This window comes from Sparus aurata, chromosome 2, assembly GCF_900880675.1.
Source record: "Sparus aurata chromosome 2, fSpaAur1.1, whole genome shotgun sequence".
In the NCBI taxonomy this organism is placed as follows: domain Eukaryota; kingdom Metazoa; phylum Chordata; class Actinopteri; order Spariformes; family Sparidae; genus Sparus; species Sparus aurata.
Window position 1 is genome coordinate 1,493,072 of NC_044188.1, and position 114,205 is coordinate 1,607,276.

At 41.4% G+C, this 114,205-nt stretch overlaps 8 protein-coding genes and 1 non-coding gene across 15 annotated transcripts in view; 1 reads left to right on the forward strand and 8 right to left on the reverse strand.

The window, feature by feature from the left end:
* LOC115571049 (deleted in malignant brain tumors 1 protein-like) overlaps positions 1–620 on the reverse strand; it is a 28,848-nt gene extending 28,228 nt beyond the window's left edge. The window contains 1 exon segment of the mRNA XM_030400074.1: positions 572–620. Coding sequence (XP_030255934.1) covers positions 572–620 — 49 coding nt within the window.
* A 4,104-nt stretch (positions 621–4,724) lies between these two features.
* On the reverse strand, positions 4,725–11,824 carry LOC115571057 (scavenger receptor cysteine-rich type 1 protein M130-like). Its single transcript, XM_030400085.1, has 8 exons — positions 11,776–11,824; positions 9,270–9,575; positions 8,878–9,180; positions 7,258–7,563; positions 6,863–7,171; positions 6,463–6,786; positions 5,741–5,823; positions 4,725–5,457 (listed from the first exon to the last, which is right to left on the reverse strand). The coding sequence occupies exons 1-8, from the start codon at positions 11,822–11,824 to the stop codon at positions 5,347–5,349; spliced, it is 1,791 nt and encodes a 596-aa protein (XP_030255945.1). The 3' UTR covers positions 4,725–5,346.
* A 2,228-nt stretch (positions 11,825–14,052) lies between these two features.
* LOC115571061 (scavenger receptor cysteine-rich type 1 protein M160-like) lies at positions 14,053–44,505 on the reverse strand. The gene is made up of 22 exons (XM_030400099.1): positions 44,457–44,505; positions 27,509–27,814; positions 27,122–27,424; positions 26,474–26,779; positions 26,087–26,389; positions 23,356–23,661; positions 22,969–23,271; positions 22,317–22,622; positions 21,935–22,237; positions 21,329–21,634; positions 20,942–21,244; positions 20,290–20,595; positions 19,908–20,210; positions 19,305–19,610; positions 18,918–19,220; positions 18,279–18,584; positions 17,897–18,199; positions 17,291–17,596; positions 16,896–17,204; positions 16,496–16,819; positions 14,409–14,491; positions 14,053–14,163 (listed from the first exon to the last, which is right to left on the reverse strand). The coding sequence occupies exons 1-22, from the start codon at positions 44,503–44,505 to the stop codon at positions 14,053–14,055; spliced, it is 6,054 nt and encodes a 2,017-aa protein (XP_030255959.1).
* A 7,336-nt stretch (positions 44,506–51,841) lies between these two features.
* On the reverse strand, positions 51,842–59,530 carry LOC115569848 (scavenger receptor cysteine-rich type 1 protein M130-like). 2 transcript variants are annotated; one of them, XM_030398015.1, is made up of 9 exons: positions 59,142–59,530; positions 58,223–58,504; positions 57,201–57,467; positions 56,807–57,109; positions 55,650–55,955; positions 55,271–55,576; positions 52,921–53,250; positions 52,413–52,498; positions 51,842–52,305 (listed from the first exon to the last, which is right to left on the reverse strand). In XM_030398015.1, exons 1-9 carry the CDS (start codon positions 59,257–59,259, stop codon positions 52,279–52,281), a joined length of 2,025 nt encoding a protein of 674 aa, XP_030253875.1. In that variant the 5' UTR covers positions 59,260–59,530; the 3' UTR covers positions 51,842–52,278. The 2 variants fall into 2 exon arrangements, with proteins under 2 accessions (XP_030253875.1, XP_030253884.1); XM_030398024.1 differs by lacking the exons at positions 57,201–57,467; positions 58,223–58,504 and having other exon boundaries at positions 59,142–59,528.
* A 281-nt stretch (positions 59,531–59,811) lies between these two features.
* Positions 59,812–61,426, reverse strand: LOC115570068 (scavenger receptor cysteine-rich domain-containing group B protein-like). Its single transcript, XM_030398332.1, has 2 exons — positions 61,353–61,426; positions 59,812–60,375 (listed from the first exon to the last, which is right to left on the reverse strand). Exons 1-2 carry the CDS (start codon positions 61,396–61,398, stop codon positions 60,083–60,085), a joined length of 339 nt encoding a protein of 112 aa, XP_030254192.1. The 5' UTR covers positions 61,399–61,426; the 3' UTR covers positions 59,812–60,082.
* Positions 61,427–64,011: 2,585 nt separating this feature from the next.
* Positions 64,012–76,195, reverse strand: LOC115569953 (flocculation protein FLO11-like). Its single transcript, XM_030398208.1, has 7 exons — positions 76,065–76,195; positions 72,833–73,109; positions 71,512–71,606; positions 70,764–70,920; positions 70,133–70,309; positions 67,948–68,001; positions 64,012–67,178 (listed from the first exon to the last, which is right to left on the reverse strand). Exons 2-7 carry the CDS (start codon positions 72,972–72,974, stop codon positions 66,346–66,348), a joined length of 1,458 nt encoding a protein of 485 aa, XP_030254068.1. The 5' UTR covers positions 72,975–73,109; positions 76,065–76,195; the 3' UTR covers positions 64,012–66,345.
* Positions 76,196–76,804: 609 nt separating this feature from the next.
* LOC115570043 (synaptosomal-associated protein 25) lies at positions 76,805–89,497 on the reverse strand. 4 transcript variants are annotated; one of them, XR_003981684.1, is made up of 9 exons: positions 89,377–89,490; positions 86,719–86,906; positions 84,143–84,184; positions 83,581–83,629; positions 82,609–82,726; positions 79,749–79,895; positions 79,425–79,569; positions 77,620–77,795; positions 76,805–77,018 (listed from the first exon to the last, which is right to left on the reverse strand). XR_003981684.1 is itself a non-coding variant. In XM_030398306.1 (8 exons), exons 2-8 carry the CDS (start codon positions 86,788–86,790, stop codon positions 77,730–77,732), a joined length of 633 nt encoding a protein of 210 aa, XP_030254166.1. In that variant the 5' UTR covers positions 86,791–86,906; positions 89,377–89,497; the 3' UTR covers positions 76,805–77,729. The 4 variants fall into 4 exon arrangements, 3 of the variants coding, with proteins under 3 accessions (XP_030254166.1, XP_030254152.1, XP_030254163.1); XM_030398306.1 differs by lacking the exon at positions 82,609–82,726 and adding an exon at positions 81,135–81,246 and having other exon boundaries at positions 76,805–77,795; positions 89,377–89,497; XM_030398292.1 differs by having other exon boundaries at positions 76,805–77,795.
* Positions 88,192–88,283, forward strand: trnar-ucu (transfer RNA arginine (anticodon UCU)). The gene is given in 2 exon segments: positions 88,192–88,228; positions 88,248–88,283. It is a non-coding gene; the product is annotated as a tRNA-Arg (tRNA).
* A 926-nt stretch (positions 89,498–90,423) lies between the features above and the next one.
* On the reverse strand, positions 90,424–111,702 carry LOC115569860 (calpain small subunit 1-like). Of its 3 annotated transcripts, XM_030398037.1 has the most exons (18): positions 111,663–111,702; positions 105,918–105,975; positions 105,115–105,173; positions 104,977–105,013; positions 103,942–104,113; positions 103,610–103,771; positions 101,051–101,090; positions 98,763–98,820; positions 97,982–98,040; positions 97,844–97,880; positions 97,231–97,323; positions 93,901–93,958; positions 93,726–93,790; positions 93,501–93,569; positions 93,292–93,370; positions 93,081–93,197; positions 92,832–92,890; positions 90,424–90,782 (listed from the first exon to the last, which is right to left on the reverse strand). In XM_030398037.1, the coding sequence occupies exons 3-18, from the start codon at positions 105,159–105,161 to the stop codon at positions 90,756–90,758; spliced, it is 1,179 nt and encodes a 392-aa protein (XP_030253897.1). In that variant the 5' UTR covers positions 105,162–105,173; positions 105,918–105,975; positions 111,663–111,702; the 3' UTR covers positions 90,424–90,755. The 3 variants fall into 3 exon arrangements, with proteins under 3 accessions (XP_030253897.1, XP_030253916.1, XP_030253907.1); XM_030398056.1 differs by lacking the exons at positions 103,610–103,771; positions 103,942–104,113; positions 104,977–105,013; ... (1 more) ...; positions 105,918–105,975; positions 111,663–111,702 and adding an exon at positions 101,683–101,813; XM_030398047.1 differs by lacking the exons at positions 103,610–103,771; positions 103,942–104,113; positions 104,977–105,013; ... (1 more) ...; positions 105,918–105,975; positions 111,663–111,702 and adding an exon at positions 101,789–101,805.
* Positions 111,703–114,205: the final 2,503 nt, after the last annotated feature.

The window sequence follows — 114,205 nt, forward strand, 5'->3', positions numbered from 1 at the left end:
AAAAAAATCCCTATTTAAATTCCTACTTTTTGAGCAACCTTTTGTAGGTTTAGGGATCTAACCCTTTATAACAGAGAGCTGGTCCAGTACCTCCTGGACAGGGGCAAACTTGGGATCTAACACACTTTGACAAATAGCAGTAACAATCCTCAGATGAGGGCTTGACAATTGTTTCTATATTTCATTTTTCTCCAGTGACGGTGATATGTCGTGGTTTCTCTCTTGTGAAAATGTACTTACTGTAAGTCGCTTTGGACAAATTCCCTGAATGTAAATATCAAACTAGAACAGAGGGGGATGCACCTCCCCAAAAAACTAATAATAACTAAATAATCCTTAAAAATATTATATCATCCTAATAGGTAAATGATTTATAGCAGTCAATTGTCAGCAGCCCGACTAGTCCAGATTAGACTTTTTCATCATTTTATACCCACTTTCACAAATGTATCGTATTTTCCTAATATTCAAAATATTGTCTTGAATGAATTTCACTTATTCTCCCGTCAATCAGACAATCCAAACTCATGATGTGTAGGAAGCAGCAATGTGTAAGTGGCCGAGGTCGTACCTGAGCTCCAGAGCAACGCAAACAGCAGCAGTCGGTCTACGGGATCCATGTCCAGTTGGGGTGTTGTCCGAACAGCCTGTCACTCTTTCTCACTGACCGTTGATCTTATGTCTTGATCGGTTCTCATCAAATGTGCAGTTCCCTGTTTGACTTTCAATCTCCATGGTGCACAAACAGGAAACTCCCTGAGATGATGACTGACACCCTGTTCTCTTTTGACAATTTTATTAAAGACTATTGTCCGTTCAGTTTTAGCCTCTGCTGAGCCATTTACTAGAGTATGTTCCGGTAAACGTGTGAAGCTGTTTCACTTCTGTATAATTTCATATCTGTAACTTAAGTTACATTATGTATGTGGCATAACTTCCCTACAGTAGTTTATGTAGTCCAGTTTATGAAACAACCCTCCTTGCAGCAGAACAGGTCCAAATAATGACCACTCTGGACTTTCTGGCTACTGGGGGGAGTGTTTGGTCTGGAATATCACAGCCCTCACGAAAGCACCATTATGCCTGATGTTTTGGATTCCCTTTTTAAAATGACCTTGTATGATTTCTTTTGGTCCCTTTTAAAACCACAGTCCTACTCTGACCTTGCAGTCCACAACTTTGCCTTTTCCTCCTTTCCCTCATTGATAATCAAACTGAGACTCTTTAAAAATGTCAGTATAGGTGACACTGGGAGGAGGACACGCATGCACGATCACCCGGGGCGAGTACTTTTCCGATTCTGAGTGATTCTGAGTTTTATAAATGAGGTGAAACTCCACCCAAAGTCTTTATCTTTTGAATATCACACATTCACCTCCAGTAGTCTTGAAAGCTACTCTGTTTTCACTCATGCTGCATGGCCGCTGAAGCAAAGTTGAATGATGTTTGTGTGCAAAGTTTGCTTTCAGAGTCTATAACACAACTGTAAAAACATGTCTCTGCTGTTGGACTGCATGAGTTCAGTAAGAACCAAAGGACAGTTCTGTAAATACAGAGATGTCCTCCACTACAGACAGGCTGCAACAAGCATAACATCATTCTGATCAGTCAATCAATAACACAGAGTAATAACTTTTGTATAAAAGTTTATTACACTCAGAGCACTTTTTAAAAATAGGTCAATCAAAGTGTTTTGACAGATGGAGTAAGTATGAGACAATCGGAAAGATGATATAACTGAAGCAAATCCAGATTTGTGTATCAGTAAAAAAACAAGAAGACAGAAAATGCAAATTGCTAAATGTCATGACAAGAAAGAGCAATGAAAAAGACAACAAGAGCAAATGAATACAAATAAAACAAATAGAAACTGTTTTAAGTGTTCGTACATTATTAGATAACTTAATTTTCATCACGTTTTATTATTTTAATACTAAGTGTAACCTCATGTGTACTGTACCTTTGAGTGGCAGCAGAGGGCAGTGATTAGTGACAATAAACCTAGCAGGAGGACAGTAAGTCTGATGATCAGGGTATCCACTGTCTGGAACTGATGTCCATTTTTGTAAACTTCTCTTGCCATCCATCCCCAAATGTTCTCAATTGGATTTAGATCAGGGGAACACGCAGGATGGTCCAAAAGGGTGACGTTATTCCTCTGGAAAAGGTCTTTTGTCAGGTGGGCATTGTGAACTGCAGCGTTGTCCTGTTGAAAAACCCAGTCATTACCACACAGACGAGGGCCCTAAGTCATGAGGTATGCCCTCTGCAACATCTCCACATAGCCAGCCGCCATTTGACTCCCCTGCACAACCTGAAGCTCCATTGTTCCATTGAAGGAAAAAGCACCCCAGATCATGATGGCGCCCCCTTCACTGTGCCACGTAGAAAACATCTCAAGTGGGATCTCCTTGTCATGCCAGTAACGTTGGAAGCCATCAGGACCATCAAGGTTAAATTTTTTCTCATCAGAGAATAAAACTTTCTTCCACCTTTCAATGTCCCATGTTTGGTGCTCTCTTGTAAAGTCCAAACAGGCAATTTTGTTGGTTGAAGGAGACGAGGCCTTTGAAGATGTTTTTTGTTCTGAAAGCCCTTCTCTCGCAGATGCCATCTGGTGGTTGTTGGTCTGCAGTCGGCACCAGTAACGGCCTTAATTTGGAACGAGGATTGTCCCGTGTCTTGAAGGACAGCCAATCAGATCCTCAGGCTCAGCGCCAGGTAAACTTTTTTGGGTCTACCACTTGACTTTTTTGTTCCATAACCCTCAGGATCTTTTAACAAATTCAAAGTGACTGTCTTACTGCGTCCAACCTTAGCAGCGATGGCGTGTTGCAAGAGGCCTTGCTAATGCAGCTCAACAATCCGACCACGTTCAACGAGAGAAAGCTTTTTGGCTTTTGCCATCAGGAGGTCATGACAGTGTGAATGCCCGACAGAAAATAACATTGAATCCACATTTTTGCGCAGATTTAGGCTTTTAAAGGCTGTGGTCTTAAACTTTTGATCAGCTGGTGAACAGCCTATTTCAGTTTAATTGTTGTTTTCAATAAAGTGCTTACTAAAATGTTTTTTTGTGTCACTCCCATTTCTTCTTTTTGCATTTTGAAACACTACTTAGAACCTTTTTAAGATCCAAAAGTGCAAAATGTAAATTCTTGCAATTTTTCAACTGGTCTTAAAATTTTGATCAGGAGTGTAGTACATGTTAGTTAGATTGTGTGTTTTCATCTTTGTCTTGAATAAAACACGTTTGAACCTTCTTGCTGTCTATTTAATATTGTACAAGAGTGAATTTTGCTAACCTCTACACTGTCACAAACTCCAAAATCCTTCAATTATTACTAGCTGTTACGGTAAATTTGGTTGTAGGTATTAAGTTAATCATTAATCAGAGTTGTAAATAGTTTAGTACTTTTTTATGAGACTGATTCAGTAAATTTGTTTTCCCTTGGTCGTGCCCCGAAGTGATCTAATATAAATTGGATCATATTAATTATCATAATTAATGATTATCCCTGATAATCATTAAGTAATTATTGATAGCCACATTTAACCTAAAACTCCCTTTTAATGTTGCATAAACATTACTTAATTGTGCCTTATGTAATACAAAGCACACCATATGGTGCCCCGTGTGAGGCACTCTACTGTTGTCAATCATTCGTAAATGTGAAATATTAATTTCAACATAATTTGGACAGAGCTAAAGTTTGAGATTCACATCTTGCACCCTTCAGCCAAAAGTCTTTACATTTCACCCCACTAGTCTACTACAGGGGTAGACGTTGATTTGTACTTACAAACAATTGCAGTGTGATAAGAATTGATTCATCAAATTTGTAACCCATCTAATTTGTTTTACCTTCTTCAAGGGTGGTGCCCTGTGGTGATCTAATGTAAATTGTATCATATTATTTTTCATGATTAATAATTATCTCTGATAATCATTCATTATTATTGATAACTAAATTTAAACTAAAACTCCCTTAATGTTGCATAAACACTACTTATAATGCAACTCATAATACTTGTAATGCAAGGCCCAACAACACCGACCATCCAAAATATTAACAGGTGAAATCAATATCATTGATCATTTTGTTACAATGAAATGCTGAGTTGGGAAACTTTGGGTGCAGTCATGTGTATAACATTTGACATGCACCACCCACCCTGACACTGTTGCAGACCAAAGTCAACCCCTCATAACAATCACTCTGCTCTCCTTCCCCACAAAAAGTGCTCAGGAGTAGCCTGAGAAAAATATGACAAAGAGCAAAAACTCACTTTTTTCATTTTAGTCGTAGGTTGTCAGCTTGATTTTCGTATATATGCCCTCTGGGTTATAATGTTTGAATAGATGAACAGATGTAACTAATGAATGGGCTAATTAGTCTACTAACAGAATTAGTCAAGAATCAGGTTGTTAAAGGGACACATTTGGCCCCTGGACCTAGGTCTGGTTTAAGGCATCAACCCTGCGCTCTAAATTCCACAAACAAGACTCCAAATGAAAGATAATATTTTGTTTTTGCTGGATGTGAGGTTTTTCCTCAGAGTGGCCTAAATCAGTTATGGCTGCTTTTATAAAATCGCATAGCACCATTTCACCTCCGTCTGCTTGTTTGAGTCTGAAGCTTGGGTGATTGTCACCTAGACAGTTTGCTTTTATTCTTGTTTGCTGCTCTTCCAGTCGGTAACGTCCCGTCAACAATGTCTGTTTTTCTTGTCAAAAAAGTGCTGACTTCTTCCCGTTAACACCGAGGTGGTCCAAGAGAAGAGAATCAATCCAGAAACACTTCTAACTAGAGTTCCTGCTGCTAAAAAACTAATTATAATAACAACAAAACCATCCACACTTTGCAGTAAATGCAGGTTTAATTTATTGTAAAACAAATTTAAACTCATCAATTTCTACTTGTTTACAGATTAAGTATAGAGTATATTTTAAGCAGATGTCACCAGATGCAGATCACAGACAGTAGAGTCCTCTTTTCAAAACATTCACAACAATTATCTTTATCTTTGCAGGAGTACAACTGCATGTGGAAAAAAAAGCTGCATGTAAGCTCATAAATTGCCTTCATATGTCAAATAACACACTTTAATAATGTAAATGTAACTTTGGTGGAGACAAAATCACACAAGATGTTATGTTTCACTCACTGCATTATCTCTTTAATCAGTCAGTGCAAGAATTTGAAGTATAAGAATACAACTGGAAAAGCACATTGTCATTTACAAATGTTTAAACATCTGTCAAACTTTTGTTTTGTTAAATTCACATATACCTCTTCTGACCCCAGTACTGAGTCCTCTCCTGGAAAACCTGGATGTGTGACACTATGGCCCCTCGACTCCTGCCTCTTCGGCTCCACCCTGCCTGTCTTCAGCACCACCAAGGTAATCAAGCTCTATGTTGTCCTCTCGTCTCGGCATCTGCTTTCTGCTGACCTACAGAGATATGGCAAAAAATGTATTTAAGTCACAAAATAACGGCTCTTCCCCTCAGTATACTTTTATACAAACAAGTATTCCTAATTCTGCCAGAGGTCTCAGAAACATCTTGGGCAACATGCTTCTTCAGTACTGGAAGTGTTTGGTACATAATGAAGTTACTCAAAATGTTTTGCTTCTGTTTTCTCTGCTGTACCAAACACACACTGAACTGTGATCCCAATGTGAACAGTTGAGTTTTACATATTACACCACGACAGTCACTTCCACTGATGTGTACCTTGTAGTAGAAAAACATGGCAGCACTGAACGCCACCATCAGCACTACGAGTGCCAGCCTGATGATCAGATCTGTTGAAGAGGCTGAAACAGATTCACAGTCATTACATCAGTTCATAGAGGAACATGCTGATGTCTTTGCTTCATGTAGGTTTAGTGTTTTCAGATGTTGGCATCATACATTTCTGCAAAACACGGATATGTTGCACATTTCATCAGGTTGCAACTTTGCATTGCTTTAGGCTCAGTTTTATGTGACAGCCCTGTAATCATGGTCTGGTTAGGTTCAGGCCCAAAAACCACTTCTGGTTATGGTTGGAAAAAGATTTGTTTGTATACTTTGGGTATAAAAGCTGCCACCTGCAGTGGTGTTTTAAAAATTACCATCTTTACAGGAAACCAACAACATCTGGCTTTGTTGCCATTATCATTGCTAGAAACTGTTCCAGCTCTATACGAAATTATCCGGTTTCACAAACACGGCCATAAATTGCCTGGACATCTTGTCCAAAATATCCAGTGGTTTGCTCTGGTTTGGCAACAGTCGTGCCTAGCCTTCACCTCCTCCTTCTTGTGACAAAAAAAGTCAGCTTATATATACACAATGTCAATGTGATTGGACTCATGTTGTAGAAATGTAGATATAATATCTATGATATGTACAAATGAAAGTGTTTGTGGTTTGCAGAAACATAAAATGACTCTGATTCTCTGTAGAGTTACCTGCGACAGTGACATAGAGACGCCGGCTCTCAGAGGAGAATTTATGAGAGAAAGCATAGACGTGATAAACACAGCTGTAGTCCCCTTGGTGGGTGTGGTCTGCGGCAGAGAACAGGAAGTGGGCAGAGTGATTGACAGCTGGCAGTGTGTAGTTCTGTGATGTTGCAGAGTTGGTCAAAATTAGCTGGAAAGAGCCTCCTGGATGCTGGGGCAGGATGGAGCAGCTGATGGTGAAACTGGAGCCCAGCAGCACCTGAAGCTGCTTGTTCTCAGACAACCCGTCAGTGTGAGAGTAGAAGGAGAAGTTTGGCTGAGCCAGAATATCTGTGAACAACATTGGAAATTGCGTGAGTCTTTATTGAGAATATAAAATTCACTGAAAGTCCCTGTTCAAGGTTACCTGAGCAGATCACCTCCAGGCTGATGTGCGGGTGGAATTCACCAGCTGTTGCTAAACACTCCCGCAGCAGGGGTATAGAATCAGACTGAACACAGGTCTCGCTGATCCACCAGGAGGGTTTATCTGAATGGTTTTGTATTTTTGTTGAAACAACAGAACCACAGTTGAAATGTCTACACGCAACAGATGCTAACTTCTGGTCCCATCCAGAGACGATGCTATTCACTGGTCTCCACTCTCCCTGGTGTTTCATCTCTGATGTGCCATCGCAGTGACTGGTTCCCCCTGACAACCTGAAATTATCAGGCTCTGGACAGAGACAGGAGACTAATAAATGAAAAGAATTAAAGACATTTTGATTAGATCAAGTAAAATCAAACATGAAGCTGTCCTACCTGAGCAGGTGAGTCCAACAGCTTTGCCAGGTGAGCAGGTGTTTCTATCTGAGCCTGAGGTTCTACAGTCCAGGAGAGCAGACTCATGGCCTCCACACTGGAACTCTTTGGTCCACATTGGAGCCTCCACTTCTCCATAGAGCGCCCCCTGGAGGACTGAAGGAGCCCCACAGCCGAGCTCCCTACAGACCACCTCTGCATCCTGCTGGTCAAAGTCATATTCACACACTGAGGACCACCTCTGGTTAGACTTCACCTCCAGTCTGCCTGAACACAGACTGTTTCCATTCACCAGCCTGACAGAGTCTGAAGAAAGACAGCAACAGACAGAAGGATTTTAATCCTGCATCCAGGTTCATGAGCAATCATCAGGTGGGAAACAACTAGTTCCACAAGGCTTGAAAGCGTAATCCAAACTCTTTTGCAGTTTCTTCTTTGGTGGCTGAATAACGCATCTAACTCGATTCTACTTCTAAAAGGAGGTTAAGTTTTCACCTGTGCCCATTTGTTTGTCTGTTGATTTGTCAGCAGGATTACACAAAAACTAGGCAACAGATTTCTCAAAACTTGAATGGAGGATGGGTCTTGGCCCATAATAGACCCATCAACTATTGATGCAGATTAAAGGACGAGTTAAGGGTTTTTTAAGTCCATATGAGTGTTATTTACCTCCTCATATTTACTTGTTACCTGTACAAACTGTCAGGTAGGGAGGGACTAGTCAAGGACATTGATTTCCCTTTATTGTAGCTAATAGCTTTAGCACTGAATATGAATTACACCCCCTTCCATGCAGTGACATGACACCATAGCAAACTCTGCTGAACCAGGAGCTCCTAGTTAACGTGGCCGATGGAGTGAAGAGAGAGCTCGACAAACAAACCCGGAATGAGACCTCCGCTTTGTTTTTACTATTGTACTTTACATTTTTGGAACAATCCCTGGCACAAGAATGTCCTTCTGGGGTATAGAATTATTACTATAACACTGCATCTGAAGATGACTGCAGACAACTGGACCACAGGGAATACAGTACCAACGTCGCTTTCTTGCCGGGTTCAGCTCTTTGTAACCTGGGTCCTAAGCAAATAGGACCACTAACATTAGCTGCATGAGTAAACAAGCAATAAATAGCTAAACTCCTTAAACCACCTCTGTGTGTCTTCCAAACCATTCAGTCCAAAACACCGCTCACATTCAGTTGGAACTTGGTACAGTGGCATCTTACTGACATTAAATCTTAGCTCTGTGCCACTCACTCACTGCTTAAAGTTAAGGATTGACTGATGGGTGGATGACATAATATTATTGGTAAAAATCGGTTCATTCAAGCTTATGTCAACATTTTGTTTCGCAGGACAAATCATGACTGCATTTTGATTGGAGAATTGAATATTTTGGTGTATTGTTTTCACGGAGGTATCTGCTCTGAGTTAACATTCTAGTTTTCTATGTACTTATGTCTTCCTGCATATACCTGCAGCAGTATGTCAAGTGGAATATAAAACTGAGCCCTTATACTTGATGACTGCACCTTGATCTAGTGTGGCTCGGATCTGCTAAATAAAGAAATGTAAAGAGCAAGACAACCATCACAGCTGATGTGTCTGCTGGTGTTACCTGAACACTTGACCTCTAGGTTGTATTTGGTTGAATTAATTCTTGTAGATATACACTCTCTAACTGCAGACCCGGACTGAAGACAAGTTGATCTAATCCACCGTACAGGTTGGGGAAATTTATCCTTTATCTGTCCTGTTGAAACAGCAGAGCCACAGTCCAGTTGTCTGCACACTGAATCTGCTGTCTTTAGATTCCACTGACTCTTTTCTTCATCCACTTTTCTCCACAAGTCATGTTGTTTCACCTCCAGTTCACCAGCACAGCGACTGGATCCTCCCACCAACCGGACAATATCTGGCTCTGAGCAGACAAAAGGAAAAGATGGTGTGAAAAAGAAGTCACGTTTAATAGAAACTCAAATAAGATCAAAGCCTGAGCTCCTCTCCTACCTGAGCAAGTGAGTCCAACAGCTTTGCCAGGTGAGCAGGTGTTTCTATCTGAGCCTGAGGTTCTACAGTCCAGGAGAGCAGACTCATGGCCTCCACACTGGAACTCTTTGGTCCACATTGGATCCTCCACTTCTCCATAGAGCGCCCCCTGGAGGACTGAAGGAGCCCCACAGCCGAGCTCCCTACAGACCACCTCTGCATCCTGCTGGTCAAAGTCATCTTCACACACTGAGGACCACCTCTGGTTAGACTTCACCTCCAGTCTGCCTGAACACAGACTTTTTCCGTTTACCAGCCTGATGGAGTCTTTCAGGGAAAAGAGAGAGAACGAATAAGAGAACATAAATGTTTTTTTCTGTTTTAAAAGTCTTCAGTTACTTAAGTTGTTGAGGAGAAAGCTGCTACACTGTTTTGCTGTGAAGCTTCAGACATGTTTTGTGGACTATGAAACTTCACCTGACTTTGCATCAGCATGGGGTCGATTATATAAAGACTGGAAATTGAGTCCTCTTAGACTCTGAGCTTGTTTGTGATTAGTGTTTTTGTGTTGTGGCTTCTGATGGCATTACCTGAACAGGTGATCCCCAGACTGGTACCAGGAGTTATGGACCTTTTTATAAAACATTTCCTCAGTTCGGTTCCAGAATTTAGACAGAATGGCATCATTCTCCATGAAGATAAAAATGTGGGATTGTTTGGAAAAACCTCAGCCACAGAACCACAGTCCAGATGTCTACAAACTGCATCTGCTAACTTGAGGTTCCATTCACGGTCATCCACCTCTGTCCAAACACCCTGGCTCTTCACCTGTAGTTCACCAGAACAGCGGCTGGATCTTCCAGACAACTGGATGTCATCAATCTCTAAGCACGGGTAAGAGTTGTTAGTATGATATAATATTATATTTTTTTTATTATTCTTCGTTTAGGCCTATATTTAGTGTGTCAGTTTACCTTTGGCAGTAACGGTTCCTTCTGTCAGGAGACCTGAGGAGAATCCTGAATACAGAAACAAAATCATTTCAAATAAAGGCACTAATTAGATCGGGTGTGGTGGTTAAATGACAGGACTGTGGATTTTGTCTTCAATCTTTTCAAATGCAGGAACTCGAGGGAGAGATTACCTCCTAATATTACTCTGTTAAAGGATAGGGTCCGATTTTCTGAGCTCTTTCTTAGCACCAAGGGTTTACTGCACAATGATGAAACAGAGAAAAATTGGGAAACTAAAATCGGCCTCTAATGTCTTTGTTCGACGATGGTTGCATGTAAAATGTATAACATTGCTGCAACCCACAGATAACATCCAAAGTTGACATGTGTACCAAATGTGGCATATTGCATTCACAGTATAACCTTATTAGCCACCTTTCACATCCACAGCTGTAGGGTCATGGTGTTGGCATTATTACAAGCCAACAAGGCTTCCGAACAGTCTCACCACTGGATATTTTTAAGGAAACCTGGGGATAATGTCAGCAATTTTTTGGGAACAAAACCAGATCTTTTTTACAATGAATCTAACCATTTTAAATTTGTGATCGTTGCTACTAATACAGGTATTTCAAGCCAAACCATGATTGTTTTCCTGAACCTAACCGAGTGGTTTTTATGCTAAAACCCTAACAGCAAAAGCTCAAAAAAGAAATATCAGGTTGCAACGTCAAACATTTGGTTATTCTGGCAACTGGGTTGTATATGTCTTGCATAAGTGACAAAATGCCCCCAAATTGCTTCTTTTATCATCAAATCCAAAAACATAAACTGCTTCCTGGACAAAAGTGGAAAGGGCAACATGTTGATACCAGTGTGGAGGCTGAAAGGGTTAAATCCTCTTCCTAGCCTCAGGAAAAATAATCAGGAATAAGGCTTTTATGCATATTTTTGTCTCATTTGAAAGGTAAGAAGCTACAGAATATGAAGCCATTGAAAATGAACCTACTTCTGTTACTATTACAGTTTAGCAAAAACTTCGATTTTCATTCATGCCAAATATCTCTGCATTTCCATGGCAATATCCCCATTATAACCAAGATTTCATGTATAATGTTGCAGCTGAAAGTCATCTTCCAGTCTTTGATTACAACTGTAACTGTAACTCTGTCAATGTGATGAAAATATTAAAATACAACATTTCTTACACACTTTAGATATATATGCTATACAGGCTGTCAGGATCATTAATAAAAACATTACAAAGAACATTCAACAGCAATAAAACAAAGTGTAAGCGTAAAAGAGACCTCCCCAACAAACTACCAATAACATCCTTGAAAAAATTATATCTTTCTAATAAGATCCATTTGTGATTTATAGTCAGTTGTCAGCAGCCTAACTAGTCCAGATTTGACTTCTTCACCTTTTTATACCCACTTTCACAAATTTAATGTATTTTCCTGAAGTTTAAAATATTGGCTTGAATGAATATCGCTTATTTTCCTGTGGATCAGACAATCCGAACTCATGATGTACAGAAAGCAGTGAGGTTTAAGTGGCCCAGGTCGTACCTGAGCTCCAGAGCAACGCGAACAGCAGCAGTCGGTCTACGGGATCCATGTCCAGTTGGGGTGTTGTCTGAACAGCCTGTCACTCTTTCTCACTGACTGTCTGTTGATCTTATGTCTTGTTCATCTCTCGTCAAATGTGCAGTTTCCTGTTTGACTTTTAATCTCTATGACGGGCAAACAGGAAGCTGCCTGAGCTGATCATAAACTGACATCCTGTGCTCTTTTGACGTTTTTTTTAAAGATTGTTGTCAGTTCAATTTCAGCTACTGCTGAGCCATTTACTGGAACTAGAGTATGTTTCGTTAAACGTGTGAAGCTGTTTCACATCTGTATAACTTCACAGTGATAACTTAAGTTACATCATGTATGTGGCATAACTTCCCTACAGTAGTTGAAATAACTCAGGAACAGCAGTCTACCGAGTGAAAGTCCTGTGCAGTGAAAAGTTCCTTGGAAATCTGGGCTGGATTGGGTCCAGTTATTAAATGACCCTCCTTGTGGCAGAACAGGTCCAAATAATGACCACTCTGGACTTTCTGGCTACTGGGGGGAGTGTTTGGTCTGGAGTATCACAGCCCTCATGAAAGCACCGTTATGCCTGTTGTTTTGGATTCCCTTATTGAAATGACCTTGTAGGATTTCTTTAGGTCCTTTGTAAACCCACAGTCCTACTTTGACCTTTCCCTCATTGATATTTAAACTGAGGCTCTTTAAAATGTCAGCATAGGTGACACTGGGAGGAGGACACACATGCACAATTCACCCGGGGCGAGTACTTATAACGAGAGGACTGTGTACAGGTGTGTGTCACATGATTTTATAGACCTGAACATTTTCTTGCTTACTTAGATTCTGAGTTATTCTGAGTTTTATAAATGAGGTGAAACACCACCCAAAGTCTTTATCTTTTGAATATCAAACACGCACCTCGATTAGTCTTGAAAGCTACTCTGTTTCCACTCATGCTGCTTGGCAGCTGGAGCAAATTTGAATTAAAGTGGAACGAAATGATCGAATGAAATAGAAACTCAAACTGCTCCTCCAGCGTCCGTCCATCTGCAAGTTCAAACTCTTTATCTTCTCCAAAACAGTCCTCATCAACAAGTGAAGTTACAAAAACTGTTACAGCTCCATAACATCAACAAATCATAAACAGCTAATCAGTTATCATACAATCACTCTGTACTCTTTTAGATGTAGGTTGTCAGCTTGATTTTCATATATATTCCCTCTGGGTTGAAACTTTTTTTTTTTTTATAGCGTAAGGGGGATTTTTTTGCGTAGCAACAGATATAATTAATGGATGGGCTAATTAGTCTACTAACAGAATTATTAAAGGGCCAAAATCAGGTTGTTAAAGGGCCACATTCGCCCCCTTGACCTAGGTCTGCTTTAAGGCATCAACCCTGCACTCTGAATTTAAAAAACAAGCCTCCAAACCATAAAAAGTTTCTACGTTGATAATATGTCAGGTTTTCTCAAAGTGGCCAAGAAATCAGTTATGGCTGCTTTTATAAAAACACGTAGGACAATTTCACCTCCATTTTCTTGTTTGAGTCTGAAGCTTGTGTGATTGTCACGTAGACAGTTTGCTTTTATTCTTGTTTGCTGCTCTTCCAGTCGGTAACGTCCCGTCAACATCTGTTTTTCTTGTCAAAAAAGTGCTGACTTCTTCCCGTTAACGCTGAGGTGATCCAAGGGAGAGAATCAATCCAGAAACACTTCTAACTAGAGTTCCTGCTCGCTAAAAAAACAAATTATAATAACAACAAAACCATCCACACATTACAGTCAATCCAGGTTTAATTTATTGAGAAACAAATTTCATCACTTTCTACTTGTTTACAGATTAAGTATAGAGTATATTTTAAGCAAATGTCCCCAAATGCAGAAGACAGACAGTAAAATCCTCATTTCAAAACATTCACAACAATTATCTTTATCTTTGCAGGAGTACAACTGCATGTGGAAAAAAAAGCTGCGCGTAAGCTCATGAATTGCCTTCATATGTCAAATAAAACACTTTAATAATGTAAATGTAACTTTGGTGGAGACAATATCACACAACAAGATGTCACGTTTCACTCACTGCATTATCTCTTTAATCAGTCAGTGCAAGAATTTGAAATATAAGAATACAGCAGGAAAAGCACATTGTCATTTACAAATGTTTGAACGTCTGTCAAACTAGCTTTTTTGTTTTGTTTTGTTAAGTTCACATATACCTCTTCTGACCCCAGTACTGAGTCCTCTCCTGGAAAACCTGGATGTGTGATACTAAGATCCCTCGACTCCTGCCTCTTCTGCTCCACCCTGCCCGTCTTGAGCACCATCAAGGTAATCGAGCTCAGTATTGTCCTCTCGTCTCGGCATCTGCTTTCTGCTGGCCTACAGAGACATGGCAAAAACTGTATTTAAGCCACAAAATACTTTTACACAGAGAAGTATTCCTAATTCTGTCAGAGGTCCCAGAAACATCTTGGGCAACATGCTTCTTCAGTACAAGAAGTGTTTGGTACAAAATGTTTTGCTTCCGTTTTCTCTGCTGTTCCAAACACACTGAACTGTGATCCCTATGTGAACACTTGAGTTTTACATATTACACCACGACAGTCACTTCCACTGATGTGTACCTTGTAGTAGAAAAACATGGCCGCACTGAACGCCACCATCAGCACTACGAGTGCCAGCCTGATGATCAGATCTGTTGAAGAGGCTGAAACAGATTCACAGTCATTACATCAGTTCATAGAGGAACGTGCTGTTGTCTTTGCTTCATGTAGGCTTAGTGTTTTCAAATGTTGGCATCATACATTTCTGCAAAACACAGGTATGTTGCACATTTCATCAGGTTGCATCTTTGCATTGCTTTAGGCTCAGTTGGATGTGACAGCGTTATAATAACGGTCTGGTTAGGTTTGGGCCCAAAAAACACTTATGGTTATGGTTGGAAAAATATTTGTCTGTATACTTTGGGTATAAAAGCTGCCATCTCCCTTAGTGTTTTCAAAATGACCATTGTTACAGGAAACCATAAATGGCTCTGCAAGACTTAAGAAAATCATATTTTGGCTTCTCTAGCTCTGCGGCCACAAACACAGATGGAAACTCTCCCGAAGTTTTGTCAAAAATATTTGGCTTTGTTACAATTTTCATGGCTGGAAATGTCCCAACGTCTGATTAAAAATATCTAGTTTGTTGCCACAAACACGGCTGGAAAATGTCAAGACTTCTCATCAAAATAAATATCTGGGTTTGTTGCCACTATCTAATGCCCGGTCATCTTGTCCAAAATATCCAGTAGTTTCACTCTTGTTTGCCAGCTGTTGTGCCTAACGGTCACTCCACCATCACTCCACCATCACCCCCTCCTTCTTTCGACATAAAAGTCAGCACACATACACACAATATCAATGTGATAGGACTCACTCAGTGTATATATAATATCTATGACACACTATGTTGCCAAAAGTATTCGCTGACCTGCCTTGACTCGCATACAAATTTAAGTGACATCCTATTCTTAATCCATAGGATTTAATATGACGTCGATCTACCCTTTGCAGCTATAACAGCTTCAACTCTTCTGGGAAGGCTTTCCACAAGGTTTAGGAGTGTTTATGGGAATTTTTGACCATTCTTCCAGAAACGCATTTGTGAGGTCACACACTGATGTTGGATGGGAAGGCCTTGTTGTCAGTCTGCCCTCTAATTCATCCCAAAGGTGTTCTAACGGGTTGAGGTCAGGACTCTGTGAAGGCCAGTCAAGTTCATCCACACCAAACTCTCTCCTCCATGTCTTTATGGACCTCCGTTGTGCACTGGTGCACAGTCATGTTGGAACAGGAAGGGGCCATCCTCAAACTGTTCCCACAATGTTGGGAGCATGGAATTGTCCAACATCTCGTGGTATGCTGAAGTAGTCAGAGTTCCTTTCACTGTTACTAAGGGGCCAAGCCCAGCTCCTGTAAAATCCCCCCACACCATAATCCCCCCTCCACCAAACTTTACACTTGGGACAATGCAGTCAGACAAGTACTGCTCTTCTGGCAACCGCCAAACCTAGACTTGTTTATCCGATTACCAGATGTAGAAGTGTGATTCGTCACTTCAGAGAATGCGTCTCCACTGCTCTAGAGTCCAGTAGCGGCATGCTTTACACCACTGCATCCAACGTTTTGCATTGCATTTGCTGATTTATGCCTTGGATGCAGCTGCTCGGCAATGGAAACCCATTCCATAAAGGTAGGTCTGTAGAGATTGACTCTGCAGAAAGTTGGCGACCTCTGCGCACTATGCTCCTCAGCATTCGCTGACCCCGCTCCGTCATTTGACGTGGCCTACCACTTTGTGGCTGAGTTGCTGTCATTCCCAATCGCTTCCACTTTGTAATGATACCACTGACAGTTGACTGTAGAATATCTCGGAGCGAGGGAATATCACAACTGGACTTGTTGCACAGGTGGCATCCTATCACAGTACCATGCTGGAGTTCATCGAGCTCCTGAGGGTGACCCATTCTTTCACAAATGTTTGCAAAAACAGTCTGCATGCCTAGGTGCTTGCTTTTATACACCCGTGGCCATGGAAGTGATTGGAACGCCTGATATCAATTATTTGGATGGGTGAGTGAATACTTTTGGCAATATAGTGTATGTACAAATGAAAGTATTTGTGGTTTGCAGAAACATAAAATGACTCAGATTCTCTGTAAAGTTACCTGCGACAGTGACATAGAGATGGCGGCTCTCAGAGGAGAATTCATGGGAGAAAACGTAGATGTGATAAACACAGCTGTAGTCCCCTTGGTGGGTGTGGTCTGCAGCAGAGAACAGGAAGTGGGCAGAGTGATTGACAGCTGGCAGGGTGTAGTTCTGCGATGTTGCGGAGTTGGTCACAATCAGCTGGAAAGAGCCTCCTGGATGCTGGGGCAGGACGGAGCAGCTGATGGTGAAACTGGAGCCCAGCAGCACCTGAAGCTGCTTGTTCTCGGACAACCCGTCAATGTGGGGGGAGAAGGAGATGTTTGGCTGAGCCAGAATATCTGTCAACAAAGTTGGAAATTGAGTGAGTCTCTATTGAGAATATATAATTCACTGAAATTCAGTGTTCAAGGTTACCTGAGCAGATCACCTCCAGGCTGATGGGCAGTTGGAAGTTGTCAGGCAATAGTAAACACTCCCGCAGCAGGGGTATAGAATCAGACAGAACACAGGTCCTGCTGATAAACCAGCAGGGTTTATCTGAATGGTTTCGTATTTTTGTTGAAACAACAGAACCACAGTCGAATTGTCTACACGCAACAGATGCTAACTTCTGTTCCCATCCAGAGACGATGCTATTCACTGGTCTCCACTCTTCCTGGTGTTTCATCTCTGATGTGCCATCGCAGTGACTGGTTCCCCCTGACAACCTGACATTATCAGGCTCTGGACAGAGACAGGAGACTAATTAATAAAAAGAATTAAAGGCATTTTGATTAGATCAAGTCAAATAAAACATGAAGATGTCCTACCTGAGCAGGTGAGTCCAACAGCTTTGCCAGGTGAGCAGGTGTTTCTATCTGAGCCTGAGGTTCTACAGTCCAGGAGAGCAGACTCATGGCCTCCACACTGGAACTCTTTGGTCCACATTGGAGCCTCCACTTCTCCATAGAGCGCCCCCTGGAGGACTGAAGGAGCCCCACAGCCGAGCTCCCTACAGACCACCTCTGCATCCTGCTGGTCAAAGTCATCTTCACACACTGAGGACCACCTCTGGTTAGACTTCACCTCCAGTCTGCCTGAACACAGACTGTTTCCATTCACCAGCCTGACAGAGTCTATCGGGGAAGAGAGAAAATTAACAAGATGTTGTTGTTTGTCAAAGATGGCAGTGTGGACAATATAAGCGAGCAAGATGACAGTGATGTTGTCATTTTTGTGAATCCAGCTTCAGTTCTTAATGCATCAGTTAAAAAAAAGAGAACTCATTTAAAATACTGTTATTCATTCTAACAGTGTTTAATATAACTTAATGTATTGTGGTTAACATACATATAAGGTGCCAAAATATATTCCCCAGGTGGCTACTTCTTTTTTTAAGGATTAATGTTAAAGTTATTGCCTTTGTTGGTTTTTACCTGAGCAGGTAATTTTCAGGATATCTTGGGTAGGAAAAGTCGATATTGAGACACATTCCCTGATGGCAGACTCAGACTGGCCACAGGAAGTTGTAATGTCCCATGCATCTATTTTGTCCACATGTATTGTTTCTATTGAAAGTGCAGAACCACAGTCCATCTGTCTACATACAACTGCTGCAGACATCATGTCCCACATAGAAAAAAATGAGAGAGACACTGGTTTCCAGTTTCCTTTGTATTTCATCTCAAATCTGCCCACACAGGAGCTGGATCCTCCAACTAACCGGATGTCACTGGGCTCTGAAGAGTAACAAGAGAGTAATAGGTTAAATAAAATACATAACTTGCTTTAGAATCAAAGCTGCAGCTCCTCTCCTACCTGAGCAGGTGAGTCCAACCGCTTTTCCAGGTGAGCAGGTGTTTCTATCTGAGCCTAAGGTTCTACAGTCCAGGAGAGCAGACTCATGGCCTCCACACTGGAACTCTTTGGTCCACATTGGAGCCTCCACTTCTCCATAGAGCGCCCCCTGGAGGACTGAAGGAGCCCCACAGCCGAGCTCCCTACAGACCACCTCTGCATCCTGCTGGTCAAAGTCATCTTCACACACTGAGGACCACCTCTGGTTAGACTTCACCTCCAGTCTGCCTGAACACAGACTGTTTCCATTCACCAGCCTGACAGAGTCTGAAGAAAGACGGCAACAGACAGAAAGAGTGTTGCTTCTGTATTCAGGTTCAGGAACATTCTCTACAAACAACAGTTGATAGTTTGAAAACTTTCTGCTGTTTTCTCCATTGATAGCTGAATAACTTCTACAATTCAATACTGCCTCTTCCTTCCCTATGCATGTATGCCTTCCTGCATATATCAGCAACAATATGTCAATATGGTGAGCTGGAATATACAACTAAGCACTTATTCTTGATGACTGCTACTTGATGTAGTGAGGCTTCGATCTGTGGAATGAAAAAATGTAAACAAGACAACCACCACAGCTGATGTGTTTGCTGGTGTTACCTGAACACTTGACCTCCAGGTGAAAGTTGTTAGTATCAGTTGTGGTAGATACACAATCACTAACTGGAGACCCAGACTGAAGACAAGTTGATCTAATCTCCCAGACAGGTCCGTATGTTAAACTCTGTATCTTTTCTGTTGAAACAGCAGAGCCACAGTCCAGTTGTCTGCACACTGCATCTGCTGTCTTCAGATTCCACTGACTCTTTTCGTCAATCACTTTTCTCCACATGCCTTGTTGTTTCACCTCGAGTTCACCAGCACAGCGACTGGATCTTCCCACCAACCGGACAAAACTGGCCTCTGAGCAGACAAGAGGAAAAGATGAAAAAGAAGTCACATTTAATAGAAAGTCGAATAAGATCAAAGCTGCAGCTCCTTTCCTACCTGAGCAGGTGAGTCCAACAGCTTTGCCAGGTGAGCAGGTGTTTCTATCTGAGCCTGAGGTTCTACAGTCCAGGAGAGCAGACTCATGGCCTCCACACTGGAACTCTTTGGTCCACATTGGAGCCTCCACTTCTCCATAGAGCGCCCCCTGGAGGACTGAAGGAGCCCCACAGCCGAGCTCCCTACAGACCACCTCTGCATCCTGCTGGTCAAAGTCATCTTCACACACTGAGGACCACCTCTGGTTAGACTTCACCTCCAGTCTGCCTGAACACAGACTGTTTCCATTCACCAGCCTGACAGAGTCTATCAGGGAACAGAAAGAGAACAAATAAGATGTTGTTGTTTGTCAAATATGGCAGTGTGGACAATATAAGCGAGCAAGATGACGGTGATTTTGTCATTTTGGTGAGTCCAGTTTCTGTTCTTAATCCATCAGTTAAAAAAGTAACTAATTTAAAATACTGTTGTTTATTCTAACAGTGTTTAATCTAACTTTAATATATATTGATGAACATACATATAAGGTGCCAAAATATGTTCCCCAGGTGGCTACTGCGTTTAAGGATTACTGTTAAAGTTATTGCCTTTGTTGGTTTTTACCTGAGCAGGTAATTTTCAGAATATCTTGGGAAGAAGAAGGCCATGCCGATGCACATTCCCTGAAGGCAGACTCAGACTGACCACAGAATGGTATGATCATCCATGTATCTGTGTTGTCCACATGTATTGTTTCTGTTGTAAGAACAGGGCCACAGTCCAGCTGTCTACATACAACCGCTACAGACATCATGTCCCTCACAGAAAGCAATGGGTGGGACACTTGTTTCCATTTTCCTTTGTATTTCATCTCAAATCTGCCCACACAGGAGCTGGATCCTCCAACTAACCGGATATCATTGGGCTCTGAAGAGTTACAAGAGAATAATTGGTTAAATAAATGACGTAACTTGATGTAGAATCAAGGCTGCAGCTCCTCTCCTACCTGAGCAGGTGAGTCCAACAGCTTCACCAGGTGAGCAGGTGTTTCTATCTGAGCCTGAGGTTCTACAGTCCAGGAGAGCAGACTCATGGCCTCCACACTGGAACTCTTTGGTCCACATTGGAGCCTCCACTTCTCCATAGAGCGCCCCCTGGAGGACTGAAGGAGCCCCACAGCCGAGCTCCCTACAGACCACCTCTGCATCCTGCAGGTCAAAGTCATCTTCACACACTGAGGACCACCTCTGGTTAGACTTCACCTCCAGTCTCCCTGAACACAGACTGTTTCCATTCACCAGCCTGACAGAGTCTGAAGAAAGACAGCAACAGACAGAGGGATTTCTACTTCTACTACTCTGTATTTAGGTTCAGGAACATTCTCATTCTCTACAAACAGCAGGTGATTGTATGAAACTTTTCTGCTGTTTTCTCCCTTGATAGCTGAATAACTTCTACAATTCAATGCTGCCTCTTCCTTCCCTATGCATGTATGCCTTCCTGTATATACCAGCAACAATGTGACACTGTGGTGAGCTGGAATATAAAGCTAATCACTTATCCTTGATGACTGCTACTTGATGTAGTGTGGATTGGATCTGCTGAATGAAGAAATGTAAACAACAAGACATCACAGCTAATGTGTTTGCTGGTGTTACCTGAACACTTGACCTCCAGGTGGTAGTTGGCAAAATCAGTTGTTGAAGATACACAATCACTAACTGCAGACCCGGACTGAAGACAAGTTGAATTTATCTTCCAGACAGGTACAGATGTTAAACTCTGTATCTTCTCTGTTGAAACGACAGAGCCGCAGTCCAGTTGTCTGCACACTGCATCTGCTGTCTTCAGATTCCACCACCCCACTGCATTATCCACTTTTCTCCACACGCCATGTTGTTTCACCTCCAGTTCACCAGCACAGCGACTGGATCCTCCCACCAACTGGACAAAATCAGGCTCTGAGCAGACAAGAGGAAAAGATGAAAAAGAAGTCACATTTGATAGAAACTCAAATAAGATCAAAGCTGCAGCTCCTCTCCTACCTGAGCAGGTGAGTCCAACAGCTTTGCCAGGTGAGCAGGTGTTTCTATCTGAGCCTGAGGTTCTACAGTCCAGGAGAGCAGACTCATGGCCTCCACACTGGAACTCTTTGGTCCACATTGGAGCCTCCACTTCTCCATAGAGCGCCCCCTGGAGGACTGAAGGAGCCCCACAGCCGAGCTCCCTACAGACCACCTCTGCATCCTGCTGGTCAAAGTCATCTTCACACACTGAGGACCACCTCTGGTTAGACTTCACCTCCAGTCTGCCTGAACACAGACTGTTTCCATTCACCAGCCTGACAGAGTCTATCAGGGAACAGAGAGAGAACAAATAAGATGTTGTTGTTTGTCAAATATGGCAGGATGGACAATATAAGCGAGCAAGATGATGGTGATTTTGTCATTTTGGTGAGTCCAGTTTCTGTTCTTAATCCATCAGTTAAAAAAGGAACTAATTTAAAATACTGTTGTTTATTCTAACAGTGTTTAATCTTACTTTAATATATATTGATGAACATACATATAAGGTGCCAAAATATGTTCCCCAGGCGGCTACTGCGTTTTTTAAGGATTACTGTTAAAGTTATTGCCTTTGTTGGTTTTTACCTGAGCAGGTAATTTTCAGAATATCTTGGGAAGAAGAAGGCCATGCCGATGCACATTCCCTGATGGCAGACTCAGACTGACCACAGGATGGTATGATCATCCATGTATCTGTTTTGTCCACATGTATTGTTTCTGTTGTAAGAACAGGGCCACAGTCCAGCTGTCTACATACAACCACTGCAGACATCATGTCCCACAAATAGGGTAATGGGTGGGACAGTTGTTTCCATTTTCCTTTGTGTTTCATCTCAAGTCTGCCCACACAAGAGCTGGATCCTCCAACTAACCGGATATCATTGGGCTCTGAAGAGTTACAAGAGAATAATTGGTTAAATAAATGACGTAACTTGATGTAGAATCAAGGCTGCAGCTCCTCTCCTACCTGAGCAGGTGAGTCCAACAGCTTCACCAGGTGAGCAGGTGTTTCTATCTGAGCCTGAGGTTCTACAGTCCAGGAGAGCAGACTCATGGCCTCCACACTGGAACTCTTTGGTCCACATTGGAGCCTCCACTTCTCCATAGAGCGCCCCCTGGAGGACTGAAGGAGCCCCACAGCCGAGCTCCCTACAGACCACCTCTGCATCCTGCTGGTCAAAGTCATCCTCACACACTGAGGACCACCTCTGGTTAGACTTCACCTCCAGTCTGCCTGAACACAGACTGTTTCCATTCACCAGCCTGACAGAGTCTGAAGAAAGACAGCAACAGACAGAAGGATTTCTACTTCTACTACTCTGTATTTAGGTTCAGGAACATTCTCATTCTCTACAAACAGCAGGTGATTGTATGAAACTTTTCTGCTGTTTTCTCCCTTGATAGCTGAATAACTTCTACAATTCAATGCTGCCTCTTCCTTCCCTATGCATGTATGCCTTCCTGTATATACCAGCAACAATGTGACACTGTGGTGAGCTGGAATATAAAGCTAATCACTTATCCTTGATGACTGCTACTTCATCTAGTGTGGATTGGATCTGCTGAATGAAGAAATGTAAACAACAAGACATCACAGCTAATGTGTTTGCTTGTGTTACCTGAACACTTGACCTCCATGTGGTAGTTGGCAAAATCAGTTGTTGAAGATACACAATCACTAACTGCAGACCCGGACTGAAGACAAGTTGAATTTATCTTCCAGACAGGTACAGATGTTAAACTCTGTATCTTCTCTGTTGAAAGGACAGAGCCGCAGTCCAGTTGTCTGCACACTGCATCTGCTGTCTTTAGATTCCACTGACCTACTGCATTATCCACTTTTCTCCACACGCCATGTTGTTTCACCTCCAGTTCACCAGCACAGCGACTGGATCCTCCCACCAACCGGACAAAATCAGGCTCTGAGCAGACAAGAGGAAAAGATGAAAAAGAAGTCACATTTGATAGAAACTCAAATAAGATCAAAGCTGCAGCTCCTCTCCTACCTGAGCAGGTGAGTCCAACAGCTTTGCCAGGTGAGCAGGTGTTTCTATCTGAGCCTGAGGTTCTACAGTCCAGGAGAGCAGACTCATGGCCTCCACACTGGAACTCTTTGGTCCACATTGGAGCCTCCACTTCTCCATAGAGCGCCCCCTGGAGGACTGAAGGAGCCCCACAGCCGAGCTCCCTACAGACCACCTCTGCATCCTGCTGGTCAAAGTCATCTTCACACACTGAGGACCACCTCTGGTTAGACTTCACCTCCAGTCTGCCTGAACACAGACTGTTTCCATTCACCAGCCTGATGGAGTCTGAGGAAAGACGGCAACAGACAAATACATTCTTACTCCTGCATTCAGGTTCATGAGCCGTCTCTTTCTCTACAATCAGCAGGTGAAAAACAACTCGTCCACTGGCACAGCAAGGCTGGAAATCATAGTCCAAACTTTTCTTAGATTCTCACCTCTGCACATTTGTCCATATGAATGTTATTTACTTCCTCATATTTACTTGTTACATGTACAAACTGTCAGGTAGGGAGGGACTTGTCAAGGATATTGATTTCCCTTTATTATGGCTGATAGCATGAGCTGCATTTTTTTCTATGTCAGTCGCTCACTGCTCAAAGTTAAGGATTGACTGATGGGTGGATGGCATAATATTATTGGTTGAAATGAATGGCGAGGCTAGCTCTTTTTTGTATGGGCACAAACTTGCCAAACTTGCCTTAGCCCATCCTATCGTTTAGTCCTCAAGTCGTTTATCCTTTTTTTTCACAAACCTGTTTTGTTTGGAGATAGGGAACATGGTAACAGGCTCTACTGGGCCAGTAAAATCAAGCAGAACCTCCCTGCATGCATTTTTTGTCTCTGATTGGTGGGTGGGCGCCTACTGTTTTACAGAACAAAAAATGTAGCCCAACAGCACCAAACAACGTGGTTTCTAGAGGCAGGACAGATAACCTGCAGTGCAGCTGAATCATACGAAATTGGGAGCAGTGTGTTGTAACACTAATGACCAAGTAATGCTTCATTTTAGGACTTTAACATAATCTGTCATATGTCTGCTAAACAACAGTTGATCACAAGATGATTTTATCAATGCCTCTTCTTACGTTTCAGTTCGCAGAATAGGCTTGTAATCATGCATAGCATGATAGCCTAGGGCGCTAGAAGCTAGCAGTAGCTATTCAATTGCAACGAGTTAACTTGTTGTCCAGCGACAAGATATGAAAGATAGGAAATGTCACTGTGAAGCTATGTTTTATGACAAGTTAGAAAGTCTATCAGTAAGTTAATGTGGCACAAAATAAGCTATAGCCTAGTCTGTAGTCAGGTTGGTGAAGCATCGTGGCAATAGTATAGTGCTAGCAGCTAGTAGACTAAACATAGTGCTAGCGTTTGAATGACATGAATCTTCTTGTTTTTTACACTACATAAGCCTGCTTTTCAAACTGGCTGTTGATAGAAAAGGGTTTTATGGGCACTATAGGCTACTGTAGGATACCACATTAACACTAGAAGGGCCGGAATTCCCAAACTACGAGACAATCTCCTCTGTTTTCACTGGTACACAGTCGAATCACTTCAGCACCTTTGTGTCGAACAGCTCCACTTGCTGTTTTACGGAGGTGGGCATGTTTGCCCATGGTGCCAACCAGGCTATACAATACTACAAGATAATAATTAACTTATTAACAAAGTTAATTAACAAAGTTAGAGACAAGACAGACAATGAAAGCAGCAAACCGCGCAAAAAAAAGGTAACAAAAGCCCCTTTTAGGGGGCTCATTTGCTGCAAGGCAAAGGCGACAATGTGCCGCCTTGTCTTTCTTAAAGGGAGGAGTAATATTCCACCTTTTTCAAAAGCCACTATTTGGCCACCACTGGGGTAGGCAAAAGGAAGGCAAAAGCGTTCTCTCCCGAACTCTGAAATGTTAGTACAGGATCAGACAAGAGGTAACCTTAATTTGCAACAGTCATAAAAAAAAGGTCACTCTGAAATGTGCAGTTTTGCTTAATTGGGGGGCTCTTTAGCGGTCAGAAAACCAGTCATTATCTGGTGTGACCACCATTTGCCTCAGATATCTTTCACATAGAGTTGATCAGGTTGCTGATTGTGGCCTTTGAAATGTTGGTCCACCCCTCTTCAATAGCTGTGCAAAGTTGCTGGATATTGTCAGGAACTGGAACAAGCTGCCGTAAACGTTTCATATACATGTCGTATCCAGAGCATCCAAACCATGGTCAATGGGTGACAATAAAGCATAACTGTGCATTTCAGAGTGGCCTTTTATTGTGGCCAGCTGAAGGCACACCTGTGCAATATTCATGCTATCTAATCAGCATTTTAATATGCCACACCTGTGAGGTGGGACGGATTATCTCGGCAAATAAGAAGTGCTCACTAACAAAGATTTAGAGAGATTTGTGAACAATATTTGAGAGAAATTGATCTTTTGTGTATATAGAAAAAGTTTTAGATCTTGAGTTCAGCTCGTGAAAAATGGGAGCAAAAACAAAAGTGTTGCATTCATATTTTTGTTCAGTGTAATTTACTGTGTACTTATGTCTTCCTGCATATACCTGCAACAGTATGTCAGATGAAATGATGAAATATAAAACCAAGCACTTATCCTTGATGACTGCTACTTGATCTACTGTGGCTTCGATCTTTGTAATGAAAAACCATAAACAACAAGACAACCATCACAACTGATGTGCTTGCTGATATTACCTGAACACTTGACCTCCAGGTTGTAGTTGGTATAATCAGTTGTTGTAGATGCACAATCACTAACTGCAGACCCAGACTCAAAACAAGTTGAATTTATCCTCCAGACAGGTACGGGTGGTAAACTCTGTATCGGTCCTGTTGAAACAGCAGAGCCACAGTCCAGTTGTCTGCACACTGCATCTGCTGTCTTTAGATTCCACTGACTCTTTTCTTGATCTACTTTTCTCCATACGCCATGTTGTTTCACCTCCAGTTCACCAGCACAGCGACTCAAATCTCCCAAAAGCTGGACAATATCAGGCTCTGAGCAGACAAGAGTAAAAGATGAAAAAGAAGTCACATTTGACAGAAAGTCGAATAAGATCAAAGCTGCAGCTCCTCTCCTACCTGAGCAGGTGAGTCCAACAGCTTTGCCAGGTGAGCAGGTGTTTCTATCTGAGCCTGAGGTTCTACAGTCCAGGAGAGCAGACTCATGGCCTCCACACTGGAACTCTTTGGTCCACATTGGAGCCTCCACTTCTCCATAGAGCGCCCCCTGGAGGACTGAAGGAGCCCCACAGCCGAGCTCCCTACAGACCACCTCTGCATCCTGCTGGTCAAAGTCATCTTCACACACTGAGGACCACCTCTGGTTAGACTTCACCTCCAGTCTGCCTGAACACAGACTGTTTCCATTCACCAGCCTGACAGAGTCTGAAGAAAGACGGCAACAGACAGAAGGATTTCTACTTCTGTATTCAGGTTCAGGAAACTTCTCATTCTCTACAAACAGCAGGTGATTGCATGACACATTTCTGCAGTTTTCTCCCTTGATGGCTGAATAACATCTATAATTCAATACTGCCTCTTCCTTCCCTATGCATGTATGCCTTCCTGCATATACCAGCAACAATGTGACACTTTCATGAGCTGGAATATAAAACTAAGCACTTATCCTTGATGACTGCCTCTTAATCTAGTGTTGCTTGGATCTGCCGGATGAAGAAATGTAAACAACAAGACAACCATCACAGCTGATGTGTTTGCTGGTGTTACCTGAACACTTGACCTCCAGGTGATATTTGGCAGAATCCATTGTTGTAGATACACAATCACCCACTGCAGACCCGGACTGGAGACATGTTGAACTTATCATCCAGACATGTGCCGATGTAAAACTGTGTGTCCACCCTGTTGAAACAGCAGAGCCACAGTCCAGTTGTCTGCACACTGCATCTGCTGTCTTTAGATTCCACTGACGCATTGCATCATCCACTTTTCTCCATACGTCTTGTTGTTTCACCTCCAGTTCACCAGCACAGCGACTAGATCCTCGCACCAACCGGACTATATCGGGCTCTGAGCAGACAAGAGTAAAAGATTAAAAAAAAGTCACATTTGATAGAAAGTCGAATAAGATCAAAGTTGCAGCTCCTTTCCTACCTGAGCAGGTGAGTCCAACAGCTTTGCCAGGTGAGCAGGTGTTTCTATCTGAGCCTGAGGTTCTACAGTCCAGGAGAGCAGACTCATTGCCTCCACACTGGAACTCTTTGGTCCACATTGGAGCCTCCACTTCTCCATAGAGCGCCCCCTGGAGGACTGAAGGAGCCCCACAGCCGAGCTCCCTACAGACCACCTCTGCATCCTGCTGGTCAAAGTCATCTTCACACACTGAGGACCACCTCTGGTTAGACTTCACCTCCAGTCTGCCTGAACACAGACTGTTTCCATTCACCAGCCTGACAGAGTCTTTCAGGGAAAAGAGAGAGAACGAATAAGAAAACACTATACATGTTACATATGTTTTTTCTGTTGCAAAAGAAGGTCCACTTCAGTTGTAGAGGAGAAAGCTGCTACACTGTTTCGCTGTGAAGCTTCAGAAATGTTTTGTAGACTGATCAGCATGGGGTTGATTATATAAAGACTGAAAATAGAGTCCTCTTAGACTCTGAGCTCATTTGTGATTAGTGTTTTTGTGTTATGGCTTCTGATGGCATTACCTGAACAGGTGATCCTCAGACTGGTACCAATAGTTATGGACCCTTTTATGAAACATTTCTTCAGTTCGGTTCCAGAATTTAGACAGAAAGGCGCTATTCTCCATGGAGATAACAATGGGTAATTGCTCGAGAGACCGTCAACCACAGAACCACAGTCCAGATGTCTACAAACTGCATCTGCTAACTTGAGGTTCCAGTCATGGTCATCCACTTTTGTCCAAACACCCTGGCTCTTCACCTGTAGATCACCAGAACAGCGGCTGGATCCTCCATCCAACTGGATATCATGAATCTCTAAGCACGGGTAAGAGTTGTTAGTATAACATAATATAATAATCTCTTGTTTTATTCTTCATCCATCCATCCATTCATTTTCGTCTGCTTATCCGGGGCCGGGTAGCGGGGGCAGCTGCCTGAGCAGGGACACCCAGACTTCCCTCTCCCCGGACACTGCCTCCAGCTCTTCCGGGAGGATCCCAAGGCATTCCCAGGCAAGCTGAGTGACATAGTCACACCAGCGTGTCCTGGGTCTTCCTCGGGTCTCCTCCCGGCGGGACATGCCAGGAACACCTCCCGAGGGAGGCGTCCCGGGGGCATCCGAAACAGATGCCCGAGCCACCTCAGCTGGCTTCTCTCGATGTGGAGGAGCAGCGGCTCTACTCCGAGCTCCTCCCAGGTGGCAGAGCTCTTCACCCTATCTCTAAGGGAGCGCCCTGCCACCCTGCGGAGGAAACTCATTTCGGCCGCTTGTATCCGGGGACCCAAAGTTCATGGCCATAGGTGAGGGTAGGAACGTAGATTGACTGGTAAATCGAGAGCTTCGCCTTTCGGCTCAGCTCTCTTTTCACCACGACAGACCGATACAACGACCGCATTACTGCAGCCGCTGCACCAATCCGCCCGTCAATCTCAGACTCCATCCTTCCCTCACTCGTGAACAAGACCCCAAGATACTTAAACTCCTCCACTTGAGGCAGGAACTCTCCCCCAACCTGGAGGGAGCAAGCCACCTTTTTCCGGTCGAGAACCATGGCCTTGGATTTGGAGGTGCTGATTCTAATCCCAGCGGCTTCACACTCGGCTTCAAACCACCCCAGGACATGCTGGAGGTCCTGGCTCGAAGGAGCCAACAAGACCACATCATCCGCGAAAAGCAGAGATGAGATCCAGTGGCTCCCGAACCGGCCCGTGGCTGCACCTAGAAATTCTGTCCATAAAAATAATGAACAGAACCGGTGACAAAGGGCAGCCCTGCCGGAGTCCAACATGCACTGGGAACAGGTCTGACTTACTGCCGGCAGTGCGAACCAAGCTCCTGCTCCGTTCGTACAAGGACCGTACAGCCCTTAACATAGGGCCCACGAGGGACATGGTCGAATGCTTTCTCCAAGTCCACAAAACACATGTGGACTGGTTGGGCAAACTCCCATGAACCCTCGAGCACCCTGCGGAGGGTATAGAGCTGGTCCAGTGTTCCACGGCCAGGATGAAAACTGCATTGTTCCTCCTGGATCCGAGGTTTGACTATCAGCCGAATTCCCCTCTCCAGTACCCTGGAATAGACTTTCCCAGGGAGGCTGAGGAGTGTGATCCACCGATAGTTGGAACACACCCTCCGGTCCCCCTTTTTAAATAGGGGGACCACCACCCCGGTCTGCCAGTCCAGAGGCACTGTCCCCGACTGCCATGCGATGCTGCAGAGACGTGTCAGCCAAGACAGCCCCACAACATCCAGAGACTTGAGGTACTCAGGGCGGATCTCATCCACCCCCGGTGCTTTGCCACTGAGGAGCTTCCGGACTACCTCAGTGACTTTGGCTTGGGTGATGGATGGGTCAACCTCTGAGTCCCCAGCCTCTGCTTCCTCTATGGAAGGCGTGTCAGCGGGATTGAGGAGATCCTTGGAGTATTCCTTCCTCCGCCCGACAATGTCCCCAGTTGAGGTCAACAGCTCCCCACCTCCACTGTAAACAGTGTTGGTGGAGGTCTGCTTCCCCCTCCTGAGGCGCCGGATGGTTTGCCAGAATTTCTTCGAGGCCGACCGGTAGTCCTCCTCCATGGCCTCCCCGAACTCTTCCCAGAACCGGGTTTTTGCTTCCGTGACTGCCCGTGCTGCCGCACGCTTGGCCTGCCGGTACCCGTCAGCTGCCTCTTCAGCTTGACAGCAACCCTTACTTCCGGGGTCCACCACCGGGTTCAGGGATTGCCGCCGCGACAGGCACCGGAGACCTTACTGCCACAGCTCCGGACAGCCGCATCAACAATGGAAGTGGAGAACATTGTCCATTCGGACTCAATGTCCCCAGCCTCCCTCGGGATCTGGTCAAAGCTCTCCCGGAGGTGGGAGTTAAAGATCTCCCTGGCAGAGGGTTCCGCCAGACGTTCCCAGCAGACCCTCACAATATGTTTGGGTCTGCCAGGTCTGTCCAGCTTCCTGCCCCACCAGCGGATCCAACTCACCACCAGGTGGTGATCAGTTGACAGCTCAGCCCCTCTCTTCACCCGAGTGTCCAAGACATACGGCCGGAGGTCAGATGACACGACCACAAAGTCGATCATTGACCTCCGGCCTAGGGTGTCTTGGTGCCACGTGTACATATGGACACCCTTATGCTTGAACATGGTGTTCGTTATGGACAAACTGTGACTAGCACAGAAGTCCAGTAACAAAACACCACTCGGGTTCAGATCGGGGAGGCCGTTCCTCCCAATCACACCCCTCCAGGTAACACTGTTGCTGCCCACTTGGGCGTTGAAGTTCCCCAGTAGAACGACGGAGTCCAGAGAGGGTTCCAGAGCCCAGACTGTGCGTGGAGGTGAGCCGGACTATTTCTAGCCGGTACAGCTCAACCTCCCGCACCATTCTTCATTTAGGCCTATATTTAATGTATCAGTTTACCTTCGGCAGTACCGCTTTCTTCTGTCAGGAGACCTGGGGAGAATCCTGAAAACAGAAACAAAATAATTTCAAATAAAGGCACTAATTAGATCGGGTGTGATGGTTACATGACAGAACTGTGGATTTTGTCTTCAGTCTTATCAAATACAGGAACTCGAGGAAGAGATTACCTCCTAACATTACTCTGTCAAAGGATAGTGTCCAATTTTCAGATTTCTTTCTTTTTTTTTATCACAGTATAACCTTATTAGCCACCTTTCACATCCACAGCTGTAGTGTCATGGTGTTGGCATTATTACAAGCCAACAAGGCTTCCAAACAGTTTGAGTCACACTACTGGATATTTTTAAGGAGACCTGGGGATATTGTCAGCAATTTTTTGGGAACAAAACCAGATCTTTTCCAGGATGAGCCAAACAATCATTGTTTTCCTGAACCTAACCAAGTGTTTTTTGTGCAAAAACCCTAACAGCATAAGCACAAAAAATAAATATGAAGTTCCAACATCAAACTTTTAGTTTTAACTAATCTGTGTGTTTGCAGAAGCTCAGTTAACTAACATTTATTCTGGCAACTTGGTTGTATATGTCTTGCAATAAGTGACAAAATGCCCCCAAATTGCTTGTTTTATTATCATAATTGCAAAAACATAAACTGCTTCCAAGACAGATGTGGAAAGGGCAACATGTTGATACCAGTGTGGAGGCTCAGAAGGTTAAAACCTCTTCCTAGCCTCAGGATCAGCAATGAACGGGCCCTCGCAGTCCACACGCGTCGGGGTATGCCGTTGTCCAGTCTTGTTCATGCAACACCTTCCGTTGAGGAAGTTGTTCCTTTATAATTTGGTGGCCTGCTCCTGCTGGTATTACAGTTTTTCTCAATTGTTTACACACAAAAATTGGTACTTGAGACACAATGACCACAACATGTAACTCATGCACCAACCCCCTGAACCAGTTCTGCTAAACTACAGGCACAATTCCTGCTTTACACTCAAATTGCAGTTCTAAAACACACTTTTTTCAAAACACTACACACAATTCTCTGCATCTGGCACAATTTTCATAAAGAAAATCTCTTATTTTCACAAGGAACACTCAGTCATTCAAAATTCTAAAGTAATTGTCCTACTATGCACACTGACTCATCAAATGGGCAAACACCTGGACACCCTACACAACACACTCATTCCACCAGATCAGCTCAGGTACGTTTGTCATTTGTTTCCACGGGGCTGCTCTGGTTCGTAACTGGTTCACTGCCCACCCACGCTTTATAGTTGTTTATCTCCCTCCATATTCTCCATTCCTCAATCCTATTGAGAATTTTTTTTCTGCCTGGAGATGGAAAGTGTATGACCGAAATCCACAAATGCGTATACCCCTTCTCCAAGCTATGGAAGTCGCATGTGGATATATAGCAGGTTGGTGCTTTTCATGGCTGGATTCACCGTGCTAGGTGATGTTTCTCTTGCTGCTTGGCCGGGAAAAACATTGCTTGTGATGTGGATGAGGTGCTGTGGCAAGATCGAAACAGAGGAAAGCATGCTGCACAGTTTTTTGTTTGTTTGTTTGTTTGTTCTTTACTGTAACTGTGTACAGTAAATTCTTCTGTTGCTTTGTATGTGGACCGTATATTGTTGTATATGCAACTTTGTGTTGGTTGGGATGTACACTGTGTACATTGTTTTGGTGGGAAAAATAAAATATATCTGTAACCGTGTATTTGTGTGTATAAAAACAATATTTTTATACACACAAATACATTATCAAATATTTCACAACACACTTATGTATGTACTGACTGTAGTAAGTGTAACTGAACAGAAAAGGCCTAAGTCATTATGATGAATGAAGAAGAAGGGTTTTCCATTCATCATAGTGTTTTACACTGAGCACATCAGTGTTCAGCTGGTTCTTATAAATGTCTATTCATATGATGGTTTGTGTGTGTCATTTGAAAACAAAATACCATTTTGAGAAGAAATAACATTGTTTTGAATGTAAAGTTTCATTTTGCAGGAGAATTGAGGGGTTTTGCTGATTGTGTGTGTTATTTTGGATTTGTGTGTAGAGTTCTGAGAGCATGAGGCATGCTTTCAGAAAATGTGTGTAAACAATCGAGAAAGACTGTAAATAATGTATGCCGAAGTCAGAAGAACTCCCTGCAATCTACGTAAAGAACAAATAATGAGATAACTACCACTGTGTGACCCTACAGACTCTTGAACAGAGGTTTGTTTCCATTAGCAAGGCAGCACTGCCCTCTGGTGGAGAAAGCCTGAATGTCTAATCAAAACTGAATAAAATGAAGCTATTCTTATGTCCTTTAGCAATAAAAGCGCCACCTGTTGGCTGATTTGGACAAATTTTGCACAAACCCTCAGTGGGCCATGTAACACAATCGGCCAAAGTGTTCAAATTATTAAGTGATTATTGTTTGGACTATCACAATTCTTTTGAGAACTTACGACATGCAAAGTTTGGTGCAAATCGGTCAAAACACCTAGGAGTGTTTGCTTGTTTTATCATCATAATTTATCATCACCTAGTGGCATATTGGTAAGTCCTTCGTCAGATATCCTCAGGAGGGCATTGGCAATGATTGTACCAAGTTTAGTGTTAATCCGAGCAACTGATGTTGAGATATGAAATGCTTCAATTTAAAGACCGCCACCTAGTGGTCATCAGCTAAGAGCCTCAGGGACTCATGGAGAAGTAGTAGTCTGAGTTTCATGTCATTCGGACACACAAAAGTGAAAATATGCAGCACTTACAGTTTGGAATGCAGGAAGTGCAGGAAGTTGTTATTCAGTAACTTCAGTAATGTTTGAAATATCATAATTGTTTTGATCACTTTTTGTCAGGAGGGTCCACAGATGCTTTGTCCCAAGTTTGGTGAAAATCGGTAAAATTGCCTGCGAGGAGTTGGAAAAAGTAGGTTTGCGACATTTTGCAAATTTGCGGAAAAAAAAATGGAGGCGGGAATGGGCGTGGCTTAGATCACAAGATTCAGCACAATTCAGCAAAGGCGTGGATATAAGATCTTTGAATGTGCAATAAACTATATGGGAGTTATAAAGCAAAACGCACTTTTCTTGATTTTAGCTCCATCTGGTGGTGTAAATTGATGATGACAATAGATTATCAAGTTTTTCTGCAGGTGTGACCAGTGGAGGCCTTAGGCATCTGGGGGCCTGTTTCAATACTACATATGAGGCCCTATCCCATACAACATTTAATTACTGATATGTTTGCTCCCATGCGTCTCTGATGCATTAAAAGCTGAAAGGATGCAGTTGCCTAAACTCATCATGCCTCCCAGGGACACGCAAGGTCTTAAAACGATACATTGTGACCAAGTGTTAAAATCTCTATAGGGCAAGAAACCAGGAATGAGCAAGGGAAAAAAAACGAGGATTGAAGTTGGTTTTCAACAAAATGCAAATGCATTTTTCATATTTATGTGCATTTTAAGACATGAACAGGTATCGTATTACAATCCAAAACTATAACACCTATAACAATCATGAACTTGAAAATTGGAAACAAAAGTCATCAGGAGTACCAGGATTTTTTCCCAGTGGGCCGAATAAGTTTGTGACATTTTCATCCCAGATTTTTGAGAGATAGGAATCAATTGAAACGGTTGAAACGTAGGTAAGGCCGCCTGTGGGTGTCACGTATATTCCAAATTTAGTGAGTTTTGGGGCATGTTCAGGAAGTGAAAAATGCCATCATTTGGGAAAAAAAGTCGTCATTCAAGAACAATAGAGGGACCCTGCAGGTTTCCCTGCTCGGGCCTTAATGAATCAGGAATAAGGCTTTTATGCATATTTTGGTCTCATTTTAAAAGTAAAAAGCTACATGATATGAACCCATTGAAAATGAACCTACCTCTATTACTATTGCAATTCAGCAAAAACTACGATTTTCATTCATGCCAAGTGTCTTTACGTTTCCATGGCAATATCCCCATTATAACCAATATTTCATCAATAATGTTGCAGTCTTTGATTACAACTGTAACTCTGTCAATGTATTAATTCATTAAAATACAAAATTTCTTACACAGTTTAGATATATATGCTATGTAGGCTATCGGGGTCATAAATTAAAACATTACAAAGAACGCTAAACAGCAATAAACAGTGTAAGCGTAGAACAATTCAGCAAAGTCACAACTCTTCTCTGTTTTGGCACCTCAGTGGTGGAACGAACTCCCGACCAATGTCAGGACAGCAGAATCACATTCCATCCTCCGCAAAAGACTCAAGACTCATTTGCTCAGACTTCATCTCGACACTGCGTAACATGACTCCCTTCCCTCACCCCCCAAAAAATGTAAAAAATGTAAAAAAATAAAATGTTTACACTGTTCCTATCGGTCGTAGCACTTTAATCATAGCACGTATGCACTTGTCAGAAAAGTTGAGATCCATTAACTAAGATACCAGTATGAGCCCCCCACACACACATTAATATACACACACGCACACACAAACATCCAGATGCAAGATACACTCACACACACAGAGAGACAGTGTTAGAAAAGTTGAGATTCATACACTCCTGCCAGACAAAATACAAGAAATGGACACTATGCATACTCCTGAAATGATTCTGAAATATATTAAAGCTCTGCTGGCAGGAAGTTTCGACTTTGAGGAAGTTTACAAGACCTCAGACAGGGTCGTGATTTACCTCAATGTCTTGACCTTTGTAACGGAGAGCTGGTCCAGTGCCTCCTGGACAGGGACAAACTCAAGATCTAACGCACTTTAACAAATAGAAGTTACGATCCTCAAATGAGGGCTTGACAATTGTTTCTATATTTCGTTTTGCTTCATTGACGGTGATATGTCGTGGTTTCTCTCTTGTGAAAATTTACTTACTGTAAGTTGCTTTGGACAAAGGCGTCTGCTAAATTCCCTGAATGTAAATGTACAAGTAGAACAGAGGGGGATGCACCTCCCCAAAAAACTAATAATAACTAAATAATCCTTAAAAAATCTGATATCATCCTAATAGGTTCTATTTGTGATTTATAGCAGTCAATTGTCAGCAGCCCGACTAGTCTAGATTAGACATTTTCATAATTTTATACCCACTTTCACAAATTTATTGTATTTCCCTAATGTTTAAAATATTGTCTTGAATGAATTTCACTTATTCTCCCATCGATCAAACAATCCAAACTCATGATGTGTAGGAAGCAGCAATGTTTAAGTGGCCGAGGTCGTACCTGAGCTCCAGAGCAACGCGAACAGCAGCAGTCGGTCTACGGGATCCATGTCCAGTTGGGGTGTTGTCCGAACAGCCTGTCACTCTTTCTCACTGACTGTTGATCTTATGTCTTGATCAGTTTTCATCAAATGTGCAGTTTGTCCTAGTTGACTCTTAATCTCTATTGCGCAAACAGGAAGCTGCCTGAGATGATCATAAACTGACATCCTGTGCTCTTATGACGACTTTATTAAAGACTGTTGTCAGTTCAATTTCAGCGTCTGCTGAGCCATTTACTAGAGTATGTTCTGGTAAACGTGTGAAGTGGTTTCACATCTGTATAACTTCACATCTGTAACTTAAGCTACATTATGTATGTGGCATAACTTCCCTACAGTAGTTTATGTTGTCCAGTTTATGAAACGACCCTCCTTGCAGCAGAACAGGTCCAAATAATGACCACTCTGGACTTTCTGGCTACTGGGGGGAGTGTTTGGTCTGGAGTATCACAGCCCTCACGAAAGCACCATTATGCCTGCTGTTTTAGATTCCCTTATTGAAATGACCTTGTATGATTTCTTTTGGTCCCTTTTTAAATCTATAGTCCTACCTTGACCTTGTAGACCACAACTTTACATTTTCCTTCTTCCCCTCGTTGATAATCAAACTGAGACTCTTTAAATATGTCAGTATAGGTGACACTGGGAGGAGGACACACATGCATGATCACCCGGTGCTGCATGGCCGCTGGAGCAACGTTGAATGATGTTTGTGTGCAAAGTTTGCTTTCAGAGTCTATAACACAACTGTAAAAACATGTCTCTGCTGTTGGACTGCATGAGTTCAGTAAGAACCAAAGAACAATTCTGTAAACACAGAGATGTCCTCCACTGCAGACAGGCTGCAACAAGCATAACATCATACTGATCAGTCAATCAATAACACAGAGTAATAACTTTTGTATAAAAGTTTATTACACTCAGAGCACTTTTTAGAAATAGGTAAATCAAAGTGTTTTGACAGATGGAGTAAGTATGAGACAATCGGGAAGATGATATAACAGAAGCAAATCCAGATTTGTGTATCAGTAAAAAACAAGAAGACAGAAAATGCAAATTGCTAATTGTCATGACAAGAAAGAGCAATGAAAAAGACAGTAAGAGCAAATGAATACAAATAAAACAAATAGAAACTGTTTTAAGTGCTCGTACATTATTAGATAACTTATTTTTCATTACGTTTTATTATTTTAATACTCAGTGTAACCTCATGTGTACTGTACCTTTGAGTGGCAGCAGAGGGCAGTGATTAGTGACATTGGACCCAGCAGGAGGACAACGAGTCTGATGATCAGCTCTATTAGAGGTGCTGAAACAGATTTAAAACCATCACATCTTATAATATCACATTATTTTAATTAAATGCTAAGGTCCATAGTCCACAAAACATTTCTGGAGCTTCACAGGAAAATCTTTGGACCTAGACGGTATGCTTTTAGTTTAGCAGCTACAGTGAAGATTTCTGCTCAAAAAAGGTTGTAAAATCATCCTGATCTCTGGGTTTCTGGAGACTTGGATTATGCTGAATGCTGCCATTTCAGTTGTTTGGGGGTTTTTTTACATTTTAAATCAAGTCTCCAGCTTCTTCAGTTGTTAAGGAGAATGGTGCAAAGCTGTTTTGCTGTGAAGCTCCAGAAATGTTTTTTGGACTTTGTTACATTCAAACACTTAAAGTCTGCATATTAAAGTGAAACGCTCACCAAAATGCAACCTAGGCTTTTTTTGTGAATGTGTATGAGTTAAATCTTCGTGTAAAAGCATAATTACGATGAAAGAGGCACTTTTTAGATTTACCGTATTTTCATTTTCGGTTCAAAATCATTTTTTCATTTTCAAAATCTTCATTTTCAGTTGGAGTGCTATGGGCACTTTTATGCTAGAATCAAAATCGCTATTTTAAAAAACACTAAGAAGGCTCAACCCAACATGAAACTTTGCTGGTAGTATCACCAGGGTCTCTACACATGAACACGAGCATTGAGAACATTGTTTGTGTACACAGAGTTTACTCAAAAGAAGGTTTTTGAACAACTCACGTTAGCAGTAGCTTCTTCCTCTAGCCGTCATTATGACAGCCCAGACGCATTCAGGGATTAACATGTCTGGGTAGAGTGTATGTGGTTCAGTTGAGTTATACGTAGAGACCGTGGTGATACTACGAGCAAAGTTTCTAAAGAACATGTCAGAGTTAACCAGAGTTTTAATTCAGGAAATGTAAATGTCTTTATTTCAACAATGGCTCTAATGACTGTACACTGTTGGGACACACAGATAAAGTCATTCATTGTGGATTTCAAAATGGACTCTGAACTGAATTTAGTGTCCCAGAATTCCCTATTCTTCACACCTAGGTGCAAAATTCAGCTTTGAGCTACTATTGGTCAGGGGAACAGACCCCCCTCTGACCAGACGGTCAAAACTCCAGCGCCTTCCTTATTCTTCCTCTCTCTCATTCAACGCCCTCTACTCCTTCTACTTCTTATCCTTTTAAGGGCTCCTCTCCACCTCCCCCCACGGGGCTGCCTGCCCTCAAGATCTCCTCTTCTGGGCCCAACAAGCTGTGGAGAGCTGCAAGCTGCATTTGCAGCAGGCCCAAAGAACTTCTCCTCACTGCAGCGACACAAGGTCTTGCCAGTATTCCAGATCAGTTAACACCAGCAGCTGTGACGCAAAGCTTGCCAGCCAACTTAACAATCTGAGGAACACTAAGCAAGTTAGCACCGAGCTGCTATCCCTACAAAGGAATGGAGTGAACTGTTTCCTCCTCTGCCGACTTTCATCAGTCCTTCACAGCAAGAATCTGAATCCTAACTTCTCCTGCAACCACCAGCACCTTTTCTTCAAATACTGGTATCGTTGAACTGGGCTTAGATAGCATAGCATAGCACGGCTAAGCACAGGACTTTAAACTCTGGTTGATGTAACGCATATGTGTTCAATTTATGTGTTTGTTCACTGTCTTAGTGTCATTGTGATTTCAGGTCAGGTTATTGGTAGTTTGCTTTCCTAGTTGAATTATAATTATTCACACAGACTCAGCACCTCTGCATGCAACTAACCATCCTCTCCCTGGCATCACACACACACACACACACACACTTCTTGAGTCTTGAGCATATCACAGCCACATGTGATATTAGTGACCACCACTGTTTCTTTGTTCTGCCAGACAGACAGACACACACACACACACACACACACACACACACACCTGTATATACACTCCTGATCAAAATGTTAAGACCAGTTGAAAAATTGCAAGAATTTACATTTTGCACTGTTGGATCTTAAAAAGGTTCTAAGTAGAGTTTCAAAATGCAAAAAGAAGAAATTGCAGTGACACGAAAAAAAAATTGAGTAAGCAATTTATTGAAAACAACAATTAAACTGAAATAGGCTGTTCATCAGCTGATCAAAAGTTTAAGACCATAGCTCAAAAAAACCCAGAAACCCCCCTAAAAGAGAATCAAAAGTTTCAAAAAAGGACTCAGTAATGAGAAGCTCCACCGTTCTTGTTGATCACTTCAAAAAAAATTTTCGGCATGCTTGATGCGAGTGTTTCCAGGAGGCTAGTGGGAATGTTGCTCCAAGTGGTGAAGATGGCTTCACGGAGGGCATCCACTGTCTGGAACTGATGTCCATTTTGTAAACTTCCCTTGCCATCCATCCTGTTTTTTGTTCTTAAAGCCCTTCTCTCACAGATGCCGTCTGATGGTTATTGGTCTGCAGTCAGCACCAGTAACGGCCTTAATTTGGGACGAGGATCGTCCCGTGATTTGAAGGACAGCCAATCGGATCCTCAGGCTCAGCGCCGGGTAAATTTTTTTGGGTCTACCACTTGACTTTTTTGTTCCATAACCCTCAGGATCTTTTAAGAAATTGGAAATGACTGTCTTACTGCGTCCAACCTTAGCAGCGATGGCGTGTTGCGAGAGGCCTTGCTAATGCAGCTCAACAATCCGACCACGTTCAACGAGAGAGGCTTTTTGGCTTTTGCCATCAGGAGGTCATGACAGTGTGAATGCCTGACAGAAAATGACATTGAATCCACATTTTTGCACAGATTTAGGCTTTTAAAGGCTGTGGTCTTAAAGTTTTGATCAACTGATGAACAGCCTATTTTAGTTTAATTGTTTTTTTCAATAAATTGCTTACTGCATTTGTTTTTTTTGTCACTCCCATTTCTTTTTTTTGCATTTTGAAACTCTACTTAGAGCCTTTTTAAGATCCAACAGTGCAAAATGTAAATTCTTGCAATTTTTCAACTGGTCTTAAAACTTTGATCGGGAGTGTAGTACATGTGAGTTAGATTGTGTGTTTTCATCTTTGTCTTGAGTAAAACACGTTTGAACATTCTTGCTGTCTATTTAATATTGTACAAGAGTGAATGTTGCTAACCTCTACACTGTCACAAACTCCAAAATCCTTCAACTATTACTAGCTGTTATGGTAAATTTGGTTGTAGGTATTAAGTTAATCATTAATCAGAGTTGTAAATAGTTTTGTACTTTTTCATGAGACTGATTCAGTAAATTTGTTTTCCCTTGGTGGTGCCCCGAGATGATCTAATGTAAATTGGATCATCTTAATTATCTTAATTAATGATTATCCCTGATAATCATTAAGTAATTATTGATAGCCACATTTAACCTAAAACTCCCTTTTAATGTTGCATAAACATTACTTAATTGTGCCTTATGTAATACAAAGCACACAATATGGTGCCCCGTGTGAGGCACTCCACTGTTGGCAATCATTCATATGATGTGAAATATTAATTTCAACATAATTTGGACAGAGCTAAAGTTTGAGATTCACATCTTGCACCCTTCGGCCAAAAGTCTTTACATTTCACCCCACTAGTCTACTACAGGGGTAGACGTTGATTTGTACTTACAAACAATTGCAGTGTGATAAGAATTGATTTATCAGTCAAATTTGTAACCCATCTCATTTGTTTTCCCTTCTTCAAGGGTGGTGCCCTGTGGTGATCTAATGTAAATTGTATCATATTATTTTTTACAATTAACAATTATCTCTGATAATCATTCATTATCATCGATAACTAAATTTAACTAAAATTTCCTTAATGTTGCATAACCACTACCTATAATGCAACTTATAATACTTGTAATGCAAGGCCCAACAACACCGACCATCCAAAATATTAACAGGTGAAATCAATATCATTGATCATTTTGTTACAATGAAATGCTGAGTTGGGAAACTTTGGGTGCAGTCATGTGTATAACATTTGACATGCACCACCCACCCTGACACTGTTGCAGACCAAAGTCAACCCCTCATAACAATCACTCTGCTCTCCTTCCCCACAAAAAGTGCTCAGGAGTAGCCTGAGAAAAATATGACAAAGAGCAAAAACTCACTTTTTTCATTTTAGGGTACGTTGTCAGCTTGATTTTCGTATATATTCCCTCTGGGTTAAAATGTTTGAATAGATGAACAGATGTAACTAATGAATGGGCTAATTAGTCTACTAACCAAATTAGTCAAGAATCAGGTTGTTTAAGAGACACATTTGGCCCCTGGACCTAGGTCTGGTTTAAGGCATCAACCCTGCACTCTAAATTCCAAAAACAAGACCCCAAATGAAAGATAATATTTTGTTTTTGCTGGATGTATAAATAGGCCGTTGTTTGCAAAACACAATCACCATAAAAAGTTTCCACATTGATAAAATGTCAGGTTTTTCCTCAAAGTGGCCTAAATCAGTTATGGCTGCTTTTATAAAATCACATAGCACGATTTCACCTCCATCTCCTTGTTTGTGTCTGAAGCTTGTGTGATTGTCACGTAGACAGTTTGCTTTCATTCTTGTTTGGTGCTCTTCCAGTCGGTAACGTCCCGTCAACAATGAATGTTTTTCTTGTCAAAAAGTGCTGACTTCTTCCCGTTAACGCCGAGGTGATCCAAGAGAAGAGAATCAATTCAGTTTAGAAAAACTATCCAGAAACACGTCTAACAAGAGTTCCTGCCCACTAAGTAATTTGCTGAAGCTTAAATACAGATCATAATAACAAGAAAACTATCCACACATTCCAGTCAAAGCAGGCTTAATTTATTGTGAAACAAATTTCATTTCATCAATATCTACTTATTTACAGATAAAGTATAGATTATATTTTGAGCAAATGTCACCAGAGGCAGAACACAGACAGTAGAGTCCTCATTTCAAAACATTCACAACAATTATCTTATCATTAGCTTAGCATCGTTTGCAGGTCTTGGGGAGTACAACTGCATATGTGGAAAAATATAATTGAACCCTTTTGTGGCCCCTGGAAGAAGCTGCATGTAAGCTCATAAATTGCCTTCATATGTTAGATAACACACTTAATAATGTAAATGTAACTTTGGTGGAGACAATATCACACAACAAGATGTCACATTTCACTCACTGCATTATCTCTTTAATCAGTCAGTGCAATAATTTAAAATATAAGAATACAGCAGGGAAAGCACATTGTCATTTACAAATGTTTAAACGTTTTTTTGTTAAATTCATATGTATCTCTTCTGACCCCAGTACTGAGTCCTCTCCTGGAAACCCTGGATGTGTACTTCTATGGTCCCTCGCCTCCTGCCTCTTCGGCTCCACCGTTTCCATCTTGAGCACCACCAAGGTAATCAAGCTCAATGTTGTCTTCTCGTCTTGGCCTTCTGCTGGCCTATAGAGGCATGGCAAAACAATGTATTTAAGTCACAAAATACCTGCTCAAAATACCGCTAAAACAGTATACTTTTATATAAAGTAGTATTTCTATTTCTGCCAGAGGTCCCAGAAACATCTTGGGCAACATGCTTCTTCAGTACAGGAAATGTTTGGTACATAATGTAGTTGATCAAAATGTTTTGCTTCTGTTTTCTCTGCTTAACCAAACACACCGAATTGTGATCCCATGTGAACACTTGAGTTTTACATATTACACCACGACAGTCACTTCCACTGATGTGTACCTTGTAGTAGAAAAACATGGCCGCACTGAACGCCACCATCAGCACTATGAGTGCCAGCCTGATGATCAGATCTGTTAAAGAGGCTGAAAGAGATTCACAGTCATCACATCAGTTCATACAGGAACATGCAGTTTTCTTTGCTTCACTGGATATTTTAAATCAAATCAAATTAATTATTTTAAGCTTTTGCACCTTGCATTTTTACTACTGTAGGCTTAGTGTTTTTAAATGTTGGCATCTTACGTTTCTGCAAAACATGAATATGTTGCACATTTCCTCAGGTGGCAACTTTGCATTGCTTTAGGCTCAGTTTGATGTTGTGACAGCCCTGTAACCACGGTCTGGTTAGGTTTGGGCCCCATAACAACTTGTTGTTATGGTTGGAAAAATATTTGTCGTATACTTTGGGTATAAAACCTGCCATCTCCCATTGTGTGTTCAAAAACAATCTCTATGGGAAACCACAAATGGCTGTGCAAGACTTATGAAAATCATTTTTTGGCTTGTCTAGCTCTGTGGCCACAAACATGGCTGGAAACTGTCAAGACATCTCATCAAAAAAATATCCAGGTTTGTTGCCACTATCATGGCTGGAAACTGTTCCAACTCTATTCGAAATGAACAGGTTTCCCAAACACCCTGGTTTGGCAGCTGTCGTGCCTAGCCATCACGCCCTCCTTCTTATGACATAAAAGTAAGCTCAATAGTCACGATGTGAATGTGATAGGACTCTTGTTGTAGAAATGTATGTATAATATCTATGATATGTACACATGAAACTATTTGTGGTTTGCAGAAACGTAAAATGACGCAGATTCTCGGTAAAGTTACCTGCGACAGCAACATAGAGACGGCGGCTCTCCGAGGTGAATTTATGGGAGAAAACGTAGACGTGATAAACACAGCTGTAGTCCCCTCGGTGGGTGTGGTCTGCGGCAGAGAACAGGAAGTGGGCAGAGTGATTGACAGCTGGCAGGGTGTAGTTCTGTGATGTTGCAGAGTTGGTCAAAATAAGCTGGAAAGAGCCTCCTGGATGCTGGGGCAGGATGGAGCAGCTGATGGTGAAACTGGAGCCCAGCAGCACCTGAAGCTGCTTGTTCTCGGACAACCCGTCAATGTGAGGGGAGAAGGAGATGTTTGGCTGAGCCAGAAAATCTGTGAACAAAATTGGAAATTGCGTGAGACTCCTATGAGAATAGAAAATTCACTGAAGGTCACTGTTCAGGTTACCTGAGCAGATCACCTCCAGACTGATGAGCAGCTGGAATCCACCAGGCATCATCAAACACTCCCGCAGCAGGTGTATAGAATCAGACTGAACACAGGTCTCGCTGATCTGCCAGGCAGGATTATATGTAGTTTCTCTGTTTTTTTTTGAAACAACAGAACCACAGTTGAGTTGTTTACATGCGAACAGATGCTAACTTCTGGTCCCATCCAGAGACGATGCTAGTCACTGGTCTCCACTATCCACATTGTTTCATCTCTAACGTGCCATCGCAGTGACTGCTTCCCCCTGACAACCTGACATTATCAGGCTCTGGAAAGAGACAGGAGACTAATTAATAAAAGAATTAAATACCTTTTGATTAGATCAAGTAAAATCAAACATGAAGATGTCCTACCTGAGCAGGTGAGTCCAACAGCTTTGCCAGGTGAGCAGGTGTTTCTATCTGAGCCTGAGGTTCTACAGTCCAGGAGAGCAGACTCATGGCCTCCACACTGGAACTCTTTGGTCCACATTGGAGCCTCCACTTCTCCATAGAGCGCCCCCTGGAGGACTGAGGGAGCCCCACAGCCGAGCTCCCTACAGACCACCTCTGCATCCTGCTGGTCAAAGTCATCTTCACACACTGAGGACCACCTCTGGTTAGACTTCACCTCCAGTCTGCCTGAACACAGACTGTTTCCATTCACCAGCCTGACAGAGTCTATTGGGGATGAGAGAAAATTAACAAGATGTTGTTGTTGGTCAAAGATGGCAGGGTGGACAATATAAGCGAGCAAGACGGCAGTGATTCTGTCATTTTGGTGAGTCCAATTTCAGTTCTTAATGCATCAGATTAAAAAACAGAACTAAATTTAAAACATTGACGATCATTCTAACAGTGTGTACTTTAACTTTAATATAATATGACGAACAATATATAAGGTGCCAAAATATGGTCCCAAGGTGGCTACTTCTTTTTTTTTCAAGGATTACTGTTAAAGTAATTGCCTTTGTTGGTTTTTACCTGAGCAGGTCATTTTCAGAGTATGTCGGGTAGGTAAAGGCCATATTAATGCACATTCCCTGATGGCAGACTCAGACTGGCCACAGGAAGTTATGATTGTCCATGTATCTGTTTTGTCCTCATGTATTGTTTCTATTGAAAGAACAGAACCACAGTCCAGCTGTCTACATACAACCGCTGCAGACATCAGGTCCCACATTGAAACGAACGGGAGAGACACTGGTTTCCATTTTCCTTTATGTTTCATCTCAAGTCTGCCCACACAGGAGCTGGATCCTCCAACTAACCGGATGTCATTGGGCTCTGAAGAGTTACAAGAGAGTAATAGGTTAAATAAATGACATAACTTGCTGTAGAATCAAAGCCTGCAGCTCCTCTCCTACCTGAGCAGGTGAGTCCAACAGCTTTGCCAGGTGAGCAGGTGTTTCTATCTGAGCCTGAGGTTCTACAGTCCAGGAGAGCAGACTCATGGCCTCCACACTGGAACTCTTTGGTCCACATTGGAGCCTCCACTTCTCCATAGAGCGCCCCCTGGAGGACTGAAGGAGCCCCACAGCCGAGCTCCCTACAGACCACCTCTGCATCCTGCAGGTCAAAGTCATCTTCACACACTGAGGACCACCTCTGGTTAGACTTCATCACCAGTCTGCCTGAACACAGACTGTTTCCATTCACCAGCCTGACAGAGTCTGAAGAAAGACAGCAACAGACAGAAGGATTTCTACTTCTGTATTCAGGTTATGGAACCTTCTCCTTCTCTACAATCAGCAGGTGATTGTACGAATCTTTTCTGCTGTTTTCTCCCTTGATGGCTGAATACCTTCTACAATACAATACGGCCTCTTCCTTCCCTATGCATGTATGTCTTGCTGCATATATCAGCAACAATGTGACACTTATGTGAGGTGGAATATAAAACTAAGCACTTATCCTTGATGACTGCTACTTGATGTCGTGTGGCTTTGATCTGCCGAATGAAGAATATAAATGTAAACAACAAGACAACCATCACAGCTGATGTGTTTGCTGGTGTTACCTGAACACTTGACCTCCAGGTGGTATTTGGCAGAATCAGTTGTTGAAGATACACAATCACTAACTGCAGACCCGGACTGAAGACAAGTTGAATTTATCCTCCAGACAGGTACAGGTGTTAAACTCTGTACCGGTCCTGTCGAAACAGCAGAGCCACAGTCCAGTTGTCTGCACACTGCATCTGCTGTCTTCAGATTCTACTGACCCATTGCACCAATCACTTTTCTCCACAAGCCTTGTTGATTCACCTCCAGTTCACCAGCACAGTGACTGGATCCTCCCACCAACTGGACAATATTGGGCTCTGCACAGTCAAGAATAAAAGATGGGAAGAAAAAAGAAGTCACATTTAATGGAAACTCCAATCAAATTCAACTTGTAGCTCCTCTCCTACCTGAGCAGGTGAGTCCAACAGCTTTGCCAGGTGAGCAGGTGTTTCTATCTGAGCCTGAGGTTCTACAGTCCAGGAGAGCAGACTCATGGCCTCCACACTGGAACTCTTTGGTCCACATTGGAGCCTCCACCTCTCCATAGAGCGCCCCCTGGAGGACTGAAGGAGCCCCACAGCCGAGCTCCCTACAGACCACCTCTGCATCCTGCTGGTCAAAGTCATCTTCACACACTGAGGACCACCTCTGGTTAGACTTCACCTCCAGTCTGCCTGAACACAGGCTGGTTCCATTCACCAGCCTGACAGAGTCTGAAGAAAGACAGCAACAGACAGAAGGATTTCTACTTCTGTATTCAGGTTCAGGAACATTCTCTACAATCAGCAGGTGATCATATAAAACCTTTCTGCTGTGTTCTCCCTTGATGACTGAATAACTTCTACAATTGAATGCTGCCTCTTCCTTCCCTATGCATGTATGCCTTCCTGCATATGCCAGCAACAATGTGTCAATTTCCTGAGCTAGAATATGAAACTAAGCAGTTATCCTTGATGACTGCTACTTGATCCAATGTGGCTCGGATCTGCTAAATGAAGAAATGTAAACAACAAGACAACCATCACAGCTGATGTGTTTGCTAGTGTTACCTGAACACTTGACCTCCAGGTGGTATTCGGAAGAATCAGTTGTTGTAGATACACAATCACTAACTGCAGACCCGGACTGAAGACAAGTTGAACTAATCCTCCAGACAGGTACGGATGTTAAACTCTGTATCTGCCCTGTTGACACAGCAGAGCCACAGTCCAGTTGTCTGCACAATGAATCTGCTCTCTTTAGATTCCACTGAAGCATTGCTTCATCCACTTTTCGCCACATGCCTTGTTGTTTCACCTCCAGTTCACCAGCACAACGACTGGATCCTCCGACAAACTGGACAATATCGCGTTCTGAGCAGACAAGGGTAAAAGATCAACAAGAAGTCACATTTAATAGAAACTCAAATAAGATCAGAGCAGCAGCTCCTGTCCTACCTGAGCAGGTGAGTCCAACAGCTTTGCCAGGTGAGCAGGTGTTTCTATCTGAGCCTGAGGTTCTACAGTCCAGGAGAGCAGACTCATGGCCTCCACACTGGAACTCTTTGGTCCACATTGGAGCCTCCACTTCTCCATAGAGCGCCCCCTGGAGGACTGAAGGAGCCCCACAGCCGAGCTCCCTACAGACCACCTCTGCATCCTGCTGGTCAAAGTCATCTTCACACACTGAGGACCACCTCTGGTTAGACTTCACCTCCAGTCTGCCTGAACACAGACTGTTTCCATTCACCAGCCTGACAGAGTCTGAAGAAAGACAGCAACAGACAGAAAGAGTGTTGCTTCTGTATTCAGGTTCAGGAAACTTCTCATTCTCTTCAATCAGCAGGTGATTGTATGAAACTTTTCTGCTGTTTTTTCTTTTGATGGCTGAATATCTTCTATAATTCAATGCTGCCTCTTCCTTCCCTATGCATGTATGCCTTCCTGCATATACCAGCAACGATGTGTCACTAAGGTGGGCTGGAATATAAAACTAATCACTTATCCTTGATGACTGCTCCTTGATCTAGTGTGGCTTCGATCTGTGGAATGAAAAAATGTAAATAACAAGACAACCATCACAGCTGATGTGTTTGCTGGTGTTACCTGAACACTTGACCTCCAGGTGGTATTTGGCAGAATCAGTTGTGGTAGATACACAATCACTAACTGCAGACCCGGACTGAAGACAAATTGAACTAATCCTCCAGACAGGTACGGATGTTAAACTCTGTATCAGCCCTGTTGACACAGCAGAGCCACAGTCCAGTTGTCTGCACACTGCATCTGCTGTCTTTAGATTCCACTGACGCATTGCATCAATGACTTTTCTCCACACGCCATGTTGTTTCACCTCCAGTTCACCAGCACAGCGACTGGATCCTCCCACCAACTGGACAATATCGGGCTCTGAGCAGACAGGAGAAAAAGAGAAGTCACATTTAATAGAAACTCCAATCATACAAACTGCAGCTCCTCTCCTACCTGAGCAGGTGAGTCCAACAGCTTCACCAGGTGAGCAGGTGTTTCTATCTGAGCCTGAGGTTCTACAGTCCAGGAGAGCAGACTCATGGCCTCCACACTGGAACTCTTTGGTCCACATTGGAGCCTCCACTTCTCCATAGAGCGCCCCCTGGAGGACTGAAGGAGCCCCACAGCCGAGCTCCCTACAGACCACCTCTGCATCCTGCTGGTCAAAGTCATCTTCACACACTGAGGACCACCTCTGGTTAGACTTCACCTCCAGTCTGCCTGAACACAGACTGTTTCCATTCAGCAGCCTGATGGAGTCTATCAGGGAAAAGAGAGAGAACGAATAAGAGAATATAATAAATGTTACATATGTCTATTCTGTTTTGAAACAAAGTCTCCAGCCACTTCAGTTGTCGAGGAGAAATCTGCTACACTGTATTGCTGTGAAGCTTGAGAAATGTTTTGTAGACTGATCAGCGTGGGGTCGATTAGATAAAGACTGAACATAGAGTCCTATTAGTGTGATGAGTGTTTTTGTGTTATGGCTTCTGATGGCATTACCTGAACAGGTGATCCCCAGACTGGTACAAGGAGTTATGGACCCTTTCATGAAACATTTCCTCAGTTCGGTTCCAGAATTTAGACAGAAAGGCGCTATTCTCCATGGAGATAAATATGGGTAACTGCTTGAGAAAACCTCAACCACGGAACCACAGTCCAGATGTCTACAAACTGCATCTGCTAACTTGAGGTTCCAGTCATGGTCATCCACTTTTATCCAAACACCCTGGCTCTTCACCTGTAGTTCACCAGAACAGTAGCTGGATCCTCCAACCAACTGGATGTCATCAATCTCTAAGCACGGGTAAGAGTTGTTAGTATAACATAATATGATAATCTCTTGTTGTATTCTTCATTTAGGCCTTTGTATGTATCAGTTTACCTTCAGAAGTACTGATTTCTTCTGCCAGGAGACCTGGAGAGAATCCTAAAAACAGAAACAAAATCATTTCAAATAAAGGAACTAATTAGATCGGGCGTGGTGGTTGCAGCCACCTTTCACATCCACAGCTGTAGGGTCATGGTTTTGGCGTTATTACAAGCCAACAAGGCTTCAAAACAGTTCGAGTCACACCACGGGATATTTTTAAGGAGACCTGGGGTTACTGTCAGCCATTTTTTGGAACAAAACCAGATCTTTTTCTCAAGGAGTTGGACCATCTTCAATCCATGATTGCTGTGACTAAAACAGGTATTTCAAGACAAACTATGATGGTTTCCTGAACCTAACCAAGTGTTTTTTGTGCAAAAACCTTAACAGCATAAGCACAAAAAATAAATATGAAGTTGCAATATTAAACATTTAGTTTTAACTAATCTCTGTGTTTGCAGAAGCTTACTAACTAACATTTATTCTGGAAACTGGGTTGTATATTTCTTGCAATAAGCGTCAAAATGCCCCCAAATTGCTTCTTTTATCATCATAAATGCAAAAACATAACCTGTTTCCTGGACAGATGTGGAAAAGGCAACATGGTGATACCATTGTGGAGGCTCAGAAAGTTATCCTCTTCCTAGCCTCAGGACAAAAACTCACTAAACTAAAATAAGATACCCAAAATGAATCAGGAATAAGGCTTTTATGTATATTTTGGTCTCATTTGAAAGGTAAGAAGTTACAGAATATGAATCAATTCAAAATGAACCTAATTCAATTCCTATTACAATTCAGCAAAAAGTAAGATTTTCATTCCCGCCAAGCGTGTTTACGTTTCTATGGCAATATCCCCATTTTAACCAAGATTTTATGAATAATGTTGCAGCTGAAAGTCATCTTCCAGTCTTTGACTACAACTGTAACTCTGTCAATGTCATGAAATCATTCAAATACAATATTTGTTACACACTTTAGATATATATGTTATATAGGCTGTCAGGGTCATAAATCCAAACATTACAAAGAACATTAAACAGCAATAAAACCGTGTAATCGTAGAACAGCTCAGCAAAGTCGCGACTTTCTGTTTTGGCAGCTCAGTGGTGGAACAAACTCTCGACCAATGTCAGGACAGCAGAATCTGTGACAAATGTACTTATTCTCAGTGGCTTTGGACAAAAGTGACAATCCACACTCATTATGTGCAGGAAGCAGTGAGGTTTTCGGGGTCAAGGTCGTACCTGAGCTCCAGAGCAACGCGAACAGCAGCAGTCGGTCTATGGGATTCATGTCCAGTTGGGGTGTTGTCCGAACAGCCTGTCACTCTCTCTCACTGACCGTCTGTTGACCTTATGTCTTGATCAGTTCTCATCAAATGTGCAGTTTCCTGTTTGACTTTTAATCTCTATTGCGCAAACAGGAAGCTGCCTGAGCTGATCATATTCCCTTATTGAAATGACCTTGTATGATTTCTTTTGGTCCCTTTCAAAACCACAGTCCTACTTTGAACTTGCAGTCTACAGTTTTGCCTTTTCCTTCTTTCCCACTTTGATAATCAAACTGAGACTCTTTAAATATGTCAGTATAGGTGACACTGGGAGGAGGACACACATGCACGATCACCCAGGGCGAGTACTTAGATTCTGAGTGATTCTGAGTTTTATAAATGAGGTGAAACTCCACCCAAAGTCTTTATCTTTTGAATATCACACATTCACCTCCAGTAGTCTTGAAAGCTACTCTGTTTTCACTCATGCTGCATGGCCGCTCGAGCAAAGTTGAATGATGTTTGTGTGCAAAGTTTGCTTTCAGAGTCTGTAACACAACTGTAAAAACATGTCTCTGCTGTTGGACTGCATGAGTTCAGTAAGAACCAAAGGACAGTTCTGTAAACACAGAGATGTCCTCCACTACAGACAGGCTGCAACAAGCATAACATCATACTGATCAGTCAATCAATAACAACGAGTAATAACTTTTGTATAAAAGTTTATTACACTCAGAGCACTTTTTTAAAAATAGGTCGATCAAAGTGTTTTGACAGATGGAGTAAGTATGAGACAATCGGAAAGATGATATAACAGAAGCAAATCCAGATTTGTGTATCAGTAAAAAAACAAGAAGACAGAAAATGCAAATTGCTAAATGTCATGACAAGAAAGAGCAATGAAAAAGACAACAAGAGCAAATGAATATAAATAACACAAATAGAAACTGTTTTAAGTCCCCGTAGATCATCAGATAATTTATTTTTCATTGCATTTTATTGTGCTGTGTTTCACCTGTGACCAAAGCCGACACTGCAGCAGGTGAGAAGTTAAACCTAGGAGGTCAGTATGAACAAGATTTCCAGGTTGTCTTGAATCTTCCACTGTGTTCACTGTTTGTTTAGCAGATCCTGTTCCTCTCTCATCCTGGCTTCTGGATCCTACAGGCCTGCAGATACATGATAGAAAACTTGTCTTGTTAGTGTAAAAATAACTGATGTCTGCTGTCTTAATACATCATGCTGAATACTCAGTGTAACCTCGTGCGTACTGTACCTTTGAGTGGCAGCAGAGGGCAGTGATTAGTGACATTAAACCCAGCAGGAGGACAACGAGTCTGATGATCAGCTCTGTTAGAGGGGCTGAAACAGATTTAAAACCATCACATCTTATAATATCACATCATTATAATTAAAAGCTAAGGTCCATAGTCCACAAAACATTTCTAGAGCTTCACAAAAAAATCTTTGGACTCAGACGGTACGCTTGTAGTTTAGCAGCTACAGTGAAGATTTCTGCTCAAAAAAGGTTGTAAAAAATCATTCTGTCAAATCAATTTAGGATCTCTGGGGTTCTGGAGACTTGGATTATGCTGTTTTTGGGGTTTTTTTTTCCATTTTAAAACAAGTCTCCAGCCACTTCAGTTGTCTCGGAGAATGCTGCAACGCTGTTTTGCTGTGAAGCTCCAGAAATGTTTTGTGGACTTTATTTTGTTACATTCCAACACTAAAAGTCTGCATGTTAAGATGGTCAGATTTACATCCCCCTGATTATCTTGTGATACCTGCAACAGTGAGATGGAGAGGCCGGCTCTCAGAGGAGAAGTTATGGGAGAAAACGTTGACGTGATAAACGCAGCTGTAGTCCCCTTGGTGGGTGTGGTCTGCAGCATAAAACAGGAAGTGGGCAGAGTGATTGACAGCTGGCTGGGTGTAGTTCTGCACTGTGTTGGAGGAGGTGAAGAAGAGCTGGAAGGAACCTCCTTGGTACTGTGGTTCGATAGAGCATGTGATGGTGAAGTCGGAGCCCTGGAGCACCTGGAGCCCCTGCTGCTTTGCCCTGGAGACCCCATCCATGGAGGGAGTGGGTGAGATTTTTGGCTGAACGAGCAAATCTGTTAACAGAGAGGGAGCGCACATGTCAACGAATAGATAAAGGGCAAGTGCAACAATTATAAATAGATCGATGGTGAACCCAATGATGGCATCCATTCCGTCCAATAAGAATTCATCACCTGGCAAATACAAGCAAAACGTTTTCTATCTTCCGAGTTCGCTTCCTTGTGTCCCACTGAATATGTGCAGTTTGGTTCAGAGTCCTGCACGGGTTCGGGTACCCGCGGGTACCCGACGGGTGACCCACACAATTTGGATGATAGGGTGAAAAATAATGTCCTGTGTCGGACACGGGTGTGGATCGGGTCGGACGCCTAGTGAGCGCAGGTCAGGTTTTGCGATTGTCATTTTCATGGCGTCAGGTGCAAAAAAAAAAAATCATTAGCGACACATCTACAAAAATATGCCTGCATTTCAAAATGATAAGCATGTGTTGTATTGACCCGCATATAGGGCGAGGTTTTTTTCGATGAAAATTATGTGAAAAAGTGGGGTCGTCTTATAATCGGGGTCTAACCGTTGACACATGCTGATAGTTGTCTGGGTCGCTACGCGACCACAACGGCAGAGGGCGCCAGCTTATTAGAGACGTCACTGACACTGTGGCTGTGGTTTTCTGTCAATCACAGCGGAGAAAAAGTGACAGGAAATGAAAAATGGAGAGACACTGTGATTTTACGGAGCAAATGGGTCAAAAGTGGGGCAAGTTAACAGACATCTGAGGCGGAGCTATGATGCTGATTTTAAGATAATGAGATCAATGCAGCGGAGGCGTCAAACAACTGTCAGCCAGCCAAGAAATATGGGGTTACGGAGTGTAACGTCCGAAGATGGCGGGTCCAAAAAGACCGTCTGAAAACGCTGACAGTAAGAGAAAAGCTTATCGTGGTCCTCTAAGCGGCCGCTTCCAAGAGACTGACAGGAGGGTATGTGAGTTTGTTATTGAGAAACTAATTTTGGTTATCAGAGTTATTTCTGAAGATTAGTCTTGAAAAGAGGGGTCGTGTTATAATCAGGGTCGTCCTATATTCGGGTCAATACGGTATATTTCATATAAGCTCATTCATGGGTGCTTGCGCCCTCCCAGAACTCCCATTCCCCATGCTGGCTTACTTTCATTTTTAAAAACTGCGTAAGTCTAATTTTGCTTCGGGTGCGGGTCGGGCGTCGGTATCAATTCATAGCGGGTCAGCTCGGGTGCGGAATGTAATTTGTGCTACTGTCGGGAAACGGGTCGGATGCGGTTTTAAGTATGACGGGTACGGGCGTATGCGGGTTTGCAAAATAAGACCCGTGCAGGACTCTGGTTTGGTTTCTCCCGCCTTTAAAATTGCGATGATGTCACAGATTTTTAAATTGCTTTTTCTAGACTCGAAGGAAAGGTTTACAAATACAAAACCTCTGTGAATCAAAAATATATAATAGAAAGAGTCATTACTAACTTCACCAAGCACCTTTGTCAGCAGGATCACAGAATAGTCAACAGATTTTTTTTACAGAACTTGGATGGAGGATTGGTGTCCCCACAGAACAGACCCCATTACCTTTCATTTTTTCGTATATGGATAATGGAAAAAAACAGGCGTATTCAGGTGAATGATATCTCCAACTAAATACCATATGTAACAAAGGGGACTGTGGGGCCCGACTATACTCCATTGAAAGAAGAGAAGGGAACGTCACTAAATGCTTTACTCAATCAAAAAGGTGTTATCGCTGTTCTGTCGACTGGCTCTGATGAGATTTTGTTATACCGGGCTCTGCTGGTGGTACCAGTCTTCTGCCAGTCATATTGTTCTTTGATGTGATTTGTTTGAATTTAGTCTGAGATAGACAGATGGTTCGTACAATCAGCTGCCAACCATTTATTACTTTCTGCCCTTTTCAGACCACCTGGCGCATCAGGTTCGTTGATTTCATCCCTCCTGTTTTGTGGTCATCAGTGACAAAAATGTGGGCAATCACAAAAGACATCAAACAAAGAAGAAAGTAACTTCAGATGTGACTCTTCAGTCTTACCTGAGCACACCACTTCAAGGCGGAAATAGCTTTCACTATCATCAGTCAGTTTTATACACTTCGTCGGAGCAGATGATGACTGGACACAGGACGCCTTGATCCACCACACCAGTTGGTCTGGAGCATCATCTGTTGTCTCGTTTGAAACAACAGAACCACAATCCAGCAGTCGACAAATGGCAGCTGCAGACTTCTGGTCCCATTTAGAATCCCAGTCAGCCACTGGTCTCCACTCTCCCTTGTTCTTCATCTCCAGTATACCAGCACAGCGACTGTTCTTTCCCACCAACTGGATGTTATCTAGATCTGAGCAGAGACAGGATAGCGATTAGAAGAGGAAGAAAGCTGGTGAACTGTATCAAAGCTGCGTATCTCCTACCTGAGCAGGTGAGTCCAACAGCTTCACCAGGTGAGCAGGTGTTTCTATCTGAGCCTGAGGTTCTACAGTCCAGGAGAGCAGACTCATGGCCTCCACACTGGAACTCTTTGGTCCACATTGGAGCCTCCACTTCTCCATAGAGCGCCCCCTGGAGGACTGAAGGAGCCCCACAGCCGAGCTCCCTACAGACCACCTCTGCATCCTGCTGGTCAAAGTCATCTTCACACACTGAGGACCACCTCTGGTTAGACTTCACCTCCAGTCTGCCTGAACACAGACTGTTTCCATTCACCAACCTGATGGAGTCTGAGGATACGACAGTAGTAGAAGAGGTTCTCAGATATTCGACTTAAGTATGAGAATTAATACTACAGTATGGAAATACTCCCAGGAGGAACCTTTTAACTGGCTATGCAACAGTCTAAAGATGTCTCAATATGACATACATAAGCAATCTTGACCATCAGTGAGAAGATTTGTATCTTTGTATAACCATCATCCAAATCTCTTTTATAGAGCGACTGGTGTGGTACGGTGAGATCTGGCAACCTCAGATCAATGGGGAAGTCACCACCTAGTCACCGGACTGGGACTGGACACAACCTCTCAGATCGAGGGGATCAGTCTGGCGAGAGAGGAGAAACTGTAGGAGGTGATTTACAGCGACTCGGACCAGGACTGTTGCCACGTTCCAGCCGACGTCGAAGGTCAGAATTTCCTGGTTGAGATTTCAAACTTCTGGCTTTTAATCATTGCAGGTGCACAACGCCAAAAGTCAACGAAAAACTGAGCTGACCATATTAAAATGATTTCTCTTTGGCAAGGGTACGCATCATTGGACCACCCCATTATTGTGTTGGGTTAGGCAGCTGCTCCCTCATGTAATCAGGGTAGTTGGATGTGCCCAGAGGCATACCATTGTATTTTTGCTAGTAGGAGCTAAATATTTTCAAGTTCTGGTATTTCTGGAACGCAGCACAAAACTCTAGTGACCCAAAGATGTGGTAGGCAAGGAAAGCTTTCATTAAAGCTGCTGTAGGCATTGATGCTGTTTAAGCCGACTTCGTGTCTGTTTCATTTGTGGGTTGGTGACCAAACACTTTACATTATGGAGCCATTTAACACTTATTTTTATAAAAATATATCACTGGTGTTACCTGAACAGGTGACTTCCAGGCTGTTAGTGCTGGACTCCTCTTTGGTAGTCACACAATCCCTCAGTGTAGAATTAGATTGAACACAGGAAGAGTTGATCCACCACACAGATTCTTCAGAGGAATCCATTTTCTTCTCTGTGGAAACAGCGGAACCACAGTCCAGCCTTCGACATATTACAGATGTTGCCTTCTGGTCCCAGTCAAAGTCTTCAGTATCCACAGCTTTCCAGATCTCACGGTGTTTCATCTCTAGTCTACCACTGCAACGGCTGGTTCCTCCCACCAACCTGACATCAACAGGGTCTGAACAAAGACAAGTGAATGATTAGGGAATGAAGGGAAGTGACTTGAAATCAAGAGGAGAATAAAATCAAAGTTGTGGCTCCTCTCCTACCTGAGCAGGTGAGTCCAACAGCTTTGCCAGGTGAGCAGGTGTTTTCAACTGAGCTTCTACAGTCCAGAGGAGCAGACTCATGGCCACCACAGTCTCCATGGAGTCCCCCCTTGAAGTCTGAAGGAGCCCCACAGCCGAGCTCCCTACAGACCACCTCTGCATCCTGCTGGTCAAAGTCATCTTCACACACTGAGGACCACCTCTGGTTAGACTTCACCTCCAGTCTGCCTGAACACAGACTGTTTCCATTCACCAGCCTGACAGAGTCTGGTGAAAAGAAACAGAGAGCAACAGAGCTTTTTTTATAACATGGCTCTGCAAAGTCTGTGAATTTAGGCCTTCTAATAAAAAAGACAGGAAATCTCACTTTTACAAGATGGGACATTTAAATTGATAAATTGGAGTTGAAATATTGAGCAGTGTGTCACCGCGTTTCAGTACATATTTTGATTTACTTCTCCGACAGTTCAAGAACTTCGATTGAGGGTTTCTGGTCTCTTCAACACTCGAGGCCAGAAACCCTACAGATCACCTTTAAGTGTTAACAGCTAATATTCCTGATTGTTTGCTGTCAGAGGAGAGAAGAGAGCATCATGATGAACTTGTAAACAGCACCGATAGACCGACGCGCTCCTTTAGACCTCCAGAGTAAATTGAGCATTAACTCAGAGTCATATTTCTGGCCAGCTGGTCATTTTAAATCCAGGGCTAGCTCTAAATTTAACTTATTGTCGCCACGAAATCCGGAAAAAAATGTTGAGTGATTATTCTCAGTGTGTCTGTCATCAGCTTTAGAGATGACAGATGAAGCGGTCATGAACAGAAATTGAGCAGAATTTTACAACTGTATTTATTTTGGGATTTGAAATGAGGCCAGATGTCTTCATACGAACCACCTACTCAAAGTTTTATGCTGTCATTATCCTGGATAATAACGTTTTCTAGTCAAAGTTAGTCAGTTTTACAGATGTGTGACAGGACAAGTCACTGTAAAGATTACTAGTAAATATTCATGTTGTTACCTGAGCAGGTTACTTCGAGGACAGCAGATGAAGATATAAGTCTTAAACATTTAATCGGTGAAGATTCTTCACAGGATTTGAGTCCCCAAATAAATCTGCTCGAGGGCGTCTGTCGTCTTTGGATTGAGACAGCCGAGCCACAGTCCAGATGTCCACACACTACGCCTGCTAACCTCAGGTTCCAGCCGCTGTCGTCTACTGGTTTCCATTCGCTCAGTTTGTAAATCTCCAGTGTGCCACCGCATTGCGAGGCTCCTCCAACCAGCCTGACCTCATCGGGTGCTGCGTAGGAACAAGAAGAAACAAATGAACAATACGACGATGTCAGTCACCAGCAGGACTGTAGGTGGGGTTCACCTGGACAGGCTGCCAGTTAATCAAAAGGCTGCTTCTTTATCCGCGTTTCCACAAAAAGTACCAGGAACTTTTAGCCTCTTTTAGTTCTTTTCAGGGAACTGAAATGATCCCTCTGCCCATTGTTATCTGTGTTTCCACTGCAGTCTGAAGACGGAAGAGCATTAGGCAAATTAATCTGCTGACGTATGATAAAGTACCTTGTTAGGAGTGACTGTAAAGCTTTACTCTTTCTTCTGTAGCTGTGTTGATGTGTCGTGGCACTATGAACAAATAAACCATTGTGTTTGGTTTGCAGCTTCAGATTTTTAAAAATGGGTTAGATATAAAACGCTGCAATGCTCAACCAATAAAAAAAATACTCAGTGCTGCAAACCCCAGCTCAAAGGTTTTGTACATTTTGAAAAGTATGACCCTGAGCAGGGACTCTCTGAGGATTAACTTCATGTGGCCTGTTCATTCTCTGGGAAACATTCCCGTTGTGGAAACGAACAACCATGCTCACATTCACAGCAGGAACAGTTAGCTTAAAAATTCATAATACAAACTGAATGTTTTCTCCTACCTGAGCAGGTGAGTCCAACAGCTTTGCCAGGTGAGCAGGTGTTTCTATCTGAGCCTGAGGTTCTACAGTCCAGGAGAGCAGACTCATGGCCTCCACACTGGAACTCTTTGGTCCACATTGGAGCCTCCACTTCTCCATAGAGCGCCCCCTGGAGGACTGAAGGAGCCCCACAGCCGAGCTCCCTACAGACCACCTCTGCATCCTGCTGGTCAAAGTCATCTTCACACACTGAGGACCACCTCTGGTTAGACTTCACCTCCAGTCTGCCTGAACACAGACTGTTTCCATTCACCAGCCTGACGGAGTCTGAAGAAAGTAAGAGAGTGAATGATTTATCCCTTCAGTTAATTTCAAACATGTGAATAAACAAACAGGTGCAAACATGTGACAGTAACGACCTAAATCACAGAGATGCCATGTCTCCAGTTATACTCGCCATAATTCACCATAATTCCTATATTGGCCTATGCGTATTAGTTCCAAGATGCACCGATATGAACATTTTTTATTATAAATAAAATGTCTGTCATTTATAGGTATTAAACTCCCAATGATCATTTAAGACATTAAAGTCTGTTAAACGATCCAACATCCTGTCTCCGTTATGTTAATGTGTCCTAGTATCATAGTCAGTTTTGAGGGATCAGCTGATATATTGATACTGGTCCTGCAGAGGGTCTTTAAATCCAGTTTAAAATCCATCATAATCCATAACATTGATCTGAAGTAATATTCTGAGGCTTCAACAAAGTGATGAATATAGCAACTTCTGATCAACACATCACTTTCAGGCTTAGATAAACCACTTCCTGTTCGTCTCACTCATGTCTGTTTTAGGTCCAGTGCTTGTCGAGTAAGGACACAAGTAATTAACATTTTTATCAGATCCTTCCTCATCCACAGTGGTCGACAAAGACGGAAACTCAAGTGTTGTAGAAATCTTAAAGGACCTGACCTGAACAGTTGATCTCCAGACTGGACGAGGCAGATCTCTGTTGCGTAAATCTAAAAGTATTTGTGAATGCTGGTAATCCCAGCATATCAGAGGATTGCTGGGCTCTTCGTAACGACAACACAGAACCACAGTCGAGCTGTCTGCACACCACAGCTGCTGACGTCAGGTTCCACTCATAGTACTCGTCATTCACTGGTTTCCAGACTCCCTGCTGGTTCACCTCCAGGTTCCCAGCACAGCGGCCGGCTCCTCCCACCAGCCTGACATCATCAGGCACCACTGAGCACAGACACAAAAACATAATCGTCACAGGAAGTAGAATCTAAAACTCAAGACTTTAGTTTCTTCACTTCACTACACTGTTTGTGTCTTGAGCCCCGAGTCCTGAGGAGAGAAATCTACATGAAAATACATTAAATATAATAATTATGGTCATAGAACAAAGAGTTTTAAGTGTGACGTCACCCTCCCTCTGCTTCAACATCCGTGTTTTACAGATACAAGCAGAGCGTCGATGATGAGTTGGTGGAGAGAAAACCACCTGCAGCTTTTTTAGTAATCGAACATTCGCTCGTCCACGTTTTCTTTGTCATCTGTGATGGTTAATGAGTCTTTGGGTTTTGGACTCTTGGTTGAAGCAGTTTTAAGAAGTCAGTTCGAGCTCTGGGAAGTTCTGACGAGCAAATTTGTTTGATTTTTATTATTGGCAGTAATCTTGTTACGTTTCTGCGTTATCTACTGAGAAAAGTAACTGTTAAGAGTTAACAAAAATCACAGTAAATCTTTTTGTGCATGTGGGTTATATTGTCCAGACGGTGAACCTTTGAATGTATTGACTGTTCTCTGCCCTTCTTCTACGGCACACAGTTGGTAACTGTCGGCGAATAACAGGAACGACAGACGCAATATAACATTTAGCATTCAAGCACTTTTCCTCCAGACACAACTTGCATTGCCCCCGTGATTCTCGTCCTTTTCACCACAAAATCAGAAACGACTACTCAGACTAGTCTCTCGCAGACGGACACAGCTATTTCTATTTAAACGTTCTTATCAAGCATCCACATTTTCTGAGAAATATTGTGGTTGATGATATCTGACAGTCACATGTTCTGCTATACATACAGAGTGAGATTATTAAACACATTTTTTTCTCATGTAATATCGATATTCTTTTGTTATCGTCTGCAGAGTATGACACACGTGTATCAGCACACACCAGGATAAATCGAGTAAAACCAGAACCAGAGTCCTACCTGAGCTCCAGAGTGACAGAAACACAACCAGCACCGTGTGATCCATGTCCGGTTGATATGCCGTCTCAAGCTGCCTGTCAGTGTGCTGCTGCCTCTGGTTTTTATCAGGACAGCGGTCAGTTCAGCCCCCAGGACGCCTCTGCTTTTATTTGGTATCAACTTCCTGTTCTCTTCTCTGCTGTAATATCTCAGGGCATCTATTTAGTAGAATATGTCTATTCAGATAAAGTGTTGTCAATCTAAGAAGACGTGGCATCATAATCTTTGTCTCTATCCACTTTCGCGTCTTCCCTTTAAAAGTCCTGAACCAGCTTTAGCAGAAGAAAGCGGTCTTTAACTCACCTGCTCACAACCTGTCTGACCTGAGGCCAAAGCCTGTGACCTGAAGAGCAAAGAAGAGTCAATTGTCACAGTCTGGTTCATAAACTGGATAAAAATGGGAGGACACATCCGGCAGCACTAAATGGAATGCCGGCATCAGGGTAGGAAGAGAGAGAACTGGCAGCTCCTCAGGTTTTAAACAGTTAGGCTACACTCTTGGTGTAAGCCAATCAGCAGCCTGCTCTGCTTCCTCTCTGGACTTGGCCTGAAACTCAAACAGTAGAGAGACACCTGGTGACCTGGTGGAACTCTGAGGGAGTAGAGACACTTTTCACCACCATTCTGATATACAGAATATTCTATACATTATCCCGCTTATTACACGGTTACTTGCCAACACGATAGAAAACTTGACACAGTTTGTCTTTTTAAAGTGTATTTGTTACCGTTCACAGTGTTTTTCAGCAGAGAAATATAGTTCGCCAAACCGACACCGTTTCTCTTCTCCCTCTTCGCTGCTTTCCTCTCGTGTTCTTTTCTTGACCGGTGACGACAACTCAGCCTTTTGCCAAGATTTGAAATCACCGTATTTTCCAAGAATATTAAAGTTAATGTGAAACTCATCCATACTAGTGGCCTAGGAGCAGTTTTTCCAATATGAAGTAGACAACAGATCAGCTGACGTCGCTTAGCGACCGAAGACGCTGGAGTGAAAAGTGACCGGACTACTTGTGGAGCAAAGATTTTAGAGCGCGGAGTGATACGAAATACGTGAATCAGAGGCAAAAAGGCCACTTTCCTTGACGACGGTCAAATATGCTTAGCAACGGTCAATTATACGAAAATAATTGACCGCCGAACGTTATATATATATATATATATTTATATATATATATATATATATATATATTTATATATATATATATAAAACTTTTTATGAAAAAAAAAAATATATATATATATATATTTTTTTTTTTTTTTTTTTTTTTTTTTTTCATAAAAAGTTTTTTTTCTCCAGGAGATAAAAGTTTGTTTTGAAAAACATAATAAAGGGTGATTTTTTTTAATGTGAAAGAAAAAAGTGATGAAAGTGAGTGACTTTTTTTGTTGTGACAATAGAAGTGCTGAAAAGAAATAAAGAACAAAAGAGTTTTCTTTTATTCGAATTTTTTCAGGTGAACAAAAAACAGGTGTTGAAAAAAGAATGTCATGAAAATCAATTTTTTCATGTGGTTCATGTGTGAATCCAACTAAACTTTTTGTTGAATTTGTAAAAAAAAAAAATTAAATATCTGTTCATCTTGGGAAACTGAATGGACTTAAATGTGTAAATGTAAATTTGTAAATGATTTCATATGTGAAACCAATTTTATAAAAAAAACATTTTTTTCAAGAGATTTTTTTTTTTTTTTTTAAGAAAATTTGTTCAACGAGTGATCTAGATCATAATATGTTGTTATTTGTAGTTGGGTTTTTCTTCCCCAGATTTGTGCGTTTCCTGTATTTCCTGTATGTAAAAATAATTCAGGAGAATGTTTTTTGTTTTTTTTTTCATTTTCATGAGAAAAACATTTTAAAGAGACTTTTTTTCCAAACAAATGAAGATTTAATTTTTCTTTTAAATTTGTAAAAGTTTTTTAGATTTTTTTCCAGGAGATTGTTTATCTAAAGTGCGACACAGAGTATACAAAAATCAGGAGAAAAAATATTTCTAGGAGATTTTTTCCCAAACCAAATGATGAAAACCCTTTTTTAGGAGAATTATCTTTCCATCAACATGTTTTGTCTTACAGAGAAACAAAAAGTTTTGGTTCAACTGTGAAACCACATTTTTATTATTTGATGTACAATATATGACTAATAATTTAGTGTCATGTGACACAGACAGAACTTGGTGTTTCGGTCGGACTTGGCGAAGGTTCACGCTGTGACGTCAACATCCTGAGAGCCGAGCTGTCATCAGACACACGAGGTCGTCTGGTGAGATGTGCGACTGCCTCTCCATCTTTTAATCAACTCATCAGGTTTATGTGGTTTTAGTTCCACATTTCCTGCTTGATGTACTCAATAATATAGTACGACCCAATTTTAAAGCTTTCAGTTTACTTGAAACAAGATGCTGATGATGTTTATCCGTGTTGAGCAGTAATCAGGAAATCAAACGCTGCCTGTGACGCAGCTTCTGGTTTTGGTACTAGATGCCGATAATATGGAAGGCTAATTTCTGAGTAAAGCAGATGACAGGATGATGGTTTGATAAAATAATAGGTAAAAATTAAAAACAGCATTTTTAAAGGCTCTGCCCAGTAACACAAAGACTACTCTCCTGACACGTGTGTCCTCGTTTAATAATAAAATCTTTATTCTCAGGATTTGGTTGTAGGAAACATCACACAGCCTGGAGTCACAGCAGACAGATACAAGTCGTTTGGTCAGTCAGTCAGTCAGACAGCGAACACCCGAAATAATTAACATTTACATGAACTGAACTGTTTCTAGGCTCAGTCGTGTCTGTTCCTCCATTGGTCTGTTCGAGAGCACAAGAACTGCATAGGTGTGCGTACATACACCAGTATTTTTCATAAACTACTATTTTGTATATATTTGAAACCACTGAAACACGTTTTTCCACAATCACTCGTAAAGTAAATAGAAGGTTGATGCGTGACCGGTTAAAGGAGGCTGACGACGTTAGCACGAGTTTTATTCTACGTTAAATCTACGTTAGAAAATTCACCTTGTTCCATCACAGCTTCGGCTAGAAGTCAAGTCCCACTTCGATATTTAATAGCTTTGAAACGGCACATCATTTCACAAAGGCTTTACTTGTTTTCTGCTCTTTAACAGAAGGTTAATCATAACATATTCAATAACATCAAAAGCCAAAGAGAACGTTTGTAGAGAGCTTTCAACAAAATCCAGGTTGTAAAAGTAACAGTGAGTTTGACACAAAGTCGTTACAAATAAATCTTAAACCTTCTAAAGCAGTATTTATTTCAGTCCATCTCCTTTTATTGTATTTACTGTAGATTTAATGTTCAAACACTGTTCAGTTCACTTTTAATCTGCTAACAAAACATTGATTTAAAGAGTTTGAATATTTGGGGGTTTTATGAGGAAGACTCTTAATAACTCGATCATTAGTGTTAACTTTACATTTTGGGATTATTTTATCTTGTTCAAACTCCCTCCAGACGATCAAACCATAGAAGATGTAAAGTAATCTGTTAGAAGTAAACTGTAAACTTTACTTTAATACTTTCATGTTCTCCTGACATGTTACAGTACATTTTCTTTCATTCAGTGACCCAGTTGAACCAACAGTCCCACTCGTGCACTCAGGAAGTAAATATGTGAAATGACGAGGTGGACAGAATCTAGTTTATCTATGTTTTTGTCTCCACACATGAGCACGATCCATTTTGTGTTTGTGGAGAATGATATATACGGGCTTGAAACACAATTTCATTACAAACAGGAAATACAGAGGGGAAAAAAAAAAAAGATTCAGGCACATTAATATAGAACCCGAGATATCGTGGCCTACAGCTCCGTGTTTCTTCGCCAAGATAATCAGAAAAGAAAACATTCAGCGATCAATCAAGACTCGATTCAGCGGGGAAGAGATGTGACCCGCGGGCCGACGGTCTGCGTAGTGAGGATGCAGCCGTCTCTTACACAAGACGTCCTGCAGATAACGCAGAGGAACCGATGTGTATTCAACCTGCGCTGGACCCGTTCATTCAACTCAGCTGCCACCATCGGTCAGAGACTCTGTACAGTACGTTTAAACATTACATTAATATTCTGGTAATGCTCCATATGTCAGAGCAAGTTCTAGTTTCCCTGTCGATTTTATAAACAGGAGCTTAAACTAGATCACAATCTGCACACGGCAGTAACAGCAGTTGTACAAGGGTCGGGCCTCTCGTCACCACCGACGTACATCTCTGTGCTGGGTTTTTAAAAGGTCTTGCTGTGTTCAGCTCAGAAGCTAACTGTACTGACGACGCTAATAGAACGCAAATAAGAAAAGAAACACCGATGTAACGGAGCGTCTTTGGTTATCCAAACTGGGCAGGGGTAACAAAAAAACAGGACATGGAGAATAATCGTTTTCTTCCTTTTCTCCATTCTTAAATCAGGATGTTCTGATGCTAACAGCCGAACCGTGTTGTGTGCTCTGTAGCTGACCGGACTGAACCGTCTCCTGTGATCTGGATTCAGTGAGATGCTTGAAAAACTTCCTCTAAATGTTCCTCAGTGTCCGAATCAGTGGTTTAGTTGATCAAAAATGTACTGAATAAAAAACAAATAAAAACAAGGACTCTAATAATGAAATTAAACCGAAAAATAACAAACCTCCTGTAGTAAACTTAGAAGGGAAACAATAGCTTTCACAATACATGTTTAACCCCCACCTCATCCCCTCAGACTGCATGTGTTTGTGCCACCTGTGTGCCTTTGAGCAAATGTTTTGTCCCATTTTCAGGGATGGAAAGCAACTTTTCTGTCCAGCAGCCACACCAGCTACAAAAGTCAAATATGATCCGTCTCTTTCATGGTGTTTGCTGACGTGATGGGTGATTAAATCAGAGGGATTCCACTGATGGACTTTCTTCACATCCTGCTCATGTTGAAATCCAAACTACAAGTTTGTTTCTCTCTGTTTTCAGAAGCGTGAGGCGGGGTGATGATGATGATGATGTGTCGCCAGCTGTCCAGCGTTGCTTTTGTCTCTCAGCATAGTGAGCGCGGTGTTGGAGAAGTCTCTCAGGATGTCCACCGTCTCCCTCTGCAGCAGCAGAGACTCCTGCACAAACTCCTGCTGGCTCTCCACCAGCAGCTGGACCGACTGAGCCAACATCTCCAGAGACTGAGACACCGAGGTCAGGAGCATCCTGCTGGCCCGCTGCTGCTGGAGGCTCTGAGAGGCCATCTGGGCCACGTGGTCCTGGGCCCTGCGGGAGGACGCTCCGGCTGGGAGAGGGTCACATGGATTTGAGCCTGAGCTGGAGGGAGGAGGTTGATGAGAGTTGGAGGAGGGAGCAGCAGAGGAGGACACGGGAGGAGCAGGAGGTGGTGGGAGTGAGGAAGTGGAGGGCGCGGGGCGAGAGTCATTGGCTGCATCAGATTTAACGGACGTGGCAGGTGCGGTGGGGAGTGAGGAGGAGGAAGAGGAGGAGGAAGCAGGGACAGAGGAGGCAGTGAGGGTGGAGCTTGAGGGGGAGTGTGACGGGGGAGGCGCAGCAGAGGACGAGGCGGTGTCGGCATCAGAGGGGAACACGGAGGAGGTGGAGGCCACAGAGGAAGAGGGTCCAGGTGGAGGTTTGGAGGGTGCGGTGTGGTTCTGGTTGTTGGTATTTCTGGAGTATGTGTGGACCGGCTTGACCCTCGGCGTGACGTCGTCAGGCAGGGGGTCCAGGGAGGCGGAGGTGGGCGGGGCAAGATTAGAAGGGTAGGAGAGCATGGAATCATCGTTTTCGTCAAAATCCATCGTACGATCTGTTGGATCAGTAACAGAACACGAGTCCGGTTAGCAGCCAATCATCATCACAGGAATACGGAACAAGATGTTTTCTGAATCTGATCTAAACATTTGTCTCTCCTTTCTTGAATTTCTAGCCAAGTTTTTTTTTTTTCACCAGTTCAAGTTGTAAATACAGAAAGAGGAAACCGTATGGATCACCAAAACAAATAAAAAACTAATCTGCTGCTCAGAGTCTTCGTACAGGAATCATTTCTTTAGTTTAATAAAGTTGTTACTCGGACTGGTTAAACTAAAATCAATGTGAGGATTAATTCAACAGCATTATCTTAGTAACTTGAATTTCCTGTTTACAGCCGAGCAGCACACGAAGTCGGAGGGGAAAAACATTTTAGATGTTGTGATAATTTATTTCTGTTTGGGGTTTTCCTCATAGAACATTTATTAAGAAACCACAGAAAAGCTCAATATAGCTCAAAATATATAATTTCAATTCATTTTAGACGATTATTTTTTCCTCACTGTCGATCTCATAGAATAATTCTTGGCTGTGTAAGAAAATTAAGCTGTAACTTTTCACCCATAATGGTTCATTCACCAACATTTAAGATTCTGTAAAATTAAGCTGACTTATAAAATCATCAGTCTGGCAGCAACAAATCCATCTCATGTGCTTCTTTCATCTGAATCTAAATGTAGGTTGAAGATGATCCTTAGTAATTTAACTTCCCTGACAGCCAGAACCAAACAGTGTGAAAATACGGCTGGATGAAACTACAGTCTTACCTCCATCCTCAGCCAGGTCCAAGTCAAAGTCAGAGGAGGAATGGAACGGGTCGCCTGCAAAACACAACAACGTCACGTCACCGTGATGTGTCACATGCGTACGAATACTTCAAACATGCATAAAAACAATCTGTTGACTCTCTGCCATCACTGAGGTTCTGACTCTGTAAACAAACTGTGGGATCAGCAGTCTGTGTCTCAGTTATTGTTTTCATGTTTTTTTTTTTACAAAGCAGAATAAAACTCACAAAATGTCTGGACACTTCTGTTTTTTGATGCGGATGTTTTTCTGTTGTTTGGTGAGAGGAGGAGCGTCTCAGCACGGCTCAAGGACAGACCGTCAACATTCGATCAAATCTGGGCCACGTTCTTGAATTATACACTTAAATGGAGGGTAAACAAACTTTGAAGAGCGTTGTGGACGGCCTGGAGTGAAATCCCTTCAAAGAGTCCAAATGTTACATATTTTACTTGGTCTCGTGTTAACACCCTCTTACTTTGTGTTCTCAGTCGGGGTTCTGGTTCAGATGTTGAACACACCTGTTCTTGGCATTCTTTCATGTTTTTCTTTTCATCTAATGGTTGTTTACCAAAATGTTAAAGCCAATTAAATTATTTGAGAAAGTACTTCATATATTGTTGAGGCTGTGTCTCTTGTTCATAACTAATCTTGACTTTTTCTTTCATGCTGACATTTTGCCAACTGTTAACTATCCTATTAATGTCCGACTGTGTTTGTTGAGCTTCATAAACTGTTTGTTTACTGCCTTTTTAAAAAGTGTTTCCTGTGGTTCTTCATCCAAGCAGTGACTCAACATACTGCAGATAAACAGTAGCCCCTTTTAGATAGAAAAGCATATTTGCAGCAAGATAAAGGCGGCAATGTGCCCTCCTGTCTTTCTAAAACGGAGGTGTAATATTCCTCCTTTTCCAAAAGCCGCCTCTGGGGGAGTAAACATGTGACATGAACAGTGACAACGAATTCACCTTCAAAATAAGAGCTTTACTTTGCATCCCATTGGAGTTTAGAAAATTCTTAGCAGGGGGCTTTTAATTTGAAAGTTTAAATGTGTAAAACCCATATCATCAGATTAAGCCAGGTTTCCCGCAAAGGTTTTTTTTTTAAGAGAAATTAATTATAGAAATAGAAAATGCCCAAAAAAAAAGACAAAAGAAAGAAAGAAAATTCCAAGTTTTCTTTTTTAAACACAATTTTAACACACAGGAAAAAAAACAAAAACACATTTTTTTTCCTCAAGTTCAGGTAATGAAATTCAGAAGACATTTTTGTTAATGAAATTTTCTATTTTTTGTGTGAAATTAAAATACTTTTTTTCCTAAAGAGCAATGGGAAAAAAATATCTACCCAAAAGTTGTTTTTTACTCAGTTATACAACAAAGGTCCTCTACTTTTTTTGTGAGAAAAATATAAATAAAACCAATTGAAAACACATTTTCATGACAACATTTTTGGGGAATTTTTCTTACTCCAATTACACACTTGATTTTTTTATTTTTTAATCTCACATTTTTTATCAAATCTCTCATTTCTTTTTTAATTATCTAAAAACCTGAACAAAAATTGTTGACCTCATGAATCTCCGTAAATATTTTTTTTTTCACACAAGACAAAACCTTTTTTCCTCCTGATTTTTTCCCACTCAATTTAACACATTTTCCAAATTAAAAATGTTCTCCATGTTTCTATGGAAAAAAGTTTTTTGTTTTTTTCCCACTTAATCTTCACACATGAAAATAAACAAAGCTGATTTTTTTTTTCAGCTCAAATTCTTGAGAAAAAAAACTATTCTTTCTTCAAAAAATGTTTTTTCTCAATTTCATGGTTCAAAATCAAAATGTGTTCTTTTTTTTTTTTTACTCGGTTTCACAAATGAAAAATCCTGGACAACTAAAATTTCACTTGGTATTTAAATTTTCACACTTTTTTTTTTTTGTAAATCCATTTCATACATGAAAAAAATAATCTCTTCAGTGTTTTTTTTCAATGCATTTATAAACTAAGGAAGATTATCCTGGCAAATGTTTTGTTTTTCACCAGTTCCCGAGTCATAAACACAGCAGAGAAAAATATGTTGAAAGTTGATGTCATGTGTACAAGTCAATTTCCTGTTATGTCATCACTGGAGCACACTCAGTACTTTTCTTAGTATTCAGCTCTACTTACCAAGTTCTTTCTCTGGTGAGGAGAGAGGAGAAATGTCGAAGGAGGATCCTCCAGGTAAGGAGTAGGAGGAGTCTGTCAGGTTGAGGTAGGAGTAGCTACTAGGGTTAGAGATCGGCCCTTTACTGTAAATCCCTGAAAACTCCTCTTCTTCGCCAAACTCGGGTTCACTGCCACCATCTGAGAACCAACAAAGTAAAACTGGTTGATTGAGGAGAAATAATGACACTTTGATTCAGCTAAATAAACATTATTTGTCCATACAGTTTCTTTTTTTATCAGCTTTCTGTTTAACATAGATTTCATTGAGGGGTGTCATAGTATGATCCACAAGATGGGTAATTATAAGGGCGGATCTAAACATATTTTCATTGACCTTATCAGCCATTAACCACCTGACTCATTTCTAGTTACTTTGCTTGTTTTGTGATGTTTTGCATACATATAGCAGCAGCACTGCTGAGGTGCACTACACCACATATCTGCTGCTGTATTTTGATTTCTGGGGTTTTCTTTATGATGAAGATGGTGGAGACCAACTGGGACATTTTTTAATAACTCAACTATGTAAGGAGAACAATATGTATTATAAAAAAACTAGATTTGACGACAGTGTTTACTCTCTTCTCCTCACCTCCTTGCGGACTCATCATCAGTATCTTATGGACCATCCTCTCCACAGGGCCCAAATTCTTCTTCCTCATGTTGCTGCCATTGGGCCCCCGGAGGGCCACGATGCGTCGCTTTCCATCGCATTTGAGGTCAGCCCACTTCTTCATGATCTGACGCACCTGTAGGGAAAATAAATCCTCCTTTAAAGTGTGATGTGATGTGATGATTGACATGCTTTCCATATGGGACCCTGCTTTTCCTAATGCTTCAAATCTACTACGATGAGTGGATTATTCTATGAACAGAAAATTGATTGCCAGTTACTTTGCTGATCTATCAGTCGTTTATCGAGGACTCACAACAAAAAAACCCACATCTCTTGGTTTATGAACTGGTTGTTTGGACAAAACCATGTTTTTACTTGTTGAAAACATTACTGTTGAAAAGTGCTAATCCTTCAGCATAGAGAATAAAGATCATGAAGCGCTTTAATTAACAGTATTTTTCTCTTAATTCAATTCATTTTATTGTTTGTACTAATGCACAATTTTACCTGATATATTAATCAAACAAAATTTAGTCACAACAAGTGGACAAATGTTCCACACACACACACACACATCCTTGTTTAAAGGATTTCATGTCAAAATACACTGACATTAGATTTTTCATCTATAACTAAAACAGAACGGTTCCTGGCTGTATACCTCACATTTATACACAAGCTTTAAGTTCTCACATATTGTATCAGTAAGATGACAATAACAAACCTCTCTGTGATTCTCTCCCAGACCATTGATCTGATTCGTGATCTCAGCCCACGTCTGTTTCTTGGCTTCAGCCGACACTCCCTGGTTAAACTTCCCTACAGGAAGGAGAAGATGTGTTAGACCCGGAAACCCAAACTGTCAACATCTGAATTGGAATCTGACAAACAAAGCTTCAATCTGAGATCACCAGCAGCCGCGACGGCAGCAGACAACTTCTTTTACAGTTCGATACAAAAGAAAACTTGCACACATTTCAATTTCCATAACTGATCTACTAGAGAAGTCTGTCTGATAAAACACAATTCACATAGAATAGATTTGTTGTTTGTGAGTGATATGCAGGCTGTGTATGCACAGCAAACCACCAGCCTCAATCATTCTTCACCAATTTATGAAACAAAGCAGGGCGTCCTTTGGTTGTTTGACAAAAAGCACTTTCCTACAAAATAACCCTGATCATTCTTGAATGATTGTTTCCACAGAGATTCTTTTATTTATATCACCATGTCAGTTTATATCAATATCACGCAGCCCGGTCAGAGTCAGTACCACACTAACAGGTTGACTTACATACTGTATGGAAAACAAGATTTGTAGGTAGGGGCATCTCTGCAGTACTTCATTATAATGCTGTATGTCACACATTTCAAATGATCAAAAATCAGTTTTTAAAATTTGGATCATGTACTTTCAGCCAGTTCGATAATATTTCAATAAATTATGCAGCTAGAGTTATAAAATATCTTTCTCTGAAGCAACAACAAAATTGTGGACATTAAAAGTCAACTTTGACTCTAAAGCAGCATCTCTCTGAAAAGCATCCAATCACAGATGAATTCAGCAACGGATCAACCTCTTCTTCATACCAGCAGTAGCTGAAGCTACTGGGTATTTGACCACACTGAAGGAAAAAATCATAATTTCTAAAGGAACACAAGTTAAAATACCTTACACTGGTGATCATAACAAACATGTAGGATCACTAGACCATCCAGGAGAGTCCCATGTGTCTGTGTCAAGCAACAATGAGGATATAAATACAAAACACAAACAAAAGAGCAACAAAGAATGAGAACAACATTTTCAGAAACAGCAACTCTTTTAACTTCACAAGTCCAATATCAGAACAAAACCTGTGTCACATGTTCTTAGATGAATATGATCCAAATCAAGAAATAAACAAAAAGAAACATTCAGTCCTCTTAGCAGACAATAAGCTTAATGTATGAAATAGATCACACTGATTTCTCCAAGATTTGGATGAGAGGGGGCAAAAGATGGAACTAACAAAGCCACCAGTCACGCAGTCTTTCCTACTTACTGAGGATGATGTATCTGTTCCTCTTCACGGCCTCCAGCAGCATTTTGACCTCAGTGAAGGAGAATCTCGGTTTGGCCTTCAGCGCTCCTTTCACTCCTCCCGTCTTTAACTCGTCATCTTCATCACGCCACGGGGCCGACATGGCTGCACCACCTCCACCTCTTCTACTGACGGCCCAATATAACTCAGTGTGACACTGAGTCCAATTTCACCTCCCTCCAGGATCGTCTCGTCCTGATTCACCTGCCAGTCTGGACCAAAGACACCTGCAACGGGCCTGCAAGAAGGGAAAGAGGGAAGGGAGTAGATGAACATTAGGGAGGAAGGAATGCATGAATAGATTAATTAACTTTAAGTCAACAGAAATCAGAGCTCTGTTTATGAAATGCACAATATATATTGATTTTTACCCAGCAAGAGTTTTATGAGAATAAACTGATATTATAGCATTTATTTAAATTGCCGGGCAAATTTCCTGAATAATGGCCTCATTTTCCTCGTAAGAACGGTCCATCCAAAGCAGAGGGAGTTTATGAGAATCAAACCTGCTACTTCTAAGATTAAAAGGTGCATAAAGGTTCCTTATATGGTTTATTTTTCAAGTGTGAAAGCTAACAGACAAAGCAGAGGAAAAAAATGTATGCAAGTTGTTTTAACATTTTTAAAGTCAGAGCTTACAGGTCAGACATGTAAAAGCCCCTTGGTACTGCACTTTTTGTCAAATATGGGCTTTTAAATTCAACAACAACAACAACAACAACTTATCAATTAACCAAGAAGATAGTCCACAGGGTTCCCCCATCATTTTCCAGGACATTTTCAGCGATGATCTACCTGGTACGACAGACAGGGAGCACGTCCATACACTATTTTGTTCCTTAATAAATCAATTTATAACCCTAATGCCTTCTTCGCTTGTGAATTAGAGTGTATCATTTATGGCTGCCTGAACATCAATAACTGGATATCATGAACAGAAACAACCAAGGGCTGCTGGAAGTTTTCTTTCATCAAGAGCAACTGAAAAGTCTCTTAAAAACAAACAACTCACTGGTTTCCTTTAAAGAAAGAATCTATGTTTTATAACACTATACAGTACACTAGTAATACCACACTGCACTGAGTTTAAATAATGTTCCAGGACAATTCTGCCTTTTCTCTCACTTTCCATGACTGTAAAACTGTTTTCCAGGGTTTTCCTTGACTCACTTCCAAGACTTCTCAAAAAACTTAAAGGTTTTCCATCACATCACCGAATGAAATGGTGGTTTCTGTCATGTAGGTCTTCTGGTCCGACACTTGGTGGCAGTATACAACAGAACCCAAGTACAAATTTATAAGACAGACATTTTTTTTCTTCCCAAGATTATTGCACAGCTACACAGGCTGCAGGTGCGCTTGTACAACCGCACATTGACTTTTCCTCGTGTTTTAATGATGTCACAAAATGATGGGCTTAAAAGAATTCCTCTCCGGACTTCGTCAAACACATCAACACAAACATTACTACATCTGCCCACAATGACTGCTGTGCTCATTTCACAGATATCGTGTGCCACTGACGCATTCAGGTAAAAATGTAATATACAGGTGTGATTACAGGTACAGATCTGTGGATTTGATATCTTTTCAGCTGTCACATATGTCCACTCATCGTCTATGTGAAGCAGCGGAACAACTTCAGCATGTCTTGTGAGTCTTAACATGGAACTCAAACGCTACAGCTGCTCGTTTGAGCCAGTTGACTCTTTAAAACAAAGTAGTTTCCACTGGAGAGAAAGTGCAATCATAAGAAAGGACAAATAACGCCATCACGGTAGCAAAACCTCTACAAAGAACAACACAAATACTAATAATTGAAAATAACAATAAGTAATAGAGGTAAGAGGACATGATTGAACAGTGCAGGGTTGGGCTGTAGGTGTTTTCACGGCGATGACCGAGAACATCTTGTTTTTCCTTCAGCCTGTGTCGCTACACCGCCCCCTTCTGGTTGGATTGTAAAATAAAGGAAATATGCTTTGCACCAAAGGATGAGAGGTGGTGTTGCACTGCGACTGGGTGTCCATTTTAACTTTTAACCAAAATCTGTGTCATTATCCCACTTTAGAGAGTAAGGACTTTATCCAAAGATCACAAAAACCCTTCATGTTTGATTATGTGACACATACTCCAACACATGTTCATGTTTTTGTTATAAATATTTTAGACAAGAGATTTTCTGTGTAAGTATCTGTGTTTTCCCTTCTCTTTTTAATTTGTTTTAAAGGAACACTCTGTAGTTTTGGGGATAAAAGAGAAGAGAAAGATCTTCATTGACTGATTTTTATTTATATCTAAACAAACAAACTCAAATAAACAAAGTCAATTTGTTTTTAGGGCTGAATGAACAACATGGCCTTAATGGACAACACAATTTCATACTATTTTACTTTTCTTTTTTTTTATATATGTGGCTGACCCACCTTTTTAGCTTCAGACTTCTGAGCCTTATTTTTCTCTAAGAGCAGCTTGTTTATTTACTTTAGGGGGGGGGGGGAAACATAATTCAGATTTTGTATTATTACCTCATTAATAATGTAATATTAAAATTTCCCAAAGCTACTGTTTCCCTGTAATTGTCTTTAATTATTATAACAACAGTGTGATTTCACCACAATACGCCTGTATAGAGTTAAACATGTATATTTTATAAACTGTCGAGAACTTCTTCTCCATATAAAAGTGATTTAAACGAACATTGCGTCGGTTCTGACCACGTGGCCCGTCTGAGCCAATCAGCTGCGCTCTTCCCGTGTCTTTGTTGAGCTCGTGCCTGCCTCTCCGCCTGCTGCTCGTGCCTGGCGGCTCACACACGGAGCTGCCCACTGGTTCCGCCATCTCTGTCCGATTCGCAACGCTGAGACGCCGCTGCGCTAAAAAAAAAAATGTCGAAACACGGCTGACGAGCTTCAGCATCGATACGTGGATTTATCGTGGATCTAAAAACGCGCGTTTGCGAATCAGAGTGTCGTATTTCTGCGCTGAGCTTACAGCTAACGGTGGCCGAGATAGAGGACGAGATGCAAGCTAGCTTCGTCGCTACGCTGTTTTTTATCGCGTTGTAAGCTAAACCAGCTTTTTAACGTTAAACCGCCCGGCGCGCGGCCTTGTTCTCGAGAACTAACCGCGGTTTGCAACGTAAAAACTACACGTAAGGGAAAGTGTTTAAATGTATGTATAAAATGATTACCAGGAAAATGGCGTTGTCCTCTCCCTCCCCTCCTTCCTCCGTGTGATTCTCCCGAAAGTTCGGAGTGACGAGAAGAACGCCACTGCGCAGACTCCACAGCGCGAGAGATTTTTTTTTCCCTCCCTTGAACGCGCAACATTTTCATCCTGCCGCGCGCGCCCCCCAGCTGCCCCGCATGGCTGTGTGCACCAAACACAACAAACAACACAAAACTCACGAATTCTGCACAATTAACTCATATTTTAGTTTTTTCATGGGGAAATTCAAGAGTAAAACCTTCTCGCGAGGCTCATGCACCTCACACAACCACGCCCCCTGCCTTCACATAGTTAATTAGGCCAAAACCGTGTACGCAATATTTTATTATAGGCACTATTTTTATTCATATTGTTCATATTTCAGCACAAAAACACCAATAAACATGCTCCCTGGCAAACCTGCTGTGTGACGAGCATGGAGGCCTTTAGTTCAGCAAAGGTCATTGTTGTACTAATCACCACACCATTAAAAACAAACCATAGGAACACACCTCCAGTCTTGGGTATGGCTGTAAGTCGGTAAATGACACCTGGAGAACCAAACACGTCCAAAGCAGCTATGAGCCACAATATTATGTAACTGGCTATTATGGAAAAAAAAAAAAAAAAAAGCGTCACACAAAGCACATAACTGCATTTCATGTTGAGTTCTGAGGGTGTCAGAAATAGAGATCCCCTCTTCAAATGAGGACAAACACCAGATCCATCGTCATTTCACCACCATTTTATATCAACATGGAGAAGAGAGAAGATGGAGAGGCCAGCAGGAAGAGCAGATTCCAAGTTTGTCCGCTTGGTGTCGCCAGAGATCTTCCTCTGGGGACAATATACGTGTTTCCTTCTTCTGGGCGATACCCGGATGCGCCTGCAGGGGGCGCTTCATGCACGTGTTTCCCCTTCTCTGGAGCATTTCAGGCTGGATGAAGGGGGGATGGGTGTGTGTTATACAGCTGTGTGTTTACATTGGGAAATAAACTGTCTCTTTATTATTGTGTGTGTATATTTCTGTATTTATGATTTTTTCTCATTTTTTCTGCACATACAGGGTCATTCTTTATTTTCTCTGCTGTCCGGTAATAAACAAAAAAGGTAATTTCTTGTCTTAAGATGCACGCTCTTCGCTGATATTTGTCTCCACATGTTCACCTTTTTTTGAAATAATTTCTTGATTTATATATTTGTCTGATTCTGCTCTCTGCTGCTGCTGCTGGTGGTGACCCAGTTTCCCCGCAGGGATCTTTAAAAGCCTTCTATCCTCTAACTCGCTGCTGAGTGGCGGCGGAGGCCACCTGGAGGGGAAATACGCAGCGTGAAATGCACAGTGACAGAGGGCTCGCTGTGAAACCCCACCACAGAAAACAGAGCTATAATAACTCTCTGACTCATTTCAAAGAGGTTATGTCATATTAGTATCCCATCCCATATATGGTAATACTATAACATGCGAAAAGAGATACAGGACACCTCGTAGAAGACCAGAGCGAGTATATAATTAGTATGTTAGATTGAAAAGTCACCTTTGTAAAGCAGAGAATAAAAGCGGCAGCACTTTGGCACGGCACGCAAAAAACACAGTGACTGCAAGTAGCATGAAGTAGAACAAGAGCGAGAAGGAAGAGCGCCGTTTCTATCGTTTCATGAGGTTGTGGGCTTTCTGGTTGGCGGCGTCGATGCGGGACACGTTGAGAATGGCCTGCAGAAAGAGAAAGACAGAACAGAAACACGTGTTAATAAGAACCACTGGAGATATCTTTCAGATTCAGGCTTCATTACAGTAGCTAATCAAATACAGGTTCCCCCAAAGTCGGTTGTGCAAGAGCTCATCGTAAGCAACACAACCCGCCTCCACCCAGCGTGAACACAAACTAAAGCAGTGTTAACATATTGCTTCATGTTACAGTGTCAGGATGTCGACTTTCATCCATATTCTTGAGTGTTCCGGCGCCATCAGCTCTGGTGATTTATTACTTATTACCTTCTCTTGTTTTCTGTATAAGATAGCCTACCGTTAACCTGGCTCAGAATATTCAAATCAAACCAATAAACAGTCCACAAACATCCGATTCAAATCCTGCGTGCAGAGCTCTGTGCAGAGCAAAGCTCCAAACTCTGCATTCAGAGCTGAATTAAGCTGGTATCCTCAACCCTTACATATTCCAAAACAAGCCCTGAATCTCTTGAATCATGATTTTTTTTAAAGTGACCCACTGTTCCTTATCTTCAAAGCCCTGTGCTGCCAGGAGTTGCACGATAATTCCCAGAGTGCCTCCATCCAGGCGTCCTGGGAGAGAGGGAGTGTATGTAGCAGCCTGACATGAGCGCTGCAACTCTTTGAGCCTCCTGTCTGAGGTATGCGCTCTACTGAGAGCATTAAAGTTTATTTCTTTGTGTATTTTCTTAATTATTTTAAGTGATTCCTCTTGTCTGATCATCACACTTTGATTGGAAGTGTTTCTAATCTGATGGTGTTCGATATTTAACTCCTGTCTGCAAACAAATGTTCCCCTCCTGCATCTGTCGAGACTTAAAGGGATATTCCGGTGTAAGTTTAATCCATGGTCTAAATCACCGTGAAACTGTGTTAGACTCCCTCTGGAGAGATCAAGTTAGCAGACCGCTAATTTACAGAGTTTTATCAACCTCAGAAACGACCTCACGACAACAATACACTGCAGTAAATGGATCCAAATATAAACCGCCACCAAAAAGCCACAAATAATGCTCAGAACAGCACCAAACTTCAGCAACAGTACAAATAGGGTCTCAGCACATAGTCCGGGGCATCTAATCTCCGCTAGCTTAGCTGGATTTCTATTGTGAAGCTAAAAACAGATTTCAACTCTCCTCCATCAGCTTCCGGGTCGGGGAAGTCCCGACGCGACGATTACCGAGTGCGGTTAGAAATGCTCAATTCCGTTCTTTTCCCTGTCCGCTCTCGATAATAACTGTTATAAACTGGCAGGTAAGACACATATGAACTTTGATTGGTTTTCCATGGAGTCATAATCACACATTTTCATCCATGAGCCGCGGAACTCTACTGCACTCGGTAATCGACTCGTCGGGACTTCCCGTCAACAGGAAGCTGCTGCAGAAGAGTGGTAAATTTAGTCAGCTTTTCAGGTCTGCTAACTTGATCTCTCGAGAGGGAGTCTAACACAGTTTCACGGTGTGTTAGACCATAGATTAAATTTACACTGGAATATCTCTTTAAATTAAAAGGATTCTGGTCATATTTGCTGTTATCCAAAGCTGCCTGATATTCGGTGAAACGTCATGATGACATGCAGCTCTGTAACAGATCGTGATGTGACAGCTGTACCTTTCCCCCAATGCGTTCGATCTGCACATTCTGTGTATCGATCTCGTTCCCCATGTCCAGCGCCATGCTCTTCAGATTCCCGATGATGCTGCCGACGTGAGACAGGTTCTCCTCCATCTCATCCTCTCGGGCATCGTTAGTCACTCTGAGGAAGAGCAGAGTAAAGTGTGTTTGTGAGAGTGTTTGTCCAGCTGCCTGTGTGACTGATGACTGGTGGTATTACATGTCAGTCTGAACTAAAGGAGAGCAAACACACTCCACAGCTGCCTCGCTCGACACACCGACCAGCAATAACACACATCATTATACTCTATTACTCTCCACCTCCGTATGTGTCCTCCGCTCATGATCATTATCTCCCTCTCATCCACCACATGAGATGATGGCGGCTGATTGGAAACAACGCCGTCCTGACCCGAGGCTCCTCCCCAGACCGCTTTGTACGCACCGCTCTCCTCAAAGGCCTTCAGTCTGAGAGAGACAAAGAGGAGGGGAATGACCTCATGACTGAAATGTGATGCAGACCCACACTGTAGCCACACTGGTCCAACAGCCACTCTACAGTGTTTGCTTTTTATTGGAATAAAGGCCCGGCACTTCTATCTGCACGTCTGTTGGTGTAAAGTGTCTGTTGGGTGAAGTTCCAGTATGGATACAGAAGTGATCTAATTATAACAAAGAGATGTCAAAAAACATTTTGTAAGATGATCTGAGCAGGTGTTAATATTCACAGCAGCCAAGCAAGCAGGCAGCAAAAGAAGCTGAAGCAGCAGATGGAACAAAACAATTGTTTCTGGCCAAATCTGACAGATTCATGAAAGTATTTCTCAAACTACTTTATGTGCCGTGACTAAATCCAGTTGGCGGCCATTTTCCTCAGAAGTCAAGGTAACAGCTTTGTTTTTCTCCACTGGTTTTCATGCTCCTACTGTGGTTGAGTTATTTCTTTATTTGTCTTTTTTAAGTGTTTAGGTTAATATTTCTGATTTTGTTGTGCTACACCGCCTCAGATTGGCTTGCGTCTATCGATTTCTTTTGTTTCTTCGCCTGGGAACTCTGTGCTAATTATAACAAATAAGAGTTTTCAACAGAATTTTATGTCTTCTTAGTGCTGACAAAACAGAATAAACTGACAGAGATTCTCATGGAGCTGATGGTCAAGAGGATCAGTCGTGTTCATAACTGTACGTTTAGCGGTTGTCTGATGTTAAAGGGTTGTGTCTGTGTTTTTCTTGTGGTCGGTCTGTAAAACAAATGGACAGCAGCAGATTGTGAGCTGTGGTTTTCCCAGTAAACACACCGACCTCTTCGGCTGTCGTTATCACTGCACCGCTTCCTGATTGATCATCTGATGACACATTGAACAGTGAAATCCAGAAGAATCTCAGTCCCTATTCCAAGGTAAAACTATATATTTGATAACTGATGATATCCTGTTAGAGCTAACATCGGCATTAATCCACTTCCTCGCTAACGCTAACATTTGATAGTGTTGCATGACGTGAATGTGATCTTATGTTTACTGTCTAGTGAGCTGGAAATATGATGGTGGTGGAAAAATATTATAATTCTGAATCAGAAAAACCTGATCATCATATACTCACCTCATAATAATGTACTAGTCGTGCACACACACACACACACACACAAACACACACACACACACACACACACACACACACACACACACACACACACCCCTACACCTACTTATCACAGGAGCAGAGGCCGCAGCACTTGCCCAGGTCAGTCAGGTTTTTCTCGGCCTCCTTCATATCAGAGTTGATCTGATCCAAACCCTCCTCTACACGCTCCAACTGCTCTACGAGAGGAGAAGGAGGACGGGGGGAGGACGGAGGAGCAGGCAGGAGGAGAGGAAGAAGAAAGGAGGACGGGAAGGAGAAGGAGTGGGAAAGAGGAAGGTTGAAGGGGGGAGATGATGGTTGGAGGACGGTGAAGAGAAGAAGAGTGAACATGGACAGATTGAAGGGAGAAGATGGTGGAGGAGGCAAAACAAAATCCAAAAACAGAACAAAAATCACCAAATTATTCCTAATAGCCGCGCAGCTGAACTGAAAAACCAGCCACCAGCAACTGAAATAATAAAAAACTCACTCTCAAATCATAAATAACATCACTTAGCACCAACGATAGCTGTGCCAGAGTGGAGCTAACAGGGCCGAACCATGCCGAGCCGTGCCAGCCTCAGTGCCCAGTTCCATCATGTGTACTGTGTGAAATGTTCACGTCACACTGGACCAGAGTTCCTGTTTCAGTAACTGTGTGACGATAACAACGGCTAAATTTAAGTTGCTTTTAAGCATCAGTGTTGCAAAACATACCTTAAAGTCATACTTGAGGAAAAGTAAAGATATTGAGCTAAAATTTTACTTTGTAAAAGTCTCAAAGTATCTGATATTAAAAGGGTAAACTAGTACAAATATATCAAACATATATTTAATGTATTACTTTGGGCCGACTGATGATCGGTGTAGCGAAATATTGTATCTTAAATCATTTATCTGATTATCAGACTCAGTGTTTGTTTAAATCATGCTTGCTGATAATAGAAATTAATTTAAAAATGACGTATAAGACGTTTATAAAGTTTTCAAACATGTAGTAAAGTTAAAAGTATAACGTGCCTCCAATACGTAGTGTTGTGGAAGTATAAAGTAGCAGAAAATCGAAAATACTGCAGTACAAATATCTCAAACTTGTACACAAATACAGAGTGTCACTAAGTATTTGCCAGAATGTCTATAACATAATTATATGCTGATTTCACACCTCACTGTATTAATATTTGGAGTTTTGATTATTGGGCAACAATTGTCTCTTTCAGCTTAGTTTATTTCACATTTTGTGTAACTATGTCCGGACGCCTGCTTGAGGGCTCATTGTGGAATATATATAATATATATGGAAGTCTAATAAAGTCGTGCAGAAGTGACACTTTGGCACATATCTTACATTATTTGTGATCAAATTAAGCAGTTTGAGACACTGAAGCTTCATAAACCACCAGTCTTTTCGGATAACGATGAACAGTTGGTTTAATTCCCTAAATATTTTCTCTATTGTTGAATCAAACCCAATAAACACCATATTTATGTAATGGAACTGGGTTTCTGAGGCCCGCCGTTGTGTGAAGGCACGGATCCTGGACAGAAACCAGACCTACTTCCTGATTGGCCAGATACACAGACCACAGCACTGAGCCATGTCTGTCAGGTTCTTCTCTGCCTCCCTCATGTCCCTGTTGATGGAGTCCATGCCTTCCTCAATACGCTCCAGCTGCTCTGTTAGGAACAGGAGTTTTATGGTGCTGGGTTTTATGGCGTTGTAACAAACAGCAGAGACGGACGGCGTGTAACGACCCTCTGATCTGATTGGTCGAGTCCGTGTTCAGACCAACATGTGCAGACAGTGCTGACAATCCACATAAATCAAAGCTCATAGAGGTCTCAAACACATTTTCAGACATAGTGTGGATACAGCTACCTCTGCGTGGATTAACTGAAGCTCATACTTCATTCAGTGGACGGACTGGAAGGATGTTGGGAAGTTAAATCTACAATCTGCCAGAAATGAATCTGACATGTACCATTCCTGTGTATCATGTCAGCTTCCTGAGGTTCAGTTTAAAGGAGCAGTTTGTAAGATATGGCCAGATTTTTTGATTAAAACATTCCCAACAGAGTGTGAAGAAACACGTATCCCCCGTCTTCAGACTGAACCTCCGTTGCTCTCAGAGGCTAGACCGAGCCAAGGTAGCCACGATAGCTAGCTACAGCAGATGATAGCTAGCAAAGAGCAGCAGGTAGGTTAGGTGATATGCTGCTCCCGATGATTTTAGATCTCTTATTTACAAATGACACCTTTAAGCAGACACATTTTCATCTTTTAAATGTGATACTGCAGAACAAGAACAGCCGTGTTAAACCACCAGACAGCTTTGAAGTTGTTAAACAACAAAGCAGCTTGTCCTGCATCGTGTCTTTGTGTTTAACTGATTCTGTGTAACCCACATGTTGTTCTTTGTCCTGCAGAACGACTCATACAGAGTAAAATAATAGAGATCTCCATGGGCAGACATCCTAAGCTCCCTCTCTCCCTCCTAGAATTTAAGGAATGATCAAGTTGAGCTGTTTACCTCCTTGTTCATCCAGCATGACCAAAGCTCTGATCCCAGCGTCTTTACTCTGGAGAGAGGAGCACAAAGACAAACACAGATTTCAGATCAACTTTATGATGGTCAAGCGTCCCTGAACACAACACCAGAGAGACATTTTGAAACTCCTCTTCATCACTTCTACATCACATCATGACAATATGTGACATTCTAAGGCTGCTGGAACTCGTCTATCTGCAGCATGTAAACTGAAACCAAACGCTGCCTGGATGACAGACAATATAAACACTCATCTTGTGTTTGGAAAATGGGGAATTATATTCGGCTTCACTGATTACGACACTGTCCTCTCTGCTGTGTTGTCTCTGCTCTCGTCCACTTCTGTTTTCAGCATGTCAAAGCCCACAGTCGTTTTCCAGAAGCTCAGAGTTAATCAGCATCCATCTTGTTTAAAGTGTAATTTGGTTGAGACATGTTTGGTCATTTCCTCTTGTGGAAACTACAGTGGAAACACTGTGTGTGTGTGTGTGTGTGTGTGTGTGTGTGTGTGTGTGTGTGTGTGTGTGTGTGTGTGTGTGTGTACCTCCTCCACCAGCGTCATCATCCTTCTTGTGCTCTCCAGGGACTGAAACACACAAACTACAGTCAGATTCATCCTGATAAAACATTCAACAAGTTACATGAATATTTTTTTTTATTGCCGGTTTGAATAACTAGTTTTAGTTAAATTCAAAATAAAGTCTCATCTCCTCAGCCTAAATTTTATTTCTAAGTTTTCCTGACAGTAAGGACAATAACAGCTTCCAAAAACCTAGGAGTGAGTTAGAATTTCTGGGTTTTCAGTGTCTTAGTCTTTGAATCTTTCACTCTTCATGTGTTAACAACAGTTAGCGGTTGCTAACGAGTGTCTGAATGAGACTACAGAGGTTGTCGGGGACATTAAACGTCCTCACAGCGAACACGGAGACTCATCTACTCACTAGTCCGTCTTTACAGCCACTTTAGTTACACACTGTTCTAACTCTGACTTTACAACTTGTACATTGATCAGTTTATAGAAAACCTGGATAGTAACTGTGCAGTAAGACTCGTAGTGGTGGTGACGTTTCAGTCATGTGACCATGATGTCGTCTGTTTGTAGCCTAGCATTAGCTTCTTACTGCTACACAGTTAATTTAGCTTCACACATCACAGAGTGGAGTTCATCTGTGGAGATTATCTGGATCAACAAAATGCATCAGTATCATAAAGTTGCATTGTCACAGAGATTATTTTCTGCAAAATCCAATTTAAAAATCTCTGTCTTTTTGGTGAGATATCAGGGCGATGCTAACATCTCTGCATTCCTCAATTATTAGGTGCTATAAACATTTATATCAGTGCACAGCAGGTCAGCTGAACATGCAGGATTGGGCAGTTTCTCCACAAGCAAACATACAATACAGAACACAACAAGAGTATGTATGGAAAAGAATAATGATCAGATGTTAAGTTAGAATCATATTGAGACAATTATTTTAAGATTCACTCCATCAACAAGCCTTTTAAACCAGACACAACAAACTGATCCTGTCATTCTTAATGATTAGTGACAAAATTCTAATGTTTTTCCAGGAATAAATGTGTGTTTTTATGAGTACATGACCAGTCAAAAATATACAGATTGGACCTTTAACTGCTGTTTTGCCTCGAACCTTTAAAAAAGTCAACACACAGCAGACGTAATGATCTGCATCACACATGGATACTCTGCTCCAGTCTTTCCGCCCCTTGCTGTGTGTGTGATGTGTGTGTGTGTGTGTGTGTGTGTGTGTGTGTGTGTGTGCATTGTGTGTGTGTGATGTGTGTGTGTGTGTGTGATGTGTATGTGTGTGTGTGTATTCTGTAAATATCATGTCAGTCCTCCGGGACTTCCCCACAGAGGGGTTGATGAGGTGACAAATGGCTTTGACCTGTAGTAGCCTTTAAACCCCAAGGAGTCTGTGTGTGTGTGTGTGTGTGTGTGTGTGTGTGTGTGTGTGTGTGTGTGCGTGCGTGCGTGCGTGCGTGTGTGTGTGTGTGTGTGTGTGTGTTAAGCACCGCCCCCCACACACACCGAGTGTATGAGCTCATCCATGCCTGATGCTTCCCTACAGATTGTTGCACCTGGAGACTAGCTGTCTCCATGGTAACCAGGTGAGCCAGGTGTCCTTTCAAAGAGGGGGGGGGGGGGGGGTGGCCTCCCCTCAGACGGAGCTCCTTCTCACATCAGTGACACGGATCTCTTCTTGTGTGTGTGTTGTTCTTCTTGTCACCGTGATCATTTTGAATCTTTCTGAATAGTGAGTGAAAGTAACATCACAACAGTCTAAGCTAACCGTTAGCCAGGTTAGCTACTTCATGGTTTTCTTCTCTATATGTGGCTGAAACGGTCTGAAGTGTAGCCCTGGTTGTGTCTGTTTTACTTGCAGTTGTGATACAGTGGCACATGAGCTGTAGTTTCCCCGGTAAACACCCGACCTCTTCGGTCTCTCTCCCAGCTGCCGCTCCTCTCAGTCAGACACTTTTTTTGAGTGTTTTCGAGTGTTTCTGGGCTGGTTTAGAAAGTTCAGTTAGGCCGAGTGATGGACCAGCAGCAAAGGCAGCCTGGTGGCAAACCACCACACACACAAGAGACGGGCTGCCCAGCTGCTGGTCCAGGATCATCACTGTAGATAACACAGCCACAGAGGTTGGTGTGTTTACCTGGGGAACTACAGCTCTGAGCCAAACACACACACAAGACATTCACACCAGACAACCACTGAACACAGTCAGAGAGTAGCGAGCTCATTCTTGTCTCTCTTGTAGTGTGATTAAAAAGCAAAATCACCGTTGCCCCCTGACCTCCTCCCGTCCTCCAGCCTCAGGTTGTCTGAGGATGTATTGGCGTTGAAGCCTTAGTCGTACAAAAATTATGGACGCAAACTATTCAGAGGCAAAGTACGACACAAGTCTTGCAAGAAAACCTCTGGGATCCATAACAACGTCTGACTGACGCACACTATAAAGCTCCAACCTCATTGCTTATAGACTCAACAGTCATCTCAGCTGCCAGCTAAGCTAGGCTAATCATGCTAGTGAGGTGATTATCAAAATCATCAGAGATGCTAAACAGTGACAGCAGAGTTAACGTCTTACCTCATCTGTGACCTGATTGGCTCTCCTCTGCAGCTCCTCCTGCTCTGTCAAGATGGGCGGGTCTGACGCCATGTTTGCCGTCCTTGTGTTTATGTGTGTGTGTGTGTGTGTGTCTGCCTGCGTATGTGTGTGTGTGTGCTCAGTCCCAGGTGACCAGATTAGGATGCAGCATCAGGTGTTTTTGGCACCTGGAGAGCAGAAGTGGCACCATCATTATTTATAATGACTGACAATAGAATCGGCCACGGAGGCGAGCTGACAGACAGACAGACAGACAGACAGACAGACTGACAGACAGTTCAATATAACAATATCCTGTTGCTGCAGAGGAAGAAACCATGTCAGTGATTGTAGAGCTGTTCTCCTGACAACCAGCCAGCTGAGACGAGACACGCCAGTTAGCTGGTTAGCTGCTAATTATTACAGCTCACCTCAAACTGTCCTCTTTGGTTTCACCTGAACATCAAAACATTTACATATCTGGTTCCACTTATTCCCCAAACTTACACCATCATCTCTCACTGTTTCTAAGTTATAAATCTTGAAGGACGTGCATCATTTCTTGGACATGCGGGTGTTTTTTATTCCACAAAAAAACAAATTTCATGCCTGAAATGCTGCATTATTTCCAGATTTACACACACACACAAACACTCACGCTTTTCTTTTCACACATGATGTTTTCACGCTGGAGCATCATAATTAGGCCCTAACCACTAATCAGCACCTGCTGGAATAAAAGAGAAGAAGGAGGTGCGACAGAGAGGGAAAGAAAAGAAGAAAGACTCTTGATGTTGTTCGGTGCTAAATGGAATCACACAGAACAGAGAAGCTGCTGTAACTAACTGATGAATAGATTATGGCAGCTGTAAACGGATTCATTCAAAACTGTAACCAACAAATATTTGGGAACAGTTAATCAGTTACACGAGACAGAAACCTGCAGAAGTAATCATGTAATTAAACTGTTTAAACACTCATAAAGACGTTTACATGCAGAACAGGAACAAGAATCCAGAGCTGTGATTCTTTGATGTAAGACGATATTTCATGAAGTCACAAAGTTGCAGGTGTAATAATCCCATTTACTAGATTATAACTTTACTAATTTGGTGTTTTTTGCTTTTCTGCTGTTAGCAGGTAGCTCAGTTAGCCGTGGAGCTGAGTCCGCCTGAGAGTCATCAGAGAGACGGGGATGAAATCAGAACCTACAGCTGGAATAGATTCACAACTTGAGAACTGAGGATTTATTTGGACCGAACCAGAGGAGACAAAACAAGACTGTTTTAGTGAGTTTGTGTAAGTGATGAAGCTCGTCTTAGTTCAGAAAAAGGAAAAAACTGACCTGGTTGTATTTTCAGTTTAGTTTTGGATGATCGGTGCAGAACATTTTTCCTTTCTTTACAGTTTTTGAGTTTATTTTGTTCACTTATTCGAGTCTTGATGATCGAAGTGGAAGCGGCAGAGATAACAGGCTCTGTGGCGCAATGGACAGCGCATTGGACTTCTAGTTAGGCGCAGGAGAAGTGATTCAAAGGTTGTGGGTTCGAGTCCCACCAGAGTCGAATCTTATACATCGCCTCTCCACCATGAAGTGATCCGATGTTTCCTCTGTGCTCAGGCCACACGAGAGACTACTTCCTCTGATGATGCAGGAGTTGTTCGGGTGGCTGTGGCTCAGAGGTAAAGCCAGCGTCTTGTTATAGGAAGGTTGCTGGTTCTATTCCCCTGATCTGCATGTTGAAGTGTCCTTGGGCAAGATACTGAACCCCAAACTGTTCCTTACATGGCAGCCACCACCATCAGTGAAAGAATGTATGAATTACTGTGAGTCGCTTTGGACAAAAGCGTCTGATAAATGTCCTAAAATATAAAAATAACACTGCTGTTTCTTCACATTCTGTCGAAGATGTTTAAAGTAAAACTCTGCTCGTCTCTTAAAACCTTCTCAACATTAAGCAGCAGCAGAACTGACAGCTGTCTCCGTCCAGCCGAGCGTCAGAGATCCCAAAACTAAGTTAAAATCACACCAGCGTCTCAGCAGGACGTCCACCGTCAGACAAACACTGAGCACTTCCTGCTACCTGCTGCACGTCATGACGTCACCTGTTCACTACCTACCTGAGCCTGCAGTGTGGAGAAGTCAAGTTCAAGGTGTTCAAGGTATTTCACTGTATATTTTACACTTTGTATATTAACTTCGATTCTGCAAACATTCCTGTTTATTAAAAAATTATATTAATATTTGCAGATACTGAATTTAAAAATACTCCCGTAAAGATTTATAAACAGACTCAAATGAGCAGCTCGTGCATCAGGACATTTTATAATAAATGAATTTTAACTGTTAATTAAACAAATCTTATGTTCAGTTTGCTTTTTTGTTTTTTTAGAGTTTGCACTAATCGTCCACGCTTAAAAGACCTTTAACTATCTCATGTTTGCCTAAAAGCGTTTTGGTTCAACAGAAAAACGTTTCAAATAAATAAATAATAATATTAAATGTTTTCATCTCGTTTAATCATTAAACTACTTTTAGTTTTCAGGTGTTTTCAGGCGGATAGTTGAGCGACTTTTAGACCTGCATCTGTTTCTGTGTTTACTATGAATAAATTAATGTTATATTTGTTTAACAGCATAAAGAATCAGCCGTCCTACCTTCTCATCTGCTCCTCTTCGGACTCTGTCAGTTTATCTGAAGGTTTAACGCGTTAAATCCCCCGCAGTGTGCGGAACAAGCTGCGGTTCCTCCTCAGCATCTCTGACTCCGCTCTCTCCTCTGCACCGCCCCTCTCTGCTGCACACCGGCCCGCCCCGCCCATCAACAAACACACCACACTGTCAACACACTGCGAGCTCCTGTAATAAGTATTAAAGTAATCACGATGAGTAAAATTAAAGATATTGTGTTAAAAAAAGTACTTCAGTGACAGTGAAAGTCACTTATACAAAAAGTAATCGAGTAAAAGTACTTAAGTATCAAAAGTAATCAGACTTGGGGAGTAACAGACTACATGTAGCGGGATTAGGATACAAAAAGGTTACTGTTTGGTTTAAATTGCAGAATAAATATGTAATTAGATTACAGAAACAGAAAATATCAAGAGGATTACTTTTCAAACTCACTGATGTTTCTATTCTTGTGTCTTTATTCTAATGTTTGGAAATTAAGTAATATAAATGAAACAGGAAGTAATCTAATTACATTACTTTGATACTTTGATTAGATAACTGAATAAATTCAGGTAATTGGTAAATGTAACTTTTATATTTAAACCCCTGAAACTAATTTACTTTATAGATAAATGTACATGTATACATATTGATACTGTGGGAGATCCATGTAACTAATTACTTAAGTAATCTAATGAATGTAGTGGAGTAAAAAGTAGAATATTTGAAGTGGAAGTATAAAGTAGCAAAACACATTTCATTAAATTAATATCCTCGTTAAAAAAAGTGAAGACACCATATGACTATAATTTAAGACTATATTTATATTAGTTCTCTTATTCCTGTCTAATTTAAAGTAATCAGATTACAGCTCTCTGTCTGAAAGCTCTTTTCTGCCACACTGAAAGTAAAAAACATCAGAAGTCTACTGAAAAGTTCTGTTCGGCCCGTGTGAGCAGTTTTAATCATGATTATTTAATTAAATGAGATTAAAAAACAAAACAAAGAAACACAACTCGCATGGAAACAACCTTAAAATGTCAGTTGGGTCACTTTATTGTCTTTAACATTTTCAGCCAATAAAAATACAGAAGTCTTCAAATGTGCCTTTAAGTCATAAAACATGTAAATGTGTAACGTGTCAGCATGTTGTGGCGCCGCCGCCTGGCAGCAGCACGACGGTGCAGCAGCAGCTTCAGCTCAGCTTTTGGTCCCCGTGAAGAGTTTTCCTTCTGACTTTTGGCATTCTGGTCCCGTTACCGTGGAGACGATGGGGTTTATTGCACATTGGTTAGCACAAACGAGTAGAATGAGAGGGAGCGAGGGATGAGATGAAGGAAGAGAGGACGTTTACCTCCGTCGCTTCATGAATACATCGTCAGCTGAAGCCACTGAGAGAAAGACAGAGAGTCACCAGATACAACAAACGCTCATACATGTGCAGAACCTGCCTTAAAAACATCACGTTTTTAAGTTTTCTTAAGTATCACAGTGATCTAGTGATAGTTGTCTGAACATCCACAAGTTCACTGCTAACAGGAAGTGCTAACAGCTGATTCGGCCAAGTTTTTAATGGAGGTTTCCTTTTTATTTTGTTGTTTGTTATGTTTTAAAACAAGTCTCCCGCTACTTCAGTTGTTTATCAGAATGCTGCAACTCTGTTTTGCTGTAAAGCTCCAGAAATCTTTTGTGGACTACGACACTTAACCTGACTTTATATCATCAGGAGGAGGAGAGGAGGACTTTATATCATCAGGAGGAGAGGAGGACTTTATATCATCAGGAGGAGGAGAGGAGGACTTTATATCATCAGGAGGAGGAGAGGAGGACTTTATATCATCAGGGAGGAGAGGAGGACTTTATATCAATCAGGAGGAGGAGAGGAGACTTTATATCATCAGGAGGAGAGGGAGGACTTTATATCATCAGGAGGAGGAGAGGAGGACTTTATCTCATCAGGAGGAGAGAGGAGGACTTTATATCATCAAGGAGGAGGAGAGGAGGACTTTATATCATCAGGAGGAGGAGAGGGAGGACTTTATATCATCAGGAGGAGAGGAGGACTTTATATCATCAGGAGGAGGAGAGGAGACTTTATATCATCAGGAGGAGAGGAGGACTTTATATCATCAGGGAGGAGGAGAGGAGGACTTTATATCATCAGGAGGAGAGGAGGACTTTATATCATCAGGAGGAGGAGAGGAGGACTTTATATCATCAGGAGGAGAGGAGGACTTTATATCATCAGGAGGAGGAGAGGAGGACTTTATATCATCAGGAGGAGGAGAGGAGGACTTTATATCATCAGGAGGAGAGGACTATAGGAGGAGGAGAGGACTTTATATCATCAGGAGGAGAGGAGGACTTTATATCATCAGGAGGAGGAGAGAGGACTTTATATCATCAGGAGGAGGAGAGGAGGATTTATATCATCAGGAGGAGGAGAGGAGGACTTTATATCATCAGGAGGAGGAGAGGAGGACTTTATATCATCAGGAGGAGAGGAGGACTTTATATCATCAGGAGGAGAGGAGGACTTTATATCATCAGGAGGAGAGGAGGACTTTATATCATCAGGAGGAGAGGAGGACTTTATATAATCAGGAGGAGAGGAGGACTTTATATCATCAGGAGGAGGAGAGGAGGACTTTATATCATCAGGAGGAGGAGGAGGACTTTATATCATCAGGAGGAGGAGAGGAGGACTTTATATCATCAGGAGGAGAGGAGGACTTTATATCATCAGGAGGAGAGGAGGACTTTATATCATCAGGAGGAGAGGAGGACTTTATATCATCAGGAGGAGGAGAGGAGGACTTTATATCATCAGGAGGAGAGGAGGACTTATATCATCAGGAGGAGGAGGAGGACTTTATATCATCAGGAGGAGAGGAGGACTTTATATCATCAGGAGGAGGAGAGGAGGACTTTATATCATCAGAGGAGGAGAGGAGGACTTTATATCATCAGGAGGAGGAGAGGAGGACTTTATATCATCAGGAGGAGAGGAGGACTTTATATCATCAGGAGGAGGAGAGGAGGACTTTATATCATCAGGAGGAGAGGAGGACTTTTTATCCTCAGGAGGAGAGGAGGACTCTGTAAATCTGCTTAGAATCCTTAAAATAAAGATGCTCCTTAAATGTGCAGAACTTGCCTTAGAAACATCACGTTTTTAAGTTCTCTTCAGTATCACAGTGATCCAGTGACAGTTGTCTGAACATTCACAGGTTCACTGCTAACAGGAAGTGCAAACAGCTAATTCTGCTAAGTTTTTTAGTATTTTTATCATTAAAGCTGTTTTGTGGACTAATAAACTTCACCTGACTTTACTTCGGCATCAGGTATTTATGAAGGAAACACTGTTTTTACTGTTTTCCACTATTATAGAGAGCAGGATGATTCTAAACCAGTAAAACATTAAAATAAACTGTGTTTACCTCCTTGATGTCCAAGTCTATGGTGCCACTGTTGTCCTTGTCCAGGGTCTTAAAGGCTCCTGCAGAGCACACACACATTACACACACACATTACTGACTCAATACAGTCGTATTAATATCTAAACAAGTCAATACTGATTTTAAATTAATTCAATGAACATACATTTATTTTAAATTGTTTTGTAGGTAAAAAAAAATAAACATTTCATGCTGAATTATCTAAAAATAAAAATAAAAAGGGAGACTCACTGCACATGGCGTCCAGTCGCACCAGGCAGCCGACGAAGTTGTCAAAGTCCATGTTGCCGTGCTCATCGCTATAGCGACGGATAATCAGCTTGAAGAGCTGGTCGTTCAGAGGGAAGCCTGCACACACACACACACACTTAGTTGTAATCACTGCTCACACTCTGAATGGCGTCCTCGGTTATTTAAGCACACACACATCAGTGTTTCTAACCTGCAGCCTTGAAGGCTTTCGGCAGCTCTTGATCGCAGATCACACCTGAACCATCGGCATCATGGGACATATAAATACCCTGCAGACAATAAACAACAAACAAATAAACAACACAGAAACACACATCAGAGAGACGAGGCCAAGTTTGATTTTACAGCGTTCACGTCTGTTGACTCTTTCTTATAAACGTCACCGAGACGTGAACTCACCTGCCATCTCTTGATGTTGTTCCACAGGTATTTGAACTCGTGGAAGCCCAGTTTCCCTGTGCTGTCGCTCTGAAGGCAGTCGGGTCAAAGGTCAAACACAGAAACCAGAGAAGAACACATCCAGAAAACACTCAGACGTTCACAACAATCGCTGCTGCTGTTACTGAAGCTACTGCTAACGATGACACCCAGTTAGCTGAGAATCACGACTGTGTGGAAGGATACGTCCATGACGGCCACCATGCTCCTGCAGGACTCGATGCTGAAGCCGTCAGTCTTCAGACCTCCATCTGAATCAGCAGATCAGTGATGTCAGCTCAGTTATGTTGCATTTTGATTCAACAGAAAATGGACAGAAATAATGTTGGAATGTGTTGGAGGAAACACAAAAACCACTCACGTTTGGAAACGATTTTGTTGAGGATGTCCATCAGCTCTTTAGGACTCACCTCCATATCCTGAACACACACACACACACACACACACATATTCTGTTAACACACACACACACACACACATATTCTGTTAACACACACACACACACACACACACATATTCTGTTAACACACACACATGTTCTGATTGGGTTTTTCCACAGAGGAAGCCCCACAAACAAAGTGAGTCCCGGCTGATCTCAGTGTGACTCAAACTGAAGCTGTTTCCTTTTATTTATTTTGACATATTTCCAGATTATGACTCACAGTCAGAATCATAACCACTCTCACATTTCCTCTCTGTTGCCAAAACACAGTTAAACATAAAACATCGGCCCGTGAGCCGCGCTGCTTCATCAACACCAGATCTTATTTCTTGTTCCAGTTTCTAATTTTAACAGAGACATTTCTGCGCTGCGTGTGAGCGAAGATGAATACAGCCGACATCTAAAGGCCAGAGAGGAATCTGAGAAAAACACGAGTGTGTTCGTTTGTTTTCACGTGATCAGGAGAGAAACTTGTTCAGAGCCGCATCATGTTTCTCTACATCTTGGAGAAACAATCATTTGGCTTTATCTGGTCACGTCAAACTCACTTTCACTCCTTCTGTCTGCTTTTCTTTTCATCACGTCCACTCGGAGCTTCTGTTTTAAAATCAATGTCAGATCGTTGCGTATTATTTCTGGATGTTTGTTCTCTGGTACGAGTGTCACTGCTGGTACTCAGGCTCCCTCTTGTGGCACATGAAGGAATCCCAGATATGTTTTTATTTTTTTAAAAGATACATTTAATTTATTCAGCAGACTGCAGAGTTTCAATTAGTCAATCCACGACGAGCTGCGAGCTGAACTCAAACTGTGATGGAGAGACGGAGCGAAGGTAAACTGAGAGTACGAACGCGGCTCGAAACAGGAAGTAGGAGGAGAATATTTCAGAGCAGCGCTGTTGAAACTGAAGTTGATGACGGTGAACTGAGCTCAGCCGCTTCAAGATACTTAAAGGGGAACTTTAGAGAAGAAACTCAAACTCCAGAAATATCCAGAAGTGAATAAACGAGCTGTTCTCTGTGAGTAAGGCACCAGAACACTGTTTGAAGCTAGACAGGTGGCGGGGTCCGCCACGTTTAAACAAAGTGAAGGAGGATAAAACAAACATCAGGTGACATTCATCCGGCATCCCTACTGAACACGCTGCTCGTCCTCGATGTGACAGAATCGCAGGTTTGTACCTTTAAAAAAAAACAGGAAAAGCATCCAGACTCCATCTTTACCGGCCGCCTGAGCTCCACCCACCCACCCACCTGGAGCACGGCCAGGTGGAGCACAGACAGGTGGAGCACGGCCAGGTGGAGCACGGCCAGGTGGGCGGAGGATACTTTACTACAAACACCTTCATCCTCCTCCTCGTTATTACTTGCTATTGACTTAGAAAATCCACCCACTGACAGCCAGTCCAACTGGTGCACACACCCCTCTGATGAGTCAGACAAAACCACACTTACACACACACACACATACACACACACACACACACACACACACACACACACACACACACAACACACACACACACACACACACACAACGCCCCGAGTGCCTCCCTGTCAGACAATGGCAGGAATGCACAGAGAGATTCTCTGTTCTCTCGGTCTAACACACCCTGAAGTCGACTCTCTGCAGCAGAGACGACGACACAGAACATTTAAAGTCCAGCTGATACGTAGGAACAAATCTACTAGCCAATAAAACTTAAGTAAACAACGAGGAAACAACTCCGGCAGTGTACACAGAACGACCCGGAGAGGACTCGTTCAGCCGAGGCGCAGTTATCTGACGGCAGATAGGGAAGGAAAACAGCTGGATGTCTGAAAACAGCTGGATGTCTGAAAACAGCTGGATGTGACGCTCAGAAGGAAGTAAACACTCGAGTCCAGTCAAACTACAACCAAGAGCGGCTGCATTCAGTCAGATTGTGTTGATATGAAGTGTGTAACCAGCAGCAACAGTCTGCAGGAGGATTCTTTCTTCCTCTGCTTCTGATTCATCTGCTGAATATCTGAAAGCAGCTGCTGTTTGACCGTTTGAAGCCACAGAACCTGAATCCTGACGTGGAACCAGACGAACAGAGACGACGGGACAGTGGAGGGTGGAGTCAGGAATGCAGCCCACAGCAGACAGACAGGTGTGGTGAGGGAAGAAGAGTCAGGTGAAAGAATAAAAACAGAGAGACAGACCGAGGAACAGAGAGACAGATGCATCTTTAAAGCCATGAATCAAATCTCTGAGGAGTCAGAGATGTTTGGGATGTTTCAGCTGAGCAATCAGAGTAATGACACAGTAATCAGCCTCCACACGGACTCTGAACACTTCCTGTTTTCCACTGAGGAAAACAGGAATCTCCTCTAACAGGGTGGAGCAGAAAAGTGTAAATAATGTGCTGACTCTCCTCTCACAGCGGCCACCAACTTATTTACTCTCCTCTCAGGCACGACGATCTGCGTGTGCTGAACTTAAAAGCCGCCGGCTCGTTCATATCTTTCCAACCGTCTCCATCAAGCAGCTTGAAAGAGAGACTGAAGTCAAAGATATTTTAAAAAGTATCCGCCGTCGATGGCGTCCTTGTGGTCGAGTCGGTACTGAGCGTGTGCAACTCTCAACAGAGACGAGAAAGAAGACAATATCGGTTATCAGCCGCAAACGAGATGTAACGTCTTCTGAAACGCGACAGAGAGGAAGACGCATCAGTTCTTCACGTGAACAGAGTTTACCTGCGTTTAAACAACCTGCAGAGACGTCCTGATTCAGGTGTTCACCTACAGAGCAGACAGACTGTCACAGGAAGTTTGTTCCTCCATGAAGATACACACTGATGTCAACAACTCATTCTGCTGTAATTACAGAGCAGATTAAAGTCTCTGTGGTTTGTTGTGAGGCCTGCAGTCATGTGAGCGTCTGACTGTAAACCAGCTGCAGACGTGTGACGCTGAACCTGCACGGATGTCTCTTAAAGGACGACTTCACTAAAATATACTGAAAGAAATCTTTGTTGGCCAAAAAGTCCAGAGTTACTCCGGACAACAAAGGATCTTACAGAGACATTTTGCAGCAACTTTATAAACAGATATCAGAGAAGAACAGAAACAGCTGGAGTGAAACTTGAGCCAGGTGATTTGTGAATGCAACAAAACTAAATCAAACATAAAAACTGCGTCCGAGATTTATGGAAAATACAGAAACGTGGAGCGTTCAGAACTCGGAGGATCAAACTGGATGTAGAGATGAATGTTATGGACTCACATCTCCGGCCAGCTGCTTGAAAACCCTCCGAAACTTTTGCTCCTCGTCGCTCTCATGAGTCTCAGCGAAGTTCAGAGGCCTGCGAGGTGGAGGCTGCAAACACACACACACACACACACACACACACACACAAAGAGCCACTGTTAGGACACACTCCTAAACAGATTCCTCAGTCTAACTAGATTTCCACATTCAGTGTGTTTGTTTGCTCATGAAATCTTCCACTGAGAGAAACTTTGAGCTTCAATCACAGTAATGAAGTTATATTTCATAAAGTTTCACAGTTCAGGAGTGAAGCTAAAATAACACTTCTACATCAGTACCAGGAAGAAACAGACTGTCAACAAAACAGTAAAAATCAAGTATTCACAAATTGTTTAAATATACAAACAGGGAAGGAATTAAAGGAAGTTGGATCAGAAAATGGACATAAAAGAAAAAAGAGAACTCTTTTATCTCAGGCTGGAAAATGTGGATGTTGAGTCCTCGTTAAGAACAAACAGGTGGAATATAATTAACTATATGACACATGAGACGTTACAATAAATACATCTGAACAGATAACACAGAGGAAACACGAGGACGAGGTCGTTCCTCCTCACGGTTCACTTACAGGGTCTGAAGGACGAAACTGTGACGGGTCGATGTCGCTGTCAGGAGACAAGAACAGGAGACGGTTAGCGTAGCTTAGCACAAAGACTGGAAGCAGAGGGAAACTGTTAGCCTAGCTTCAGGAAGAGTGTGTGCTCACCTCACGACATTGATGAGGCCTTTGATGAACGCCTTCGCCATAAACATGTTGGCGGCTGTCTGAAACACAAACAGAGGAAACATCAGAGACGAACAGACACAATCAGAGTTAATAATAAAACTATAACAACAACAAGTGTTTTCTTTCATCTGACTTTCTTTGTGTTTTCTGCTACTTTGTACTCGACTACATGTTTCTGACACACATATTTAGTTACTAGTTACTTTGCAGATTACATGCTGCATCAGAGCAACTTAAACAGCCTTAAATAACAATAATAATAATAAAAAGCTTGAATCATCTTGATTTCAATCGGCTACTTCATCACACGCTGTTCATTCCTCAGTAATATTGATCCAGTGATAACATTAAAGACTTTCTAATGATTTTATTTTGAAAACTTCACTCCAAAATTGAACTACAGGACTTTTACACTGTTGAATACTTTGACTTAGTTACAGGATGTTAATTCTTCCTCCGCTTCCGTCTGACGGTTTAATGAAGCCGTCAGACTTTAAACACATTAATCAATAACTGATCACAGCTCAGTTTATTGAACCGACTGACTGAAGCACCTCCTCGTTAACTTCTCTGCAGGACACTTTTACCACCAGACACGACTGAACAAGATGCAAAACTTTACACAATCCGTCCAGTGTCGGGTTTCAGCACAGACACACAACTCACACACGTCTAACACCTCACTGATCTCAGCTCGCACCTGATTACACTGTAAAAACTTCACACAACAGGATCAATAAGCAGGTTTTGTGCGACTTACTGTGACTTCTGCTGCAGAGGACTGAGAGGAGGCGGCGGGCGAGAGAGCTAAAGCGACACTGACAGAGAGAGAGAGAGAGAGACAGATCAGACAGGAGGCACTCCCACAGCCAGAGTCCAGAAAACCAGTCGAGCCAAAGAAAGAGTTCTTTCTCAATGCATCATCAGACCCGCCCAACACACACACACACACACACACACACACACACACACACACACACACCCCTGAGGCAGACCGGGAGCGGTCCAGGTCCTAATGTCCACCAGATTTCAGCGCTGATGGTGCGTTCAGGGGTCTGTTTTAGTTGGAACTTCTAATATTTTTTCAGTTTTTCCTCTTTTTCTTTCTTTTGTTAAAAATGGGAAACAATGAAGGTAAAATCATAAACTAGAAGAAGAAGAACAACATCAAAATATGAAGATAAAAGAAGAATCAAAGAATAAATCTAGAGTTCAAAAACATTAAAAAATGTGTTGACGGTCTTTTGTCTTGAAGTAAGTTTACAGTTTATTAGGTTCCGTTTTTTAGTCTAACAGAGCTCCAATTAAATATTGTTTTTAATATCTTCTCATCTCATAGAGATTTAGTGTGAATAATAGTTTAAAACACAGAGAGAGGTCTGTCACATGATGCCTTCAGGTGCTTTATGTTATCTAAGCAACAGTCCACAAAATATATTCAGTTTAATGCGATTTTTTTTTTTCACTTTTTTTAATAAATTGTTGCTGCTTTGTTTCCTCTTGATCGACTCATCAATTCATCGACCAACCGTTTACGCTTTATTGTTGGAATAGAGTGCAAATAACTCCACCTGCAGATTACAAAACACAGAAATATTCTAAATATGCACCTGAGCTTTATCGTTATGTCGGGCGTGTCGGTAGGAGTGACTGACTTCCTGTCACAGATCCTCCAGCTGCTGGATGCAAAAGGTCAAACATTTGTGTGGAAAATACGTCAGAGTGGATGTTTGTCATCATAAAAGATCAACATTCATTATATATTAATCATGTGTTTTCTCCATATTAAATAACATGTGATGCACTTTTAATTTCCTGTTAAAGTGCTTTCTTTGTTATTATTATTATTTTCTATTCATATATGATATTTATACGTAATATAAGTATTATTTTCCATATGATCAAATACATAAGATGTCAAATACACCAGGAGAAAAATAACAAGTGAATATTACAAGTGATGTTTTACTTTTTAATATTTATTTTGTTTAATCATATTATTATTATATTTATTCTGTTTCTTTATGTTTATTGATGCTTTGTTGAGTTTGGCACCATGGAAGCCAGTTGAACTGAACCCTTTACTGCCCTCTGGTGGTCACACACGAGAACTGCACCAGGACGAGACGTGTCAAGTCGACCTGATAACATCGTAACACTTCCGGTTAATACTTTCAAAATAAGTGAAAGAATTAATGACGTACAGCTGCTAGCTGGGAAAATAAGAGACAAACTATATATTTTCCCGATTTTTTGACATCGTTATTACTGCAAAACATCCACTGATATACATCTGACAATAGCTAGCAAACATGACACATACAATACAAACATTAAATTAGCTAGTAGCAGTACTGACTTATTAAAGTTAGCTCTACAGCTAACTTTAATAAGTAATAAGGAAATTAACTGTCTGCTTGCTAACCAACAGGCGGGTAGCACCTGTTAGCATCTGTTAGCACATGTATTTTGATTCAAAAAGTGATAAGTGTTTGTCTAACAAAGATATTTTTAAAAGACAATGGCTTTTAATAGTCATGTGACCCAGTGACTCCAAACCAATGCCGAATTGTATTACTAAATTAGACAAATAAGACACATCAGTTTTAAATCGACTTTACGATTTTACTACTTCTTCTATTTTATATAAATATTTATAAGAAATTCTGTATTTTTCTTTACAGTAGCTTCCATGTCATGTGACCCAGTTACTCCAAACCAATGCCGAACTGCATTACTGAATGAGACAAATAAGACAAACCTCTTTTATTTTGCCTCTACTATTTTATATGAACATTTACTATGAAAATTCAACATTTTTTTCCAATAGCTTCCATGTCATGAGACCCAGTGACTCCAAGCTAACTCGAATTCTACTATGGCACATGACAAAAAGATCAGAAAGTGAATATCTGTCGAATATAAGACAACAGGTGTTTTCAAAAAGCCTAAAATTAGATGCATATTCGACACAAAGCCTCCAGTGTCCTCAGTTATCTGTCACTTTCAAAAGACATAGACTCGCTGCAAAAGTACAAACGGTCTCACCTTAAAACAGCTGTTTCCTCTTCTTTGGTCTCTGAGTAAACTGCAGGTTAAAAAGAGAATAAATTCATATATTATAAAACAGTTTAACACTGTGAGCTAGAAAAGGTTGTTCACTGCCCTCTAGTGGTCACATACAGGAACTACAACAAGACGTGTCAAGTCAGACGTGATAGCATAGAAAAACTTCCGGTCGACAAATTCAAAATAAGTCAACAAAGCTATAATACCCACAGCACAGCCCTACAGACAAAAAAATACTTGCTGGAAGATAAATGACTTCATAGAGAAAAACTTATATTTAGCAATACTTCGTTTTCTAAAACGTTATTACTGCAAACCAAACACGAATAGACATACGGCACTAGCTAGCTAGCATAACATTAACGTTACAGGTGTTAACAGGGTGAATCCTAACTTAGCTGGGAGCTAGCTAAAATGTTGCTCCCACAGGTAACTTTAACGAGCGAGGGATAAAGAAATGAACTGTCTATTTCTTAACCACCAGGGCGGAAGCACCCGTTAGCACCTGTTAGCATAAAAACGTTATGTTAGCTTGTATAGCTCGAAAGCTGTTTACCATCAAAACAAAACAGGTGTTTGTAAGAGTCTAAAATGAGATGCGTTTTACACACAAAGCCTCCAGTTTCCTCAGTTATGTGTCATCTGGTGCAGCACCGCAGAATAAACACAAGTCAAAGTCATCAGCAAAGTCCTGAAGAAGTCATTACAAAGACTCACAGCTAAGAACCGTCTCACTTTAAATCAGCTGTTTCTTCTTCTTTGGTTTGTGTGTTATCATAATAAAAGAGTGCTAAGCGTGTCAAACATACGAGACTTGTACAGTAATTATTCCCGGTAATAAACTGAAGGTATCCTTCCGGATTTCAAAGTAAAGGACGACGTGAGAAAAACAAAAACAAAAAAAGTTTCCAGAAGTAGTCCAAGATTCATATACTGCTGTTTTTTTCTTTTTCTGTCATGTCCGAGCACTTCTGTGTGTTTTGCGTTTTGAGAAAATGCAATAAAAATACTTCTCAGACTGTCCCGTCGTTTTCTACGTTCAGTCGTCTCAACAGGTTTCACTGCTGATAACGAAGCAAAGCGAACAATCGACAGGCAGATCACTGATACAGACGACATCCGTTCATCACAGTAATACTGAGCGTTACTCTGAGAAAATGCCAGTGAAATAATGCTGTCTGTGAGGAGCTCAACAGATATCCAGAGGACTTCTAAACGGCGGCTCAGAGACTGTTCCTGTGAGAGGCTGTGCAACAGGTGCCGAGCACTTTCTCAAGAAAATGCAGAGCTGAAGAACAAGTTGGTTGAAGAGAAAACCAAATACATCAGTCAGAAGAAACTGACAGACCAACTTCGCCAAGAGTTGCTCAGACAAGAGACCAGTTGGAAAAAGACAATAGACTGAATGAATAAACATTAACAAGCCTCAAAAGTACAGTGATCCAACAGGTGATGCCAACCAGGTGAGACACAACACAAAGAGAACAAGAGAAAGAAGAAGACAGACCTCCAAGAAGATTATATGGAAGTTGATGTTTCCCATATAATCAACAAAAACAAGTCTGAAGCTGACCTGCAGGTGGACAAGGACAGGATCAAGCTCCTCCAAGATGAACTGGAGTGGATGAAAGCTTCACACAACGAGATCACCTTATGGTACGATCGTCGTTTCACTGCTTGAGATCAGCCAAAGACACCAAACTGATGTCATCGCTGTCAGACAGCAGGCCGACACTCTTCAGCGTGACCCTGAAAAGGAAGTCAGGTCTCTTGCAGACAGTGTTGGAAGGCTCGCACGTGATCAACAACTTGAGGGCTGAGCTGGATACCGTTCGTCAAAAGATGACAAAGGAGATCAAACTCCAGCAGCAAGAGACCACAGGTGATGTTTGAGCCAGGCGTGAGGAGAAGTGTGAGGACGAGCCAGAGGAGCAGCAGTAATCGCTCCCTGAAGTCCACCGATAACGCACCGACTCCCAGAGGAAGATCAAGTCCCTGAGGAAACTCAAAAACGCCGACAGTGACCTCTTCGATCTGGGTCGTGGGTTTCCCCAGGTGTTCTGGTTCCCACAAAGAAAAACAATACAAATTGTAAATAAATTTGGAAATAAATCTGGAAATAAATTTGAAAAAAATTCTGAAAAAATCTGGAAATAAATATCATTATTTAAGGATTTTGATAAAATATTACTTGAAAAGTAAACAGTAAAAGAACTTCTTATTATTCATGCAATTAGTCTAGGAAGTAATGAGTTCAGCAGTATATGAATCCTGGACTACTTATGGAAACAATGTTTTGTTTTTCTTGCTCACATCGTCCTTTACTTTGAAATCCGGAAGGATATCTACGTGATACCTTCAGTGTATTACCGGGAATAATTACTGTAAAAGTGATTGATTGGGCAGAGGGAATCGTACATGTGGTTGTATCTCGTTGCACAGGAAGGTCTGGAGATGGGGATATTATGGTTGGTGGAAGCAGAGGAATGGATGCAGCAGATGAACTTGGTTGCAGGGAGGACAAGGATGAATCCTGACTCTGTTTGGAATGGGCAGCAGCTGAGGTGGAAGTTTGTTTTATGAGAGGAGACTTTAAGTGTGCTTCCATGTCTGTCCTTTTAATAATTGTTTTGTCACAAATAGGACAATGATAATGTCCCCCATTCCTGCAGTTCAAATTGCAGCGGCAGATCTTCTTATCTAAGAGCAAGTCAAGAAAATGTTTATATTAGTGAAAAATTAAATTACAAATTGATGACAAACAAGTCACATGAACACACACAAATCTGTGATACAAACATGTGCACACACACACAAATGTGTGTGTGTGCACATGTTTGCATCTTTAATCTATAATGCAATGGCATTACCTTCAAATGCAATGGCATTTTTTATGTGGACCTCCAAATGCCGCTGAAGTCTGGATGGATGGGTCGGTTTAAACATGTCTCCTGGACAAAGAGGGCAGTGGAACTTTCTGCAGCATGTTGTGCAGCGTTCCACTGCAGGCTTTCCACCATGTGGAATAATTGAATGATGCATCTAAAAAGGATATAAAATGCATCATGTGTTTGAATTATAGTACATGAACTTCAATTCAAATAAAAGTATACAGCCTGCAAACTTAAGATTGTCTTTGCATACATGTAAAATGGCCACTTGCACCTGGTAGTGACACTTAAGTAATTTAGTCTGTTGTGTTAGAAGCAAAATATACTCAAGTATAAAAAATAAAAGTACTGAGGGTGCAGAAGCATGCTACTTCTCAGTAATTTCAGTTACAATTCGTTTTGTTTATATACTATTGTATACAACAGAGGTGGAGAAATACAAAAAGTAAAAATGTGCCATGTAGTCCTGAGAGCCACTGTTAGGACACACTCCTAAACAGATTCCTCAGTCTAACTAGATTTCCACATTCAGTGTGTTTGTTTGCTCATGAAATCTTCCACTGAGAGAAACTCTGAGCTTCAATCACAGTAATGAAGTTAGATTTCATAAAGTTTCACAGTTCAGGAGTGAAGCTAAAATAACACTTCTACATCCACATCAGCATCAGGAAGAAACTGACTGATTTCTACTTGCAGCGAAGTTCAAGTTAAACTTTTAACAGAGGATGGATTTCAAAAAGAGAGACGAGGTTTCACCACACTGTCAACAAAACAGCAAAAATCAAGTATTTACATGATGTTTAAATATACAAATAGGGAAGAAATTAAAGGAAGTTGGACATAAAAGAAAATGAGAAGAGAACTCTTTTAGCTCAGGCTGAAAAATGTGGATGTTGAGTCCTCGTTAAGAACGAACAGGTGGAATATAATTAACTATATGACACATGAGACGTTACAATAAATACATCAGAGGAAACACGAGGACGAGGTCGTTCCTCCTCACGGTTCACTTACAGGGTCTGAAGGACGAAACTGTGACGGGTCGATGTCGCTGTCAGGAGACAAGAACAGGAGACGGTTAGCGTAGCTTAGCACAAAGACTGGAAGCAGAGGGAAACTGTTAGCCTAGCTTCAGGAAGAGTGTGTGCTCACCTCACGACATTGATGAGGCCTTTGATGAACGCCTTCGCCATAAACATGTTGGCGGCTGTCTGAAACACAAACAGAGAAAAAATCAGAGACGAACAGACACAATCAGAATTCATAATAAAAACAATAAACAACAACAAGTGTTTTCTTTCATCAAACTTTCTTTGTGTTTTCTGCTACTTTGTACTCGACTACATGTTTCTGACACACATATATTTAGTTACTAGTTACTTTGCAGATTACATGCTGCATCAGAGCAACTTAAACAGCCTTAAATAACAATAAGAATAATAATAAAAAGTAACTTGAATTATCTTGATTTCCATCGGCTACTTCATCACACGCTGTTCATTCCTCAGTAATATTGATCCAGTGATAACATTAAAGACTTTCTAATGATTTTATTTTGAAAACTTCATTCCAAAATTGAACTACAGGACTTTTACACTGTTGAATACTTTGACTTAGTTACAGGATGTTAATTCTTCCTCCGCTTCCGTCTGACGGTTTAATGAAGCCGTCAGACTTTAAACACATTAATCAATAACTGATCACAGCTCAGTTTATTGAACCGACTGACTGAAGCGCCTCCTCGTTAACTTCTCTGCAGGACACTTTTACCACCAGACACGACTGAACAAGATGCAAAACTTTACACAATCCGTCCAGTGTCGGGTTTCAGCACAGACACACAAACAGACACACAACTCACACACGTCTAACACCTCACTGATCTCAGCTCGCACCTGATTACACTGTAAAAACTTCACACAACAGGATCAATAAGCAGGTTTTGTGCGACTTACTGTGACTTCTGCTGCAGAGGACTGAGAGGAGGCGGCGGGCGAGAGAGCTAAAGACACACTGAGAGAGAGAGAGAGAGAGAGAGAGAGAGAGAGAGAGAGAGAGAGAGAGAGAGAGAGAAAGAAGAAGAACAAGATCAAAATATGAAGATGAAAGAAGAATCAAAGAATAAATCTAGAGTTCAAAAACATTTAAAAATGTGTTGACGGTCTTTTTTTTGTCTTGAAGTTTACAGTTTATTAGGTTCCGTTTTTTAGTCTAACAGAGCTCCAATTAAATATTGTTTTTAATATCTTCTCATCTCATAAAGATTTAGTGTGAATAATAGTTTAAAACACAGAGAGGTCTGTCACATGATGCCTTCAGGTGCTTTGTGTTATCTAAGCAACAGTCCACAAAATATATTCAGTTTAATGCGATTTTTTTTTTTCACTTTTTTTAATAAATTGTTGCTGCTTTGTTTCCTCTTGATCGACTCATCAATTCATCGACCAACCGTTTACGCTTTATTGTTGGAATAGAGTGCAAATAACTCCACCTGCAGATTACAAAACACAAATATTCTAAATATGCACCTGAGCTTTATCGTTATGTCGGGCGTGTCGGTGAGAGTGACTGACTTCCTGTCACAGATCCTCCAGCTGCTGGATGCAAAAGGTCAAACATTTGTGTGGAAAATACGTCAGAGTGGATGTTTGTCATCATAAAAGATCAACATTCATTATATATTAATCATGTGTTTTCTCCATATTAAATAACATTTGATGCTCTTTCTGCCAGAAGCCAGCAAACAAACAAAAATAAATTTTCTGACACACTTTTAATTTCCTGTTAAAGTGTTTTTTTAATTATTATTATTTTCTATTCATATGTAATATTTATACGTAATATAAGTATTATTTTCCATATGATCAAATACATAAGATGTCAAATACACCAGGAGAAAAATAACAAGTGAATATTACAAGTGATGTTTTACTTTTTAATATTTATTTTGTTTAATCATATTATTATTATATTTATTCTGTTTCTTTATGTTTACTGATGCTTTGTTGATAGTTTGGCACCATGGAAGCCAGTTGAACTGAACCCTTTACTGCCCTCTGGTGGTCACACACGAGAACTGCACCAGGACGAGACGTGTCAAGTCGACCTGATAACATCGTAACACTTCCGGTTAATACTTTCAAAATAAGTGAAAGAATTAATGACGTACAGCTGCTAGCTGGGAAAATAAGAGACAAACTATATATTTTCCCGATTTTTTGACATCGTTATTACTGCAAAACATCCACTGATATACATCTGACAATAGCAAGCAAACATGACACATACAAACATTAAATTAGCTAGTAGCAGTACTGACTTATTAAAGTTAGCTCTACAGCTAACTTTAATGAGTAATAAGGAGATCAACTGTCTGCTTGCTAACCAACAGGCGGGTAGCACCTGTTAGCATCTGTTAGCACACGTATTTTGATTCAAAAAATGAGAAGTATTTATTTAACAAAGATATTTTTAAAAGACAATGGCTTTTAATAGTCATGTGACCCAGTGACTCCAAACCAATGCCGAATTGTATTACTAAATTAGACAAATAAGACACATATGTTTTAAATCGATTTTACTACTTCTTCTATTTTATATAAATATTTATAAGAAATTCTGTATTTTTCTTTACAGTAGCTTCCATGTCATGTGACCCAGTTACTCCAAACCAATGCCGAACTGTATTACTGAATGAGACAAATAAGACAAACCTCTTTTATTTTGATTTTACTGCCTCTACTATTTTATATGAACATTTACTATGAAAATTCAACATTTTTTTCCAATAGCTTCCATGTCATGTGACCCAGTGACGCCAAGCTAACTCGAATTCTACTATGGCACATGACAAAAAGGTCAAAGTGAGTATCTGTCGAATACAAGACAACAGGTGTTTTCAAAAAGCCTAAAATTAGATGCATATTCGACACAAAGCCTCCAGTGTCCTCAGTTATCTGTCACTTTCAAAAGACATAAACTCGCTGCAAAAGTACAAACGGTCTCACCTTAAAACAGCTGTTTCCTCTTCTTTGGTCTCTGAGTAAACTGCAGGTTAAAAAGAGAATAAATTCATATATTATAAAACAGTTTAACACTGTGAGCTAGAAAAGGTTGTTCACTGCCCTCTAGTGGTCACATACAGGAACTACAACAAGACGTGTCAAGTCAGACATGATAGCATAGAAAAACTTCCGGTCGACAAATTCAAAATAAGTCAACAAAGCTATAATACCCACGCAGCCCTACAAATAAAAAAAAATACTTGCTGGAAGATAAATGACTTCATAGAGAAAAACTTATATTTAGCAATACTTCGTTTTCTAAAACGTTATTACTGCAAACCAAACACGAATAGACATACGGCACTAGCTAGCTAGCATAACATTAACGTTACAGGTGTTAACAGGGTGAATCCTAACTTAGCTGGGAGCTAGCTAAAATGTTGCTCCTACAGGTAACTTTAACGAGCGAGGGATAAAGAAATGAACTGTCTATTTCTTAACCACCAGGGCGGAAGCACCCGTTAGCACCTGTTAGCATAAAAATGTTACGTTAGCTTGTATAGCTCGAAAGCTGTTTACCATCAAAACAAAACAGGTGTTTTTAAAAGTCTAAAATGAGATGCATTTTACACACAAAGCCTCCAGTTTCCTCAGTTATGTGTCATCTGGAATATGGCAGCACCGCAGCACCGCAGAATAAACACAAGTCAAAGTCATCAGCAAAGTCCTGAAGAAGTCATTACAAAGACTCACAGCTAAGAACTATCTCACTTTAAATCAGCTGTTTCTTCTTCTTTGGTTTGTGGGTAAAATGCAGGGCGACTTTATTTGTATAATACATCATAATAAAATAGTGCGTAGCGTGTCAAACACACGAGACTTTTAGAGTAATTATTCCCGGTAATAAACTGAAGGTATCCTTCCGGATTTCAAAGTAAAGGACGACGTGAGAAAAACAAAAACAAAAAAAGTTTCCAGAAGTAGTCCAAGATTCATATACTGCTGTTTTTTTCTTTTTCTGTCATGTCCGAGCACTTCTGTGTGTTTTGCGTTTTGAGAAAATGTAATAAAAATACTTAAAAAAAAAAAAAAAAAGAAAAAAACCCTGAACATTTTGATACTCGGACAGTTTCTCTGGCTGAACTTATGCTGAAGAAGGAGCAGAACGAAATTTAAAAATTACTCCAAGGTAGTCAGCCATGTTGTTTACATCTGAATCACAGAATGTGATTTTAATGTAAACATTTATAATCAAAGGTAGAAGAACTGGAACTGTCCAGATGAAAAAGCAAAAAATCAAAGCCAAATGGAACCTTTAATCCTCACAGCAAAGATTCCATGACGCCTGGCTGTCAGCAGCTGTTCTCAGACTGTCCCGTCGTTTTATAGGTTCAGTCGTCTCAACAGGTTTCACTGCTGATAACGAAGCAAAGCGAACAATCAACAGGCAGATCACTGATTCAGACGACATCCGTTCATCACAGTAATACTGAGCGTTACTGGTACCCACAAAAAAACAATACAAATTGAAAATAAATTTGAAAATGAATTTGGAAATAAATTTGGAAATAATCTGGAAATAAATTTGGAAATAATCTGGGAATAAATCTGGAAATGAATATGAAAAATAAAAATTGAAAATGAAATCAATTGTCTGCATTGATTATTGTATTTTGTAGGATGTTGTATTTTTACAGTCACGTGTTTAAAGAGGTGGCAGTTCATTTTATGCACATGGTCAACAGGTGTGTGGAACATCTTGACCAACAGGAACATTATTACATTAACTAATGAAAACACATCGGCAACACGTTCTGAGAGCGATGCTAACAGCTCCGTGAAGCTGACAACCACAAATAACTGAATGTGTGGGAAACACTGGTTTATGCAAAAACCACAACAATCTGAAATGTTGTGCGTTTGTGTGTTATTACTTGGTGTTTATGTTAATAATGTAATTTCAATATTTGTTGACATTTTATTAAGGTTTACGAAACCAAAAGAAATCCTGTCAGCCTATAAATGTATTTACTTGAGAGTGAGTCATATTTGTTACCATAGACAGTTTTTTTATACTAAGATGTCTCTTGCACCATATGATAACCTATTTGAGTTTTGTGGGGATTAATGATTTATTTATTGCCACGTAAAGTGATTCCATATTGAGTAAAACTGAGTGTCAGTCTGATGTCCATGACTGTCGGCCATTCTGCCCCTCTCTCTCTCACAGACAGACCACAAGTGTCACGTAAAATAGTAATAAAGCATTATGAATAATAGTTAAATAAATATCGGCATTAATAAATTATTTACTTGTCTAAAAAACACTAAATTACAAAGTTTTCAATATCATTATTTAAGGATTTTGATAAAATATTACTTGAAAGGTATTCAGTAAAAGTACTTCTTATTATTCATGCAAGTAGTCTTGGAAGTACTGAGTTCAGCAGTTTATGAATCTTGGACTTCTGTAAACAATGTTTTTTGTTTTGTTTTTCTTTCTTGCGTCGTCCTTTACTTTGAAATCCGGAAGGATATCTACGTGATACCTTCAGCGTATTACCAGGAATAATTACTGTAAAAGTATCTGTTGCCCAAATTGACGCATAATTTAGGTTTACTAGGTTACTTTACTTTAGTTTGTTCATATTATTATCATATTTATTATGTTTATTGATGCTTTGTTGATAGTTTGGCACCATGGAAGCCAGTTGAACTGAACCCTTTACTACCCTCTGGTGGTCACACACGAGAACTGCACCAGTACGGGACGTGTCAAGTCGACCTGATAACATCGTAACACTTCCGGTTAATACTTTCAAAATAAGTGAAAGAATTAATGACGTACAGCTGCTAGCTGGGAAAATAAGAGACAAACTATATATTTTCCCGATTTTTTGACATCGTTATTACTGCAAAACATCCACTGATATACACCTGACAATAGCAAGCAAACATGACACATACACATACAATACAAACATTAAATTAGCTAGTAGCAGTACTGACTTATTAAAGTTAGCTCTACAGCTAACTTTAATGAGTAATAAGGAGATCAACTGTCTGCTTGCTAACCAACAGGCGGGTAGCACCTGTTAGCATCTGTTAGCACACGTATTTGATTCAAAAAATGAGAAGTATTTATTTAACAAAGATATTTTTAAAAGACAATGGCTTTTAATAGTCATGTGACCCAGTGACTCCAAACCAATGCCGAATTGTATTACTAAATTAGACAAATAAGACACATATGTTTTAAATCGATTTTACTACTTCTTCTATTTTATATAAATATTTATAAGAAATTCTGTATTTTTCTTTACAGTAGCTTCCATGTCATGTGACCCAGTTACTCCAAACCAATGCCGAACTGTATTACTGAATGAGACAAATAAGACAAACCTCTTTTATTTTGATTTTACTGCCTCTACTATTTTATATGAACATTTACTATGAAAATTCAACATTTTTTTCCAATAGCTTCCATGTCATGTGACCCAGTGACGCCAAGCTAACTCGAATTCTACTATGGCACATGACAAAAAGGTCAAAGTGAGTATCTGTCGAATACAAGACAACAGGTGTTTTCAAAAAGCCTAAAATTAGATGCATATTCGACACAAAGCCTCCAGTGTCCTCAGTTATCTGTCACTTTCAAAAGACATAAACTCGCTGCAAAAGTACAAACGGTCTCACCTTAAAACAGCTGTTTCCTCTTCTTTGGTCTCTGAGTAAACTGCAGGTTAAAAAGAGAATAAATTCATATATTATAAAACAGTTTAACACTGTGAGCTAGAAAAGGTTGTTCACTGCCCTCTAGTGGTCACATACAGGAACTACAACAAGACGTGTCAAGTCAGACATGATAGCATAGAAAAACTTCCGGTTGACAAATTCAAAATAAGTCAACAAAGCTATAATACCCACAGCGCAGCCCTACAAATAAAAAAAATACTTGCTGGAAGATAAATGACTTCATAGAGAAAAACTTATATTTAGCAATACTTCGTTTTCTAAAACGTTATTACTGCAAACCAAACACGAAGAGACATACGGCACTAGCTAGCTAGCATAACATTACAGGTGATAACAGGGTGAATCCTAACTTAGCTGGGAGCTAGCTAAAATGTTGCTCCTACAGGTAACTTTAACGAGCGAGGGATAAAGAAATGAACTGTCTATTTCTTAACCACCAGGGTGGAAGCACCCGTTAGCACCTGTTAGCATAAAAACGTTATGTTAGCTTGTATAGCTCGAAAGTTGTTTACCATCAAAACAAAACAGGTGTTTTTAAAAGTCTAAAATGAGATGCATTTTACACACAAAGCCTCCAGTTTCCTCAGTTATGTGTCATCTGGTGCAGCACCGCAGAATAAACACAAGTCAAAGTCTTCAGCAAAGTCCTGCAGAAGTCATTAAAAAGACTCACAGCTAAGAACTGTTTCACTTTAATTTAGCTGTTTCTTCTTCTTTGGTTTGTGGGTAAAATGCAGGGCGACTTTATTTGTATAATACATCATAATAAAAGAGTGCTTAGCGTGTCAAACACACGAGACTTGTACAGTAATTATTCCCGGTAATAAACTGAAGGTATCCTTCCGGATTTCAAAGTAAAGGACGACGTGAGAAAAACAAAAACAAAAAAAGTTTCCAGAAGTAGTCCAAGATTCATATACTGCTGTTTTTTTCTTTTTCTGTCATGTCCGAGCACTTCTGTGTGTTTTGCGTTTTGAGAAAATGTAATAAAAATACTTTAAAAAAAAAAAAAAAAAAAAAAACCCTGAACATTTTGATAATCGGACAGTTTCTCTGGCTGAACTTATGCTGAAGAAGGAGCAGAACGAAATTTAAAAATTACTCCAAGGTAGTCAGCCATGTTGTTTACATCTGAATCACAGAATGTGATTTTAATGTAAACATTTATAATCAAAGGTAGAAGAACTGGAACTGTCCAGATGAAAAAGCAAAAAATCAAAGCCAAATGGAACCTTTAATCATCAAAGCAAAGATTCCATGACGCCTGGCTGTCAGCAGCTGTTCTCAGACTGTCCCGTCGTTTTATAGGTTCAGTCGTCTCAACAGGTTTCACTGCTGATAACGAAGCAAAGCGAACAATCAACAGGCAGATCACTGATTCAGACGACATCCGTTCATCAGAGTAATACTGAGCGTTACTGGTACCCACAAAAAAACAATACAAATTGAAAATAAATTTGAAAATAAATTTGAAAATGAATTTGGAAATAAAGTTGGAAATAATCTGGAAATAAATTTGGATAGAAATTGAAAAATAAAAATTGAAAATAAAATCAATTGTCTGCATTGATTATTGTATTTTGTAGGATGTTGTATTTTTACAGTCACGTGTTTAAAGAGGTGGCAGTTCATTTTATGCACATGGTCAACAGGTGTGTGGAACATCCTGACCAACAGAAACATTATTACATTCACTAATAAAAACACATCGGCAACAGCGATGCTAACAGCTCCGTGAAGCTGACAACCACAAATAACTGAATGTGTGGGAAACACTGGTTTATGCAAAAACCACAACAATCTGAAATGTTGTGGTTTTGTGAGTTATTACTTGGTGTTTATGTTAATAATGTAATTTCAATATTTGTTTACATTTTATTAAGGTTTACGAAACCAAAAGAAATCCTGTCAGCCTATAGATGTATTAACTTGAGAGTGAGAATCGTATTTGTTACCATAGACAGTTTTTTTATACTAAGATGTCTCTTGCACCATATGATAACCTATTTGAGTTTTGTGGGGATTAATGATTTATTTATTGCCACGTAAAGTGATTCCATATTGAGTAAAACTGAGTGTCAGTCTGATGTCCATGACTGTCGGCCATTTTGTCCCTCTCTCTCTCACAGACAGACCACAAGTGTCACGTAAAATAGTATTAAAGCATTATGAATAATAGTTAAATAAATATCAGCATTAATAAATTATTTACTTGTCTAAAAAACACTAAATTTCAAAGTTTTCAATATCATTATTTAAGGATTTTGATTAAATATTACACAGTAAAAGAACTTATTATTATTCATGCAAGTAGTCTTGGAAGTACTGAGTTCAGCAGTTTATGAATCTTGGACTTCTGTAAACAATGTTTTTTGTTTTGTTTTTCTTTCTTGCGTCGTCCTTTACTTTGAAATCCGGAAGGATATCTACGTGATACCTTCAGTGAATTACCGGGAATAATTACTGTAAAAGTATCTGTTGCC

Excerpts from the sequence above, each read along its gene's own strand:
- LOC115571057 (XM_030400085.1), bottom strand. The coding sequence starts at position 11,824 with ATGGATCCCGTAGACCGACTGCTGCTGTTCGCGTTGCTCTGGAGCTCA. Across the intron at positions 9,576-11,775 it reads CGCGTTGCTCTGGAGCTCAG|ACTCCATCAGGCTGGTAAAC; the intron begins GTACGACCTGGG and ends TTTCCCTGAAAG. Across the intron at positions 9,181-9,269 it reads TGTTGGACTCACTTGCTCAG|AGCCAGATATTGTCCGGTTG; the intron begins GTAGGAGAGGAG and ends TTGTCTGCTCAG.
- LOC115571061 (XM_030400099.1), bottom strand. The coding sequence starts at position 44,505 with ATGCCTGGTGGATTCCAGCTGCTCATCAGTCTGGAGGTGATCTGCTCA. Across the intron at positions 27,815-44,456 it reads TCTGGAGGTGATCTGCTCAG|ACTCTGTCAGGCTGGTGAAT; the intron begins GTAACCTGAACA and ends TTTCCCTGAAAG. Across the intron at positions 20,596-20,941 it reads CCTGGAGGTCAAGTGTTCAG|ACTCTGTCAGGCTGGTGAAT; the intron begins GTAACACCAGCA and ends GTCTTTCTTCAG.
- LOC115569848 (XM_030398015.1), bottom strand. The coding sequence starts at position 59,259 with ATGTGGACCAAAGAGTTCCAGTGTGGAGGCCATGAGTCTGCTCTCCTG. Across the intron at positions 55,577-55,649 it reads TGTTGGACTCACCTGCTCAG|ATCTAGATAACATCCAGTTG; the intron begins GTAGGAGATACG and ends GTCTCTGCTCAG. Across the intron at positions 52,499-52,920 it reads TCTCCATCTCACTGTTGCAG|CCCCTCTAACAGAGCTGATC; the intron begins GTATCACAAGAT and ends AATCTGTTTCAG.
- LOC115570068 (XM_030398332.1), bottom strand. The coding sequence starts at position 61,398 with ATGGATCACACGGTGCTGGTTGTGTTTCTGTCACTCTGGAGCTCAG. Across the intron at positions 60,376-61,352 it reads TCTGTCACTCTGGAGCTCAG|TGGTGCCTGATGATGTCAGG; the intron begins GTAGGACTCTGG and ends GTCTGTGCTCAG.
- LOC115569953 (XM_030398208.1), bottom strand. The coding sequence starts at position 72,974 with ATGTCGGCCCCGTGGCGTGATGAAGATGACGAGTTAAAGACGGGAGGA. Across the intron at positions 70,921-71,511 it reads TGGGAGAGAATCACAGAGAG|GTGCGTCAGATCATGAAGAA; the intron begins GTTTGTTATTGT and ends TTTTCCCTACAG. Across the intron at positions 67,179-67,947 it reads GGACCTGGCTGAGGATGGAG|ATCGTACGATGGATTTTGAC; the intron begins GTAAGACTGTAG and ends CTGATCCAACAG.
- LOC115570043 (XM_030398292.1), bottom strand. The coding sequence starts at position 86,790 with ATGGCGTCAGACCCGCCCATCTTGACAGAGCAGGAGGAGCTGCAGAGG. Across the intron at positions 84,185-86,718 it reads CCAATCAGGTCACAGATGAG|TCCCTGGAGAGCACAAGAAG; the intron begins GTAAGACGTTAA and ends TGTGTGTTTCAG. Across the intron at positions 79,896-82,608 it reads TGTATCTGGCCAATCAGGAA|ACTGAAGGCCTTTGAGGAGA; the intron begins GTAGGTCTGGTT and ends TGTCTCTCTCAG.
- LOC115569860 (XM_030398037.1), bottom strand. The coding sequence starts at position 105,161 with ATGTTTATGGCGAAGGCGTTCATCAAAGGCCTCATCAATGTCGTGAG. Across the intron at positions 105,014-105,114 it reads GGCCTCATCAATGTCGTGAG|CGACATCGACCCGTCACAGT; the intron begins GTGAGCACACAC and ends GTCTCCTGACAG. Across the intron at positions 98,821-101,050 it reads GAGGAAACAGCTGTTTTAAG|TGTCGCTTTAGCTCTCTCGC; the intron begins GTGAGACCGTTT and ends TCTCTCTGTCAG.